The 144,179-nt window shown below is 42.7% G+C and overlaps 3 protein-coding genes across 5 annotated transcripts in view; 2 read left to right on the top strand and 1 right to left on the bottom strand.

Moving 5' to 3' along the window:
* Myzap (myocardial zonula adherens protein) overlaps window positions 1–2,651 on the top strand; it is a 725,358-nt gene extending 722,707 nt beyond the window's left edge. Inside the window, exon 14 of the mRNA XM_051156759.1 lies at window positions 2,640–2,651. The gene's annotated coding sequence lies outside the window, so the exon portion shown is untranslated. The remainder of the gene's footprint in view (window positions 1–2,639) is intronic.
* Window positions 1–9,423, top strand: part of Lipc (lipase C, hepatic type) — a 128,891-nt gene extending 119,468 nt beyond the window's left edge. For both annotated transcript variants that reach the window (XM_051156756.1, XM_051156757.1), the window contains 3 exons: window positions 2,837–2,954; window positions 4,389–4,607; window positions 9,187–9,423. In XM_051156756.1, the coding sequence (XP_051012713.1) occupies window positions 2,837–2,954; window positions 4,389–4,607; window positions 9,187–9,298 (449 nt within the window). In that variant the 3' untranslated portion in view covers window positions 9,299–9,423. The remainder of the gene's footprint in view (window positions 1–2,836; window positions 2,955–4,388; window positions 4,608–9,186) is intronic.
* Window positions 9,424–31,056: 21,633 nt separating this feature from the next.
* On the bottom strand, window positions 31,057–133,660 carry Adam10 (ADAM metallopeptidase domain 10). 2 transcript variants are annotated; one of them, XM_051156753.1, is made up of 16 exons: window positions 133,421–133,660; window positions 107,877–108,027; window positions 96,638–96,756; window positions 92,621–92,779; window positions 76,705–76,805; window positions 73,370–73,522; window positions 71,408–71,500; window positions 68,232–68,415; window positions 58,481–58,644; window positions 50,882–51,065; window positions 45,890–46,040; window positions 44,959–45,142; window positions 44,169–44,277; window positions 43,244–43,464; window positions 33,127–33,253; window positions 31,057–31,586 (listed from the first exon to the last, which is right to left on the bottom strand). In XM_051156753.1, the coding sequence occupies exons 1-16, from the start codon at window positions 133,473–133,475 to the stop codon at window positions 31,492–31,494; spliced, it is 2,250 nt and encodes a 749-aa protein (XP_051012710.1). In that variant the 5' UTR covers window positions 133,476–133,660; the 3' UTR covers window positions 31,057–31,491. The 2 variants fall into 2 exon arrangements, with proteins under 2 accessions (XP_051012710.1, XP_051012711.1); XM_051156754.1 differs by lacking the exon at window positions 133,421–133,660 and adding an exon at window positions 100,283–100,406 and having other exon boundaries at window positions 107,877–108,021.
* Between the last annotated feature and the right edge of the window lie 10,519 nt (window positions 133,661–144,179).

The raw sequence follows: 144,179 nt of genomic DNA, 5'->3' as shown, positions 1-144,179 counted from the left end.
CTCAGAGCCAAGTGTGCAATTTTGGTCATTGGTCACTAGAAGGTGAGAAATGCACTTACTTCTTAGAAGCCTGTCTCTTTCTTCAGAAGATAACATCGCAAGGAAGGTAAAGCCAGCTCTGTAGAAACCATGTGAAGGGAATTAAGGCCATTGCATAAGCAGCTCGGCCTCTGTGACTCAGCAAAGCATGGCACGGCAGTTACCAAGACTGTAGTTAATGGCACAGCAACCCGCACCTGCCTCCCCAGCTACTCAGGATGCTGAGGCAGGAGGATCGCCTCAGCTCGGGGGTCCAAGACTAGTGTGGCTGATATAACAAAGTCCCATCTCAGAAACAAGTCATCATTTTACTGGAATTGACTGCTTAAGGTGTTCCTAGTTTCTTTTTATTTTATTTAATTAATTTATTTATGTACTGGATTTTTGAGAAAAGGTCCCTCCGTGTGGCCCTGGCTGTCCTGGAGCTTGCTATGTAGACCAGGCCAGCCTCACGCTCATAGAGATCCTCCTGCCTCTGCCTCCATAGTGCTGGAATGAAAGGAATACACCACTACACCCAACCCTGGTTTATTATTAGTTAAATAATTATTTTGACTTTTTAAAATTGTCAGCCCCCGGGATATACGGGAGCTATTGGGTGGACTGCTGGTCCTGGGGTCAGCCCTCGGGATATACGGGAGCTATTGGGGGGGCTGCTGGTCCTGGGGTCAGCCCTCGGGATATACGGGAGCTATTGGGGGGGCTGCTGGTCCTGGGGTCAGCCCCCGGGATATACGGGAGCTATTGGTGGGGGGCTGCTGGTCCTGGGGTCAGCCCCTGGGATATACGGGAGCTATTGGGAGGGCTGCTGGTCCTGGGGTCAGCCCCTGGGATATACGGGAGCTACTGGGGGGCTGCTGGTCCTGGGGTCAGTTGTTGCAGCTAGGCTAGCTGGGCTTATATCTCTGTGCTGCTGGCCCCTCGCTGTGTGATTCTCGGAAAGTTGCCGAACGAACCTGTGCAGCACACATTCGTCTGTAAAATGAAATGACAAGAGACTCAATTGTTGTGAGGACTAAATGAGATGATATCTGCATGGCACCTGGAGAAACATCCACAGTTCTATTCACTCATCGCCAATACCATGGGGCTGAACTTGCAGCCAACCCCAAGCACCCCCTATAACGGAAGGCTGAATTGAAAACCCATAGTTCTAGGGATTCTGTGAGCAATTAAGAGTACACCCACCTTCTGCTTGGAGCAGCACAAGGGGCCTGCCCCTGTCCCCACCACACGCCACCCCACCCTCTCCTACCCCAGTGCCTGCAGCCTGTGTCCTAGGTAGATCTTTCCTTTCTGCCTTGGTTCAATTTATAGCACCGCCCACCCATTACAGGGTTTCCGTGGCAACCACAAAATAGTGTAAGACCTCCCCAGAAGCTTCTAGGATGAGAAGCCAGGGTCCTTCCTCCCATGGCTGTCACCCAGGCGGTTAGGAATCGGTCTTGGGCCAGTAGCCCTTGTCTTATTTTTCACCCATAGCCTTTTGTGATGTTGTCAGGATACCCAGCCCAAGGATCTGAGCACTGGTAGGTACAGGGTCTGACTATGTTGAGGTAGACAAGAGAAAAGGCTTCCTTCCAGAACCCTGCAAACGAGCACACCGAATGGCTGGGAAGACAAACAGCCTGAAGCGCCAGAGATCTGGAGCCAGAGTCTCCCTGTTCCCATGGGAAAGTGGGCCTGCAGATGCTAGAACTGCCTAGAGGATGGGCATGCGGAGACCACGAGCCCTTTCTAGAGTTTGTCCCGTCCCTAAAATGTTCATCTCCTTTGATTTGCTAAAGGGGACCATGGTCCAGTGTATGGAAGACTCCAACAGATGCACAACCTAGAAGCCAGTCAGAATGACAGCCCAGTTCTGTACCCCAATGTACCACTGTTTGTGTGTGTGTGTACGTGTGTACATGCTGTGAGATCAGAGGACTAGGATGTTGGCCCTCATGGGGCCTTCCACCTTTTTGGGACACGGTCTCTCATTGTCCTGGACCGGCTGGCTAGTGAGCTCCTCGGATCCTTGTGTATCTGCCTCCAATCTCACAGCAGCTGGGAATGTAAGCAGCTCCCACACCTGGCTTCTCCTGAGGAGACTGAACTCGGGTGCTAACACCTGTGAGGCAAGAGCTATACTGACTGGGCCATCTCCCTAGTCCCCAGATAGACAATGCATATTTCTTTTGGTTTTGTGGGGCTATGGATAAAACCCAAGCCCTCTCATGTGTTAAGCCTCTCACAGAGATATGTCCCCAGCTGCTGTCATTACTATTGTAAATACAGTATGAGCCCTGTGTCACATTCAGGGTATACAGAGGAGAAAGAAGAAAACCAGTAGCATCCACAGTCCCACTGCTCAGAGCAAGAAAAAAATTAACATTTTGTTACCTAACCAGCTAAATTTTTCCTCTGCACTTTTAAATAATAATTAAAAAAAAAAGTATAAGAGTTTAAATTTGTAATTCCTATATAAATAGTTGGGCAAGGAAGTATACTATGGAGAGTGAGGCAGGAAGATCATGAGTCTGGTCCTGCCTCGGTTACAGAACAAGATCCTGCTTCATTTAAAACTTGTGCGTGGTTGGTGGAGAGCTGGCCTGGCATGCGGAAAGCCCTGGCTTCAATCCCCAGCACCAAATAAGGCAGGTGTGGTGGAGCACGCCTTTGATCCTAGCACTCTGGGAGGCGAAGCCGAAGGGTCACAGGTTCAAGGTCATTCTCAGCTACACAGCCAAAAATAGTCCTAATTCAATTTTTTTTCTCCTCCGCATCTTTGCCCCCGGCTTCCCTCCTCCACTGCTAGTTTATCATTACCAGTTCAAGATCCAGCTCATCAATCAAATCGAGAAGCCGGTGGAGCCCACGTTTACCATGTCTCTGCTGGGAACAAAAGGAGAAATGAAGAGGATTCCCATCACAGTGTATGTACCAGTGCGGCCCATCTGTGGCGAGGGCATGTCAGCTCCTCTCACAGGCTCCAGGCAGACTCCACTTTTCTCTTTTTTTAAAAAATGTATTTATTTTTATTGTATGTGCATTGGTGTTTTGCCTGCATGTACGTCTGTGTGACGGTGTCAGATCCTGGAGTTACAGAGAGCTGTGAGCTGCCATGTGGGTGCTGAGAATTGAACACCGGTCCTTTGGAAGAGCAGCCGGTGCTCTTAACCGCTGAGCCATCTCTCCAGCCCCAGACTCCACTTTTCAAAGGGCACTTCCCACTGTGGTTGCTCCAAACACGCCAGTCAATGGTACACTTAACACAATCCTGCCTTTCACATCGCATCTCAGGCTTACCCAGCTCAGGGAGAGAACCACGAACACCGTTTGTGAACGGGGCTATTACTCTGTGAGCAGAGAAAAGCCAGAACTGGCTCCACTCAGGTGTGCAATGCAGACAAGACCTGGGTGGGGAGGAGGTGTGAGGGTGGGGAAGAGTATGCTCACAGAGACTCCTGAATACCTTTCCACTGAGTTCAGGAAAACACACCCAGGAACAAAATTGAAACGATTCCCCTCTGACCCAGGTGTGCAAGCTCAGTCAGCCAGGAGTGCCATCCCAATCCCACCTTGCCCCCATGATACACCTGCACACACCAGCAGCAGCCCCACAGTGCCTCACTCAGAGACTGCCTAGCTTTCCCAGTCAGAGAAAGACCACAACGTTTTCTGGCATCTCAGCCCTCCCCGCAGCCTTGCTCAGGAAGTGATGGGTGAGCCTTCCTTTCAGGGACAGCTCTTGGCTTCCTAAAGATTGCTCCCAGCTTGATACTTACCCTCCAAGTGCTCTGCTGCGGGTTGGAGTGGGGGCTGCCGAACTTACCCTTAGGGTGGACACTCGTAGATACCCACGCCTCTTTACCCCCTTTGGCAGAAGCATCTCAGGTGAGCTGCACCAGGGGATACCCCATCCAGTTTGCCTTACTTACACGTAGTGTTACTGCTGTTTTGTCAACAACTTCTCCCAAGAGATTGTTCTGGATCATAGGAAGGGCACGGAGCTGGTTTTCCTGAGGGGGGAAAAAAGTGTGGTATGGGGTGTCTGTGTGAATAACCCACAGAGACTGTCCAGACCCGTCGCCCAAACCTCACCAAGTTAGAAGGTATTAACTCTATTTGTGATAGCAAAATATCTCAGCTCCTTTTGGCTGTGATAATGCAGAAAGTAGTATGGCTTCCTGATGTTATTATTGGGAAAGCCCTTTTCAATCCTGTCACACCTATTGCCAATATTGTCTATTGAATTTAATTTTGGAAATGCAACAAAAATACTTCAAAGTCACTTAGGTATCCTGAGTGTGCCTCAGTGTCACGTGGGTGCTCAACTCAGCTAACTGGCCTCCTTTGTTATTTTCAAGGGGTGAAGGAATTACCAGCAATAAAACCTATTCCTTCCTTATCACGCTGGACAAGGACATTGGCGAGTTGGTAGTGATCAAGTTCAAGTGGGAAAATAGTGCGGTGTGGGCCAACGTGTGGAACACAGTCCAGACCATCATGTCATGGGGCACGGAACCTCACCACGCAGGCCTCGTTCTGAAGACCATCTGGGTCAAGGCTGGAGAGACGCAGCAAAGGTGACAGTAACATCTCCTCACTCTGTGCCTACAGGTTCCAAGTGCCTTCCCAACTCAGCCTCCCTCCAGTCAAGAAAGTGGGTACCATGGTGCTCTAGTGATGGGGCACAGGGAAGACACGGGGCCTTCCCTGGTTCACCTGGCCCAAGGTAGAAGACAGGATGGACACTAAAGTCTTCTGATGGTGTGGCCAGCTTCTTCCCACCCGTGCCTGTCACCAGCTACTTCCTCTGGAGCCTGAGGTTTCACAAAGCCCAGGGTGCAGACAGGACACTGGGGGAAGGACCGTTAAGAGCTGTACATTCTGCTTTGTTGAGCCAGAGAAAGGCCTGAGAGACTGCAACCCCCAAAATCTCTTTCCCCCCTCTCTGCTTCCCTCTCTCTCTCTCTTTCTCTCTGTCTTCTTCTCTGTGTGTATTTATCTGTTTCTCTGTTTCCCCTTTTCTCTTTGTCTCTGCCACTCTGAGTCTCCCAGTCTATCTGTGTGTGTGTCTGCTTCTGTGTGTAATTGTGTCTGCTTCTCTTTTTCTGTTTCTATCTGTTTCATTGTTTCCCTGTCTCTGTCATTCTGTGTGTGTCCCTCCCTCCCTCCCTCCCTCCCTCCTTCCCCCCTCTGTCTTAGGTGCCAAAGAGTCACTGGAAACTCATTCAATATGCAGAGTTCTTGGATTCACATGCAGAGTTTCTGACCCAGTGTCTTGGAAGAGACCTAGGAGAACCCCTAGATGAAACATGATAAGAACAATGTGACCCCCTAAGAAGTGACACATTTTGTGTCATCTCTCCTGGCCTCAAAGTTCCCAGGGACAGGAAAGGGTTGGGACAGGAGTAGGAAAAGAAGAAAAGGAAATACGATCCATTGGTGCTTACAGATTTAGAGCAGAGGGATGCTCAACACACTTTGCCATGGCAACCAGGGTTTCCTATAGCATTGTATTCTCTAGGGAAGGAAACTCCTGTTGTGTCTAAAGGCCCTTTCTTAGCTCTGCATTCAAGAAATTCATCTCTTGTCTCCCTCATCCTTACGGGAAAGCCAGCTCTTTTTTTGGCTTAGCAGAGATGGCAAACACCTCTGGAGCCCATGCCTCCCTCAGCCTCAGTTTTGACTGCCTGGAGCTGGCCCATGGCAGACTTATGCCTCAGTCACTTATGCAACTGCACTCTGAGATTTTTATCTCCCCCCCCCCCCCCCCGCCACCCCACCCCTGCCCCGGAATGCAAGATGGTGGCAGTTGTTGAAAGGATCCTCCACAGCTGTCAAATGACCTCCACATGATCACTCTGAGGAAATCAAACTGCTTCTCCTCCTCACATCCTTAGCTATTCTTGTAAGGCGGCTTCGAGGGCCCTTTAGGTCCACAGCCCTTCTGAGCACTGCCGCTCTCAACATTCTCTTGCTAAAAACAACTGCTCAAAGCGGTTCACTGCGGCAGGCTGTGTGCCCTGCCCTCTGCAAGGGGGCATAAAACACCTCGCTGCTGTCCACATGGATGCACATCTCATAATGAAGAAGGAAAGAGAAAAAAGAAAAGGTTTGGTGAGCTCCTAAACTACAGAAAGCATGGGACAGAGTGATCGTAATGTTACTCTCACATGACCTGATGCGTAGCCCAGATGTGTGAATCAGGAGCCTGGGGCTCACAGGAGCTCCATAGCTAGTGAGTGTCTAAAGCCTGGATCTGCCTTGCTTGGGCCAGAATCGTTGTCCCTTCCTTGTTGGTATGCTATTTTAAGTGGTGCTTTCCTCTACTAGTCTTGGCTCCATTAATCTGACTTCTTTTTCTAGCCCAATTTAGCAGAATTGCAATGCTGAGTATTAATATACGGTTCCATCAGCTCCTTCCTCTGAGTTGTAGGATGCCCATGCTTAAAAGGGTGGTGGGAGCTTGTGAGATAACTTGTCAATGGTGTGCTTGTCTTACAAGCACAAGGACCCACATAAGAAAAGTTGGGCGTAGTGGCATGAACTTGTAATTGAGAGTACAGTGCCATAGCGGTGGAAACAGGCTGCCTGGGGCTCCCTGGTCAGTCAGCCTGGCCTACTTGGCTAAGTTCAAGACCAATGAGAGACTCTTCCTGAAGAGAACAAGGTAGACAAAGCCTGAAGAACAACGCCGAGGTTATGCTCTGACCTCCACATGTGCGCACACATGAACTAACCGCACACACATGAACAAACTGCACACACATGAAGGAACAAAAGGAGGGTAGGAACCAGGAGCTACAGTCTCTGCAGTTTTCTAGGTTGTAAATACTCCTATATGTCTACACAGTACCACATGCCACTGGGGGGGAGGGGCACCTGGGGGAGGGGCACCAGGGGGAGGGGCACCAAGGGGAGGGGGCACTGGGAGGAGGGGGTGCCAGGGGGCAGGGGGCACCAGGGGGCGGGGAGCACCAGGGGGTGGGGAGCACTGGGGGGTGGGGGCACCGGGGGAAGGGAGGCACTAGGGGGAGGGGGCACCACGGGAAAGGGGGCACCGGGGGAAAGGGGGCACCGGGGGGAGGGGGCACCAGGGGGAGGAGGGCACCAGGGGGAGGGGGGCACCACCAAACTCCTGAGCTTGTGGCTTTCAGCATAGACTCTAGGACATCATCATTAGGAAAGCAAGATAAACTAATTTTGCTAACTGCATGCTCCACCCAAAGGTTTCTCCAACTTTAATGAACCTACAGATTTGTCACAAGGCAAGTCCTGCCTCAGCAGGCCTGGGTGGGATGTCAGAGTCCTCACTTATAACAGGATCCCAGGTGCTACTGCCGCGGTCTGTGGACTTTGAATACCACGATCCCAGAGTTCCATAGTCCAGGACAACTACAGACAGGGGGCTCAGGTCATAGGTACCTGGACTGGCCTGCAGCAGGCTTTGAGGGGACCATAGGCATTCCCAGGAGACAGGCAATGAGCTAAACATCATGGCTCACAGAGGTGCTCAGAAATCTGTGTTGGTCAGTCCTATGTCATAGGTCACCAGCTGTAGCCTCAGATAATAAATAACTCTACCATTTAAAGACTGGGGTCTGTAGTAACAAATAGAGACCATATAGCCTGTCTCATAGGACCAATGTTTACTACCTTTGGCAAACCAAAGTCCAGAGCCAAGATACAAACACAAAAACCCTACACTCTCAACCACTCCACTAAATGTAAGGGATAGAAGAAAAAAGGTTAAGTGGCTCCTCACCCTGTGCCTGCAGAGGAAGGGGTCTCAGTTAGGGCTCTACTACTGTGACAAAGACCATAACCAGAAACTTCCGGTGGAGGACAGGGTGTGTTGCATCTTACACTTCCAGGTAACAGACAGTTCATCACTTAGGGAAGTCAGGGCAGGAACTCAAGGCAGAAACCCGGAGACAGGAACTGAGGCGGAAGCCACAACAGAGTGCCGCTTACTGGCTTCCTCCCCATGGCTTGCTCACCCTGCTCCCTGTGCCACCCAGTCAACGGCCCAAGGGTGCTTCTATCCCAAGGGAGTGGTGCCCTCGCATGTCAGCCATCAGTACAGAAAATCCACCCCACAGGCTTGCCTATACACCAAGCTCACAGAGTCATTTCTCTATTAAGAATCCCTCATTCTCAGGCAGGTCTAGGTTTGTGTCAAGTAAAAAACCAACCAGCACAGCAAGGTTTGTAGTGAGGCGAAGATAAAGAACAGGAAAATACGAGTAAGCAGAGTTGGTTGGCAGAACTATAGAGAGATGGCATCCTCACAAACAACAAAAACAAAAACAAACAAAACAAGCCAAGCGGAACTGGGGATGTGGCTCAGTGGGCAAAGTGCTTGCCTTGCATGCATGAAGCACTAAGTTCCATCCCCAGCACAAAGGCAACTGGCATGACGGCCCATGCCTGCGATCCCCGGAATTGGGAGGAGGCCACAGGAGAATCAGCAGTTCACGGTCATCCTTGGCACATAGTAGGTGTGCGGGCAGCCTGAGCTGAATGATATCCTGGTCTAGGAAAAAAAAATCTTAAATTACACCATTTTCTTGACTTAAAAAGTCTTGACTGATTGAGTAAAGGTTCTACCTTAGGTACAATAAAAAAAAAAAAAAACATTTAAAAAACTGGGAGTCTCTGAAACAATAGATTAGCTAGATAGATAAGTGGATGGATAGATCGATAAGATTAGATCGATTTGGAGTTAGCATAAAACAGCACTCAGGCCAAAATAATGATCAAAGCAATCAGATGCTTGGTTTCCTAAAGAAGCACCTTATGGGGTCAGTGCCAGCATCAGTAGGTAGCAAGGCGGGGCTGCAGTGCTGAATTAGCAGGGCTGTACCCCAGGAACTGATCCTGGCAGGAAGTTGAGGAGCTGTGGATGTCTGTCCTGGAGGAGAGGCACTGCCACGGGGAGCCAGGCCCGCGGGGCTTCAGTGCAGCCCTCTGCTGCTTCCACTGACTTGAGCTTCATTTTTCTGTGAAGTTATAAAAATATATTCAAACTTAAGAATCCAACGTAAAAAAAAATATCATTTCATATGCATTGCACAACTGGACTAGTATTTGATAAAAGATGAAACACTTGAATAAGCCCCATCAACACACGGTGCTTGCTTGTTTGTTTCTATTCAGAATGACATTTTGCCCTGAAAACGAGGATGACCTACTACTTCACCCCACCCAGGAGAAAGTCTTTGTGAAATGTGAAGTGAACTCTCAAAGACTGAGGCGGAAGAGCAAATGAGTCAAAGAGGCCCATGCAAAAAACCAAAGAAACCTATTTCTTTATCTGTAATGGTTGCCTTATTTGGAAGCCAAAATTACACAAATAACCAAGCATAAATTTAAATAAAGATTATATGTAAAGGAGGGTGTGTGTTTTGCTGTTATAAATTAAGCTGTCACACTCTATTGCATGAGATGGCTCAGCAGGTAAAGAAAGCTGTTTCCACCTCTTCTGTTCCTGGGACCCACACAGTAGAAAAAAGGAACCGACTCTAACAAGTTGTCCTCTGACCTCATGTGCTTGGACACACACACACACACACACACACACACACACGTGTGCACTCACAACACCAAATGTAAAAAAAACTGTCTTAAAACTGAGCTTAAACACTAGGTGATACATCTCCAAGTATCAGTACGATAAAATTTTTCCAATTCTATCTCTGATTAGATGTTAATCTATGCAAATAAGTTCAAATGTAAGAGCCATTTTAGACTTGTTATTGTAATTGACAATGTTGTTTACAGTTAAGTCAATTTCACCATATTTTCTTGCTATTTTTTTTCTGGCCAATTTTTGGACCATGCAGGGAAAAAAAAACTTTAGTACATTATAGACATTCGATAAAACCAAATCCTAATTAACCCCTACTGCTTACGTGTAGCCGTGAATTTGCCAAGACAGTGCAGCTCCCTTCAAAAAAGTACAAATCAAAGAACAGAGTCACATCACACATCTGTCTCACTGAGCCAAACAGAAGAATTCTGTTACCCTCCTAGCAACAACAGTGAAAGACGCACAGTGAGTATTTTAATTTTTAAATAACTAACTAATAAACACAATTCTCTTCTTCAGTGATACAGAGAAAGTGAATGGAAAACCTGAACTGCCTCAAAGAGTCTCCCGTAGAATGAAAAGTCTGCATCCCTGGAGCTCATGTTGAAACTACAGGCAGTTAATGTGGTGGTGGAGATGGAGCTCTGTTCTCAGGCACAAATCCTCGGTTACCTTTCTGTCTCTGTCTGTCTGTCTGTCTGTCTGTCTGTCTGTCTGTCTGTCTCTCTCTCTCTCTCTGTCTCCCTCTCTGTAGCAGGGACTTGTAAACAAAGGTTCTCACTCACCTCTGCCACATACACAGATGCAGACATATATACACATAAATTAAAAATAAATATATATTTACAATTTGAAATAAAAGGGATTTGGTACCCATCTCTTTTACTTTAAGCTATCTTTCCCGAGGCTCTTTCTCATAATGCCTAGAGTGCCCCCAAGCCCCTGCTCAAGGCACCCTCCCGCTGCCTCTGGTATGATGTACCATCCATTGCACCAAATGTTCCTCCCTCAGGGCCTGGTCATGGGCTCCATGGACATGAGACTCTTTACCCTAATAAGATCTATTCTAAGCAGGGCGTGGTGGCACACACCTGTGATCCTAGCACTCAGAGAGGCAGAGGCAGGTGGATCTCTGTTGTGAGTTCGAGGCCAGCCTGGTCTACAAGATAAGTCCAGGACAGCCAACGCTACACAAAGAGACCTTGTCTCGGAAAAACCAAAACCAAAACCAAAACCAAAACCAAAACCAAAGAAAGAAAGAAAGAAAGTTAACTGGTCTCAGTACCCTTTTCAACAAACCAACCAAACCTAACCTGCACTGTCTTTTTTTTTTTTTTTTTTTGCTATGATATTTGGAAAGCACTTAGTCATGAGAACTCAGCTCTCCTAGGTAGAGGTAGTGCCCTACAAAGGCATAAAGAGACCCGGATTCTCAGGTCTCCACCACTTGAGAGCATACAACTGTGCAGCCATCAGAGCACGGAGAAGAGGCAGCTCGGTTTCAGAGCTCCCTGGCTTCAAAACTTGGGAGATAAATTTTCAAGCTATGACCATTTGGCCCAGTAGCCGCAGCAGAGTGTGCCCGATGTCACACCTCAAGTTGTCTAGTCGTAAACTGTGTCTTACAGCAGCGCATTCTCTCACAAAGCCCATGGTGGAAGTGGGTGCTAGGTGTGCTTATTGGTTGAGTTAGTGTCAAAAATAATCCAGAGAAGAGAAGCGTGTTCTGCACGTTAGGCAGGGAGCCTGGGGCGCACCAGGGTTCTGCACGTTAGGCAGGGAGCCTGGGACGCACCAGGGTTCTGCACGTTAGGCAGGGAGCCTGGGGCGCACCAGGGTTCTGCACGTTAGGCAGGGAGCCTGGGGCGCACCGAGGTTCTGCACGTTAGGCAGGGAGCCTGGGACGCACCAGGGTTCTGCACGTTAGGCAGGGAGCCTGGGACGCACCAGGGTTCTGCACGTTAGGCAGGGAGCCTGGGACGCACCAGGGTTCTGCACGTTAGGCAGGGAGCCTGGGGCGCACCGGGGTTCTGCACGTTAGGCAGGGAGCCTGGGGCGCACCGAGGTTCTGCACGTTAGGCAGGGAGCCTGGGACGCACCAGGGTTCTGCACGTTAGGCAGGGAGCCTGGGGCGCACTGAGGTTCTGCACGTTAGGCAGGGAGCCTGGGGCGCACCAGGGTTCTGCACGTTAGGCAGGGAGCCTGGGGCGCACTGAGGTTCTGCACGTTAGGCAGGGAGCCTGGGGCGCACCAGGGTTCTGCACGTTAGGCAGGGAGCCTGGGGCGCACCGAGGTTCTGCACGTTAGGCAGGGAGCCTGGGACGCACCAGGGTTCTGCACGTTAGGCAGGGAGCCTGGGGCGCACCGAGGTTCTGCACGTTAGGCAGGGAGCCTGGGGCGCACTGAGGTTCTGCACGTTAGGCAGGGAGCCTGGGATGCACCGAGGTTCTGCACGTTAGGCAGGGAGCCTGGGATGCACCGAGGTTCTGCACGTTAGGCAGGGAGCCTGGGGCGCACCAGGGTTCTGCACGTTAGGCAGGGAGCCTGGGGCGCACCAGGGTTCTGCACGTTAGGCAGGGAGCCTGGGGCGCACCGAGGTTCTGCACGTTAGGCAGGGAGCCTGGGGCGCACCAGGGTTCTGCACGTTAGGCAGGGAGCCTGGGGCGCACCAGGGTTCTGCACGTTAGGCAGGGAGCCTGGGACGCACCAGGGTTCTGCACGTTAGGCAGGGAGCCTGGGGCGCACTGAGGTTCTGCACGTTAGGCAGGGAGCCTGGGATGCACCGAGGTTCAGCTCTGCACAGCTCACAGGTCCCTGCTTCTCCACCACAGCTCAAGGGGGGAAACAACAACAAAACAACAAACCAGTTTGGGCATCTTGGCCCACACCTTTAATCCCAGCACTTGAGAGGCAGAGACAGGTAGATCTCTGGGAGTTCAAGGCCAGCCTGATCTACAAAGCAAGTCCAGACAGCCAGGGCAACAGAGAATAACCTTGTCTCAAAAAGTCAAAAACAAACAAATAAACAAAAGAGAAAAAAAAAAGAAATGCCTGCCTGTGACTCATCAACTTTATCTTTTTTGTGGGGGTGGGGATTGGTTTTGTTTTTTTCTGAGACTGGTTGTCCTGGACTTGCCTTCTAGACCAGGCTGGCCTCAAACTCAAGAGATCAGCCTGCCTCTGCCTCCCAAGTGCTGGGATTACAAGCGTGCACCGCAGTGCACGGCCACCAACTTTATCTTAATGATTTACTTTTGTTTCCCTTTGAAAATCCTATAAAACTACAGGGAATAGGGCAGGGAGGGGAAGGGAGGAGCAAACAGTTCGGTACCCAGATGAAGCCATCCTAACTGAACAGGCAGACATGATGGTGAAAAGACAGTTTAGAGTTCAACACCTCCATAGGAAGAGAAAGAGACTGGGCCCGGCTTGCACACCTTAAAGCCTACCCACAGTGACACACTTTCTCCAAAAAGGCCACATATACTACCAGGGTGCCACACCTGCAGATGCCACACCCACGAATGCCATACCTGCCAATGCCACTCCCTAAGCTTTCAAATACGAGTCTATGGAGGCCATCCTTATCCAAACCATCACACTGTCAAGAACATAGCAGAACTCTGAGCAAAAGCCGCAAGCTGCTACAGTCACTCCAGGAAGGAGGAAGGACACCACAGTGTCCCAGGAGCCAGTGGGGTTCTGCCTCCTCTCTAGGTAGGTGGTGAAGCAAGTGCTCACAGTAAGAGCCCTTCTACAAACAGTGCATAGACACTTTGTGCACATTGTGTATAAATACCACATTTCACATGATGGGTTAAAAAAAATATATACATATATATAGGAATAAAGAGCAGAGTTAAACAAACACATGCCTACTACAGCTCCATGTCTGACATTTATGTAAATTTCAACGGGTGATATAATTAGCAATTATTTCATCTTTAGCAAGAAAAATCTGAAGTGACACATTCGTCGTAACATTTTGGGCCGAGAACGCCACAGGAATCCAGCACAGCAAGTGATTTACCTAAGCATTTGAAACGCCTTCTTGGGACGTCCAAATGTGGGTGCCAGCTCTGGTGGTGGGTGGGTTATAGTCCCTGGGTGAGGCGCGTTCATCAACATCGCACTTTTAAAAAGTACGTTCGAGCAGGCCAGTCAAAGAAGGAAAGTGAACAATGCAGCCACATCTGTTCATTCACTGCACATGCGACACACTGGCGTGAGCAGCCACTGCACTCTCCAGAGGCTACACTGGCTTACGAGCCCACACTCAGGAGACGACGCATTGGCATCTTGCCAATCTGGCAAAAGCTTGTCTGTGCTTCTCCTTGTGAGAAAAAGAGATGGAGAGCGCCCAGGGGCTACTGTAGCTGGGCCGGGGCCTGTGAGGAGAGGCAGGGCAATACTACATCCCACATGTGGTGAACACTCGAGGCAGGAAGATTGCACATAGCACAAAGCTTCGTTGGCCGCATGCATCTATGGGATAGCAAAGTAGGAGACATGGTGTCCAGCACCAGGCTCCAGGAGATCAATGACCTCCTTTGAGAGACACACACACACACACACACACACACACACACACACACACACACACACACACACACACACACGCTTGCTTCCATACCAGTTTTCCAAACACCTCAACACTGTTCTGCTTACCACCTCCTTCCAAGGCAAAAATAAACCTGTGGTTTATTTGAATTTTTGCAACCTAGTTAAGTATGAACAAGGACCTTGTTGGTGTATTTCCTCATCCCCTGCTGAGTTTGAGGGGCTTCCTGTGTTTATTGTATGAGCTACTTGTTTAATTCTATTCTTCCTAAAGAACCTGCCTTCCTGTTGGTTTGCAAGAACTACACATTTATAAAATGCATTATTAGTTCCTCACACTTTGGCTTCCTTGTAAAAATGTCCCAAATCTACTCCCATTTTACTTTATGTCTCTCTCTCTCCTTTCTCTATTTTTGTCTTTGTCTCCCCTGCCCTGCACGGTGCGCGCGCGCGCGTGTGTGTGTGCCCTAGAGTCACTGGCAGTTGTGAGCTGTACCAATGTGGGAACCTAACTCCAGTCCTCTGCACACGTGCAAGCACTCTTTAACAGCTGAGCCATCTCTGCAGCCCCTCCACTGCTGGTGTTAATTGTATTATTTGCTAAGCAATAGTTGACATTTTTCTGAACTCCAGAAAATCTGTATTACATAAGTTACTGGCTTGATTAACACTTCTATTTCTACTGAATTACAAATTATAACAAATAAAGATTTTTCTTCTGAGATTCTTTTTATTTCGCCCCTTACAGGCATTAAAATCCATCTGAAATGTATTTTTGTATTTGGTGTGAGGATAGAATGCCAAATTTTATTTTCTTCTATCTGGATAAAAAAAAAAAAAATGAAGTCAACATGTGCCAAAGTGAATTCACTTTTCAATGTAGAGTTACAATCTTACTTTTATCACAAGCCAAAAATATATTTATTTTTCAGTGTTGCTGTTGCTGCTCTAGTCCCACACAGTGATTTCTGAATCTTTTTGTTTTGGTTGGTTTTGCTTTTTTGTCACAGAGTCTTACACTGTAGCCCAGGCTGATCTGGAGCTCACTGTGTAGCTCAGGTTGGCCTTCAAATTCATGGCATGCCCCCGCCTCGGTGCTGGGATTTCAAGCATGAGCCACTCTACCTAGCTGGATTTGAAACCCTGACTTGCATACAGACACTGTAGTGTATTTCACAGCCTTTCGTGTGGAGTGTTAGGTAACTATCCAATTTATCTGTGATCCATGTTATTTTTCTAGGTATAGAGATAAACACAGAAGAACTAACCTTTTCTCACATGGGTTCTTGCTCAGGAACACATACATGTATGTTTTGCATCTGTTCAGACATTGCTTCATGTTCAACAACATATTATATTTTTTTCTAAAACTTTCATTAAAAAAAAGTATTTGGTCATTATTGTGAGTGAAGTCACTCTATTTCTGTTTCATGAGACATGGTGTTCACATATGGGATGCCTTTTGAGTTTTTGATTGTTTCTGTCTCATCAAATCATGTGACACATGTGTTGATTCCATTTGCTTTTTTAAAAACTAGGATCTCATGGTGGATAACCATCTCCTCACCCAAACTGCGTATTCTGCTGATTCTATTTTCTCACGTTCTGGGCTCTATCAGAGCCTCCCAGATGGCACTCACTAGTAACGCCCACGCTGGGCACAACCGGCTCAGTCTTGGTTCACTACAATTTGAATGATATATCTCTTCATATATTTTGTGGTTAGAGCTTTGTTGTTGTTGTTTGCAAATAAACCTTATTGGATTTAAGGGTTTTTCTATTTTTCTTAGTTGCTGCTGCTAAAATTTAGAAAATGCCTTGATGGTATATGTTTTCCTCCTTCATTAATTGTATTAAGAGCTAGAAACGTGGCTGAGGGGCGAAGAGTACACACTGCTCTGCAGAGGATCTGCTTTCAGTTCCCAGCACTCCCGTCTCACGGCTCACACCACCTGAAACTTCAGCTTCAGAGGGCACTACACCCTCTTCTGGACTCCATGGGCACTGCACTCACATTACACACATGCGTGCGTGTACACACACACACACACACACACACACACACACACACACACACACACACACACACACACACACACACACACACACACACACACAGAGTTTAAAGTGGTTTTTTTAAACAGAGCTAAAGAGAGAGGGCCCAGTGGTTAAGAGCAGTGGCTGCCCTTCCAGAGGACCCTGTTTGCTTCCCAGTATCCACGTGGTGGTTTCACAATCCTCTGTGACTCCAGTCCCAGGGAATATCACGCCTTCCTCTGGCTTCTGTGGACACAGGGCATGCATATGGTACACAGACATACATGCAGGCAAAACACCCATAGAAATAATAATAAAAACAAATATTATTTTTAAAAATAATATAAATTAAATTCATGTATTTCCTTTAAAAAAAAAAAGATTTATTTATTATTCATACAGTGTTCTGCCTGCATGTGAGCCAGCAGGTCAGAAGAAGGCACCAGATCTCAACCTAGATGGTTATGAGCCACCATGTGGTTGCTGGGAATTGAACTCAGGACCTTTGGAAGAGCAGGCGGTGCTCTTAACCTCTGAGCCATCTCTCCAGCCCCGTTCATGTATTTCCTAATGCTGGCCCTTACTTGCATTCCTGGAATAAAGACTCTCTACATCAAGCCCGCTGTGGTGGTGTACACCTTTAATCTAAGCACTTGGGAGGCAGAGGCAGGCAGATTGTTGTGAGTTCAAGGCCAGCCTGGCCTACAGAGCTAGTTCCAGGACAGCCAGGGCTACACAGAGAAACCCTGTCTAAGGGGGAAAAAAAGATTCCTAAAGCTTCAATTGCATTGTCTACTACACTACTGGGCATCATTTGCTAAGATCTTGCTTTAAATTTTGTACTTATTTCCTTTTGTATGGATTATTTATATTGTATACATAGCAATGTGTGTGTCCATACTACTAGCTAATGTGTCAGGACAGAGGACAACTTTCAGGAATGGCTTCTTTCCTCCCCTTTATGGTTTCCAGGGATGGGACTCAGGTTATCAGGCTTGGTGGCAGGTACCTTTGCTGTTGTGGAAGTTTTGGTTTCTTTAAAAACTCAAGTTATGTTATGTAAACATTATTTGTTTTAATCCCAGGTGTGGGATATAGGGGCTGCTCCAGTTTGTTCACAGCTGATAATAGCCTCATGAGAGGGCACATGATCTTTGTCAGAAGAGAGGGAGAGGGAGAGGGGGAGGGGGAGGGGGACCAGGGAGGGAGGAGAGGGAGAGAGAAGGGGACAGGGGAGGGGGAAGGGGATGGTGGGAAAGAGAGGGGAAGGGGGAGGAGAAGAAGAAGAAGAAAGCTGCCTGTAGAACACTTGGAGGAGACAGTTGGGGGAGGGAGAGAAGGCTGCTGCTGTGTTTGTTGTTGCTGGCTGAATATCCTCATGACAGAGACAGAACCTGATGACTCTAAAGAGCAGGATGTAGCCAGAGAGACCTATGCCCCTTCTCCCCATGATCCTTTCTATCCTTCCTGGTGTTGGAAAGGACTGGGGTGGAGGAAAAAGAGATATAAGAAACCAAAATGAAGTAGGTTTAAAAAAAAATCAAAAAGCCTACACTTTGCTTACTGAGCCATCTTGCCAACCACCTTACTTTCATAAATAATATTGGCTCATATTATTTTATTATTTTTCATTTTAGTTTTTTGAGACAGGGCTTCTCTGTGTAGCCTTGGCTGTCCTGGACTCGCTTTGTAGATCAGGCTGGCCTCAAACTCACAGAGATCCACCTGCCTCTGCCTCCCGCATGCTGGGATTAAAGGCGTGCGCCACCACCATCCGGCTGGGGTGTCATTTAAAGGGGGTATCATTTTTATATTTTGATTCTACAGCAATGAGCTGAGGCTTTGTTCTAGGTAATATGCTGATATTTATGTTTTGATTAGCATATGTTAACTGTACCAAGGGGTTTCATTATGGCATTTCATACTTGCATCTACTGCATTCTCATCCTCCGTCACCTATCCCTCTTCCTCTTTCCCTTCCTCCTTTTCTGGCCCTATCATTTCCACTTTTAGTTTCATGCCCTTCTTTTATAATGGTTTTGTTTTGTTTCTGATATAGGCTCTCGCTGGGCAGCCCCAGCCTTAAATTCAAGGTAATTGTTTTGCCTTGGCCTCTTGAGTGTTGGGATTTCAGTCATGAGCCACCAAACAATCTTTAAAATAATACTTGTTTATTTACAGGGGCACATGTAGAAGTCAGAGGATTTCAAGAATTGGTTCTCTTGTCCACCAAGTGAGTTCTGAGGACCATCAGGCTTGGCGGTGCCTTTAACCACTGAGAAGTCTTGCTGGCCCTTAATAATTTTCAATTAAAGAAAAAGTTAGCTTTAAGCCATGTTTTGTGCTTTTGCATGTAGCATTCTTAGAACCTCAACTTTGATAGTACACATCACGTTTCATTTTAGAACGTTATGAAGCACCTTCAGGCAAGAGAGATACAGAGAGATCTATGACCATAAAATAATGACTAAGCACAGACACAGTGCTCTGTTCAACATTAAACAGAGTCAACCCGCAAATTGTGTGGAATTTAGAGTTAAATAGCTCAGTCAGTGGTGAGGAAAAGAACTAAGGTGGGTGGTAGCATTCCTCTGAATTCCTAGAGATATCCATAAAAATATATGCAAACACAGACTGGAAGGCTAAAGGCGCACGCCTTGCATGAGCAGAGGCAGCTCTACCCCAGCACAGGAGTATGTGGCAGTGTGTGGATGCATGATGTCAGAACAAGAGGACATGAGTGTATGCACCAGTGTGTGCGCGTGCCAGAGCAAGCTGGCCAGTGTCTTTCTGTATCACTCCCTGCCTTACTGCCTTGAAACAGGGTCTGTCATTGGACCTGAAACTCTTCTCTGCTAGGCTGGCTCACCAGTGAGATTCTGGGCTCCACCTCTGTCTGTTCTGTAACACTGGGGTTACAGGTACACAAGACCATGCCTGGATTTTTACATGTGTGCTGGGGATTTGAACTCAGATCTTTATAACTGCTGAAGCCAGTGCTCTGACAGCCATCTCCTCAGCCCGATCATTCTACTTTAATGACAGTCGTTTCTAAGCTTCTCATTTTCTTCTGCATCAATTTTTAATGAAAACTGTTTTCTAGATAATCTATAGGGTCTGTCTTCCTTTCTTTACATTAAAGGTTATCTGAGATGTATTTCTTAGTTTACAATTAAGCTACTTTGGTCACTGTAGAATCATATCCAGGTTTATTGAATGTTGCTAGAAAGACGCCATTTCTAAACTTAAGATTTTATTTGTAGCTGGGCGTGGTGGCGCATGCCTTTAATCCCAGCACTCAGAGGCAGAGGCAGGTGGATCACTGTGAGTTTGAGGCCAGCCTGGTCTACAAAGTGAGTCCAGGACAGCCAGGACTGTTACACATAGAAACCCTGTCTTGAAAAACAAAAATGAATTTGATTGTATATTAGAACCAACCCTGAAAAGGTTTTAAAATCTCAGTTTTTATTAAATTGTATATGCAATTACATTGATTCTCATAAGCTTATTAATGTTGGTTCTAATTCATTAAATGTTCCCTGTAACTCATTTAATAGTGTTTTTAATCCCAAACTCCTAAGGCCCTTACACTTCCTAGACAAACACTACCCCTGCACTATCCCCACTTTCATTATGCCTTACTGTCTTTCTCGTCACTGTCATTTTTTTGTCCCCTCCCCCCTCAGTTTTTGTTTGTTTGTTTGGTGATGGTGGTGGGGTTTTTTGTTTGTTTGTTTTTGGAGACAGAGTTTCTCCACGTAGCCTTGGCTGTCCTGGATTCACCTTGTAGACCAGGCTGGCCTCTAACTCACAGAGATCCATCTGCCTCTGCCTCCCCAAATGCTGGGATTACAGGCATGTGCCACCACACCTGGCTGTCAACTTTTCTTTAAAGCTTCTTTACAACTTTGTTTTAGGATGGGAAGATGGCTTATTAGGTAAGGGTACTTGCTGCCAAGCTGCTGATCTGAGTTTGAGCGCTGGGATTCACAAGGTGGAAAAGAGAAGAATGACTTCAGCAAGTTGCCACCTGACCTCAGTTTTACCATGACATGTACGTACACATACATGTACACACACACACACACACACACACAAATAAACCAATTAAAAAATTTTAACTTTAAAAAATTATTCTAGATATATTATAGCCAACTTAAATTTTTAACTCAACTAATTGCCTCTGACTTTAAGTGGGGGAATCTAGCCCACTCATACTTAGTGTAATAGTGAAAACTCATGATCTTATTTGTTGGCTTCCTTTTCTAATTACTTCTTCCTTTCACATACCTTAATTTTACACAAATTTTCCTTCCCATCTCAAATTTTCTCTTACAGATTCTTGGCTACTTTCCCCCTTCTGTTGCTCCCACCCAAATATTTCTTTACCAAGTTATGAAAACTACACACATATTTCCTCCCACTCAAATATTTTTCCCTCCCCTGCTTCATTCCCCACATCAGATCTCAAGGCTGCTTTCACTTCCCTCCAGCTGCGCAGCCTTTCTCCACGGGAGAACACTGCAGTGTTTTTTCTTCCCACCCACCCCCATGCCCAGATCTGCTGAGATTTGCTTACTATTTTCAGTACCAGACTGTGGAAGAGCTGTCAAGGCAGATGGTGATGTGATCCACCCAAGAAGGGAAGAGACTTTTGCAGAGTGGCAGGCCAAAGCCTTTCACAAACAGAAGAACAAGTTTCTCTTGCCTTTGAAGAGCAATCTTCTTTCTGTTTTTGCTTTACTGTTCCTTTGAGGCCTTAGATTCTCTTGGACCTTCCCAGCTCTCTCTGTACACATGGAATTTAATCACCACTAAGTAAACAGAAATGAGAAGACATTCTCAGATGCTTCTGTAAAATTTAAGTGAGGCAGGCTAGGGGACTGGTTGGCTGACAGAGAGCTTGCCTACCAAGCACAAAGCCCTGGTCCATGCCAGTACCACACAAACCTAGTGTGGTGGTGCACACTTGTAATCCCAGCACTTGAGAGGTAAAGGCATGATGACGGCTGGAAGTTCAAAGACACTGTCAACTCCATAGTAAGTCTGAGGTCAGCACTGTGCTCAGAAAACAAGTAACAGCAAGGCGTGGTGGTGCATGCATTTAATCCCAGCACTTGGGGAGCAGAGGCAGGCAGATCCCTATGAGTGCAAGGCCAGCCTGGCCTATACAGTAGGTTCCAGGCAAGCCAAGGTTACATAGTGAGACCTGTCTAAACAAACAAAATGTCCCAGTAAGTGGAAGGCAAAGGAAGGCCAAGCTGCAGGTCTGCTCAGATCCGTGTCCACGCGGTCCTCTTTTCTCCATTTGGCAGTTTTCTATATTGTGGTTCTGGTGTGATTGGCGAGAAGGCCAGTGCCAAGACAGTTCTTTCTCCACGAAGACCCTGCTCCTCTCTGAAGAAACTTGTATACTTTGACTTGTTCTTGTAGCTCAGAAATGCACCACACCTAGGAGTCATTGTCATTGATGCTTCCCAGGACTTGGGATTCACGTCCCTTCCATCTCAGAAACTCCTGACTCTGCTGTCTCTTCTCTTACACACACCCTTTTGGATTTCTGCCATCTCTTCCTTTCTATATTTTGCTCAAAAACTTACTGAGATTATCAACAGTGACTGCTTTCTCCAATTCATCTCTTGAAAAGTTAAGAGCTCAAAACTATGCTTTTGGTCCAGTAAAGCAAACAAGCAAACAAAAAAGAACCCTATAAGTTAAAATAAATCTTTCCTCTTTATAAGTAATTATCTCAGGTATTTCGGCCTGTCAACTTGACAAGTTCTAGAATCAGTTCTGGGAGATGAACACCCGGGCATTGCCTGGGGTTGGGGGCGGGGAATAGTTCTTACATTAATTGACCCGTCTTGCCTGTGGACTTATATAAAATGGAGAAAGAGGGTTGAGCAGCTGTTTCCGGGCTGTGAGTGCAGTGTGCTCCTGCCGCTTGGGCTTCCACTCATTATGTGCTAGACACTTGGTGGTAAACCTGCGCAGACATTTTCTCTCTGAAGTTGCTTTGGTTAGGCCATTTCACTACAGCAACAGAAAAGGAAATTAAGACACTCACCGGACACATATTCCTGGACTAACCAGATTCTCCATCCTTTAAGCATACGGCTATTTAAGAAGAATCTTAAAAACAGGAATCTCAATGTTCTTAGTTCAATAAGCAGCTTTTCACACAAACACACATTGGCATTTGATCATCCCCACCCATGTGAGGTGCCTTCTCTTTCTCCATCCCACTTCGAGGTGATTAATATTATTGTACTTATTTCACAGATGAGAGACCAAGAGCTTTACTTGCCTTTACAAGGTCACACGGGTAATGAACCATCAGCTCCTTCCTTACAGATTCTGTCATCTACAAATGTAGCTACTTCTGCAATTAGCAACCAAAACCATCCTTCACACTTTAGCCCCCTGGACCCCATGTTGGGAGCATCCTTCATACCTGATTCACTGTCTTTCACATGAGGAAGCCACTGTGCCCCACCCCCAGACTCCTCAGCTGTGTCTTGATGTTTTCATCTTAACTATGTAAGTGCTTGATTAACATCTGTTTAGCCTATTGGACCACAGGCTCCACCAGGACAAAGTCATGGTTAAACTCAATACAGTATTCTGAGGTAGCAGTGGCCTTCACAACCAGGCCTTTAAGACATACCTGTCCAGGGCCAGGAGAGCTGGCTCAGCAGATGAAAGGGATTACCACAAAAACTGGACATCTTTGATTCCTGAGGTCCATATAAAAAGCCACATGTGGGGCCATGTGTAAACCCAGTACTATGGCAAGGTGGGAGGCAAAGGCAGAATCAACAAGATGCTCAAGACCAGCCTGGAAAGCTCAGCACAGCTACAGAAAAAACAAACACCCCCACCTCAACAAGGTGGAAGGTGAGATGACTCCCTTAAGTTGTCCTCTGAGTTACAAGCATGCCATAATGTACGTGTATACACATACACCAACCAAAATAAGAAGAAATTTGTGAATTTGTGCCTGATACTGGACAAAAGCCCACAGGGAGGAAGAACACAGGCCCAATGGGGGAGTCTACTACTGCTGTTTTGATAAATGGACATGGTATTGACCTGCCATCTAAATATTTATGCTCAGATCCCTAGCATAGTGGCACTTCTTTCTGCAATGGGCAGCAGTCAGTGCAAAGACCCATAACCGGTCAAAACACGCAGAGTGAGTGGCTTGAGTGCTCAGCCTCTGAAAGTCCCGGAGACCGTCACAGAAGATGAGGAGTGCTGTGAAACGATGTGCTCTGGACATGACACAGCCATTGCAATCATAAAGGCACGGCAGTTGTGGTTACCTGTACAAGACCAAGGCAGTGAGTGACTCCACCCTGGATATGGAAGGCACTCAGGAGCCTCTAGCTGAGGAGCAACTGACAGCTGGTGGGTGACACGGAAGGGGCTCACTGTACTTTCTGAGCCCTGACAGGTTACTCACAATCATGTAGGCAGCACTAAGCGGACACAGTGTGTTATTTCAACAGAAAATAAACATGAAGCCGAATGGGGCAGTAGGGGTGGGGCCTGCCAGGAGCAAGTTGGAGGTGAACATATATACAAACTGTCAAAGAATAAATACAAAACCAAATGTTTAAGTATTTTTTTTAAATGTCTGGTTTTAAAAGAACTTACTTTTTCTATTTTATGTATATGAGTGTTTTGCTTGGATGTATGTCTGTATGCCTTGTGCTAGCAGAGGCAGAAGAGGGCATCTGATCCCCTGGGACTGGAGTTAAGAGTTGTGTATGAGGCACAATGTGGGTGCTGCGAATCAAAACACGGTCCTTTGACAGAGCAGCCTGTGCTCTTAACTGCTGACCCATCTCTCACTAAAGTAAATAACTTTTCAAACAATCTGTCCAATGAATGACTGAGGTGAATAACCAATCCACGTATTTTAGCATGTATGCATAGTATAGGGCACAGAATTCCAACCCTACTCTGATGAAGAGGTGGAGGTGGGGGAGGTTTAACAAAAATGCTAATATAGCTACCTATCGAAAATGAAAACTAAGGATCACCACCAAATTAAGGGGAAAATGAATAACATAAGACACTTAATTTATTTTTTTTTAAAAAGAAAAGTATGTGTTCAGAAACACAAAGGTTAACTCCCATGCCCAAGTGAGTGGAAAGAACAGTAAAATACTATGACAACTATAGTAACGGAATCCATCAGCATTACCAAAACTTTCACTCCTGAAACTTTCACTCTTCATATCACACAACCCACATTAGGCCAAATTATTCCAATCCCCTTACGGTGCAAACAAGACAATTCCAGGATACCTTTTAAGATAACAGTCCCTGTTATCACTTAAACAAGAAATGTGAGGCTCCAGTTTCCTGTGCTGAGTTCCTTAACGTGTACCCCAAAGTGGGATTTGTGTGCTGCTGTGGTAGCCTGACCATCACTCCGAATTCTTTTCCTTAAGTGGTCAGCGAACCGCGCAGAAATCAGCAAGTGAGCAGGGAACACACAGCTGCTTACTACGCCTCCCGAATGACTGATAGTTTCACATTTTACCCTCATTCTCAAAATCAATTAATCATTCATTGGAACTGGAGCGGAATATAATTAATCACGTTAGGTTGATTGGTTCAAGCTTAATTCCACAAAGTCATCATGAATATAGGTTATAAATCCAGTCTTGAATAAACCTCTATATGAACTCAATCCATATTTAAAAGATTTTTAAAGGAAACATTTAAATGCAGGAAGAGAAAATAGTATAAGTTGCTAAGTTCCTCATCACCTAGGCTCAACAATTACCAACTCATGGCCAATCAATCTATTTTCAACTTGTCTTCTACACACTGGCCAATTCTCATTCCTTAGTTATTTTTAAAGAAACCTGAAGACACTAAACATCACTTTAATAATATTTCAGTCTGCATCTCTAAGTAATATGGGCTTATTTTAAGAATGCAACCACATAGCACTCTCACATAAGAATAAAATGTCGGTGGATTGGGAACGCAGCTTAGGTATCGGGATGCTTACCCAGCACACATGAAACCCTGGGTTTGACCTCTGGCTCCTAACAAAAAATTAAAACAAAACGTAAACACTAAAAATAACTGTAATTTCTTACCATCACCAACTACCAAATCAGTTTTCTCATATCCCTCATGATCTTTAGGTTTGCCCATTGTGGAATCCAAGTATGTTCATCAGCTGTCTTGGCAAGCTAAGTCCCTCTTAACTAATCCTTTTCTTTCTTTGAATTTTTGGTGGTCAAAAAAAAAAAAAAAAGGGGGGGGGTCACTGGCTCTGCAGACTTCCCAAGTCTGGGTTGTGTGGACTTCCCCTGGATTGTGTGTGTTTTCATTTGTTCTTTTATTTCCTTCTATTTCTAGAAAGTGGTGTCAGGTCTGGAAGGTTGATCAGGATGTGGTGGGACTTGGTGAGCCTGTTCCTGAGGAGATGAACTTCCTTTGAGAGGTGCACAGCTCTTCCTGAGGCGTCAGACTGGGCGGCCATGGGGGTGGGAGGAAACATGTCCACTCCCTCATCGCCAGAGGGTAAAGTGGCAACATTGTAATTCTATATTTTTCTTCAGTTTATTGGCTGGGATGTCTTCAAATTTTGCATATTCCAAAGGTAACTATAAAATTGTAAAACCGAAATTTCAATCTCTTTAAGGCATTATTTTCGCTGTTGCTAAAATTATCTTCCAAGTGCTTCCTGAATCATTATCTAGACCTCTGGTGTGACAGAATTTTCTATAGGTTTCTTTCTTTCTCTTTTTGTACATATCTTTCCCTACAACCAGAATTAACCATTTATCCAACGAAGTTTGACTCCTTTGAAGAAAACAGTACTTGAAGACCACAGCTGGGGCACTGAATTTTGACCTTCATGAAATCAATTAAAAAGAAGCTTTCTGCTGTTGTTTCCAATAAATTTATGTGGCTGTGTACGTACAGATTTTTAAAAGCATGAACCCCTCATATTTCTTTAAAAAAAAATTAAATTTTAACAGTGAAAGACACTATTACTTTTTTTTAAATCAATGACCTTTCAAACACCTTTAACCCAAAACTCCAGTTTTAAGAATGTATTACAAGCTTAGCAATTCCACAAACGATTGTTTAAAACAATGAACAATCTGGAACTTAAATATCCAAATTATGGGGAAGTAATTAATGTAAAAATGCATATAATAGCCAGGCGGTTGTGGCACATACCTTTAATCCCAGCACTCAGGAGGCAGAGGCAGGTGGATCTCTGTGAGTTGGAGGCCAGCCTGGTCTACAAAGCGAGTCCAGGACAGCCAAGGCTACACAGAGAAACCCTGTCTCAAAAAACCCAAAAAAAAAAAAAACAAAAAAAAAAAAACAAAAAACAAAAAAAAAAAAAAAAGAAGAAAAGAAAGAAAGAAAGAAAAAGAGAGGCATATAATATCTCCACAGGTGAGCTCACTACAGCCATCAGGACGGTTAATACAGCATTGTTATTTTGCTAAATAAGAAAGGTAGACCACAAATTATGCTTTTAGTCACATGCATTTACTCACATACTGTGGCCTCAGATCTTGAGTGTAAACCGTGTCCCCTGCTATCGCGCTCCCAGGCACCCATTTCACTCCAAGTGTAAAATCTGGTACCCTGGATCTGTCCAAGCAGTCAAGGCACCTCCACCTGCTTCTCAGCTGCCAGAAGGGCCATTTTGCTCTCTGTGTCACGTGCTCTCTGTTGGCTAGCCCTGCCGTTTTCATGGGGATTTACGACAAGAGGAGGTAATAAACACTGTATTCACCCCTCTCATATTTTATCTACACGTCCAGCTGCTTTTTAATAGAATACACATTCTGAAAAGTTCATCAATTATAAAATATACAAATTTCTAATGAAAACAGCACATATGCACGTATCTTAAAATACAAAGCATAGGGAAATGTAGAGTACAGAGGTTTAACCCGTGTCTTAAAGGATTGGCTCCAGAAACAATACTGCAAATGTTAAACTGGTAATAAATAGGGAGAGGAAATCAAGTGGAAATCTTTGTACTTTTGTTGTTGCTGTTCTGAGTTTCCTGTTTTGAAGCTAGCCTGCTTCGTTGCCCAGCTTCTGTCTCCAGGAAACAAGCAATCCTGCCTCAGCCTCCTAAGTAATTGGGACTATATCTGGCTCTAAAGTCAAAGCTAACCCAGGCAAAGAGATGATGATCGTTTGTTTCTGAAATTTTATATATATATATATATATATATATAACTTTATATATATATATATAAAGTTTCCCCTTTAATTTCTTACAGCATTACTGACTTCTCTAAAGATGAGCTATCTACCCTTGCCAGCTGCTTTAAACTGAAATCCTCCTTGCTCCCTGGCTGTGGAAGACCCTGACCCTTCAAGTATGGATAATGACAATCTCCCTTGTACCCAGGTTGTTCACAATACAGTTGCTGCATTGGTGCTCTGAGAGGCCCTGAGGTCTCTGACCAGAAATACCACAGGAGAACTTACAGGGTTTTCAGGTATGAATCGCATGCCTCACAGCCACCAAAGGCACCACCAGGCTGAGAGCAGCAATTAGGTCTTAAAATCCAACAGTGGCCCAAGACAGGACTTAGGAGACTAAAAAGTCCCAGGACAGGAACTTTGCTCAGTTTTGGTAAATCTTCAGTTTAACATTCAACTGTGAATGCAACAAACTTGAAGTACCCAGGCAACAAAGTTTTGAGGATGTTGAAAAGCCAAGACTAATCTTATAAAGCAATCTTTTCCTTAGATAAATCCTTCCCCAACCTGCATATTGCCTGGTGCTACAGAAATCACTAAATCCTAAAACTGTAATGCTTTGTTTGTCAACTGCCATTAAAATTTAGAAAACTACACCAAAATAAATTCTAAACAAAACTGAAGCAGCAATAAATGAAACAACAAATTTATAATTATCTGAGGGGGGGGGGGAGGAACGGGAGGATACAAGGGATGAGATAAACATTGAGATGTAACAAGAATAAATTAATAAAAAATATATATATATAATTATCTGAGTTGGTAAAAATTATCAGTTTCAAGGGGGTGGGGAAACCAAAAAAACCTTCCTTTTCTCTGCAATTAAATAACTCTACTGTAAAAGTATCACAAGGTAAGCACAGACGTAAGTGCCCAGATTTCAGCACTTACAAAGGCAGAGCAGGGGGATAGTAAGTTCAAGACCAGCCACAGAGGAAGACCTCCACTTCAAAAAACAAAGTATTGTATATTTACTCATTTAATAGATGCCAATATTACAGCCAGTCTTAATTTTAAAAGAGGAATTTGGAGCATATTATTCCATAAAGGGCACTATTCTGTGCACAAAATAAGTTCTTTTGCAGGTAATACTATAATGTCAACTCTCTGTTTGCAATAAATCTGGCAAGAAAAGAAACTGTTAGTCCAAATTTTCAAATATATCTTCATTAGATCAGGTCTTCTTCTGTGTGGGCGGTGGCGGAGGGGAGGGGCGGTGTTATGAATCGAAGACAAGGTCCATGTGCATGCAAGGAAGTTACTTTACCAGGACTGTTTAGGGATGTAGCCCAGGTTGGCCTTTAACTCTCCCAAACCTCTGCAGTACTGAGATTATGGATAGGTACTACCACACCCACATAAATTAGACGTTAATAAGGCACTTAGCACCCAGAACTCTGACAACATAGAAAGAAGCCTGCAAGTTTCCCATTAGGCTCAGCTCTTCACTAAGGCGAGTCCTGGACACTGACTAGAAACGGTGAAAAGCAGCTGCACTGAGGAACTCTCACTGTTCATTGTGCGTATGAGAACTGTGGCTGCAGACTCAAGCAGGGATGCTGCACCTACAAGGGGCGCGAGCTTTCTGCTGAGCTGTCCTTCCGTCAGTGCAGCAGCTGCTCCTGACAGTTCTCAGAGTCCAAAAGCATACACCCACCAAGCTGATTTCATCAAGTCTATTTATTAATGCATTTCAAGTTTCAAAAAACCTTACATCTTTGCACAATACTTTATTTTTTTTTGCAGGTTTTAGTAAAAATTTCCAAAGTGAACAAAAAAAAAAAAAAAAAAAAAAAAAAAAAAGATACTGTATAAAACACAGTGGACATTAAACTGACAGTAGTATTAATCTCACTGGTCCTGGTCCTTTTTTTTTTTTTAACCACATGTCGATTTGTAGTGGAAACAGTTCAGTGCATGTATCTCTTCAGAAAACATTTAACTTAGACTCAAATAAAATAGAGCAGCGTGTAACTGCCCAAACCCTACCACAGGATAACATACAAGCAAAAAATGTACATGTTCCAAAGTCTACCACACTCAAGAAGTTACTAAGAACTCTCGCAGAATAAAAGTCACCATTTTAGAAATGCAAACCCACTTCCAACCTTTGCACAGTCCAAGAACAAAGGCATCTGAATGACTTAAAGCAGTGTCGCACACAGCTACCTACATGTGGGGTTAGAATTATTTATAGTCTATCTGGGGTTTCATGTACAAAATTTGTCTCTAAATCATGTACAAAAAGCTGTTTTGAAAAAAGTCACCATGTACTGTACAAGTTTACAAGGAGAGATCCCATTGTTTCTCTAGCGTTTTTGGCCTTGCTGGCTCGCGTCACATTATGAGTGATTGTGTAAACCTTAGACTCTTAAGAAAAAAGGAAAAAAGGAAGGAAAAAAAAAAAGTCAAACACAGTAATCTTGTCAACCTTCCCTAGATTTACCTCCTATAAAGCCAGGAAAATCACTGCTGTTGACTTCTACTTTAAGTGATGCAGCTGGAAAACAGAAGCAATGAATATGTCACAAGCTTACATTTTTAATGCCCCCTCCATTTTCTGCATAGCGATAAGCCTGTTAATACATTAAATGCTTTTGCTTTCTCTTTCTTTAAAAAAATGTCAATATTTATATCTGCTTAAAAAAGAACTTTGTAATGGGACACTGTGCTGTCTACCTTCATTATTGTTAAAATGTCTTGGGGGAAAAAAAGAACATCAAAAAGCCTATCTACAGTTTCAACTACCTGCTGAGCAATTACTCATCTCCCGCGGTTACCAACAATCAGGGATGGTGTGCTAAAGAACTGTCCAAATATTTCAATGAAGACACTGATTTCCTTTTCAATATCAAATAAAAACAGAATTAGCAGACTTTAAGTATATGAATATACAAAGTAACAAACAGGCTACAAATGAAAATAATCATCTCAAACATAATTCCTGCCAAGGCATGAAAGACTTTAAAAAATGGAATTGATTTAGGAAATGTAAAATACTGAGCAGACATCAGACTTCTACATAAAAAACTGACCCTGGCCGGGCGTGGTGGCGCACGCCTTTAATCCCAGCACTCGGGAAGCAGAGGCAGGTGGATCGCTGTGAGTTCGAGGCCAGCCTGGTCTACAAAGCGGGTCCAGGACAGCCAAGGCTACACAGAGAAACCCTGTCTCAAAAAACCAAAAAAAAAAAAACTGACCCTGAAGCCACAAGCTGCTGCTGTCCAGTTTGTGCCCTACCAGCTGCATTCTTCGGCACAGGCTCTCCTGCTCACAGCAGCCATGGAACAGGGAAAAAGATGCAGGTAAGAACCAACTCCATCATAGGAAAAGGAAAACTATCCTCAATTCTGAACTGCCTGTGTGAAGCGTTACAGAACCCTGGACCACCGGGCACCACCATTCTCTGTTATCCTGAGTATGTCAATTAAACAGTAATTTTTCATTAAGAGCAGAAAAAATTTATAATACAAAGAAACATCCATATTGCAATTTCTGTTTACAATTGCACAGAGAAGTACAGTGTACGTAAGAAATACATGTCTGCATATAAGAAGGTATGTACATTGGCAAGTGATGTACCCAATGTTGAGGTGGTCGAGCCTCCCCGCCTTGATTGGCAGTTGAAAAAAATATATTTCAATTTGTGATAAAAGTTTATCGAGAGCCAAGTCCGTCTGCAAGTGAAGAAAATGCAGCAACGAAGAACAGGGAACACGGGGCACATAATAACATTCTAAGACTTTGTGCCATTAGGTTAAAAATATCTGTCCATAAGAAAATTGGGTTCCTTTTCCATCCCCCCCCCCCCCCCCAATTGGAATTCTCAGGCTTTAAATTTTAAGTAATTCCACCTGGTCTGAGGACATGATCTCTTGCTATTTTTTTCTTCAACTATTAACTGTGAGGGTTTCATTTGGAGATGATGACTTAACAGGTTTCTCTTTGGAGTGAAGTTTTCCCACTGTAGGCACTAGGAAGAACCAAGGCAAAAGCTGCAGTTAGCGTCGCATGTGTCCCATTTGATAACTCTCCCGGGGCCTCTGACGCGGGGGCTGCTGAATGGGCTGCGGCGGCCTCCTCCTCTTTAAAGTGCCTGCAAAGAAAGCAAAACAGTTCACCATGCCAATCTTCAAAAGCCAAGTGTTCTTTCACCAGGAGGAGCTATACTTTAGCACTGGCCAGTAGAAATATGTGCCCTGTATCACAGTTTTCAAGTTTCAGATGGCCATAATAAATAAATATAGTAAAACTTAATTTTAATACTTATTTCACTTAGGCCAATTCAAGTTAAAAATAACAACTTTAACATGTACCCAATATAAAAATTACTAAAATGTTTCACCATTTTATGTTGTCTTTAAGTCTGATTCATATTTAATATATAACAGCACATCTCAGTGGACACAAGCCACAATCCAAGTACTTGACAGCCCTAAGAATTAGACTGATTAGTCTAAATTAATATAGGTTTGAGGGTAGAATCTATGGCTTGAGCCCTGACAGGCAGCTGAGGCCTGTCTGCATAGCAGGATGGCAACTAACACACCCAGTCTGTCATGAAGACTTTGGTTGTCCTGTAAGCAAGTGCTCAGCACTTTTATGAAGGTTGAACAAATGACAAGCAGTTTTCAGATGCCAATACCCAAGTCAAATATTTGCTCCACTAAAGGAGAGTGCCATGGCAACTGTGCCGAAAATGGGCCCTACAGCTCAAGACACATGACACCAGAGCGGTTCTGACTCAGGAAACTTAAGAAAGCAAGAATATCAATCAAATACCCTCTCATCCCCACCATGATTCCTGGGCTCTCTTGTCCCAACACAGGAAAATGCAAGGAGACAGCTGAGGGAAAATACAAAGCAGAAGAAACCACTTTGTGTACAGTATTATAGGTGGCCTGAGACAGTGCTCTCCTCAGGCGGAGGGGGACATGCTAGCACCCAACCCTGACTTCCCTGCTTGACTGTCTTAGGCAGTGTCTTCCCACAGCTGTAAAGACACCTTGGAGAAGGGAGGGGAGGAGCGGTAAGACTGACTATGTGCTAACACAGAGCAGCTGCTTCCTCTCTCGTCTTCTTCAGATGCCCAGATTGGATTTATCTGAGTGGTGGTAGCCTCCCGAGGGGAAGGGTGGAGACTCCAGATCAGTTCTTAACATCTGAAGCCGCTACACTGTAACCCCCTCATGCAGACCATACTTCTCGGTAAGCCTCCTCTAGAGGAAATGTGCCTCCACACCAAAACTATTCCAAGAACACAAACATTACAAATAGTATCAGAGCCATTAACTATTTAGATAGAAAGATCAATAACTTAAAAGCACCTTAACTAATGTAACAAAAAACAAGGTATGGTAACACACTGAGACAAAAACAAGGATAGAGAATCCGCCCCAAAATAAAAATGTTAGTTTAAATGTTCCTTGACATTCAGGATAAATCAGCATTACAATGGCAGTCAATAACTAGACGGGACTGGTGACCGAGCACACAGCCAGTGAATCGTTTTATCAGGTAATTTGTCAAAAACAAAGCCTCAAAAATTCAGTTACTAAAGCCTTGTGAGTGCTGTATCCTTCCTGCTGAGCAGTTCTGACTCTACTCACAGCAGCACCCACTGCTCAGCACCTTACCTGGAAGTGGTTTAGGAGGAGGCAACTTTGGATTACTACTTGGAGTGTGAACACTGCAAATCTTGATAAATCCAGCCATTAACATGATCAGGGCAATTCCCATAAGCAGTACTGCCCACCAATGAGCCTAGATAGGAACAGATTGGAACTATTTTAAGACAGCAGACACTAACATGCTTTGTATGCAATATTTACAGCTTTCAAATTCTGAATATACACATTGGCTTTAACAGATTATTGTAACATTTATGCAATTACTATTAATTATTTCTAGCAAAACATTCAAAATGCTTCTACCATCTGAGGCTTTATACAAACATTCAATCTGTACGGTTTACTTAGATTCTAAAACAAAAATACATGCTAAGCCAAACATCCAGCCACCTTTTTAAATACATGAGCTCTCTCATATTAAAACTTTTGTTTCACCTTAAAAGAATTTCTAACTTGTGTAAGCTCCGTGCAAGGAACTTTGAAAACTCTGACCCAGAGTCAGCGTTATGCACCACAGTTCTCCCCACGGAAGTCCCCTAACATGGGGCTCAATTGGTAAAGGGCTTGTCACCAAGTTCAGATTCCCAGAACTCACGTAAAAAAGTCATGTGTAAAAGCATATACCTATAATCTCAGCACTGGGAACCAGAGACAAGTGGGTCTCTTAGGCTTGCTGGCTAGCCAGTTTAGCCAATCAGAAATCTACAAGTTCAGTGAGAGATCCTGTCTCAACAACAACAAAAAAAGGCAGAAAGCAACATCCAACATCAAGTTCTAGCCTCACATATACACATGCACTCACCCATGCAAACCACAGAGAGATGGATGAGAACCAGACAGACAGACAGACACACACACAGACATACACACACACACACACCCCTACCATATAAGAGTATTTTCCTAGATAGTCAGGCCATGGTCATCACAGGCCCATGGAAGCTTTGCTGTCTGTCTCATCACACCTTCAGTACCATGTGCTGCTGTGCCTCACTGCTGTCCTTCAACATCCCCTCACCGCTGTCCTTCAGTCTAGAAGGGTCCCACAGATCCCCTCTCATCTGTCCCACAGATCCCCTCTGACCTTAAGAGACTTGACACTTTCAGGGTGGTTGTTGAGTACAAGACTGTAAGAACTAATTTTGAATTCCCTAGTGTTTCTTATGATCAGATTCTGGTCATGCATGTGTTAAAAGTATCACAAAGGGGATCTTGTACTCTTCCCCCGTCCTGACAGGCAGGACATGACTGACTGCGTTACTATGATGGTAACCTTGATTGCTTGATAGAGATGTTAGACACAAGACTTAATCAACAAGATTTTTTCCTTTGTGGAATCAATGGAGATGTAATTTGTAACTATGTAAACGTTCCATTCTCCACAAATTATCATTCATTTACTTACTTGTTCTGTTAGGGCTTCCTGTTCTATACAATGGACGACAGCCCAATACTGTCATTATCATGGGCTGCTGACACTTTCCCCCACAGAAAGGTCCAGGCTCATATTGTTCTTTCAATACCCGAGTCCTGGACCACCCATGTCTGTTGAACTCTGGTTCCTTTTAGTCTTTCTCATCCTACAAAGACCCCTCCTCACCCTACTTGCACACTGACATGGTCCATGCCTTCTCCATGGGACAGAAGCCTCTTGCTGTATTTTCAGTCTTTCTCCTACTCTGTAGACCCTCCTCACTCCACTTGCACACTGACACAGCACTCACCTTCCATTACGTAGGCTACAGCATCCCGCATCACACTCGTCCGCACACCCTCCTAGCCAGCAAGGCTCTATTAGCCAGCCTTCTCTGAGGCACTGCAGCCATCCACACCTGGCCTGCATTCCTACCTTGCTTAGAGTTATCCAATGCCTTGGGAACAAACTGCTCAAAAAAAGAGCCTACGTGATGGAAGAAGGGAATTTACGCTGGAAGGTCGTCCTCTTACTTCCACCTACACTCACACTCACAGACAGAGAGATACGCCCTCTGACTTCCACTTACACACACACACACGGGGGGGGGGGGGGGGGGGGGGGGGGGAGGGAACAGACTTACATACACGCGCACACACGCACGTGCACACACGTTTGTTTTATGTAAAGGTGATGGAGAGACAGCTCAGTGGTTAAGAGCACTAACTGCTCTTCTAAGATCCAGGTTCAATTACTAGTATCAACATAGCAGTTTACAACCATCTGTAGCTGTAGTGCCAGGGAATCTGACACTGTCTTCTAGCCCCTGCAAATACCAGGCACACACACGGCACACAGAACATTCAAACATATAAGTTATGAAAATTAAAAGTAATGAAAGGAGAGGGAGGCCAGATGTGGTGGTACATATCCGTGATTCCAGCAACTGGGAAAGGGAGGCAGAAGGATCAGGAGTTAGCCTTAGCTAACACTCACTTTGAGGCTAGCCTGGGCCAAATGAGATTCTGTTTCAATCCTTTTCCTACCTCCACCCCAAAATTACAAAAGAAAAGAGAAGAAACAGAAAATAGAAAAGAGGAAAGATTTGTTTTTAATTAAAAATGAACTGAGAATGATTTATACTGTGCATGTGGCTTCTCATCAGTCTCACACCATCCTCAGGTGTGCACAAGAGTCCCACAGCCACCTTCCTTCTGTTTCACTTTTATTCTGCAGTCTGTGACAATAGTTTCCAGAGCGTCAGTCTTATGCTCACTATGGCAGAGGCTGCAAACTCAAGTGCCCACACAGCATGAAGGTACAATGCAATTCAGTCTCCCTGATCAAAGATCTGTTTTTCAGGAGAAGTAACAAATCTGAATTTTCATAAGACGTCTATTTATAAATGCTGGCAAACTTGTTCCGAGTTTCTAAAACAATGGGTAGACCACACATAACACGTTGATGGGGCTGAATCTGGCTTAGAAACCATGAGTTTATAATGTACCCTTTTTGTTTCATTACAAAACAATAATTGTGTTGGTTTATGATCTATGGGTAAAGTAAAAATCTAGAAAGACAAAACACCAGTTATTGATATGTTGTGCAACTGTTCCAGGTGTGCTCAGGTGTGCTTTTGTGTACTACTGAACACTCTTCTAGAGACCTGGAGCCTACAATCTACTTTTTAGTCTATTTCTTGTACCCTACCTTAGACTGTTCATTTTCTCAAATGTTCTTTTGTTTGCTATAGAAAATATTTTCAGAGCTCCTTTCTCCTTTGTCCTCAGGATGATATCATCCTTGTTATAGATGTTTTCTATGGATTCCTATTATTTTTCTGTTTTTATTTACACTTGAGTAACAGACTTGATATTTATCAAGAGGCAGGGGAGAGAGAGAGGAGTGCTGTCGGTCTGTCCAAACAGTCCAGAGCTAATCCTGAGCAATGATAGTAAACACCAGTGGAACCCTTAGATACTCTGACAGTGCTGTGCATTTCTGAGTTCCTTCAGGGATCATCTTCTGTTGTGCGGTGCAGTTCTTAAGCTCAATGTGCAGTGGTAGAGTCCACCTCACTCAGGCTGAGGCCTAGCGCTGTCAGAGTCCACCTCACTCAGGCTGAGGCCTAACGCTGTCAGAGTCCACCCCACTCAGGCTGAGGCCTAGCGTTGTCAGAGTCCACCTCACTCAGGCTGAGGCCTAGCACTGTCAGAGTCCACCTCACTCAGGCTGAGGCCTAGCGTTGTCAGGAGTCCACCTCACTCAGGCTGAGGCCTAGCGCTGTCAGAGTCCACCTCACTCAGGCTGAGGCCTAGCGCTGTCAGAGTCCACCTCACTCAGGCTGAGGCCCAGCGCTGTCAGAGTCCACCTCACTCAGGCTGAGGCCTAGCGCTGTCAGAGTCCACCTCACTCAGGCTGAGGCCCAGCGTTGTCAGAGTCCACCTCACTCAGGCTGAGGCCTAGCGTTGTCAGAGTCCACCTCACTCAGGCTGAGGCCTAGCGCTGTCAGAGTCCACCTCACTCAGGCTGGGGCCTAGCGCTGTCAGAGTCCACCTCACTTTAGCTGGGGCCTAGCACTGTCAGAGTCCATCTCACTCAGGCTGGGGCCTAGCACTGTAGAGTCTACCTCACTTAAGCTGGGGCCTAGCACTGTCAGAGTCCACCTCACTCAGGCTGAGGCCTAGCGCTGTCAGAGTCCACCTCACTTAAGCTGGGGCCTAGCACTGTCAGAGTCCACCTCACTCAGGCTGAGGCCTAGCGCTGTCAGAGTCCACCTCACTTAAGCTGGGGCCTAGCACTGTCAGAGTCCATCTCACTCAGGCTGGGGCCTAGCACTGTCAGTGTCCATCTCACTCAGGCTGAGGCCTAGCACTGTCAGAGTCCACCTCACTTAAGCTGGGGCCTAGCACTGTCAGAGTCCATCTCACTCAGGCTGAGGCCTAGCACTGTCAGAGTCCACCTCACTCAGGCTGGGGCCTAGCACTGCAGAGTCCACCTCACTCAGGCTGGGGCCTAGCACTGTCAGAGTCCACGTCACTCAGGCTGGGGCCTAGCGCTGTCAGAGTCCACTTCACTCAGGCTGGGGCCTAGCACTGCAGAGTCCACCTCACTGAAGCTGGGGCCTAGCAGTGCAGAGTTCACCTCACTCAGGCTGAGGCCTAGCAGTGCAGAGTTCACCTCACTCAGGCTAGGGCCTAGCACTGCAGAGTCCACCTCACTCAAGCTGGGGCCTAGCAGTGCAGAGTTCACCTCACTCAGGCTGGGGCCTAGCACTGTCAGAGTCCACCTCACTCAAGCTGGGGCCTAGCGCTGCAGAGTCCACCTCACTTAAGCTGGGGCCTAGCACTGTCAGAGTCCACCTCACTCAGGCTGGGGCCTAGCACTGCAGAGTCCACCTCACTTAAGCTGGGGCCTAGCGCTGTCAGAGTCCACTTCACTCAGGCTGGGGCCTAGCACTGCAGAGTCCACCTCACTCAAGCTGGGCCCTAGCAGTGCAGAGTTCACCTCACTCAGGCTGGGGCCTAGCAGTGCAGAGTTCACCTCACTCAGGCTGGGGCCTAGCACTGTAGAGTCCACCTCACTCAAGCTGGGGCCTAGCAGTGCAGAGTTCACCTCACTCAGACTCGGGCCTAGCACTGTCAGAGTCCACCTCACTCAAGCTGGGGCCTAGCACTGCAGAATCCACCTCACTCAAGCTGGGGCCTAGCACTGCAGAGTCCACCTCACTCAAGCTGGGGCCTAGCACTGTCAGAGTCCACCTCACTCAAGCTGGGGCCTAGCATTGTCAGAGTCCACCTCACTCAGGCTGAGGCCTAGTGCTGTCAGAGTCCACCTCACTCAGGCTGGGGCCTAGCGCTGTCAGAGTCCACCTCACTCAGGCTGGGGCCTAGCGCTGTCAGAGTCCACTTCACTCAGGCTGGGGCCTAGCACTGCAGAGTCCACCTCACTCAAGCTGGGCCCTAGCAGTGCAGAGTTCACCTCACTCAGGCTGGGGCCTAGCAGTGCAGAGTTCACCTCACTCAGGCTGGGGCCTAGCACTGTAGAGTCCACCTCACTCAAGCTGGGGCCTAGCAGTGCAGAGTTCACCTCACTCAGACTCGGGCCTAGCACTGTCAGAGTCCACCTCACTCAAGCTGGGGCCTAGCACTGCAGAATCCACCTCACTCAAGCTGGGGCCTAGCACTGCAGAGTCCACCTCACTCAAGCTGGGGCCTAGCACTGTCAGAGTCCACCTCACTCAAGCTGGGGCCTAGCATTGTCAGAGTCCACCTCACTCAGGCTGAGGCCTAGTGCTGTCAGAGTCCACCTCACTCAGGCTGGGGCCTAGCGCTGTCAGAGTCCACCTCACTCAGGCTGGGGCCTAGCGCTGTCAGAGTCCACTTCACTCAGGCTGGGGCCTAGCACTGCAGAGTCCACCTCACTCAAGCTGGGGCCTAGCAGTGCAGAGTTCACCTCACTCAGGCTGGGGCCTAGCAGTGCAGAGTTCACCTCACTCAGGCTGGGGCCTAGCACTGTAGAGTCCACCTCACTCAAGCTGGGGCCTAGCGCTGTCAGAGTCCACCTCACTCAGGCTGGGGCCTAGCGCTGTCAGAGTCCACCTCACTCAGGCTGGGGCCTAGCGCTGTCAGAGTCCACTTCACTCAGGCTGGGGCCTAGCACTGCAGAGTCCACCTCACTCAAGCTGGGGCCTAGCAGTGCAGAGTCCACCTTACTCAGGCTGGGGCCTAGCGCTGTCAGAGTCCACTTCACTCAGGCTGGGGCCTATCACTGCGGAATCCACCTCACTCAGGCTGGGGCCTAGTGCTGTCAGAGTCCACCTCACTCAGGCTGGGGCCTAGCACTGCAGAGTCCACCTCACTCAGGCTGAGGCCTAGTGCTGTCAGAGTCCACCTCACTCAGGCTGGGGCCTAGCACTGCACAGTCCACCTCACTCAAGCTGGGGCCTAGCAGTGCAGAGTCCACCTTACTCAGGCTGAGGCCTAGTACTGCAGAGGCAGCTTCCATCTTCTTAACACCTTCCTCTCTAGGCTCCATATAGCACACCTTCCATATAACTATTAGTGCTACAACTACTCAAGCAAGAGGTTTGGTTATGCCCTCTCTTCCTGTAACTCTTCTTCTAAAGCCATGAAGCTGCAGTGTGCAAAGCAGCGTGGCTCTACTAGCTCTCTCACAGGGGCACAGGAAGTTTCTGAACACAGGAAAGTTATCCTCGGCAGACAGGATGATCAAGAAGCAGGCCTGCTTTTAAATAGAGTATTCTGTCAATCACAAAAATTCATTAAGCTTTCCAAAATACTTTTCAAATTGTTTTGGTGTCAAAGGTTCATGTACTTGTGGCTTTTTCACGTACTTCCTTCACCATGAAACATTCCTGGACATCTGCTACTGCCAGCTCTTAGGAATGTACTTCTAGCATTGTCTTTTCAAAGAGGACTTCCAACAGGTAGGACAGGGAGGGATGCTAGACAATGTGTGCAAAATGGGCAAGACCCTGAGGTCAGTTACCAGCGTGCGTGCACACACACACACACACACACACACACACACACACACACACACCAAAAACAAAAAATTAAGATTTCTCCAATACAGTCTGCTTTTTTCCTATGAAAACAACACGCAGAACTGAAACGCCCTTCTGCGTGCCTGTGTTCCATATCCTAACTGGTCTATGGGCTCTGCGCTTCCTTCCTTCTAGCTCAATGCCGTAAGAAACCACTTGCTGGGCTAGTGACTCACCATTCTGCCCCGTTATGGCACCTGTTCTGGTTTGCCTAACACTGACAATGTAGACAAGGATCCTCACAGAGACACAATATGGAGGTGCCTTGGTGCTACTGACACCCCTCTTCAGACTTGCACACCCTACAGAGGAGCAACACAAACAGCTACAACACTGGGGTAAGAAAAGCTTGGATAACTGTGGTTAAAAGTTGGATTAAGGGCTAGAGAGAGGACTCGGTGGTTAACAGTGCTTGCTGGCCGTTCCTCCAGAAGACCCACCTGCTCCAATTCTCAGCATTCTCTGTGCATCTTGTAGGCAGGACAAATTTTGGGTTCAAAGTTTTGTGGAATGGTTGATGTCCCCCTCCCTCCACCAGATGTCCCGCCGGGCTACAGGAGACGGCCACTTCACATCCCCCACTGCTCGGAGTCTCAGCGACCGTCACCCCCACAGACCCTAGGAGCCTCCCCATTCCCATGTCTCCAGCTTGTCCCAGAGATATCCTCCCCACGGATTTATTCTCTCTCCCAGCCCTGTCCCCACCCCCCGCTCTCCCTATACCTATACTGAATTTAAATTTTAAACTTATTATTTCTCTAAATTGTAAAAACTATTGAATTAGGGGCTGAGGAATGCAAGTTAGTAGAGTACTTGCCTGCTATGCATGAGCCTCTGAGTTGTTGGAACCAGTACCTCATAAAATAGGATGTAGCGACAAATATGGCTGTCCCTAGAACTTGGGAGGTAAAGGCTAAAGGCAGTGAGATCAGAAGTTTATGGTCGTCTTCAGCTATGCAGTAAGTTTGAGGCCAGTCTGGATTATGTAAGACCCTGTCTTAAACAGACAAACCAGTCTGAGGCCAGCAGTGCTACTTGAGACCCTGTCTCAAAACAAAGCGAAGCAAACCTTAGAACACTGTATTGCTTGACGTTTTCTTAAAGGATTGCTGAGAGTGACCTCACCGTTCACCTGTCCACGCCATCTGTGAGACTTGCTTGCAAGTGGCATGGTTAAGAATGTAAAACTGAATAGTTTACTTTGTAAACTGCCTTACAACTCAGACTTTCCCCTTTCCTAGATATAGACTACTGTTTTTAAAAGAAAAAAGTAGATTTAATGAAAAATTCCTTTCTGTGAATTAGCAATGAGAATGCTTATCCTGTGCTCTGGAACGGTTTGATCACACTTCTGCACCTGTACAGATGTGCTGTGTGCCTTTGGTTTTATAATGTCAGCGTGGGTGTAGCATCCTCAGCTAGCACCGCCACAACGCTGGCGAGCAGGCTGTAAATGCTTTAGTGACCACTGGCCAGGTCAAATGCTGAGTTTGTTTTACATTATTTGTCTGATCTGATCTTGTGCAAAGTTTCCTTGTATAACAAGGTTTGTTTTATAATAATGATAGTTTGTGTCTTGGCGTCTTGGCGTCAGGGCAGTATTTCTGTGTGGTAGCGCATGGTGTTAGGATGCTCTGCTGCAAGAGGCTGCGCAAGAAGCGAAGGGCTCCCTTCACTGTCATTTCCAGAGCCGCCTGTGTCCTCTTGTTTCCTCTGACAGTGAGCTAGGACCCCTTTTCTTCTCATGCAGTTCTGTAGACTTTGAAGAACCTTACACTTCAGTATTTTATGCCTACTGTTGTCGTGGAGACGATCCAGTGCCCCTTTTGGGAGAGTTGTTTTGACAGCCATGTTTAGGTTTGTCCAGAATATCTTTGCTGAGTTTGCTAGCTAGGAGGCACTGATAAACACTCCATAGCTTTAGCAGGCATCAGGCAGTTCTTGATAGGATTGACCACACTCACCATTAACTATGTTGAGATCCTGGGCCGTTATCACTTGTTCTTTAAGTAGGAGTTGAAGACAGTAGTGATTCTTTTCTAGTTTCTGCTGGAATTAGTTGATGTGGTCTTGCTTCTCTTTAATCTTTTATGCTGGGTTTGACACTGTAGAGAACTTTTTTTTTTTTTTTCTCAAACTTATCTTTATGTGCCTTCCATTCTCTGCTATGGTGTGACTTTTTATTTAAGTTTGCCAAAAGCTTGTGTTATTATTATTAAGAATTAACATTTCCTACACCCCTTCTCACTATGGTGTCAGGTCTCTAATCCCTGGGCTCAAGGGGTCCCTCCACCCTCAGCCTCTCAGTAGCGGGCCCCAAGTACACACTCCTCTATTTTTGTAGGCAAGTCTTATGCCACAGTCCTAAACCTGCTGTGTAACCCAAGCTGAGCTCCAACTAATGGCAGTCCTACCTCAACCTCCAAAATGAATCTTCTCCCCCCGCCCCCCACCAAGAAAGGGTTTCTCTGTGTAGCCCTGGCTATCCTGGAACTTGCTCTGTAGACCAGACTGGCTTCAAATTTAAAAGATCCACTTGCCTCTGCTTCTTGCTGAGTAAGCATCATAGTCATTAAGAGATCTGCAACCGGCTATGCATCTGACCTTACATTATTCAATATTTCCTATCACAGACAAGATTAAGACCCAGAAATTACACTGAAAGATCAGAAGAAAACAAAATAAAACCACCAACAACAAAACCACAAAAAGCCTTCAGAAAATCATCTATATCTTTCTCATCTTTACTGCTGACCAAGGCAGGACCCATAGCTGGCTACCTGTTGTACTGAAATGAGAGAAATACAAAAACCAAGTAGTAGAACTTTCCCCAAAACCCAGTAGAAACACTAATGTATGTACCACCAGAAGTCACCTGCAAGAGGCAATGTAAACAAAGGAGCAGAGGGGAGCAGAGTGGCTCCTAACACCTACAGAACTTTGAATGTATTCAGATGGAAATCCAGATCACTTCAGAAGGAAATAAGAGCCAGAGATATTTAAACATTAAAATCCACACATACAGTAATTCTAGTATAAACAGGCCAGTGTTTGTCCTCCAATATTAATGACCTCTGCCCAAGTGAAACTAAGATCAAACATTTTAAGTTAAAGATTTTATGAATGAAGACTATACTTACCACAATCCACTCAGCAATGTTTTCGTAAAGTTGTGGACTAAAAATTGCTTTTTTCAGCCTAGCTAGAGGGCCATCAGCATCTACTAATCTGCACCGCATGAAAACGTCACAGTAGCCTCTGAAGTCATTGCAAGGAGAGCCCGGCTGCAGAGTGATAGTCCGACCACTGAACTGCTTATTCCACTGCAAAGAGCCTGTACTGGCACAAGTTGACGGAGCCGCTGGAAAAAGAGGGGTCAAGGACAAACAGAAGTCAGAATACCTGCTAAGATGGTCTTGGAAAGAAAAAAGAAAGCACTACCTAAACTCACTGCCACGTTACACAGACCTAACTAGTTTGTCAGCGTAGCATCACTAATCATTATCTCAAATAATCAAATATCAAATGTTGACTGCTTTAGAGCCTGCAATGGCTTTAAAACTATTGAGCTATATTTACATAAATTATTGCCTAAAGTGGACAAGATTTTATTTAATGTATCACTTAAGAATACCGTGAGAACCATAATGCAATGTCATATTTAAATTTTTCTCAAGAGAACTGATTTAGCTGAAAAATATCTGTCCACGCTGTGTATCTCTCTCCCATACCACCCCACATCACTCTCATGGCAGCACCTCCTCCTCCTCCTTTCTGTCTCTTGAGTCTCTTTCTGTCTCTATGTCTCTCTCTGTCTCCGTTCCTCTCCCCCCTTACTCTAAGTGACAAAAGGCTCCTCTCCAGGTCTTAAAGGGGCGCCTCTTTCCCTTTAAGGCTCTGTGAAGCTATTCCTGTTGCTCTTGTTCCTTTCTCATGCTGTCCCACTTCAAGGCTGAATCATGGTCAAGGTCCTTTCTCCTAATAAACCTCATTCCCAAAGAATGAAACAAACAAACAAACCATAATTGGCAAGTAATAGACTTTGGAAGCATGGGAAAGCCTTACTTTTCTTCATGCAGCAAACGTGGCACAACTCCTTGTCATCTTTGCCGTCAGAGCTGGCGCAGGTGCACTCCTCCAAGTCATACTTCTCACAGATGGAACCGGCGCATTGCTGCAGAAAGGCACATTCATGGTAATAGGCAGGATAAGTTTTTGATGTCAAAAAATAAAGTGGAACTAGGAGTTCCAAACAACAGGGCTGGACATGTGTACTTGCAAGGCCCTGGGTCTGATCCCTGGCAGCGCAAAACAAAATCACAGGTAAATATCAGCACCAATAATACCACATAAATAGATCTAAGACTAAATGAAAGTAAGTTGTACAACTTTTAAAGCAACGAAAGGAAAAACAACAACAACAACAACAACAACAAAAAAAACACTAAACAAAAGCAGAGGAAAAGGCAGTCCCATTTGTATGTTGGTTATTGTAGCTCCTCTATAAGCAGAGAAAAATTTAAGTTTTAGCCATGGACGTTCAGAACATTTCACACTCCTGAAATATTAATTTATGCAACTTAAAAGCAGTGCAGATAAGACCACACGCCCAGCTGTACTCTCCTGAATACCAAAGACACATGACTGCAAGCATGAAAGGTGAGTCAGGAGCTAACGGCATGCTACCAGGCAGCTGTGTCACAATACACACTCGTGGCTCTGTGGGGAACGAACAGGGACATTACTGAGCAGGAGCCCCAGAGCAGTTAGTTACCTTACGGAGCTGTCAGTGTCAACCACTATTCTGAAAAAGCATGCTCTATAAAATTTAAAACATCTTACATCAAATGCTTACCCCGTTGATGCACACTTGTGTATGCCTGTTACAGTCTGTAAAGTTAGGCTTGGGATCAGATGCTGGGCAGAGTGCAGTAAAGCCATTGCATATCCCTTCCTTTGCACAGTCAGAATCATCCCGACACTTCTCAGACTTCGACTTGAATGTGCACTGTGCTGTACAGCAAGGTCCTTGACTCGGACTAGGAGAAGCATTAAATGATCAGATAAAGTAAATCACTAGCTATTTATTATAGACTTAGATATGAGCCTGGTTTTCACACCGCAAACTTAAATACATTACTGAAATACAACTTCAACTATTACTAGTAACCAGCTGCTCTATTTGAACATTCTACCAAGCCTCAGATGAAGATGAGTGTCTTGTTTCCACAGTTAAAAATACTGCAAATCAGCATTCTTACTCTGCCATTTGTGAAAAGAATTCAGGATTAGGAAACTTTTTGATGTTTTCCCTCCCATGGCTACATAATACATTAATCAATTTGTACATTTCTTTACTAAAATCAAACTTGGATACACAGACTAATCATTTAAAAGTGTGTGTAACTACATAGTCTATTAGTTGTAATCATGACTGCATTTGACAAGTGAAATAATGACACTAAGTTACAGAATCCTACATACCCCACTTTACCTAAATATCTTGAAGTTAATAGTCTTTTTGGACAGAAAATAGTTACATTTTCAAAGTTAGGAACTAAAATAACACATATTTTATGAATCAGCATTTCCACAATATATTTTCAATACCCAAATCACTAAATTATTAATTGTTCCAATCGTCAAAACAGGACACTGTCATTCCAGAACGATAAATGGCAATACAACAAAGCAAGGCAAACTTCCATAGCCATAAGGCTCTCTTGATATCAGCACTAAATCTGTCCTAAGCAGGGTATGCTGGCATCCCTGGGGTTGGCACGTACCTGCACTGCTTCCCAGGCCTCAGCTTGCATTTCTTCCCCTCTGGCTGGTTTGCATCGAAGCAACACTCGTCTTTACACTGGTCACTGTAGCCACAGTCGCATTCTTCACCTTGTTCCACCATCCCATTCCCACATATAGGCTGGCCAGATTCTGAAGAAGTGAGAGCCATATGCACACATTAATTTTTTTCTTTTTTTTTTTATTATAGTTTTTTTTTATTAATTTATTCTTGTTACATCTCAATGGTTATCCCATCCCTTGCATCCTCCCGTTCCTCCCCCACCCCCCCCCCCCATTTTCCCATTATTCCCCTCCCCTATGACTGTTCCCGAGGGGGATTACCTCCCCCTGTATATTCTCATAGGGTATCAAGTTTCTTCTTGGCTACCAGCTGTCCTTCCTCTGAGTGCCACCAGGTCTCCCCCTCCAGGGGACATGGTCAAATGTGAGGCACCAGGGTACATGAGAAAGTCATATCACACTCTCCACTCAACTGTGGAGAATATTCTGACCATTGGCTAGATCTGGGAAGGGGTTTAAAGTTTACCTCCTGTATTGTCCTTGGCTGGTGCCTTAGTTTGAGCGGGACCTGACAGTTTACTGAAGAGCACTAGCTGCTCTTCCTGAGAAGCTGATTTCAGTTCCCAGCACCTCCATGGCAGCTCACAACTGTCTGTAACTCAAGATCCAGGCACTCTGATACCATCTTTCAGCTTCTGTGGGAATCAGGCTTACACATGATGATGATGATGATGATGATGATAATGTGTGTGTGTGTGTGTGTGTGTGTGTGTGTGTGTGTGTGTGTGTGTGCAAAACACCATACACAGAAACATAAAATAAAATAAAATTCAAATTCCTTAAGAGGTTTACCAAAAAGGAAAAGGAAAATTTAATGAGTAAATAACATTAAAAACAGAATCTGAAAATCAGAAGGCCTGTTTTTTAGTAAGAATAGTGCTACTACCCACAAGTGCTACCTCAAAATGCCACTCCCTTTGGGGGGGCTGGCCTCTGTGTCTGCAGAGTGGGAGGACTGACCTCATGGGTCCCTCTTGGTTCTTTAGAGAACTAGCAACATCACAGCTGAGCTTGCTGACTACACACGCAAATGAAGTTAGCGTTTCCCAGCCAGGAGAAACACTGAGGTTTCAAACACACATAGAAGTAGTAAGTAAATAAGCACACTGACCTGCCACGTACACTTTTCTTCTTGTACTTACTCCAAACCACTTTTTAATCTGTAGCATTTTGAAATCACACCTAATATGTTCGTAAAAACTTCAGGTTCCTTGTCTAAATGATAAACCTTTTATAAACCTAACTGTATATCACAGCTAATAAAATCACCAAGATGTTTATCAAGCATCTCATAGCGAACCCATGCTCAAATTTCCTGAACTGTCTCTCCACAATTGGTTACTGACTCTAGTTCCGAACAAGACTCTCCTAACCCCACCCGTCCCACCGCAGTTGCTTTAGCTGATATATCGCTCAACTTATTTTACTATAAAATAGGTTCACTGTCTTTTTATTTTTACATCATTTATTTGTTAAGAAAGTTGGATATTTTATCCTATAAAATAACTCATTTTTAAAAAGTGGTCGTAATAGTGTCAATAAGAACTTTCAATGTACATTATTCTATCTCTTGCTAGATAAAGCTCCTTAAGAAAATAAATACGTATGAGTTATTAGTATATTCCCTATAGTCCCAGGCAGCCTAACAATAAGGACAGATCTAAGATAATTTGTTAGAAAGTCTAACCTAAACATTGGTGAATAATTTCAATTGATTTCTTCAACTTTCTAACGTTCTCAATGAAGCTTAAAATTAGAATGGTGGGTTAGTTCAAACACAACCCCACTAAAATAAATGATATGAGGATGGGGGGTGGGGATCAGACTAGGAACGCTACTCTTTGTAAGATCACAAAATCACCTGAGGGCATTATCATTTAATGGGAAACTCAAGAAGCAAATGCCTTCATTTTCTACCAAGCAAAACTAACTTACAAGGAGTCTGTAACTTGCTAAAGGCCATATACAACAAATGGATGGAAGTCCATTATCTGAGTCCAGCATAATGGTGCACACCTATAATCCAGCACCCAGGACACAAAGGTAGGAAGACTGTGTGCTATACCAAGAACAAGCAAAAAAAAATCCCAAGCCATCTGACAAATCACCAGTGATTACGTGAAGAAATCTCAAAACTCAATGGACAAAACAAACAAAAACATTAATAACAGCTGAAAAACATGAGTAAACATGTTTCATCAGAGAAGACAGACAGCAATTAAGCTGTGAAAGGGGTCACCATTGTCACCAGAGGAGTGCAACACAAAACAAGGAACTATAGCTCGTTCCTGCCAGAACTAATGAACACACTAGATCCTGCCTTTGATGATGATGAAGAGACTGAGACAGGTCATAACCAGACCGTAAGGGTGTAAAGCAGCTTGGGCATGTTTTGTAGAAAACAAAGCAAGTGACCACTATGTGGTCTGTTAACTAGATTTGGGGTGTTTATCCAAGAAATCTCAATACCTATCTCTCCCTCTCTCTTTCTCTCTCTCTCTCTCTCTCTCTCTCTCTCTCTCTCTCTCTCTCTCTCTCTCACACACCCCTCTACACATGAATTTTATAGATATTTAATTGATAAAAGCCAAAACCTACAAATAGTCACCGCAGCTGTTTTTAGCAAGTGAATGCCTAAACAACCCTTATTTAGCAGGGAGAATCTCTTAGCAACAGGATGAACAAGCTACTGATGTAATTTGGATGAGTCCTGCTAAGTGAACAAGGGCACTCCCTAAAGGGTGTACGCTGTGCAGTTCCACCTGTACACTTTCAAAAGGACAGTATTTTTAAAAAGGAAAAGAGATTATTAGTGGAGTGGACGGGGAAGCAAGAGACAGCCAGGCATGGTTATGAGCAGAGAACAGCGAGGACCGTGGTCCTGACGGGCTGCTCTAGCTCTTGTCTGTGGTGAGATACAAACTACACATGTAATCAAATTATATAAAAGAGGAAACAGGAGCCAGGACTGTGGAGTGTGCTGATGATGATATCAGCCTTCACGGCACTGCCAACAGAAGCACTAGGTGAAGGGACTGAGCACCTGCCACTTGCTGTAACTGAATGGGAATCTACAATTGACCCAATAAAACTGTACTTAAAACAAAAGGATAAGCTTATCTGGACGTCTTCCTCAGTTCTCAGCCTTTCTTTGAATGTTCTTTACATACAAAAGTGATTGTGACTCAGTATTTGCACTCAAGTATTTTCTAATCTTCTGGAAAAGGAAGGTACACAAAACAACCTTAAGACAAGGCAGAATACTTGGAATCTGATAAATATCATGAGATACATACAGCTGAACGTAAGACCAAGATCCAATATGCTCACACCGTGGGATACTGTTCACCCTTGAAAAGGAATGGAGTTGTGCTATTATACAAGCAAACCTTGAAAATCTTATGCTAAGTGAAACATGCCAGGCACAAAGGAACATATACTATATGAGTCCCCTGAGCCCACTGACAGAAGCAATGAGTAAGCTGTATTCAGTCCTGAAATACAACTGCTATTCAGCAACAGGAACAAAACACTGTAATTAACCCTAAAATACTATGTGGAGTTAAAAGTAAAATTTCATAAAGGTAAAAAGCTAATAATTCCATTTGTCTGAAATCTTAAAACAGGCCAACCAACCTCTTGGGGGTGGGGAACAGTTAGCAGTTGCTCCTGGGAAGCTAACCGTAAAGTAGAATAAAGAACTCTCTGAGCTGGCAGACATGTTCTGTATCTTCAGTTGCTTGGTTTACATAGGTAATTGCCATTTGCCAGGAGGTGCAATTAAGATTCCTGCACAGCACACACCCATGTTTACTACAGCACAATCCCAACAGCCAAGCTGTGGCACTAACCTGAGTGTCCAACATGAAAGTCAGCTGCTGAAGAAACGTCCCATATACGCACTCTGGGGTTTAGGACTTTTTGTTGTGCGTTGGCTGTTTGGAGACGGGTCTTGCTGTGCAGCCCTGGCTGGCCTGAAGCCTGACATGTACACCAGGCTGGCCTTGAGTTCACAACTTCCTACCTGCCTCTGCCTCCCAACTGCTGTGCTCCACCACACCCGTGCAGCACACACACATGAGTTGGTTTCACACATGAAGAGTGCAATTATTTGTTGTTTGGGAGGAAGAGAGATGCAACTGGAGGTAATCACTTACGTGAATTAAGCCAAAGTCACAAAGACAAGTATCATGCTGTCTTCTCATTTCTGGTTCCTAGATTTTATACAGAACCATAAAACCACGTACATATACACAACATGAAAGTGGAAGCCAAACTACCTAGGAGAGCACAGGTAGGGAACTAACAAGAAGGGGCAGGGTGAGAAAGGGAGGGTAGGAAGTGTGTGCAGAATACACTCATTGTACAGTAAATTGTCTGTCTGTCTGTCTGTCTCTCACACACACTCATATGAATATATATGTATGTATATATATATGTGTGTGTGTGTGTGTGTAAATGATTGATTATGCAGTCCACCTAGGAAGAAAGAAAGGGAGGGAGGGAAAAGAAAAGAACCTCAAGCAATACCGAACCCTAGCTAATGAGATATACGCTAAAGAGTTCAGAAGTAAAATAGTCTGCTATCTGTAACTTAGTTTCAAAGGGGCAAAAAAAGTCCTAAGTATTTTGAGAAAGCAAATACTGCAAAGCGTTAACTGGAAAATGTACTCAGAGTGCATTCTCTCAGGTTTCTCAGTGTTTAAATACTTTGGGCTGGGAAGCGGCCTCAGGCAGGGAAAGGTGCTCACCACCAAGCCTGACAAGTTGAGTTCAGCTCTCAGAGCCCACACAGCAATGAAAGGGAAGAACTGACCCCAGCAAGCTGTCTCCTGACCTCCATACATGCTGTGGCTTGTGTGTACGTGAAAGAAAAAGGTGCTCAATTAAAATTTAGGAAATATACATACCAACAAAACAGTTGTTTCTCTTCTTCTCAAGTACTTGGCTTATGTTTCTAATACTGCAGAGTGAAAACTTGTTGTTGTTAAGTTTGTCTCCAGACGTTGCCCTTGCATACATGATGTAATTGCCATTTTCTTTTTGTCCTAAGTTCTTAGATTCTCCTGGTGTGCACTCTGTTCCAGAATCATGCTGCCGAACAGAATATGGTGTAAAATTAATAGAAAGTAAAATAGGATTCCCAGTCATCTGCTCATGTGGAATTTTCTCATCAGAAGAAGAGGGGAAGTCGCATACTTTCCTTGAGGAAGGATTTACAACCTGCCTAGGATGGGGAGTTAAGACAACCAGCGGCTGTCAGGGGCCACTGTTGCAGCACAGAGGAAAACTGAAGGTCTAAACATAAGCTATCTTAGAGGTTTAATTAGGGACTAGAACTGAGCATACACTGTCATAAAGATTACTGAAAAGAAGCTTTTAAGGCCGGCAGTAATAATATGGATTACTTAGCATTCATTAAAATAGATGGTAAATTACATGCTAAAATTGGTTCAGGAGGGCAGAAGTAAAATGAAAATGAAACCCAAGAGCAGTGCTAGGGAAGGCAGAGAGTGAGTAACTCAAAGTAGTGGCAGCTTCCTGTGAGTCAACGCTAAAGACAGCTGAGTAAAATGCTGACCAGAGATAGAAACACAAGTTTTACTTTTAAATGAAATTAAGAAAACTCAAGGCACAAGATCAAAACATTGCTTTACAGAATAAATAGAAGACAGGATTCTGTATATGAGCACATGCTTATAAAGCTGGGATAAAACAGCAGCTGCTTTCCTAGCACAAATGCACTAAGATAATAAAGCCAAGGTTTGATAGACGACTTGATGGGAAAGAGAACTTTCCGTGCATGGGAGAGGACCTCTGTGCAAATCTCCAGGACCCACATAAAAACGCCAGGCACAGAACCAGGGAGTTAGCTCAGGGAGTAAAGATGCTTGTCACCAACCCTGACAACTTAAATTTGACACCCAGGACCCAAATGGAAGTACTTGTCCTCTGACGTCCACTCACATGCATACATATGACCATGAACACACACACAGACACAGACAGACACACACACACACACACCACTCTCACACATACAAATACATAAAATGTAATAATAATTTTAAGAAAAAGATTTTTTTTTCTGAGACAAGAGTTTCTCTGTTGGCTTTCCTGGACTCACTCTGTAGACCAGGCTGGCCTCACTCACAGCAATCCACCTGCCTCTGTCTCCGTGCCAACTCCCTCACTGGAATACAGAAACAGATACCAAGAGCTCTGCAGATGACCAGTCTAGCCCAGAAGGCCAGCCTCTAGTTTGGAGAGCCTGTCTCAAGGCACCAGAGCAAAGAGTGACTGACGAAGAGAATCCTGACTTCTGTGTGTACACACAAAGGTGCATACAAGGTGCCTGGACCACACGCACAACACACACCTGAAGGAAGCCTCACACACAATGTCGCCAAGTAATTAAGGTACTCATCACTGGAAGGGGCAAAAGCGTCCGGTACTAGAAATAGAGGCTGTGTTTAACCGAATCTTGGTTGGGATGCCCAACAACCTTACTCTCCACGAACAGACACCACTAGCCACTCTGGTTTACATCTCCTCACCAGAGTTTCTGCTCACTTCTTACTCTTCTTGACACTGGCCTGCTTTGGCCTCCAGCAGCTCCGCGCTATGCACACAGTATTGCCTTGACTTACGCTTTTGCTCCCTACAACCCAATTGGTTTCTGATTAAGTTCAGTACAAACAACAATCTCATCACTCAAATTTAGACACAGAAGGAAACAAGTTCCAGCCTGCACGGCTCCTGGGGTGATCAGAAACTCAGTTGCTATCTTTCAAGGCAGTAAATATTACAGCAGCCAGTTCCACATGCTAAAATACACAAACCTATGCAGATAAAATAAGCATTGTCTCCAACTTGGCAAGGGATGCACCTGCTTAGTCTTATTTATTCAGGAATGGTATAACAGAGCTCACCAATGGTTACACAAGGAGCCTTATAAACAAGGATGTTTACTATTTGCCACTTCAGATACAGGCACAAAACCAGCAAGCAAAGGAATTAAAAAACAAAAACAAAAACAAAAAACAAAAAACCACCACCACCTCTCCAACCAACACACATACACATAAAAAAACTATCTTGACTAGATGCCAAAAAGGACTCAAAGTTCAAATTAAGAGTAAAATTCCACAAATATACTACAGCTTAGATTAAAACAACAACTGCTTTCTAAGTTCATAATATACGATACATCTAATGGGATAAACCCCAGCATTAAAGAGACTGAAGCAGGGAGATTCCGAGTCTGAGGTTAATCTAGGTCACCCAGTGAGAACCTATCCAAGGAGAAAGAGGAAGAAACAGGAAGAGGAAGAGGGTGGCAACAAAGAAAGGATGGGGCAAATATTTAGAGAAAATTTAGAAAAATATTTAAAAACATATTTTTAAAAATCTATCATAATCTTCCAGGCATAATGGTGTACGTCTTTAATCCCAGCACTCAGGAGGCAGAGGCAGGCAGATCTCTGTGAGTTCAAGGCCAGCCTGGTCTACAAAGCAAGTTCAGGACAGCCAAGGCTACACAGAGAAACCCTGTCTTGAAAAACAAACAAAAATCTATCATAATCTACCACCCACAACTACTGACATTTTGGTCGTTTTCCTATGACTATAATTGGCTGTGTCATATCTTAATGTAAGCTTTAAAGTCTGGTATGTACATAATGATGTCCATGTCTTAGCGTACCTGTGCAAGATCAGCACTGAAGAGCTTAAGTTTTAAATGGCTAAAGAGCATTCCACGGTAGCAGTCAAATGCACTGCTGCTCTTGCAGAAGATCTAGGTTCAGTTACCAGTGCCCACATGATAGCTCACAACCATCTATCTGTAAATTCCAGTCCCAAGGACTCTGACACCCTTTGCTCTGTGGACTGAGGCATCCATGTAGTACACAGACAATTCACCTATACACATAAAAATAATATTTTAAAAAAGATTTCAAGGTAAGATAGGCTGAAGCCGGAGAGTCAATACATTTGAAAGGTAAGAGATGACACGGGACATATACTTTGAATTGAATTATGGCAAGGCCTAAGTACACAATGAGGAAGCCTGCGGCGGTCTGAAAGAAAGCAGCCCTCACAGACCTATAGGGAGGAGTGACATCATTAGGAGGTAGAGCCTTGTTGGAGTAGGGGTGGCTTTGGTTTAGTTTGTTTTTTGTTTTTCAAGACAGGGTCTCTCTGTGTAGCCTGGGATGTCCTGGACTCACTTTGTAGGCCAGGTTGGCCTCAAATTCACAGCAATCCACCTGCCTCTGCCTCCGGAGTGCTGGGATTAAAGGTGTGCACCATCATGCTTGGCCAGAGTGGCCTTTTTTTTTTTTTTTTTTTTTTGGTTTTTCGAAGGGTTTCTCTGTGTGGCCTTGGCCATCCTGGACTCACTTTGTAGACCAGGCTGGCCTCGAACTTACAGCGATCCGCCTGCCTCTGCCTCCCGAGCGCTGGGATTAAAGGTGTGCGCCACCACGCCCGGCCTTTTTTTTTTTTTTTTTTTTTTTTTTTTTAAGAGAAATTGCTCAATAAATATTTGGAATAAGAAAAGTGAATATATCCGGGCGTGGTGGTGCACGCCTGTAATCCCAGCACTCGGGCGGCAAAGGCAGGTGGATCGCTGTGAGTCTAAGGCCAGCCTGGTCTACAAAGTGACTCTAGGACAGCCAAAGGCTAACACAAAGAGAACTTGTCTCGAAAAAGAAAGAAAGAAAGAAAGAAGAAAGAAGAAGAAGAAAAGAAAGAAAGAAAGAAAGAAAGGTGAATATAAAGAATAATTTAAGCCATCTGGAGAAAGTAACACATGTGGCACAACGACATAGCAGGAGGGAAGCAGGGAGAAAGAGCTGAGAGAGACTTCAGGGTGGACAGATTTGTGAGTTTATGGTTCCAGCTCATCTTACTATAAATCACAAAGTACTTATTAAGAACCTACCATGGTGGGAATGCAAACTAGTACAGACACTTTGGAAATCTATCTGGTGCTATCTCAGAAAACTGGGAATAAGCTTTCCTCAAGACCCAGCTATTCTACTCCTTGGAATATACCCAGAAGATGCTCCAGCACACAACAAGAACATTTGCTCAACCATGTTCATAGCAGCCTTATTCATAATAGCCAGAACATGGAAACAGCCTAAGTGTCCCTCAGTAGAAGAATGGATAAAGAAACTGTGGTACATTTACACTATGGAATACTACTCAGCTATTAAAAACAAGGAATTCCCGAAATTTGTGGACAAATGGATTGAACTAGAAATGATCATAATGAGTGAGTTGAAACAGAAGCAGAAAGAGTCAAATGGTATATACTCACTTATATCTGGACACTAGCCCAAGGAGAATGTCCCATGAAAGTCTCCACTTACCAGGAAAGTGGGACAGAGGAGAGGATATCCTATTGGGACTCTAGGTGAGAAAAGCATGGGAGAATGGGGAAATAGAAGGATCCAGAGGGTCCAAGAAGAACATTATGATGGGCGGATCTGGGCCCAGGGGGTCCTGCTCAAACTATGGCACCAGCCAAGGACAATACATGCAGTAAACTTCGAACCCCTACCCAGATCTAGCCAATGGACAGGACATTCTTCACAGTTGAGTGGAGAGTGGGGACTGGCTTTCACACGAACTCTGGTGCCTCATATTTGACCACGTCCCCTGGATAGGGAGGCCTGGTGGCACTCAGAGGAAGGATAGCAGGCTACCAAGAAGAGACTTGATACCCTATGAGCATATACAGAGGGAGGAGGTCCCCCTCAGTCACAGTCATAGGGGAGGGGAGTAAGGGGAAAATGGGAGGGAGGGGGGAATGGGAGGATACAAGGGATGGGATAACAGTTGACATGTAATATGAATAAATTAATAAAATATATTTTAAAAAAAGAACATACCATGCATATGTATGACAGAATTAACAACACGCACAAAGGAAGGATATGGTTAGGTATGGCAAGGTCATTAAAAGTAATCTGGTAGGAGAGGAAAAGGTTTAAAAAGCTGACAAGGAGCAAGAACCAAATTATCTAAGCAATACATAAAATACACAATTATGTTAATTTACTAAATGCAATGCACTGGCAGTTAGATAAAGATTAAGATGAGATGTGAAGGGCCTGGGAAGATGTGGCTCAGAGGATAAGGTGCTTGCCACCCAAGTGCACAGATAGCAGTTTAGATCCCCAGAACCCACATCAAAGTTGAACCAGGCGATATGCTGGCAGCTGGACAAATTCCAGGGGTTTATAGGCCAACCAGTCAGACCAGTTTAAAAGGGAAGCTCCAGGTTCAGTGAGATATCCCACCTAAAAAAGGAAAGAAGAGGAGGGGGAAAAAAAAAGGGATGGAGTGCAATAGAGGATGAAACTTAACACTGGCTTCTGGTCTACACACACACACCAACTTGGACCCCACCAGGAATCTGTATTTTGAGTTCCTCAGATGTTTATAAGAACACAACAGACCAGCCAGGTGCTGTGGCACATTCCTTTAACCCCAAACTCTACTTCCTGAAGTAGAAACAGGTGGATCACCATGAGTAGACCAGCCTGGTCTACACAGAGAGTTCCAGAACAGCCAGGTCTACATAGTCTCCAAAAGTAAATTATAGAAAGATAGATAGATAGACAGACAGACAGACAGACAGACAGACAGAGGAGCCAGCCAGGCTCTAAGGCAGGGAAAGGGAATGGAAGGGCATGATGTGCCTCTGGCGAGGCCTGCAATGGAGGGGCTAGAAGCTGTGTTCCAGCACTTGAAATTACAACTTCACCATCAGCCTTCACCCCATGCTCATCTCTGATACTTCAAAAAAATCTTGAAAATAACCTCTTGTTTTCGTTTTCTTTCTTTTTTTTCTTTTGTTTGTTTTTTGAAACAGGGTTTCTCTGTATAGCCTTGGCTACCCTCGACTCACTTTGCAGACCAAGCTGACCTCAAATTCACAGAAACCCACCTGTCTCTGCTTCCCCAAGTGCTGGGATTTAAAGGCGTGCGCCACCATGCCTAGCTAACCTCTCAATTTCTGATGGAGACACAGACTTAGAAGTGCTTTTTAAGAGTTTAAACTACAAGCTCATGAATGTTTTTATTAGTTTATTTATTCTAGTGCTGGATATATGCCATACATGTAGTCTATACTGACCTACACACTCAACACCAACAAATTATTGTTGTTGTTGTTGTTAGTAGTAGTTGTTGTTGTTGTTGTTGTTTTGGAGGGGTTGCTTGCTTTGTTTTGTTGAGACATAGTTTTTTTTGTGTATCCTTGGCTGTCCTGCACTCGCTTTGTAGACCAGGCTGGCCTTGAACTCACAGTGATCCGCCTGCCTCTGCCTCCCTGAGTGCTGGGATTAAAGGTGTGCGCCCAGCTACAAATTATTCTTATAATAACACACATTTCCATGTTCACAAATGATAAGGTTCAAGTAAGATGAATCTAGACCATTTTCAAGTAGAATTTTCCCAGACACATGCTTGATATGCTCCATCAAAAGCAGACAGAATCTTTCACTACTTCCTATTTCTGGGTTGAATTTGTGTTTAGATCACTTTAAAATCATGAGACTGGACCAATTGTTGCAAGATACCGAAAGCAGCTGCTATCAGTATAATCATCACATTGTGATTATATATGAAACCTTTTTTCCTAAAGCATGTAAGGATATTTTAATTCAAACATCGTAACAAAGAAAAAGAAAGTAATACAAAAAGCAAACAAGGCAAAGCTTTGATAATTACTAACTCAGGAGTCAGCAAATGAGCCCATATTACATACAAGTTGCTATTACATAGCCTAAGCTACGAATGGCTCTCCATATTTGAAAAACTGAAAAACAAAGAAGATAGAACATGAAACAAATGTTACCTCCAAACCCTAACAAAAATGTTCAAGTGGGCCCTTCAGAGAAAGCTTGCCAGTTCCTGTTCTAGGGGATGGGAACATGGCCTGCATGCTTTTTTCTTCTGTGTCAGAAACTTACTATAAAAAACTGGAAAATACCAATCTATTTCTACAGTAGAGAAATATATTCAAGTAAATCACAATATTGCTTCAATAGAAACAAAGCCAAAAAGTCATTACACAATTTATGAGATTACTAAAAAGAGACTCATTCAAAATATATTTGAGTGTCTTATCTGATGGTGACTGTTTCAGCACCAGCAAAATAGACAACCTTCTGCATGAATAGGCAGACAAAGCAGACATGGTGCACGCAGATATTCACAGAGCCTGGGAAGCAGGACAGGGGGCCCAGAAACTCAAGACAGCCCAGGCTTTGTGGGACCCTACCTCAAAACTACCCTCCCACAAAGAAGCCAGATAAAATGTTGTGCTTTCCCAAATTTCTCCTTCCTTTCCGAGTACTCAACTGCATCGCTGTGCTTCGGCATATTAACACTAACGTTCATACGCACTTTTACTTGTACTGGAAAATCTCACTAGAAATAAAAGTCACGCTAATCACTTTTTAAATTTTTAATAATTAAGAAGTACTCACTGGAGATCCAAAGTTATGTCCAACTTCATGAGCAAAAGTAATATGAGAGACTTTGGGAGGCACATGAGAGCCATAGTTCTGAACGGTGATAATGCCAGTGTTCAGCGACTTCTTCTTGCCATCTGAATACAACTTGCTTTTCTCACATATTCCTCCAGAGCTTCCTAATTCAGATTTTTTAAAAAGTAAAAAGACTAAATTAGTTATCTATTCCCCTCCAAAAAACAGGTAAGCAGTATATGAAATAATTACACAAAGCTAAAACATTTATATTTTTCAATTTAAAATACAACTGGTACCTAAATGACTCAAATACTCCAAAATTCATTTAAAACAAAATGATAGTAGTCTCTGCAAAGAACCTATAGGACTGAGTACACAATCCTTACACAATCCTTTCATGTTTTTCAGCATCTAAAAGTCATTTTTTTTTTCAGCCATTAACATAGCAAAGCGGCCAGGCGTGGTGGCACACACCTTTAATCACAGTACTCGAGATCACAGTCCACGTTTACACTGAATCAAAGCGTATACCTCTTCATCTTTTAAAGGGAAAACTTGTAAGTTAAATAAAAGTTTAAATACCCTCAGCAGCTTACATTTTAGCATCAGCAATGAGCATTAGCACATGACTACAGTCCTGAGATGCATCATGCATTCTGTTGGTGAAACACCAACTAAGCAACACATGGATTTAAGGAATAGAGAGATGAAAAGCAGAGTGAAAGAGGGTGGGAAGAAAAAAAGGAGGAAAGCAGTATGAAGAATATGAGTATCTGGTTTGCCAGGAGCTCACTGACCTATTCACACAACTCTTCAGGAGCTGTGAAACCTTTAAAAAAACAAAACAAAACAACTAAATCATTATTTTAGAATGTGCCTCGAAATCATTTTCAATTTTTAAAAGGAATTACTTAAAGTAAGCTTAGCAACTTATTTTGTAATCTGTTGATTTAAAAAAAAAAAAAAAAAAGAACTGTGGAGTTAAAGAGAAAAATGACAAACACTTTCACAGCCCAAGGCAGCTACAAGACATTAATAAAAGACAAATAAGAAAATGAACTAGCTGGTCAAACCCTGTCTATCCCTGCACTGACCAGAGTGCACGCTTCTTATGTTTGTCTTACTTTAAGAGATCCCAGCACCTGCCATCCTCTTCATCTCAGGCTCCCAAATGCAGTTACAGGAGCATGTCACCATGCTTATTCTTTCTTTCAATTAATCTTATAAGAACTTTAAAGAAGAAATTCTTTGATTTATGCTCAGATTTTTAATAGAGCATAGCTCAGTGGAAGAGCACTTGCCTGAGATGCAAAAATTCTGGGTCTGGCCCTTAGCATCACAAAAACTAGCTATTAAATAAACAGCTTTTCCTATTTGGTATATATGTACACTGGTTTTTCAAGTCTGGTTTCTCTGTGTAGCCCTGGCTGTCCTGGAACTCACTCTGTTGACCAGGCTGGCCTCAAACTCAGAAATTCACCTGCTTCTGCCTCCTGAGTGCTGGGATTAAAGGTGTGCACCACCAACCACCCAGCTTTTGGTATATATTCTTAAAGATGTATGTGGGAGTGGGTATATGTACATGTATGAGTGCTCACAGAAGCCAAAAGAGGGTGGCAGATGCCCTAGCTCAAAGGTGGTTGTTAGATATCTGATGTGGCATCCTGAGAACCAAACTTGAGTCCTTGAAAGAGCAGTAGGTATTTTTAAACACTGAGCTATGTCTTCTCCTCTTTCTTCCTCCTCCCCGTACCGCCCCCCCCCAATTTGGTATTTTAAAAGACCAATTCAAATGGGTTAAAAAATCTAATTAATTTACTTTTGTTTTGAAAACATTTTAAAAGTCTAATGTTTGAAATTCCTGGTAAAACCTTTAACAGAAGGCAACTGAAAAACCAGAACTTCAAGAACAGCATGATTACAGCCAGGCACAGTAGAGCATGCCTGTAATCACATCACGCAGGAAACTGAAGCAAGAGAATCAAGTTCAAAACTAGTCTGGTTTATAGTAAGACCCGGTTTTGTCCCCATGCCCTCACTCCTCCCCCAGTTGCTTTATTCCTATTAAGTATATGGCAACAATCATAAACCTGAGAAACTGTTACGGTTTTTCAAGCTAAAACCACAATGCACCTCATGGGAAAGGGAAGACTAAGCCAAACGCAGACTGAGCCATAAGCCTTCGCGGTGGCCTCTAGGCACACCTTCTCCTGCACAGAAAACTATAACAGGAACTGATTATGAATATTTAGTGTTTCTGCTCTTTTTCTGAGGGTTAAATCATTCTAGGAACTAGAAATTTAAATCTATGAGTAAACACTCTGTAACAATTATACGCCACACATTAACTTTGAGCAAGTAGTAAATTAATATCCTGCCTCGGTGAAGACTTGTCGTGTGAAACTGGTCCAAAATAAGTCCTGTCAAACTTGAACCAGGCACAGAAGGCTCCACTCTGCACATCTTTAACAGTTAAAGAGAAAAAAGAGTAAATAGGCACATTTAAAAAAAAAAAATTCTGACATTTTCCAGGTGCAGCTAACTCAAGGCAAGATCATATATAAGTTTAAGAATGCTCTCCTTAAATATAGTCTCTGTGATTTATGTATTGCTTACCTTCCTAAATAACTGCTCTGAGTTTTAAGTTTAATGTAATTATAGAAAAATAGCATACACTGGAGCATCATCACATAGGAAAAAATAAGACACTAATTTTATTTCATAAATTATGGTTTTAAATACTGTAACTGGTTTTGATATACCAGAAAAATCAATTTCTGACAGAATGTCTGAGCTGATTCTAACCAAAGCTCAGTAACTACTTTACATGATGGAAGACGTTGCTGCAGTCATCACAGAGAGATAAAACTTGAAAATCAAATACGAGCGAAATGTTTTTTTATTCCAACCAAAAAGCAATTAAGTAACCTCAGCAAACTTCAGCTATGTTCACTTAACTGCTAACACTGAGACAGGCTAATTCAGGACAGAACATACCTGAACAAGCCAGAGAAATGTGTGTTAAAGAGGGTCAGCAAATGAAATGCAACAGGACAAAGGTGAAAGCTAGCCAACTCAGAGACTCTAGCTGTAACCCTGGCACTAATGCTTGGGAGCCATAACAAGGAAGCCCAGGATGAACACCAACTCACGCTCAGCCTGTATTTGCTGAACCCCCTCAAAATAATATTTACTTTGTTACCAAACCATTTCATCAAATGGTAACAGGTTATCTGTTTAACACTGAAGAAAAACTGTACAGTGATAATCTTTCCTGGGTTTTGTTCTTACTTTCTCCCAGATGCTGTCGATCAAACCCCAGGCCTTGTACATTCTAAGCTCTTTCCTGATGGCTCCACTACTGCAACAGCACAATTTTAAGAGAGAATCTCCAAGTCAACCCAGTTCACTGGGTAGATACTGTTTTCTAAAATAGCATTCAACTACAGAAACAGAGTACTTGGCTAGTACACATGATATCCTAATTTCAGCACAAAAGAAAAAGAGATTATTTGAAAAATAACAAAAGACATAAAGACAAGAACCTTACTATTAAGATATTTCAACCCTCACTGATTTTCCTGCATTGCCTGGGTCAGCAAAGAGGACTACAGTTCATAATCTATATACATATTCTGTGATAATTAACCATAACATAATAAAACCTTTTGTACTACCACATTTTTGAATAGTGAAATGACTTCAGAATTGAACCAATTAAATTTAGGGCAAATTATACAATAGGATAAGAATTAGCAAAGATTAATTAGACCAAATAAAAACGAAAGATTAAGAAATATTAACAGACCATAAAACTCAATAAATTGGCTATGAAGTGTTATCTAAAAAGAACAAGATAACAAAAAAACACAATTAAGACTTATAAGCAGGAACATGGAGTCTCAAAGGAAGGAAAGAAAAAAATTATAACATAAATTAATCTGATGTAAAGTAATTTACTAGAACATATTTAAAAAGCAGGTAAGAGCCCAGGGCTCTTAGTGCTACCACTATTCTCAAAGAGCCTCAACAATTACTCCACTGATAATGCTGAGGTATAGCAGAGTGTCTATCTTCTTCTTTTAAGAAAAAAGGACCTTTTCTGACCATGCCCCCTGGATGGGGAGGCCTGGCGGCACTCAGAGGAAGGATAGCAAGTTACCAAGAAGAGACTTGATATTCTAAGAGCATATACAGGGGGAGGAGGTCTCCCTCAATCACAGACATAGGGGAGGGGGAAGAAGGGGGGAAGTGGGAGAGAGGGAAGAATGGGAGGAAACAGGGGAAGGGCTAACAATTGAGATGTAATATGAATAAAATAATAAAATGGAAAAAAAAAAAAAGAAAAAAAAGAAAAAAGGAAATGCAGTCAATAAAATATGACCCTACTGGGAAGCAGGAGCCACTACTCTAGGATAATAAGCAGATTACATATGTAACATCCCTTAAAAAAATGTCTGTCAAACTCAAAATTACTTCAGTTACTGAAGACAAAGCTGCTGGTGTTATTGCAGGACCCTGCATGAAGGCAACCGAGAGAGAGAGAGAGAGAGAGAGAGAGAGACGAGAGAGAGAGAGAGAGAGAGAGAGGAGAGAGGAGAGAGAGAGGAGAGAGAGAGAGGAGAGGAGCGAGGAGAGAGCGAAGAGAGAGGAGAGGTGAGAGAGAGAGAGAGAGAGAAAACTCCTTTCTTTCCTCACTCTGGCCTCTACTCTCTCTGCCTATACTCTTTGTAACAGCTTTGGAAAAAGCCTCCTAAGACCCAGAGTTGGGGATTTAACAGTCAAGTTAAGAGTGCATTTCACCAGGCCTCCCCATCAAGGGGCCGTGGTCAAATATGGGGCTCCAGAGTTCATGTGAAAGTCAGACCCCACTCTCCACTCAACTGTGGAGAATGTCCTGTCCATTGGCAAGATCTGGGTAGGGGTTCGAAGTTTATTGCATGTATTGTCCTTGGCTGGTGCCATAGTTTGAGCAGGACCCCTGGGCCCAGATCCGCCCATCATAATGTTCTTCTTGTAGGCTTCTAGGACCCTCTGGATCCTTCTATTTCCCCATTCTCCCATGCTTCTCTCACCTAGAGTCCCAATAGGATGTCCTCTCCTCTGTCCCCCTTTCCTGATAAGTGAAGACTTTCATGGGACATGCCCCTGGACTAGTATGCAGATATAAGTGAGTATATAGCATTTGACTCTTTCTGCTTCTCAGTTAACTTACTCATTATGATCATTTCTAGTTCAATCCATTTGTCCACAAATTTTGTGAAATCCTTGTTTTTGATAGCTGAGTAGTATTCCATAGTGTAAATGTACCACAGTTTCTTTATCCATTCTTCTACTGAGGGACACTTAGGCTGTTTTCAGGTTCTGGCTATTATGAATAAGGCTGCTATGAGGAAGGATAGCAGGCTACCAAGAAGAGACTTGATACCCTATGAGCATATACAGGGGGAGGAGGTCCTCCTCAGTCACAGTCATAGGGGAGGGGAGTAAGGGGAAAATGGGAGGGAGGGAGGAATGGGAAGATACAACGGATGGGATAACAATTGAGGTGTAATATGAATAAATTAATAAAATATATTTTTAAAAAAGAGTGCCTTTCACCCCTGAAATGAGAGGGAAATGAAGAAAAGAGTTGGAAAAAAAAAAAGGTAGTATTTTCCATTCTGAGTGTTCAATCTTCTCTTTTTGATCATGATAAACGAAGGTAAAATCCTGCTTCACATATATTTTTTTTAATGTCTAACAATAAAAACACAAGGCAAAGGTCCCACTTTTTTACAACCTGAAACTCTACTCAGTGCCATGTTAGCAAAATGAGCAGCATCACCAAGTGATGATCCAGATATCCCGAAATCTAGACATAAAAACTAAGTGCCCCTAAGACCTCAGTTTCATCTAATCATAAAATCATCTGACTTCAGCACAAGACCTTCTAGAATCCAGCCAAGCAGCGCTCTTCAAAACCAGTGTGTGAGGTAGAGGTGGAGGGCTCTCTGTAGCGCCTGCTTCACTTTTCTGTAACTCTAAAATTGTTTTAAAGATTATCTTTTCTTGTTTCGTCCATTTGCCTGCAAAGTTCATGATTTTCTTGTTTTTAATAGCTGAGTAGTACTCCATTGTGTAAATGTACCACAGTTTCTTTGTCTATTCTTCGGTTGAGGGGCATCTAGGTTGTTTCCAGATTCTGGCTATTAGAAATAAAATTGCTATGATCATGGTTGAGCAAATGTCCTTCCTGTATGATGGAGCATCTTTTGGGTATATGCCCAAAAGCGGTATGTCTGGGTCTTCAGGTAGAACTATTCCCAACTTTCTAAGAAAGCGCCAGATTGATTTCCAAAGTGTTTGTACAAGTTTGCACTCCCACCAGCAATGGAGGAGTTTCCCCCTTCTCTCCACATCCTCGCCAGCATGTGCTGTCACTTGAGTTTTTTATCTTAGCCACTCTGGCAGGTCTAAGATGGAATCTCAGAGTCATTTTGATTTAGGAAGTTGTTTCATATGCCAATGAGTTTAAGGCTCTTCTCCATTTTCTCTTCTAAAAGATTTGGTGTACTTGGTATTATGTTGAAGTCTTTAGTCCATCTGGAATTAGGTTTTTGTGCAGGGTTTATATATATATATATATATATATATATATATATATTTGCATTCTGAATGAGGAAACCCAGACCCAGAAAGACCCAGAAAGACACACATGGTATGTACTCACTTATAAATAGATTTTAGCCATTTAGTACAGAATAAATATACTACAATGCATAGACCCAAAGAAGATAAGTAACAAGGAGGACCATGGGAGGATGCTTAAATCTCACTCAGAAGGGAAATAGAATAGACAGAGGTAGTGATTGAAGAGTGAGAACAAGGTAGGAGAAGGAGCACAGAGAGAAGTAAGGGTGGAGATCAGACCTGGGGAGAGCAGGGGCGGGAGCACAGAGGGCCTGCAGAGAAAATGAGGAACTGGGTGAGGGCATCTCTGTGACAAGCTGGAGACCTAAGTCAGAAGAGGCCTCTGGGAGAATATGAGGGGAACTCTAGCTGAGACGCCTAGTAGCAGGGGCCATGAAGACTGAAAAGGACAACCTCTAACCAGACAAGACTCTTAGTGGAGGGAGGGCAACACCAGCCTACCCACAAAAACTTCAGCCCAAAATTTACCCTACCTACAAGATGTGCAGGGATAAAGACAGAACAGATAGAGCAGAGATTAAGGGGCTATCTAACCAGTGCCTGGCCCAACCCAAGACCTATCCCATGGAAGAGCGCCAGCCCCTGACATTATTAACAATACTCTTCTGTGCTTGCAGAGAGGAGCCTAGCAGAGTTGTCCTCTGAGAGGCTCTACCCAGCAGCAGTTCAAAACAGATGCTGAGACACACAGCCTAACATTGGGTGAAGCATATGGCGTCCTGTGGAAAAGAGGGAGGAAGGATAAGAGGACTCAGAGGTGACAGGAGCTCCACAGGAAGACCAACAAAGCCAACAACCATGGCCTAGAGGGGCTTGTGGAGACTGAAGCACCAACCAAGGACAATGCACGGACTGGACACAGGCCCTCTACATAGATGCAACAGACAGGCAGCTCAGGCTTCATGTGGGTCCTCTAATAAAGGGGGTGGCTGTCTCTTACATGGATCTGTTGCCTGCTTTCTTTTTTTTTTTTTTTTTTAAATTACTTCCCCCTTGCCAGGCCACAGAACGAGCTCAGCCCTGATGTGATGATGATGTGATGAGCAAGGGTAGGAGGGGAGGGAGGGCTCCTCTTTTCTGAGGAATAGGGAAAGGGGGATAAGGGAAGATGGAGGGAGGGTAGGACCAGAAGGAGAGGAGGGTAAAGGCTATGATCAGGATGTAAAGTCAACAAGAAATTAAACAGCTATATATGTAAAAGACATGAAGGCATCTAACGACTATGACAGAGTTGGCCAAGCTGCTGTAGTACCCACCCACTCCTTCCTTTTGGAGACACGCTCTTACTGTGCAGTGAAGGCAGCCTTGAACTCACGGCTCTTCCAGGGTTACGGGCATTGTTTTATGAACAATAGTCTGTAAATAAAAGGGCAAACTAATAGCAGATTCCCAGTTTGAAATCATTATCCTGTTTGCTCTGGAGGTTTTTCATGAGCAAGCTTTAGAGACAAAAAATAGTTTCGTGGTTTTCAGTCTCACATGTTAGTGAACATGCAATGTCTTCTGGAAGGCTAAGTTCCTTCGACCATAGGTGGAGCCTATGAACCATAATATTTTTCGTAGGTCCCAGAGGATACAAGCACTGCTAGCTATGGTCCACAGGATGAGAACCATTTACTTACCTGAGACTATCTAGAAAATATGCAAAGAAAATCCAAAGAAATAGCCAAGTGTTTATAATACTCAATAACTAATAGGAAAAGGGAATCACTAATTTTGTGAGAAAAAAATTCTAGCTAATTGAGAGGAAAGGAAAATAAAACCTGAAACATCCTAGGAAGGAGAGAGCTGAACAACCTGTCACACTGCAAGAAGAGGATAACCAACGGACAACAACTAAACAACACCACAGTAGGATAAACAGTCCATGACATAAATTCATACCTTAGTGATACATGAATCAAGTAATTTTACAACATAAAAAAAATCATTAAAAATGGAAATAAGGGTATTTGCTGGTGGCTTCTTTTAAAAGGCAAGAAATATAAAATAAAATAAGACTATAAGAATTTTATATTTATAAGAATATAAAATATACATAATGAATCATAGAATAAACTAAAGAATGAGAAAAATGTGCTTTATACCAGGTAAAGAAAGGTTAATTTTAAAATAAAAATGAGGCATCAGAAGGAGAAATCACTGCTTATGGCTCCAAAGCTTATAGACAACTCACATTCCAAATAGCCATACTCATATCCAAAGAATCTGAGGTCCTTTCTACCCATTTTACAGTGAATAAATCTGTATTTGTCAACAGCTGCCTCAAACCTACTGTAAGGGGAAGGGGACTACCCCTCCCAGCCTTCTCAGTGTTGGACCCCATCGCCATAGGACCATGGACGGTGCCAACAGAGCTGTATGTGGGCCTTTGTTCTGATGCCTAGATGGCCTTTCAGGTAGCACATCTCTGCTGCTAGGTAAAGACCAGAGGAAAACAAATGAACCTATGTTTTCTGTCTTTTTGCCTGTTGCTCCTGTCCAGAGTTTCTTTCTCTCACAGAAAAACAGAAAAGAGGAGTATGTTTTTTGTGGTTTTGTTTTGGTTTTTTTTTTTTTTTCCTTTTGACAAAGCAAAAGCTAATTTCCCCCCTTTGACTTTTAGGCCCTGTTCCAAGGAGTCAGGGAATTTAGCAGCTTTTGCGGGAAAACGTAGGTTTCCCTTTTGTAGTGCCTCACGTACTACTTCTTCCCACAAAACTGTGTCAGCTTCGGGAAACCCCAAAATCAGGGTACTTCCTGTATTTCTTTTTAAATTTTTATTTATTTACCTATTTATTTACTTACTTACTTAGTTCTTTGAGACAGCCCAGGACGGCTTTGAACTTACTGAGATTACAGACGTGCGCACCACACAACCAACTCTTAGATTCGTTTCAAAATAAAAAGCTGGTTCACCGAGTCTGCCATTTGCATTATGCTGCCTCTGGACTTCCTGCAGGTTGCGTGAATTAAAGCCCTGCATAGGCACTGTTTTCTCCTGTACTTGGTAAAAACAATCTTCCCCCCAAACTTCTTTTTTCTTCCAATATTAAGACACTGTTACACCATCTACCTGAAGGGGCTCCGACCCACGCCAGACCGAGGACACCGTCATCAAAGTCGCGGTCCGTGAAGACGTAGGCCAAGCAGTAGTCATCGTGATTCTGCTCTGAGTTCAGCTCCAGGAACTTCTCCACACCAATATTTGGGAAGCGGAAAGGATTTGTAGGGTCCTTTTCATCAGAGGTTGTATTGATCTAAGATCCAAAACAAAATTTAAGTAAGAATCACGGCTAGCTGTTCTCTACCCACACAGACCTGGACGACATTCCCAGGTGGGCTCTAGAGATGCTCTCACTGCACACAGCCTGTACTGGTCACAGAAACCATAAACACACAAACAAAAAGAACAAAAGGAAAGCAGGGCAGAGAAAATGAAATTTATATTACATTTCTAAGCAAGGATCTGCCAGATCCCTGAGCAGAAGCCGTGGAGAGAAGACACAGCACCTCTACAAGTTCTAATAAGGGACGTGCGATTCTCAAACGCAGCGGCCTGAGCTCTATACATGCTGACAAGGATCAAGATGCAAAACCTAATCGCTAGCCAATGACTAGAACATAAAATAACCCGGAGTCTGCCAGATTTTCCTGGTTCTTCTTGCTTAGAAAACAGGTGAGTTAAACTCAGCTAACATCTTGATTGTTTTCTTGGATATACACAAGAATTTTGAATTCTACTTTCAACTCACTTCTCTTAGTGTTCTTTTGTTTTTGTTTTTGTTTTTCGAGTCAGGGTCTCTATGTAGCCTTGGCTGTCCTGGAACTCTCTCTGTAGACTGGACTCCAACTCAAGAAATCCATCTGCCTGCCTCTGCCCCCAAGTCCTGGGATTGTACTGCCCAGCTTCCCTTAGTGTTTTAGGCTGAGTTCCTGCAGACGTTTAACGGACACCTAGCTACTGCTCTCCCCCACAATCTGAGGAACAGTCAACAGCAGACCTTCCCTAAACAGCACTTTCAGTATCAACCCTGCTTCTTCCACAGGTGCCTCCTACCCTCCTAAGCCCCAGAGCCGTTCGCTTTCCCAGGAAATCATTCCACAAGCAGGGACACAGATCTTATGAATATAAAGTTTATATATATGAAAGTAAATATTTTTCTAAAAGGCAAATGTAGTCTATCTGAAAGACTAGCTATAACTGACACAGTGAGAATTACAGATTCCTAGAATCTACACCCTCCAGAAACCAAGAGGCTCAGAGGCAGGATTAAAAACCACTGAGCAATGATCTAGGGCCACACTTCAGAACTTCTGGTTTAAGCATCAATTAACTGTACACATTTGTTTATAATAATTTAATACAAAAATATTCAAAATCAGGCAAGCATGTATTGTAACAACCTATACATAAAGGCATAAAACAGCCTTTTTACCCACTTTATCTGGAAATAATTTCCTGACGTTGCTGTTGTACTAGCTATAACTAAAAACTCCATCTAAATTTTAGCCAGCTCTATTTTAAAAATGGTTAGTTAATATTTAAGTGTTACTGATTTAAACTAAAATTTTGATTTCAGTTATGATCTCCCAAACTGTCATATCCTTACTAATATACACATGTCTCCAGAGTACAATTATTTACTCAATCTACCTTTCACTCGAAGTTGATAGTCACTACTTCCATTATGTTACATTTTATTGCTTTGCCAGTAAATACAATACTTAGACTACTTTTCAAATTTCCTGCACATGTAATTAAGAGTTTCTATTTTGAGTGTCTCTTATGATGCAAGTCACATTGCACCTTGAGATAAACCAATGCAAGATCTAATTGTTCTACCTGTGAAAGGAACCCTTCAGCTGTATTTTTCAATATTTTATATATATATATATATATATATATATATATATATATATATATATATATGCTAAAACTGTCTAGTATATATAGTTCTCATCGACTCATTTGAAGAAAAATAGGAAAATATAAAGAAAACTTAAAGCAAATATTTTTATAAGAGGATAAATATTTTTAAAACTCAGGTAAAATTTTAGAATACTAAAAGATATGCACATATATTAAAATTTCACAATTCTTTACTTAGCATAATTTATCAGAGATTTCATATTTATTTGCATATAAATTACAACAGTAATTTTCCAAAGCAATAAAATGTAACAACAGAAAGTAGTGAATATCTAACAGCTTCCGGGGAGGCAGACTGAGTGGATGACCAGGACTTTGAAGACATGCATCAGTAAAATACATGCCCATTTTTAATATAGCTAAAATTTAAGTTCAGTTTTTAGTTACAGCCATTATAACAGAAATGTCAAGAAACTACAATCGTACTCTGTGGTTCTGTTCAACAGTTTTGAAATGTTACAAATAATGCTTCCACAGAAAAGAATTAGAAGCTTTCCTTCTTGTAGGGCTTCTCAAAACTGACATGTGACATTGTAAGCTGGGAATTTTCAAGATTACAACAATGTGCTTCTCTAAATTCTAATTTTACTTAAGCACTGTATCTATTTTCTCATCTGCCCTAGAATAACAAGTGGGGCACAACCAAAACAACATGCACAAACAAGCCTTAAGAAACTAATAATAAAAAGAGGGAAGTCAAGCCAAGTGCATCAGACAACCTCTACTGTAGTCTAAAGCCCTGTAGATTTGATTCTTGTAGTGGTATCTGTACACGTTCGTGTGGCACATGCATGTTGATGTGAGCATGTTCATGTGGAAGTCAAAGGCCGACACGGTGTCTTCCTCTAATCCTGTGCACTTCATGTTTGAGACATGGATGCTCTCTAGCCTGGGGCCCATTTAACTAGAGACATGGATGCTCTCTAACCTGGGGCTCATTTAACCAGCTGGCAAACCTAGCCAACAACCTTCAGGGATCAGTCTATTTCTGCTCTGAAGACGAAGTAAAAAGCAGGTGTTTTCTTTGTTTGTAAAGTTGGTCCTTACTAATTTTTTAATTTTAAGATATATTTATTTTTATTTTTATGTGTGTGTTGCCTTCGTGTATATAAATGTATCACATGCATGCAGATATCCATGGGGGCCAGAAAACGGAACTGGGTCCTCTGGAACAGGAGCTACAGACAGTTGTGAGCTGCCATGTGAGTGTTGGGAACCAAACCCAAGCCCTCTGGAAGAGTGTGCGTGCTTTTAGCTGTTGAGCCCATCTTCCCAGACCCCTTAATACTTTAAGAAATGTCTTTACTGGAGTTCCTTACTCTTATGCGTTTCACCATGAAGCTGATGTTACGGATTCCGGAGAAGTCTGTAGTCTGGTAAATTGTATCAATTGCCTTAACATGACTGGATATCTAGTGATTAAAAGGAAAAAAAAAGTTTTAGAAATAACATTGAAATATGAAAAAGATTATTAATTCTTCTCTGTAACATCAAGAATTATTTGGCCTAAACACTTAGATTTTAAAATGTATATGCCATATGTTGAACAGAACAGAAAAGATGAGTGAGCTACAGCAGAGAGTGGCTACTCCCCAGGCTCTACCTAATCAATCAACCAATGAATCAATCAGTAAGTGCACCCTTACTTCAGTCCTATTGAAGGCTGCAGCCTGCGGAGTCCCATGCCCCCTCCTTGTCACATGCCTTAATGCCTGGAATGTCTTTATTAGTCCTAAGACCCGCTCTCTACAGAACCCACAGTATGGGCATGCGCTGCCTCCTCAACAGTCCTGCAGCAGCGGCTGCTGCATTAACACAGACTCCAAAGGGTTTGATTACTGTCTACATCCAAGGCCCTGTTTCAGGGGCCAAGAGTGAACTGGTGAATGAAACAGAGAAGGTCCCTATAAGTTAAAAAGGTTTCTTTCTGTAGTGAGGTACACAAGAGGGAGATAATCTGAATATAAAAAGAATACGATTACATCTACTTAAATTCTAAAAGGAAATAAACTTAGTGAAAGAACACAAGAGGTATTTGTTTACTTAGCTGACTCCCAACTAAGCACTGGCTCTAACCCATCTGCACGCAGCCTTCCAACCACATCAACAAAAGAGCACCCTGGCTACCACCTAAGTGGAAACATGTACGTGTGCTTTCAAAACGTGCTGAGAAGGCACAGAAGATGGTCAAGAAGTAGCATTAATGAGAACATTTCAAAAGTAGTCTACACTGACAACTACTCCAAGGAACAGGACGGCAGTGCTGAAGGGTCCATCCTAAACTCACATGCCTGGGTGTGGCAGCTCCCAATGCCTACTCAGTTTTCTCACCGTTTCTGCTCCACTCTCATCCAGTCATTTCTCCAGGTCTGATGACATCGCCTGCTTTACTTTACCTTTAAGTTTCCTATCTCTATCCATCATTACCTTCCTCAAATTCTTCATGACCCCAATCTTTAGTGGCTGTTCCAAGCACTTTCTCTTCACATGCTACTGTGGATATTTAAGAATTCCCATGTGCCTCTCAGCTTACACTGTCTCTCTGCAAGCCTGTTCCCTGCCCTTTGACTATGTTCATTGTTCCCTATTATTCCATTATCCCCAAATCACAGCTTATTGTATTCTTTCTATTCAGTTTATTCCCACCACCAACATGCGACCTTCTCAGGTACAAATCTTTGCACCAAAAATAAATTTTACAAACTTTCTGTAGATGTCTTCAACATAAAAAGACATTTTAAAGAGTACCCTAAAAACATTTCTCCTTTCATAGAGAGCAACAGATACCACTGTACGTGTGGTACAGCAAACCTGCAACCCAGAACACTTAGGAGGCTGAAACACAAGGGTTACCATGGCTTCAAGGGCAGCCTCAGCACAAAGTGAGCTCAAGCCACTCTGTGTTCTCAGAGGGGAAGGCAGGGACAACCAGAAACAGTAAGCACAATAAGACACAAGACAGAAAACATTTGGCTAATTGAAAATGGAACCGTCTTCAAAAGCAAGTTTCATAGTTGTTTGCCATGCATGTCACCGGCCCCAAGTCCAAAATGCTTAACCGCACAAAAAACCAGTAACAAAAGCCTAAGTTTCAATATCACCAGCAACTTTAGGAAATTGTTTCCTTTATCTCTCTTCTGATGGGCAATCCAAAAATCTAAACTGGTCCTTCCATCCCCTCTGCATTTCGTTTACAGACTTCCCTACTGGCTCAACAGAAACAACAATACAATGTAACAAAACAATAGGAAGATTCACAACACGTGAGTAACTTTAAGTACCTGGGCAATCACGGCTTCTCGCGTTCCGTAGTATTTAAAGAACAAGTGATCTGTCTGGATATAGAGTTGGCAAGTATTTCTTTCAGCCAGAGTTGTGCGCTTTTTCCTTAGGAGCTCAGGACCAATACCAGCAGCATGCTCCTCTTGACGTGCCTGTATGTCAAAGGGTCATTTCTGATCATTAGTTTGTCTCACGATTATAGTTTTATAGTTAAGAATACATATATTAGACAATTTCACATCATGTGACTATGCAATACCACAAGAATTTCTAAAGTCAGTAGAAAATGCCTCATACTACAACAGGAGCCAGCGGAAGCTCAGGAGAGAGGAAGGGATGTGAGGGGGAGCTAGTGGCCACCAAAACCTGGAAGTAAAGGACTGCCATGCTCTGGTGTTGTATGGCTCAATAGGGCAACTATGCTCTACTATAGCTAATGACAAATTCCCAAACAAAAAGAGACTGAGAATTTGTAACACAGGGACAGAGAGACAGAGAGAGAGAGGAAGAGAGGGAGGGAGGCAGAGATAGAGAGGTGGAGAGAGAGGGAGAGAGAGAGAGTGCTGAGGACTCTGGTCATCATATACTGTCTGGGTGTGGGTGTGTTGTTACCCATAAATATGCACAAATATGATGTCACTCACATTTTGTAGTATTTAGAATTTACTCACAAATAACACCTTTTTTCCATATAATATTCTCCACATAGATAACTTACTGTTCAAGCAATTTCTTCATCTTTAAACATTTTCAAAGTGTATTTTAAGATATATTCATTTGATGTAAATCAAGTCTTAATAGCCATGCATAGTAATTTACCACATCCTACAGCGTCGTCCTATCAAACTCATCTCCTCTAAGCACTCTCTCTCTCTGGCTCTGCCACTCCAGCTAAAGCTACCATCTGTGCACTCTGAACTTGTTTTCATATTGTAATTTGTGCAAAAATGAAAATGTATTTATTCACCTACATAATTTTTAATGAGTTCCTATTATTCCAAGGATAAAGCTCTCAGTTCTTCATGTGCTCCATGAAATCAGTACTACTCAGCCTCTACTTGCCAACCAAACACCTTCTTTCCCATGCTGCTTCCAGAAAGACTGTAGGACGCAAGCCTCTCTCTAGGGTCTCACTACAGAAGCCTCCTGTGGTCCTCCAGCACACAGCCCACCCGTCTCCCGCCATCCTCTGGACATGGCTCAGTTGTCTCTCTCAATCCGGTTAGTGTCTTCCCTCAGATGCAGACACTGTCAGTTCACCCACGATGGCTCTTCACAGAAGCACACACCTACCTATCTTCCTTATACATGTAAAACTTTACATGTATTATTATTTTTTAAATTTCGGTCCCCAATTCATCACCACCACTCCAACCACTAGAATGTAAGTTTTTGAAAAGGAACCTCATTGTGTCTGCTCTTCACTATATTGTTAGCACTTGAGAGATTTAACAGGAAGTATTTCTTTAACAAATTACCACTACTATTGAATTCAAACACTCAATGGAACCTGATTTAAAATTTAATCCACAACTCCAAATTTACAATCACATTTTATATTTTCCTTCTCCCTTGACAATTCCCTGTCAATTTATACAAACTTTAAATGGTATATTACAGCCCACAAAATGAGGCATCTAACAGTATGACAATGAATATATTAATTTGCTTTACTATAAAAATCATTTTACTCTATTTATCTACATTATAGAGGCTATATCATAAAGATATACAATTTTTGAAAAGGATTTTCAAATGCTACTATAGGTAAAAACGAATTCTACTGGGTTAGTGATGGAGTGCTAGTCTAGCATGAATGAACCCTAAATTCAATCGCCTGTCATGGGGGAAGGGGGAATCAATACAGCCCTAAACAGTACACCAGAGGGAGCATGTCTTTAATACTATTTACCTCAAGATATTCATTTAGGTGGTTTCTGTCCAACTTCAAACTGACTGAAAAGTACTTCGTGTGCACAAATTTGTGTTACGTAGTTCATATTTATAATCATGTTACTTCATACATAGAGGATTTTTCTGCTAATATTAGCTACACTTAAAGCTGTACAAAAAGCTTTTTTTTTAACTTTGGGGGGAAAAGCCTGAAATGTCTCCAATATGAAAATATTTTTGAGTAAAAATTTTAAATTAAGTTATTCTTAAGGAGACTGCCAAGTAGAGGAGTTAACATTAATTGAGTGGTCAAGTTTATTAGTTAGATAATTCAGAATTTCCATATCTCAATTGTGCTTTATTCTTTGTCCAACTATTCTCCAAGACATGACTGAAACCTCTGCCATATGTCTTTCTATTGTTCCTTTTGGTTTAGTCAATGTCAAGTGTACTGTTCTGTGAGAGACAAGGTCTCAAGTAGCAAGGCTGGCCTTAAACTCAAAACGAAGCTGAGGATGACCTTCAAGTTCAGATCTCGCTTGTACTCCCAAGTGCTAGGAATATAGGTATCTGCCAAGTAAGCTACAGCCCAGGACCTGCTTTATATATTTTGAAGTTACAATATAATGCTACAACATGAGAGAACTAAACCTAAAAAATATTTATTTTACTAACGTTTTCTTGCCTAAAGTCAACTTGGTATTAACAAAGAGTGTGTGTGTGTGTGTGTGTGTGTGTGTGTGTGTGTGTATAAAATACTAGTTGGAGTTTGAAATGTTTGTATCTTTTATATTTTTCATTTTAGCCTTTCTAGATTCTTATATTTTAGAAGAAGTTAACTTAGAGATAACCATATGATCCTTAACGTAACAAAATCACATATATGTTTTAACTATTCAGAAAAAATTTAAGAACCTGAGAACACATTCATTAGACTTCAACCTGCCTCAGCCTCCCAATCCTGAGATTACAGCACGCTGCTCACTACCGTGGGCTGTTTCACGTGTACTTAAAATCTGTTATTCTCCTAGAGTGTTTATCTAGCACTGCTTAGAAACTCAAATGGTGTGAAGGTCTGGGGACGTGGTAATCTACCACAGACTGTTTGCCACCAAAATTCTTATAACTTTGGTTGTGAGCCTAGCCTTTAACAGCTGAGTCATCTCTCCAGCCCGTGACTAAAATTTTTTAAAAAATCAAATGGAAAAATACCAATGTATAATTAGAATGTCAAAAGCACTGAGCTTTTATTTTAGTGAATAATCATCTTGGTTTGTCTAAGATTTTCTTTTAAAATGGGTGATCACCATCACCTCTCTGCTACTGCATGGCCTCTTTAAGCATTAAACGAATATAAGTATTTCACAACTCCTAGAACATAAACATAAAGTGAAGAAACACCTGCCCAAGGTCATTCCACAGCAAACCCTGAAATGCTCACCTGCGCCCCTTCCTCTGTTCCGGTCATTTGGTATTTCCGCATCCTTTCAAAGACGGAGTGATCTGCACAGCCCCCCTGTGGGCCGTATTTATGAGGATAGTCTAAGCAGAAAGAAATATCATTGTTGTATGTTTAGATAGAGCCAGCATCTTATCAAGAAAAAAATTAACTATCCTAACTTGGGGCTGGAGAGACGGTGCAGCAGCTAAGAGCACTGGCCGCTCTTCCAGGGGACCCGTTTCCATTCCCAGCACCACAGCAGCTCACGCCTGTCTGCAATTCCAGTTCCAGGGGATCCAATGCCTGCTTCTGGCCTCTGTGGAGACCAGGTACAGATATGATGCATAGACACGCATGCAGGCAACACACACCAAATAGGAATATATTTTAAAAACTATCGTTATTACTGAAGGCTATAGATGTTCATTGAACATTAATGAGAAAGGCACTATGCCAGAAACCTGAATCCTGGCAGGTGTCTTCCTCAATAAAAATCCAGCTTTTTTCTGTGGACAAATGATAAATTAGAAAACAGAATAATTATCTTTTTTTTTTATTTAACTTTTCTACTTTATACAAAAATTTAAAACTGTAATTTACGTCATTTCGATATTCATAACTTTCCCTTTGGTACATTAAATTTCCTACACTGCAATACACAAACTCCATCAATTTGAACACAGTGAGGCCAATATAAGATTATCTTTGGCTCTAAGTCCTTCTATAAATACTAACTGGCCTCAGATAAGTGACCTCCAAAAACATTTCATGGGATTTAAAAAGTAGATTCATTTTAAATTAATCCTGTGTATAATTCAAATGAATGCAATACAAACTAGTAACTATTTTCTCATTTGTTTCCTCTTTATATATTAATTTATCCTTAGCTAAGCTGGTTTTGCTTTCCAATGAACTATTTAATCTAGGTAAGCCATTTAAATGCTTATTCTACTCTCTGAGCACCCTAAAGATGTCTCTTGTTAAGATTCTCCTTAGTTCATGAACAGATTCTTACAATCCAATCCAATAACCACAATTAAGAGAACTGACAAAATATAATGTCAGGACACAGGTTGGACAATATGCACTGAGAGGTGCCTAAGGAGAAATTGCAGAAACCAGGAAAGAAAAATGGACTGTTGCCAGGAGAGGGTTGGAGAAAAGCAGTGAGCTGATAAAAGGGGGACTCTTCAGGGAGGAGGAGAAGGTGGGAAAGAGTAAAGGGATGGGCAGGATATAGAAGATCTGATGGGGAAATGAGAAAAAAAATGGGCTCTTTGGGAAGTGGGGAGGAAGGTAAATACAGAAGGAAGAAGGAAGGTAAAATAGCAATAAGGATGTCTGGAAAATCCCATAAGGAATCATATTATTAACTAATAACCTTAACAAAAAACCTAATAGCCAGGTGCGGTGGCACATGCCTTTAATCCCAGCACTTGGGAGGCAAAGGCAGGCCGATCGCTGTGAGTTCAAGGCCAGCCTGGTCTACAAAGTGAGTCCAGGACAGCCAAGGCTACATACACAGAGAAGCCCTGTCTCAAAAGAGAACCCATAAAACAAAACGAAAGAAAAGAAAGAAATCTATAATACATGTAATTCTGTGTATAAGTATACTGAAATAGTTTTAGTAAACTTTTTTCAACTGGGCTGGTTTTAAGAGCCAAAGATCACCTAACAAAAGCCCTAATATCTAACGTAAGAAGCTCTCTTTTGAGTTGTTGGACGGGGTTGTACAAAAGACTGCCAAAACATACAGTCTATTGCTATTGCCTTGGTTGCTCCTAGAAGTGAAAACAAAGTCCCTAATGCTGAAGATGCAATGCACTCTAGAGAGCCCTGAACTCGAGCCGACCTGAATGCCTCTTCCCCAAGGACTAGCTTTCATGATACAAGAAGATACCATGCAGCTTCCAAACGAGGAAGGCAAGGAGCTAAGGGTGCAGTAGGGAGCACACAGACCTTGGAGGTAGCTAACAACTCTAACTGGATTTAAGACCTGCTCAACAAGAAGGAATCATGCCTACTGCTGGAAACCTAGCTAACCACTCAGTGCTAGTGAATGCACGGCAAGCAGAGGGGACTCTTCAACTACTACTTTAATAAACCAGCATAATTCCTAACAACCTAATCATCCGTCCTTAAATCCTTAAGTGTAGTCTTCACCCTACATCAAGGAAATCTCTTTTTGCAACAGAGACCATTACAGAAAACCACAACCAACCAAACTGTAGAGTTGAAGCCCAATCCCAGTGAATAAATCTACAAAACATTGCCACACCTAAAGCTCACAGAACACAGTGGAAGAGGGGGCAGAAAGGTTGTATGAGTCAGAAGATCAGGGAGTTTGCTGTGAGGGTGTGTCTCCTAGTAATGTCAGAAGCTACACCCATAGCCTTACCAACATAACTGCTCAAATATGAACTGAGCACAGATGATGCCAACACATATGGCAAAGCTGACAGGAAAAAGCCCACAAGGCCCCAACCCTATGCAAAGAACTATAGGCAATTAAGGAATGCTGAGAATAGGAGACACAGTCTTCCCCAAGGAATACAACACCAATTGGTTGGCCAATACCAAATGGTCAGTCCTGAAAACATACCTAAATACAACATTATATAGACTGAGCAGGTTAAATTTAGAAATGTATATTTATATGCATGTATATATGCACAAAATAACAATAAAAGAGAGGCCATGAATTTGAAAGAGCAAGGAGGGGTATACAGGAAAATTTGGACGGAGGAAAGAAAGAGAGAAGTTAAAAAAAAAAAAAAAGATTAATTGGGGGATGGAAGGACCCAGAGGGGTCAGGAGCCCACAGGGAGACCATTAAGGCCAGTGGATGTGGACACAGGGTAGCTGCACAAGCTGATGCACCAACCAAGGACAACGCAAGCAGAGAACTTAGACCCCTGTTCAGATATAGATGACGGACAGCTCATTCTCCAAGGCTGGGGGTGGGGGAGTGGGGACTGCTTCTGACATGAATTCTGGTGCCCATAATTTGATCACTTCCCCTTGGTGGGGAGGCCATGCAGGCACACAGAGGAAGAGGATGCAGGCTATCCAGATGAGACCTGATAGACTGTGGGGGTCAGGCCAGATGGTAGGGGAGGAAGACGCCCCTGTCAGAGGTCCAGGGGAGGGGAATAGGGCAGAAGAGGGAGGGAGGGAGGAAGTGGGAAGATAGGAGCAAGGGGATAACAATCGGGATGTAATGTGAATAAATTATAATACATTTTTAAATGATTAATCTATTTCTCAGAAGACAACATTATTGTCTGGGCATTGTGGGGCACACCTGTAATCGTAGCACTTGGGGAGGCAGAGGCAGGTGGATCTCTGTGAGTGTGAGGCCAGCCTGGTCTACAAAGCGAGTCCAGGACAGCTAAGGCTACCCAAAGAAACCCTGTCTCAAAACCAAAAAAGACAACAAGGTAGATGATGATAAATTCTGCTGCTGACTTAGTTGGTGGGGTTGTTTGAATAAAATGGCCCACATAAGCTTCTATGTTTGAATGCTTGGTCCCCAGTCAGCAGAACTGTGAGGAAGGATTAGGAGGTGTGGCCTTTTTGGAGGAGGTGTGTCACTAGGGGGCGGGCTCTGAGGCTGTACCGTGCACTGTCTGGTGGCTGTTGTCTCAACATGCAAGCACTCAACTACTGCTCCAGACGTGCCTGCCTGTCCGCTGCCATGCTCCCTGCCACCATGGTCATGGACTCCTCGCCCTCAAACTGTAAGCCAGCCCCAATAACCTTCTTCTATAAGTTACCTTGGTCATGGCGTCTTCACAGCAATAGAAAAGTAGCTATGACAGCCAGTGACCACAGAAGAAACTGAAAAAGGAAAAGTTCTAAGAGTACTGATATACTATAAATGGTTCACCACATAAACTGTGGTACTTAAGTCTTTAAATTCCTGTTCTAGTATGAGAAGAAAACAAATTATTATTCAATTAGTATACCGTGCTCTTATTTTCCCTTTGTGAGTCAATGCATGGTGCCTCTATCTATAAGAATAGTGTCAATACTTCAGTTAATAAGATTCCATTTTAACATTTACCTTAAGCTAATGTAAGTTTAATAAAGAAAAATATTCAACATTTGATATAGTTCTTACTGAAATAAATTAGATATTCTCCTCCAAAAAGCTATGCTTACAGTTTTAATTAGTATGAAGTTTTTAAAACTGTTACATCCCCACCTCCCAGGCCCCACCCTCAGCTGCATTCAAAACTGTTCTTTCTCATACTCGACAGATGGGAGTACAGACAAAGGGCACAGAGATAACATTACTCCCAAATAAATAGCTACTGAAGTTAAGTTTCAAAAGATAACCTCTGTGATTAAATCACTTGCAGCAAGTTTCACAATAACATTCCCCAAGTGTCTCCCATACTTAGTTCCTTTCTTTATACCTCAATACCTCCTACCATTAAAAATATATATGTATACTAGACTTGGGTAGGAATAACCTGTTCAACAAAAGAGACATTTCTCAAAGACCCTTATAACATTAGCATACAAACCACTTATTCAGACTTTTAAAAATATTATTAAACTTTCAAAATTTATTTTTGGACAAAAGTAACTTGAAAGTCATTGACCAAACTACTGCTTATTATCCTAGGCAAATGTCTGTAGACTTAACTCTACGGCTTCCCTTTAGGGACGGCACCACACATAACCAAGCTCTAGCTGAAGAAACTAGCCACGCTCCTCCACGATCCTGTTTCCTGAACCAAGAGATTCCAGCCTGATAGCAGCAGAGTGATGCTACCATTTGAATAAAAGACGTTCCCCAGCTATGAAACGTGATGGCCCAATTAATTTTGAATGGAAATTTTTCTAGCTGTTTCTGTGCTTCAGAAGCCTAAGACTTCAACTTTTCTTATCAACAGTCATTGACTTTACTGCCAAGTATAAAGACATAGACATAAATATTTTATGTGTTTTCAAAAAGATAGATAATGGATGACAGGCAGCGCTTGAGGTCATCCTTGAGGCTCTACATGCATGTATACACATGTAAACTGCATGTATACACACATACAACTAAAAAAACTTTTAAAATTCCTTAAGTCATTTATTTACACTTTTAAAAGAGAACTTTTTAAGGAAAGATATAAAAACATGAAGGAGTATTAAATAGGCCACTTTGTCCACAAAAGGCAATAAAATACATACCTCTACAAGTACTGATTGCATTCTGGCTTACTGACGACAACCACTGGGTCCACGAACGGTAAGCAAATGAATTATATTGGTTGAGAAGTATGTCAGAAGGCAGAGCATACAGAAACTCATACCTGTGCTTGGCAACTGTCTGCATACAGCTTCAGAAGCCAAAGCATCCAACATAATGACAAACAGCCTGAGTCTTTTGATTACATCAATTAAAAATCATACTAGGACGACATTATGTATGCAGTTACTCAAATAGCCAAGTTCTCAAGAGAAGTTTATCACTCACAAATGCAGAAATTCTTCACTAAATGATAGTTCAACGATGTGGACATGTATACACACACACACACACAACGCACGCACATACGCACACACACTTTACACATAAGTTAATGCTAAAGGATCTTGTTAGTTTTGAGACAAGGTCTTTGTTATAATAAATAAAAATGGCTAATAAAATTTATTATTAAAAGCCTACAATTACTATGGCAGTTTTATCATTCATACATCATATATAATCATACATAATCAAACAATAAAAGATACAGTCTTATTTCACAAGGGGCTGGGCAGATATAAACCCCCTAAGCTACCTTGTCACCTCCCAGGCCCACATCACATGCTGTCTACCTTACTCATTCCTAGCTGGGCTATTTCCCACCCATAACTCCATAAACACTTGCTTACGTTTCTTATCTGAGCTGCTTCTCTCCCTCACAGCCTCAGAGTAAATTGCTCTCAGTCACATGGTTCTCTGCACACTAACCTATGGCGGTTCCACTTCCTTCTCCTCTCGTACCTGTCCCTCTCCTTCCCATGATCCTTCTGTCCTCCAAGCCCACGATTCTGAGCTCCGCCTCCCACTTCTGCCCTGCCCAGGTGTACAGGCCTTTTATTTAGCCAATCAGGGATAATTTTGGAGGCAAAATTACACAGCAACATTTGGGGTACATGATAGTCTGCTTATAGGAATCTTGGGGGCAGGGTGAACAATGAGCATCTGAACACATGGTGGCTCTAGATCAACCCCCACTGATCTTAACATGTAACGCCGGCTAGCCTATAGCTTGCCACATAGAGAAGGCTGGTCTAGAACTCACAGACCTGTCTGCCTCTGCCTCCCAATCACTGATCACCATGCCCAGCTTATACTGTATTTTCTATGGAATCAAACTTGCAAAACTCCATAAAACAAAACTGAACCTAATCTAAAACTCTTTTTACTTTCAATATTATACGTAATACAAGGATAAAATAAATAGCATAGCAAATTATAGAAAACCTAAATTTTAAACAGTGGGGAAAAAATGAAAAATACTCAAAGCTCAACATATGAAAAAGTACACTCCAGAGAAAGACTAGCAACTATACAGAGGAAGCATTTGAGAGCTGGCTGATTTTCACAGCATTAGCTCTATGTTGGAGGATGACATGGGGATGACTAACTGCTGGTTTGTCTGTTAGGTGATGTGATGCAGCTCCTTTTGAAATCCCTCTATTGTCTACATATGCAGACACGAGCATTCACTACTAGGTTTCTGTTATCATCATTCTGCGTTGTTTCAGCATAGCGGTGATGGGGTGTGTGTGTGTGTGTGTGTGTGTGTGTGCTTGCATGTGGAGAAAAAGGTCAACACTGAGGGTCTTCTTCAATCACTCTCCGCCCTTCCTTTCTTTTTTAATGTGTGTAGGTGTTTTGACTGAAGATACGTCTGTGCACCACTTTGTATGCCTGGTATCAGCTGAGGCCAGAAGAAAATACTGGCTCTCCTGGAACTGAAGCTACAGGCAGTTGTGAGCTGTTGTGTCCGTACTAGAATAAAGCCTAGGTCCTCTGAAAAAGCAGCCAGTGTTCTTAACCACTGAGCCATCTCTCTCTTTGTGATGACAGCACCACCACCACCACCACCACCACCACCCCCTAACCGCACACTATACCTTAGTTTTTTGGAGACGGTCTCTCACTGAACCTGGAACTCACTGATTCACTTAGACTACCTATCCAACAACCTCCAAAGAGCCTCCTGTCTCACCTCCCTAGTGCTGGGCATATAAGTCAAAGTTGTCTGTTCTGGCTTATTACATGCATGCTGGGGATCCACTCAAAGGTCATCGTAGTTGCATAGCAAGCACTTTAGTGACTGAACCACCTCCCCAGCACTCTGTTGGAATAACCCTGCTGTTTGAGGTTGCAGTCCTTTGAGCTATAGGTGCAGGACTCCCTCTCCTCAGCAGGCCTCCGGCTCTCTGCCTGACTCCATCTGGAGAGTGTCTTTAGACATAGATGCCCCTCACCACATCTGATATATGGTCCTTGACACAGCTCCCTGCTAGCTCTCCCCTCCCTACGCCTATAGGGTAATTGGGTACTGTGTTCCCGTTCATATGATAGGAATGTGCTGCCAAACGCAAAATAAGCATTCTAAAAGTGTCTGGTTCCAACCAATTACGAGTGCCTGTCCTGGGAGGCCCCACCCACTCCCCAAGGGGTACACAGCCTTTGTTCTCCCTGAGTAAAGCTGAACTATCTCCTGAAGTGGTTCACAGAGCGCTCCATCTCCACCGTGTTCACGGCCTGTCAGGCCCTGTGTGTCATCTTCTGTGCCTCTGCCTCAGTGGCCTGGTGGCCAACAGGCCTCAGGGAAGAGGAGAACCACACTCTTTTTTTTTTTTTTTTTTTTTTGTACTGGGAAATTCATATGAAACTCACTCATGCACAGTTACATATGCAGTTACATACACTTGATATTAGAGTGGACTTCTAGTCTTCATAAAGTAGTCAGGTGTGTGCCAGTGTCCAGAGTGTACCATACTGCCTGTATGATATGCCATCAGCAGGAGAGAAGTCAGTAGGAACTTACCAGAACCAATGCCCAGCAGGCTGTCACTTCTCAGAGTGAAAGGCAGCCTAGACTTAGTACTAACTGGCCCACTCTTTACTTCACTGTGAAAACATTACAACTATATATAATCAAAAGAGTATGCTTTTTAAAAATCAGCTCCTCTAAAGTCCACCATCTGAGAAAGGTCAAAGGAATCTTCACCTTCATCATGAAGTTAAGGGCAGCCTATTGTTAGAAAGATAGCATCTGCCCCTCACTTCAATAAGCACGCAGGGCTAGCTACCACTTTCTGCCTTGGGTTATTAAAACAATAGATCCCCCGGCTACCACAGGAATTTGAAGCCCCTCAAAGTCACTTCCCTTTATTTCTTATTTTTAGATCTTGATTCACTCACTCTCACATCACCCACCATAATTTGTAGTGACAATTTTGGAACTTTGGTTTCTTTAAAAAACACAGAAATACTCTAAGAATATGCTTTTGTTTTAATTCCAGCTGTGGGACTTGGGGCTGCTTCTCAGCAGCTGACTATGATTTGCCCCATGCTCTAGCAGAGGCGTGATTTTGCCAGGTGCAGATAGTTTCAGTGATAGTGTGATATTTGGAATTCTGGGGACTTTTCAGAGAGTATTTAAATGCTAGGGCCCCAAGAGGTGTTGGGAAGGTTATTGGTTAGTGATTGATTATTGTTGTTTGTTTGTTAAGTAGTCCCACCCATAGAAGAGACAACAAGAAGAGGAAATTAGATATCCTGATGGCAAAGATCAAACTTGCCCCAAGGAACTCGATGCCCCTGATCAGCAGGACGCAGTCCAATGATAGGCACGGCCCCTTCCCAGCCCCTGACTGTATTCAGGGATCCCTTTCCTTTCCTCTCTATCCTTTCTTCTCGCTTATCAAGTATTAGGGGTTTTAAAGGGTGAAAAAAAGAACTCATAGAGTAGCAAAGGCTGGTTACAATAACTCTTTGAAACCACAATACTCATGTTGATGATCCCTGTAGAATATTTAGATCTTTTCTCTAGTCTGCAGTTCTACTTTTGAACTTCTCATTACTGAAAACCCCTTAACCCCAACTTTCAGCCTCCTGTCTTCTGTCTACCATTACCCATCTACACAATCCCCATGGACCCAACAGCCATTCCCCAATGCCTACCACCCTGTGCACTGTCACAGGGCAGCTCCTCCTACCTCATCACTTTACATGCCACCAAGGATCATAGCTGCACTCACCGTTAACACCCTTGTCCCCTGTCCTACTCCCTTGACCCCCAACCAAATCCCTTTTAAATGCAACTCTTTACCTACAGCCCTGCTAACCAGGACTGTTCTGATTCAAAAGTCACAGCCTGGAACCTCCATCCATTTTCAGTTTCACTCACATATATTCAGCAACAGGAAGTCCTCGGTTTGTACAGTAGCACATAAAACTGATGCTGCAAACTTCTCCAACTCAGTAAAGTGGCCTCAATAATCAATGGAGAAACTTGCAATTGTTCTAATGCTTAAAGACTTTTGTCAAAAGACTAAAACTTTCTAATGTTATCAACGCATATGGGACTGAAAAACAGTAGAAGTATTATTTATTTAAAATACTGTAACTTTAAAATAAACAAAGATTAATGTTTAAACAAGTGGTGTTTTGTCTCTTTGTAAATTATATTTTACATAAGTTAAAGATGGAGATTATTTTGAAAGCTTGCTAGGGTAAGAGAAAAATTCCAAGGCAACAAATCACTATTCTATGCTTCAAATCCCGTCAGCACAAAACCCTCATGACAGAAAAAGGAGAGAGGCCAAATATAAATTTTTTTTTCTTATACTTCCAAAAGAGACTATTTTCCCTGACCACCACATTAACGACAAAAAAAGAACAATGACATTTTCTCTCTAAAATTACTGACAATATAATTCCCATTTCTAGAAAAAGCCTTTGTTCAACTAATGAATAAACCCTCATTGAGATGCAAAATCATAGGATGCACTGCAGTTCCCTGAAAAGGCCAAACAGTGACTCTTTCAAAAGAATGAGCAATGAGTAGAGAACATTAGCCAGTTTAAAACAAAGGTCTGCTTTAGAGCTCCTGCCTTTCCTCCAGTTCCTCTGCATACAAACCTCGTGCTTTTGTTTCGCTGTAGGAAACACAAATATAAATAACATATACACACACACATTATGGCACCACCTCAGATAGGAAGTAAGTAGTTGGCTCTCAATTATCCACTCCAGTAAAGCAGGATATTTATAGTTTGAGTTATCCGCCCAGCACCACTGGCCACAAAACACTCACTTCTGGCAACTTCACCACCCTGAGGGCAGGGCCTCCATGCAGTTAAGGTCTAGGGTCTTCACCACAGCTCTCTAACAGACAAAAGCAGTTCTAAAATATGTGCTGCTGATCAACAAATTCAATCAAACAATCCAATCCTTAAATTAACTGAATTTAAAATAGAATAACTCCACAGACAGATAATATATGAAAAACTGTTGTCATGTCATGAGACGTGTTCCTTAACTAAGAAAATTTCCATTTATCCCAAAGTTGCCGAAATAACAAAAAGAACCAGGAGGAGAAAGGATGAAAAACATAAAGGTAGAAAGGACTCCAAACGACTCTCTGCGATTCCAGTGGAGAGGCCCTTCCCCCATCATCTACTCCCCAAGCCCAGGCCTGGTTTTGGAAGGATGGGAAAGGGGCAAGAGCAGCAGATACAGCATTCACCTTCCAGGAAACAGGTGGCTGTTAGGAACAAAGGATTAGTGCTGCCAGGTAAGGGGTCCTGGGAGTCAGAGCAACAGGGGTAACTTTGCTGTATTGTGACCAACTATAAACAGAATCACTAGACTCTGAAGACCAAAAAGATGGAACTTTTGCAGTATTCATCACTGTATACCAGGACCTGAAGAAAGGATCAGCCATTCAAATAATGTCAATTAAGAAGTACTCATTAGGGCTGGAGAGATGGCTCAGAGGTTAAGAGCACTGACTGCTCTTCCCAAGGTCCTGAGTTCAATTCCCATAACGAAATGGTGGCTCACAACCATCTGTAATGAGATCTGGTGCCTTCTTCTGGTGTGCAGATGTACATCCAAGCAGAGCATTGTATACATAAAAATAAATAAATAAATAAATAAATAAATAAATAAATAATATGGGTGCCACCATGCCTGGCCTTAAAGTTTCTTTAAAAAAAAAAAAAAGGTACTCATTAAACCTGTTAATGGAGTAGTTGCTGAAGGCCTAGCCACCCACTGTGCTCAAAAGCAGTGGAACAAGCCTAGCAACAATCAGGTCACTAGAAGCAAGCACTGAAGAAGATAGCAGATTCAGGACCTTTCCCACCACTTTCTTTGGGTTCTCTGAGGACAGAATGTGACAGTATTCACCAGACTCTCCACCATGACACACACACTGTTGCCCCCAGAGGCCCAAAGCAACAGGGCAAACAAACCACCAACTGAAACCCCACGATATAAGACAAACTAAATTCTTCCTCTAAAAGCGTTTTTTTAAATAGCAAGTAGCAGCGAAAAACTAACATAGAACCTTTGAATTGTAAAACTTACAATTGAAGTGCATAAAAATACTTTAACGTAGATTATGTCCATCTGTACTACCTGGGATGGCACGTCTGGAAGTGTGTGGACGCCTCCAAGACAAAGCCGATGTTTGTCCATCTGTACTCCTTGGGATGGCACATCTGTCCACAGAAGTGTGTGGACGCCTCCAAGACAAAGCCGATGCTTGGTTCTTGGGGTTTTCATTCCTTTCCCAAGTTCCAAAGCTATGACAGGTAAAGGTGCGTGTGTGTGTGTGTGTGTGTGTGTGTGTGTGTGTGTGTGTGTGTGTGTGTGTGTGTGTGTGTGTGTGTGTGTGTACAGACACATATACATCATATGTATATATTGTTGCAGGCAGGCAGCAGCGTCTGTAATCACAGATTCTTTTCTCTGGCTGTCTAGAGAAGACCTCTGGTCTTAAGGCTCAAATGCAATGTCACAATCCCCAGGCGGCCTTTCTGAGGAACCCTGGGTTTGTTCCACCTTCCTTGTTTAAGTTACAGCATTTAGCACATTCTTTTATCAAGTGAGAATTTGCCTTCAAGGTGTTTTTTTTTTTTTTTTAAAGACGTACTGTTTCCTGTACATTCATAAGCCAATATGATTGACTTTAATTTTCAGCCAGAAGCTGGTTTCTATGGCTCTTTCTCAAAGGCATCTATCATGCAGAGACATATATTTTTAGAAAATGAACCAGCGCCACAACAGAAACACTCCTGCAACAGCCTCCTGCTGGCCTTCATTCCAGCAGGCCTGAAAATCAAGGCCTGGGCTGGAAATGTGGTCCTGCCTAGAATACATATACCACCTACTCTTAAAAAATAGTAATAAGATAAAATAACGAAAAGGAGGCCAGAATGCTTTAACTACTGTGTATTACTATTATGGGCTGCACTAATTTGTGTGCCAAAGAAAAAACAGAACAAAACAAAACAGTTTTTTTAAAATGAACACAATTGTAAAACTTTAAGAGCTTTTAAATTCAGTCTTCTTACTAACAAATCAAATGTTCACCAATATTTCACCACACTGTACTGGAAACTATATTTGAAATTACACCCAACTAGATTGTACAATAAATTAATCTCTGCTCTTTTTGTTGATACTGTTTGTTTATTTAAGACAGGGTCTCATTATATAGCCTAGACTGTCCTGGACTCACCACGCAGTCCAGTCTACCCTGCCACTCACAACCTTCCTGCCCTGCGTGCTACACTAAACACATGAGCCACCATGCCCTGCTAAACTATCAGAATCTTTATGTAAGTTCATGTGTACATACCCACAGTACACAAACAATCATATAACACATGAGTTGTAAAAATTAATTACTGGCACTAAGCTAGTTAGGTTAAAAATAATAACATGCATTAAAGTGCATACCCTTTCCTTTCATTAGTTGAAAAAAATCCATGGATAGAACTTGGTCTAACAAAGCAATAGATGCAAATGTGCAATTTTGGGAAGGCATACAAATTTCAGGGAAAAAAAAAAAAAAAACAGATATCTTAACAGAAGAGGATAATAAGGACTGACAGTTTCCTCCCGTGGGCACGTGGAAGACAGCGTCCAAAAGTCACATTAGATTCTAAGTCTTACTTCCCTTCCCTATAAAGTAGGAGCAATATGTTTGCCTAAAGCTCACAGAGCCACTGAGGATGAAGTGATTAGCATAAAGAATTTTACCTAGTGCCAGGCAACATTAAACACCTACCCTTCTTACTAATGCTGTTTCTTTTAGGGCCGCCAACGCCCAAACAGAATTTAAATGGTCAATTAAAAGTAAATTTACTTGTCAATCCCCTAGAATTGGAGTAGGTAAACTACAGTTTGCAAGACAAGTCCACCTCCTTGTTTTTGTTTGCTTGTACGGCACAGTTTTCATACTACATGTGGTGGGCAGTGCATATGTGCAGGTGCTCGCCAAAGCCAAAACCGGATCCTGGCATCTTCTTGATCACGCTCCACTTTACCTCTACAGCAAAATCTCTTGGTAAACTTGGGCTCAATAGTTCTGGATAGTCTTGTTAGCTAGCTTGCTCTGGGGGTTCCATCTCTTCCCCCCAATGCTGCTATTTGGGGCTGGAGAGATGCCTCAGAGGTTAAGAGCACTGGCTGCTCTTCCAAATGTCCTGAGTTCAATTTCCAGCAACCATATGGTGGCTCACAACCATCTATAATGAGATCTGGTGGCCTCTTCTGGTGTGCAGGTGTACCTGCAGGCCAAACACTGTGTATGTGATTAATAAATAAATCTTTAAAAAGACAATGCCGTGGTGGCACATGCCTTTAATCCCAGCACTCAGGAGGCAGAGACAGGTGGACCACTGTGAGTTCGAGGCCAGCCTGGTCTACAAAGTGAGTCCAGGACAGTCAAGGCTACACAGAGAAACCCTGTCTGGAAAACCAAAAACACAAAAACAAAAACAAAAAAACCAAATGCTGCTATTTTATGTGGGTAATGGGATAGCCTTCAGACTTGTGCTACAATCACTTTTATGAACTGAACCATCTCTTACGGCCCGTCAACTTTGTTTTTCATATGAACAAAGTTTAAGATACATTGTATGAAAATGTTAAAACAAACCTATTCATTTTAGGCTAACAAAAAGTGATGAAAAATTTTTATAAGCTGTTGCTTAGTATATGCCCATCTTGACACCACTACATTTCCACTTAACAGAGAAACTATATGCAAAATCACCTTAAGCATAACTACCTTTTGGGTTTTAATACTGATTAAATTAATACTTCTGATGTCTAATATGAAATGTTGACATAAACAAAGAATTTGGAAGTCATGATGAGATGTATGTAGCAAGGGGGAAATGTAAATGCAAAAACAAAGGAAATATATGTACACCGCAGAGATCCACAGAAGAAGAAGACAGAAGAGAGATGTTTGGATGCTTATACGCAGCACAAACCGCCGGGAGCTGACAGCAAGAGCACAGCTCACGCCACCGCAGTCGGTGTCAGGGGAAAGTAGCCTGTCCACCACTCTGCTCAACGTCCTTGTCCAGGAAGGCCTAGTCTGAGCCGAAGACACATGCTAGGAAATATATTTCAACACTTTATTAGAAATTTATTAAGATCTACTTCACAAATAGGTATTACTTGAATATCAAGCAAAAACCACAGAACCTGTATTTGTAGAGAAGCACATTTTGACAGTAGAAATAAAAACTGCAAGAAATAACTAAACTAATATGAAATGTCCAAGGAAAAATACAAACCCAATGAAGAAAAATTCTGTCAGTAGAAAGGAAAGCAAAGGAATCTACATTCCTACTTATGGAGGATGACTATAGCTTAAAAGCCAAAAGAAAAATAATAAAGCCTTGAAATGTCAGGAGGTGACATGGGAAAGGTATCAAGCAACACTAGTAAAACCCAGGAGACAGCAGCCAACACAGTCGTACGTCCTCCCACAGAGGTTCACCATCAGAACCAACAAGTAGTTGGGCCACTGGAAGTACAGAAACAGTCAGAGCTAATGGAGCAAAAAAGGAAAATAGTTCACGTTTGCCAGTATATTACTAAGCATAAGAATGGAATATGGATAATAAATTCCTATCTGCAGAAAAGAAAATGAAACCAGGAGGAAGCTGCCAAGTCAGGAAAACAGACAAAACTAGACAAACTAGCTTAGCTACATTAAAAAATAAAAAGTATTCAAGATGCATAGAAATTACAAGAATGTGTTTCTATGTTATTTTAATGGCATATTCTCACGACTGAATAACCACAGAAACATAGACAATGACAGGATTAGAATGTAAAGTCTAAATGAATTTCCTGTCCTTAAACACAGAAAGAAAATTATCCTAACAAATCCATGGTAAGCCTAGAGTCTTACCAAGCTACTGTCAAGCCATTATTTCAAGATTCTAAAAAAGAAGCACTCAGTGGATTTAGACATTAGAAAAATCCTGTAATATTTCTCAAATATTCATTCAGAAATGGGTATAAAAAAATAGAACACTGTTGTGCCTTCAACAAGGCACAGACATAAGCTGTTGTAATTAAGCAGACTGGCTAAAACCAGAACGTAGATTTCCAGTTCAAGTGGATTTGGCTGACTCACAATTCAAACAGAATCAGTTATTTTATACCAACAGAGAATGATTGGCCTGTGTTGACAACTGTCATACCATACAGACCCATTATTTACTAAATGGAGACTTTGCTTATCACACTCTGGCTGATTAGCCTGAATAAGCTTAGGAAAGCACACAGCCCAGGCAACGTTTGTCTCCACCGTCAGGAGGATTCCGAAGCCTTGGCAAAGACGGCCCGATACAAAGCCCGAGTACTTACTAATGTCATCTTCATGATAAATGACAGAGTGAAACGGCAGGATCCGGTCTTTAATATATCTCTCCGCTGGCTCAACATAGAATGTGCCACCACGAGTCTGGATGAAACCTTCAAACCGTCCATCAATGACAGACCCATGACTAAAGCTTCCTTCTTCACCTATTAATAAAAGCAACAAATTCTTGAAATTTTAATTTGCACGTTTTCTCTTTTTTTTTTTTTAAACCATTCTTACATTTTTTTTACAAATATCCTGAGTACAAATGTAGTAGGAAATTAATTTTCACATAAAAATATATCAAGTTAATTTGAGATATAAGTAGCAATCAGTATTTAGTTCAGTCAGATGTACAATTACTTATACAACAATAAAAATGGAACGTGTGCAATACTGACAATCATATGCACAATGCCTGACATGTAGACAGCAGTCATTTAATAATTATTACATCAACTTAAACTTTTAAAAAGCAAACAGATCCTCTAATAAACTATGTATGTCCAGAATAAAGATACTCAAAGTACGTCTTGAAACTTTTCCTAATTTACCGTAAGTTAAAAGCTTCTTTCTAACTTGATACTCTACAGGGCTTTTTGGTTGGTTGTTTGTTTGGTTGGTTGGTTAGTTGGTTGGTTGGTTGGTTTTTGGTTTTGTTTTGTTTTGCTTCCTTGCAACCTATAGATCTTATAAATGCATTTTTAAATAGAAAAGGGCCAAACAATTCAGTTATTTTAAAAAGCATTTCTACAATCTTGCTTAAAATGCTAGACAAAGCAGCTAAATGTAGTATCTCAAGCGTGTGGTCCCAGTGCTCAGGAACCTGAGGGAGACGCACCTGCAAACTCGCGATGAAAATTAACTGCATACTGAGAACTAAGCCAATCTGAAAACGTCATTTTTTTTTAATTAATTTTTTTTAAAAAGATACTGGACAGAGTTGTAATACTATCTCACTATTCTCTAAATGAGAGAAACAACAGGTGAGCAGGGCAAAGTGGCCTGTAATCCCAGCACTTGGGGAGGCAGTGGCAGGCCAGCCTGGTCTACAAAGTGAGTCCAGGACAGCCAAGGCTACACAGAGAAACCCTGTCCCAAATCAAACAAACAACAACAAAATCCAAACAAAAGAGAGAAATAACAACAAAAAAAAGGAGTGTTTTTAGCTCTATTTAAATATAGTCTCAAAAATCTAAGCACCAAAATTAAATGACATAGAGGCACAGAGTTTTGCTTTGCTTCGCTCTGTTTGCTCTGGCGGTCTTGAACTCATGATCTCCCACGTGCCAGGCGAGAATGCTACCCCTGAGCCATGTCCACAGTCCTACCAGCCATTTTGGTTTTGTTCAGCGATACCATCTTAGCTTTGTTGCTCAGGCTAGCCTCAAACCCACTTCAACCTCCCAAGTAGCAGAGACTAAAGGTACATGTCTTTAAGAGGAGTGGAGGGTATTTAAAGTTAAATTTATCAAAGCTGGGGATGAGACTGGGATTAGAGGACTTGACATCAACCTGAACACTATTAACAAGGCTTTTGTCTTCAACAACAAAACCCAACATTTTACTTTTTAAAAAGTCACCTCTCACTGAAACAAATTTTCGTGGGCTCAATCACAAGCATTACAAGGAGGGGCATGGAGAGAAAAGGAAAGAAGGGGAAAGGGAAGAGAAAAGGAAGGAAGGGAAAGGGAAGAGAGGAGAAAGGAAGGAAGGGAAAGGCGGTGGAGAATGGAGAAAATGGAAGGAAAGAAGAAAAAAGGAAGGAAGGAGAGGACAGGGGAAGCCAAGGTTGGACGCAACTCTGAATATTCTGTAATTCTGTGGGGAGGAAGGGGTCCAGCCATTGGTCCTGGTGCGTGCTGTGTGAAACACCCTCATACCCAGTCTCTCACAATTTCTAAGTTATAGATTACCATTAGGTGATTTTCAATAAATCACGAAATGAAAATAAGATTTGCTCTTTTTCCTGTCTTACTAAGTAGACCTAGCTGGCCTTGAACTCATGCTGCTCCTGCCTATGCCTCCTGAATACCAGAATTACAGGTTCTGTGCCAACAAATCTATGACATACTTTAAATAACATAAACTTTATTTACAAACTCATTTACACTTTTACTTTTTATGACCATCACCTACCAAAAAGGGAATAATTTACCCAGCAATATAAGTGATGAAGAAAGAGAACACTATATATTGCCAGAAAAATACTATCCTTTGATTACAATTAGAAGACTGAAAAAAAGAAAGAAAAAAAAAAAATCCTAAAATTTAGTAACTTGGGTTAGTTTACAGGTAAGTACAGATAAGTTCAGTATAAAATTGCCTCATTTATCTAGTTAATTTTAAAAACTAAAAGCTTTTCTTTAAGCATTTAATTTTTCAAAATGTTATAACTTTGAACGAAAAAAAGCTCATTTATGAAGGAAAATGTTGACCACTTTGATTTAATAATTGAGGACTGTCTTTAGTAACTATTAACAAAGTTATAACAGTGTAGAAGACTGAATTACTTTAGCTTCTTTATGACTTCCCTGTCTGTTTGTCCCACTTTCCTGTCAGATGAACTTCTTGTTGGGTTAATTATGTGCCTGTGCCTCTCAGCAACTTTTTACCAGTGTCAAGAAAAACACATAAATTTTAGGAAGACAGGGCCTGGGACATTTTTCTTAGGTGACTTTGTTGTATTTTTCTGGGCTAAGATGACCTATTCTGTCAGTTTCCTTTTAGGTCTATTTTATATGCATACGCATACATATCTTGTGTGTATCTTATACACATATACTCAGAAATTACCACAATTTCTTCCTTTGAAAATCAGAAAGTTATAAAAAATCATCTGAAATTTTTTGAAAACGGTGAATGTAGTGGCACATGCATCACAAGGACTGCTGGTTTCAGGCCAGCCTAGACTGCATAGCAAGATATCGTCTCAAAAACAAGAGACTAAAACAACAGGTAACTCTTAACACTTGGAAGCACAGAGAGTCAGCATGTTATAGATTTCACAAGTATCAGAATGTATAATTCACTATTAGAGATCACGTAAAGCGGGTCCACAGAGGACTTCATTTTCAAAGACTACTTCCTTACATGACTTGCTCTCTCTCCTGAAGGTTTTGTTTTGAAAACAGAAAAAAAAAAATTAAGTTAATGAATTAAATTCTTAAAGAAAAAAAAACCCCACAAAATCCCCTACATGCCTTGGGCGTAGGAATATCAGACACAGAGAAGAGCGAGACAGGTGAGTCTAAGTAGAGCTCTCAACTCTTCCGAGGCAGGAAGAATGCACCTCAACAGCTAGGGCCATCTTGGGTTTTGTTTGGTTTTGTTTTAACCAAGCTGGAAACTCATCAAGAGAAGTTTTAAGCCGGGCATGATGGCGCACGCCTTTAATCCCAGCACTCAGGAGGCAGAAGCAGGTGGATCGCTGTGAGTTTGAGGCCAGCCTGGTCTACAAAAGCCAGTCCAGGACAGCCAGGACCGTTACACAGAGAAACCCCGTCTTTAAAAAAAAAAAAAAAAAGTTTTAATAGGGTTTTATTTGAGCAGTGAGCACTAGGGATAGAAGTACTTAGTAGAAACCCAAGTATGGACGTGGGCATCTCAAGAGACAGAATCCCCTAAACTGCCTTGTGATGAAGCACTGCAGTGACACCCACCTGCGATCAGGTGCCGATCTCTTCTCCCCTTTCCATAGGCGTATGACTTCTGTCCAGAATTCATCGCTGGGGACAAACCCAAGTAGAACCAGGGACCAGAAAGCAAATAGAATGCTTTCTGCAGCCTTTATGGAGGGGAAAGGCCCCTGGCCAAGCCTGGCAGGCTTCTGACAGATCTGAGGGTCTTTTAGAATCCTTGACACTCTGGACGCTCAAATGACAAGACATTCTTTCTCTGCCACTTTCTTCCCTCTCAAGAGTTACACAACCTTTTCTGAAATATCTGCCTATATTTAAAATATATACTCCCTTGTGTAGAAAAAAAAATCAAAGAAAATGTCAAATAAAAGTCCAACTTACCATAAATATGTCCAGTGTAAATATGAGAGGTATCATAATCAAGTACTTTATTTGATGTTTCTACTTTAAATTCATCACTAAAAAGGGAAGTGTCCCTCTTCATTCGTAGGTTGAATTGTCTGCAAAATGGGATGGGAAAAGAAATTAAAAGGATCCAAATCTTAAATAGTTTCTTTTACTATGAAAAAAAAAAAAGTATAAAACAAAGTATTGTGTCACACAATTTGTTTATTTGGGGAATATAGTGAGCTCCAAGCCAGGTGGGATTATAAAAAAAAAAAGACCATGTCTCAAAACAAAACTAAATTAAATTATAAATTCTGCCCATCTTGTGGAATTGTTTTAAGAATTAGAGATTATAATGTAAAGCCTGCGTCATGCTTGGCCTGCAGGAATGTGGATCCGTGGCGACAACTGAACTATCATTACTAAACTCTTAACAAGCATATCATCTTTCCACAATGCTACAGAAGTCTACACACAATAGATGCCCTACTCCACGTTCTTTACGACAAATATAACAAAGATGTGCTGTTACAGTTTATCCTCTCAAGCATGTTTTGAATAGTAGAACAGAAAAGAACCTTCTTTAAACACATTACAAATTTGCACCAAAGCCACTATACTCATCTGTGACATGAGTAATCGTAACAGTATCAGCTTAGGAAAACTGATCAAAGAATCAGTGGCAGTGGTTTCTAGTACAATTCCTCTAGAATCCTTATGCATGCTTGTATGTAATGAAGTGACCTCCACTACAACAGACTACAACACTCTGGCCTATGTCTCCATTTCCTGTGACAAAGCCCTTAAAACTCTAGGATCTCCTGGATGACAGGAGTGTCCCCATGCCTATCCAATGGTGCATTTCCAAGCACAGAAAAATCTATAAAGAGGTGACTGAACAAGCGACCCCCACACAGCTTCAGGATGGGTTGAACAGGGGCTGTTGAACATTTTTATAGAGTTTAATATCCACTCTGCAACCCCTGATCTCTGGGCTAGAATGCCATCCCTCAGTCACCTGGGGCCCCACGTGGGGCCCCACGTTTCATTATCATAGACAGTGAAATTGGTGAGTGTTCACCGGTGGTTAGCACATCAAGAAAGGGTATGGAAGGGTAGTGCTCCTATCTGTCCTGTGCTGTCTGACTGTTCCCAAGTCATATCCTTTATAATAAAGGAGACAATGCCCCAACTAGACATCTTATGCCACTAGTAAAACCTCCAAGTACCAGGAATAGGTTGCATCTTGTTGAGTCATTGGCCAAAGAGGCCCCACAAGGCCTTACATTTTATCCTCAGTGCTACAAAAAGGTAAAAAACAAACAACAACAAAAAGAAACAAACAAACAATTTAAATAACACAATGGGGCTGCAGTAATGGCTTAATGGTTAAGAGCACTGATTGTTCTTCCAGGTGATCTAGGTTCAATCCCCAGCACCCACAGAGCAGCTCACCATCATCTGTAACTCCAGTCCCAAGGGATCCTCCTTTTCTGGCTTCTGAAGGCACTGCATGAACATGGTATGCAGACAAAACACCCATAAACACAAAATAAGATAAGAAGAATAGGGATAAAAAGAGGAGGAGGAAGAGGAAGTAGAGGTGGGGGTAGGTGTGGTGAAAAGAGAAGAAATAATAACACAAGGCACCTGACTTGGTGGCTATATCACAAGATCCAGGCTTGAGCTATATAGAGAAATGCCATCACACCTGTGTCCCTGCCCCTACACGTAAATAAGAAGACAAGTGCAGTCAAGGCCCAGTACCTCAACAGTGGCAGAGCACTACTGTCCAGCATGTCTAAAGCCTTTGGTCCGATCCCAAGCAGCAAAGCAGACTGGGAGGGCAGACCAGACTACAAGTGATGATAGCTGGGTGTGGTGGCACACATCTTTAATCGCAGCACGGAAGGCAAATCAGGAGGATCACTGTGATATCAAGGCTAGCCTGGTCTACACATAAAGTTCCTAGCCAGCCCGTGCTACACAATGAGACCATATCAGAAAAAGAGAAAGAGTGGTAGTGGGGAGAACAAATGAAAAAAGAAAAAAGAAAAAAGAAAAAGGGAAGGAGAAGGAGAAGGGAAGAAAGAGAAACAAAGAGCAAAACAAACAAAGAAGGAAATAAGAAAGGGAGGGAGAAAGAGATGCTGGAACTAGAAGACCCACAGGTTGAGAACCACTGAATTGGGGCGAGAACATTATCATAACTAGGAGAAAACATGCTGCAAGAGAAAGGACAAGAAAGAAATGGCGATATAAAATATGTTCACGTGATCTGACTGAGAAGTGTGCCTCCCCGCACCCCCAGCTTCTCTGGTGCGCTACTGTTCTGGGAGGTCATTAAGGGGCAGGCCTTAAGGTTTGTAATCCAGCCCTGGTTCTGGCCAGCTCTCAGCTTCCTGGTCGGTAGGGGCATGAGCCTGGCCTGCCTGGTCAGGAGCTGCTCCTGCTGCTGTGTCTTCCCTGTATGATGGAGTGTACCCTCAAACCACGGGCCCGGGGATGCCTTCCTCCCTTAAGCTGTTTCTGAGCAGATTTGGCCATAGCAACCAGAAACACACCTAAATAAAACTAATATTTCACGACCAATTTAGTTTATTCAGGAATAAGGTAGGTAGGTTTACATTTTTAAACTGATGTAACTCACTGTATTTAAAGGGGATAAAAACCACACAATCATATGACTTGGGGAAAAAAAGCAACTTGAAAATTTCAGCACCCACTGGAAAAAAATTTTAGCAAACAAGAGTCAGAACTTCCTTAACCTAACAAAATATCTCTGAACATATTTTAGTATTAAAGCCCAATCATTTCTTTCCTAACGTATATTTGCACTTGCCAGTTCTTTCAACACTGAATGAAAGTCCCAGTTAGCACAGTAACTCTTTAAAACAAAGAAATAAGCGTGCCTTTATTTGTACATGACATAAAATCATCTATATAGAAAAACCCTAAAAAACCTACTGGACACTAATAGAAGTAGTGAATTTAACACAGGACTAGCATACAAAGACCAAAGCAAACCTCACCCGCCTGTTATATATCTAGCAGCAAAACATGAAATATAAAATTTAAGAAACAATCCTTCTGTGTGTGAGAGAGAGCAGGAGATCTTTTTTAAATGGGGGTTTTGTTTTATTAGACAGGGTCTCACTAGATAACCGTGGCTGGCCTTGAAAGCAAGCGATCCACCTGTCTCTGCCTCCCAAATGCTGGGGAAGTCAAGACGTGTGTCACCGTTCTCAACTACAATAGTATTTCTAAAGTGTTAAGTACTCTTTATTTGATATAACACATAAACCACCACAGTAAGTAAAGGGCAACATCCCTGACATACGGAATTCTAATTGAATCAGTGTTGTCAAGAACAGACAGCTGCTTCCTGTAGCAGGCCAGTGAGCAGAAGCTGAAACACAGGTGAGTCTAATTGTTTCTGAGACAGTGATAGAATTTTGCCAGTTTTAAACATACTCATGTGCCCAGTTATAAATCTAAGTATAAAAACAGTGATCTGAATTTTGGTGCACGCATTAAATTATGGTACACATTAAAAGCCATGAGACATTTGCTTTGTAATAAATAAGGCAGTGAAATTACTCGTTAACAGCCTTTTAAAGATAAGCTATTAGTTCTAACCTTTCTCCCTTCTTCTTAATCCTGGTGGAGATCTTTTTTGTTCCAGGGATATAGTTTTTAGGATCCTCCAAATCCTCCCTCAGAGTGTCCTCTCCCCAGGTGATGCCTCTGTTCTCGTTGGCATCTGTGTAAGAGAATCCGGCAGCATGACCTGTCTTCTGCCCAAACAGACTATTGAGCTATGGTCCAATGTTAAGCCTGCCTTTTCCGCAGTGTGGCACTGGGCACTTCTGAACAGAAATCTTGCCTTTCTCAACATCACATATTTTTGCTGCACTCCCAGATCAACACCACAAATGCTATGACCCGGATGGACATTACACTCTCTGTACAATGGCACTTTTAAAAGGACTTAGGAGTAAATTCAACGAAAGATGGACCATGTCGTCTCTACAGTGAGAGCTACTTAGGAGGGGGAAATGTTCTAAGAAACCAAAGAAAACTTAAATAAATGGAGGAATCAGGTTCGGAATTTGAAGACTAAATAGTGTTTGTTGTTGAGCTGGGTGTTCAGTGTGGTAGAACGTGTGCTTAGCACTCAGTGTGCTCAGAACATGAGGCTTGGCACTTCTTCCACAACGCCATCAACTTCCCAAATCATCTGCAGAGAGCGGTCTCCATCAAAACAGCAAGTTTTGCTGTAGACACTGACAAGGCAGCTCTAACACTGATGGGAATGCAAATGACCTAGACCAGCAAAGCTCTTCTAAAGAAAGCAGAAGGCCACAACCACCCCACGCAGAACCGCCAACCGGGACCAGGCATTCACATGCATAAAGCTACGGATGCCATTTCTCACTAAAACCACAACGTCCTCAAGAGACACGCCTGGTCTCTCAGACGTTCATTTCCTCTTTCTTCTTACACAGATGTGCGAGGTAGTCGCTCCACCTATCATTATCTTTCCATTACTATTGTGGGAGTGACATGTGATGCGTATATGTAAAAATTTAGCAAAACACTGTTTTACATGCTAATTTAAAAAAATAAAAAGGTGAGCTGCCAGTGTGAACATCAAGCATTATGAGCTGATTATGAAGTTTGCTCTCACTGGTATGCTCTGTAGTGTGTGTGTGTGTGTGTGTGTGTGCGCGCGCGCACGCGCATAGGTATGCCACACCACATGCTGGGGGGAGGTCAGAAGACACTTTTGAGAGTCTGTTTTCTCCTTGCACCATGTGGGTTCCAGAGAGTGAGCTCAGGCCACCAGGCTTGACAGCAAATGTCTTCCCTGAGCCATCTCACTAGTGAGCTATCTTAGTTTTTAACAACACCTTTCAAATCACCTTTTCAAAGTTCAATATGCATCACACACACACAAATAATAATCAGAAGAGTTTTGAAGAAGTAGAAGATAGAATGAGCTTTGTGCGCCCTGGGAATCATCCACAACAATTCTAGGGTTTTACACACTAAAAAACGAAGACAAAAGCTAACACAAATTAAGCTACCACAAGTCAGTCAAGTGGTGCACACCTGTAATCGCAGCACTCTGGGAGGCAGAGGCAGGCAGATCGTTGTGAGTTCGAAGCCAGCCTGCTACCCAACTCGAGGTGTGACAGAAACAAAGCCCAAGACATATCCAAAGTAACCATAGAGACATTACATCACAGAATGCGAAACTGCACAACCAAGACTTAAACAGGATTAAACTTGCATTTTACAAACCACTTCAACTAAATTCCTCAGGAGATTACAGCCTAAAATGCACGGTAGTCAAGCCACAGATACACGCTAGCTACGGCAGGACTGCATGATAGTTATCACAGGGTGCAACATGTCCCTGGCTAGTATTTAAAGGGACACAGGAAAAAGTCCCTGGTACATAATACACTATTACATAAAGACAAGGACTGAGAAACACAAGTTACCTGAAATTATTACAAGAACCCTGGGTCTTATAATATGGTACATCTCCCCTTTCTGTATATTCTGAATACTTCTGTATTTCTTCCTTCCTTCTTCCCTCTCCTTTCTTTCCCTCAGTATGACCACTATCCATATAAAAACCTAAGTCAGACGCAGGCTCTGCACCTGAAGTTGGCAAGGGAAGACATACAGATGTGGACACTATAAAACAAAGTAATCAAATAAGGGAAAAACCATAACTGATATAAATAAAGAAATCCAGAAAATGTGCTATTCTAAACAAACTATCTCTGGTATATTTTACCTTAGTACCTATTTGATATATTCTTTTAAAATACCTGTTCAACAACTGTAGTACTGGCTCAACACTTTCCACAAAATTTGAACTCTATTTCAAGAGCAATACTTTTTTATAGAAGTCTTAAATTTGTGCTTGGAAACCAGACAGAGTAGCTCATGCCTGTAATTCCTGCACTCTGGAGGCTAAGGGAAAAGAACTGTCACAAGCTCAAGGCCAGCATGGGCTATAAACATCAGTTCTAGGCCACCCTAAGATGCAGACTAAGACCCTGTCCCAAAAAAAACACCAATATGTGGGCTGGGTATATAACTCAATTGGCAGAGTGTTTGCTTACCATAGCCCTGGGTTGAAGACCCAACACTGCATAAACCAGGTATGGTGGTGTACTCCTGTAATCCCAACAATGGGGAGATGGAGGAAGCCGGAGCAGAAGTTGGAGGTCATCTTTGGCTACATAGCAAGTTCAACCAAGACTAGCCTAACATGTAAGAACCTGCCTCAAAGAAGAAAGGAAAAAACCCTTTATCTTGGAGAGAGAAAAAAAAAAAAAAAAAAAAAAAAAAAAAAAAAAAAAACCACACTCAGCCAGATGTGGTGGCACATGCCTTTAATACCAGCATTCGGGAGGCAAAGGCAGGTGGATTGCTGTGAGTTTGAAGACAGCATGGTCTACAGAGTGACTCCAGGACAGCCAGGGTAACACAGAGAACCCTGTCTCGAAAAACCAGAGGTGCATGGGGCGGGGACGGGGACGGGGACACGGACACGGACACGGACACGGACACACACACACACAGAGTTTTATTTTGTTTTGTTGGGGGAGCAGGGTCTCTCTAAAGAGCTTGGTTGTCCTAGAACTCACTATGTAGACCAGGCTGGCCTCAAACTCACGGAAACCCACCTACCTCTGCCTCCTGAGCTCTGAACTTTAAAGGAGTGCGTCACCTGGCCTGGCCTGGAAAAAAAACCTTAATATTAAGCAAAGTTGAAAGTTTATTCACATGCTTAGTTGTAAAGGAAATACAAAAAGGAATTTAATATTTGAACACAAAGACGCTGGGACACTTCTCAAAAGTCATAACTGCCTAATCATAATGCTGTGCAAGCACATTCTTATTTGTCTGAGCTAATTAACTCTGCTGTATTCAGCATGTTCCATAATTGACTTAAGTAGACTTCCTTAGTTCTGAGGGAGTGGGCCCTGCTTTGTGAATAAGATAAACCAACTCTTCTTGGTATTTTTAAAAGATTGAAAAAACAGTTAAGGAGCCACAATGTATATGACAGTCAAATTTTATAGACGTGACTGCAGTTAAGGGCAACCCAAGGTTTTCATTATAGTGTACTCACTCACAAATGCAAATATACAAGACATCAATTTTAAAATCAAATGCAAGTTACTTTTTAATCACACATTAAAAATCTGCATAGAGATATATATCCTACTGGAGGTGTTCCGGCACACGTAACTGTATCTCAGCTTGCTTCTGGAGGCAGGGCCTTGTTGTGTAGATGCCATTGTTCTCGACACGAGACCCTCTTGCCTGAGCCTCTCAAGTACTAGGGGTGGACTACAGTCACCATCACACCTGCTGTCACTATTTCTCACAACACAGAGGAAACATATCTAGTAAGAACTCTATAATTTCTTACACAACTTCACCACTTTGTATTTCCTACCTCAAAGTAAGGGAGAGGTGACATCATCAAAGCATCACCTCAACAGGAAACCTGTCCACGGTCAGTTTCCACAGTGTCACATCTCTTAAATACCATAGCGAGTTCTCCTTCTGCACACGTTACTGTTCCTATTAGCTCTACAGGTTTATGTTTATATCATCCTTGGCTTAAATGAGGTCACTTTTAACCAACAATCAAATTGTTTTGTGGATGGCTGCACATCTGCATCATTTCTCATGCAATGCCTCTCTCTCATTCACATACACATAAAAGAACTAGGTTTGTCAAGTATAAAATACGTAACTTACCTAATAAAAATCTACCTATACAACAATGGGGCATCCAAACCAAACACAGCTAACTAAAATCTCATCTTCTGCTAGTGGGGAATGCAATAGTAAGTATCTTTGGGAACACAGCAGTAGTTTATTCTGAGAGGTTACTAAAGTTAGAAAGAATAATGACATTAATATTTTATGGTGCTAATAAAGAATGGGTAATTTTAATAATTCCTAAACTAAGAGTCATAAAAATTTATTTAATGTGGTAAGCTGCTAGCCCTAGTTTTTTTTTTTTTTTCTTTTTTTTTTTTTTTTCCTTTTTTTAGTTTTTCCAAGACAGGGTTTCTCTGTGTAGCCTTGGCTGTCCTGGACTCACTTTGTAGACCAGGCAGGCTGGCGTCAAACTCACAGCGACCCACCTGCCTCTGCCTCCCGAGTGCTGGGATTAAAGGCGTGCACCATTGCACTCGGCTGACTTAAATTTTTTAATGTAAAGAAAGATGTTCAAATTAATCTTTTGATTAGTCTATTAGCATCTTTCCACATCATCTAGATCACATATGTAATATACTGAGCAATACTAAATAACAAAGTGCTTGCCTATGAAGAAAAACATACACACACACACACACACACACACACGTGTGTGTGTGTGTATAGCTAAAGAGATAGCTAAAGAGATAGCTCAGTCATTAAGAACAACGGCTACTCTTGAAGAGAGCCCAGATCAATTCCCAGCACCCACACAGTGGTTCACAAACACCTGTAAGCCCTGTCCCAGGGGATCTGATGCCCAGCTCTGGCCTCCTTTAGTACCAGGCACAAACATACAAACAGGCCAAACACCCATATACATAAAATATTTTTTAAAAAGAAAAGAAAAATAGGCAAGAAATACATAAAAAGGAAGAGAGCACAAATCAATTGTCAATGAACCAGTGAGGAATTTAAAAGTTCAAAAGAATGAAGAAGGGGGTCTAAGGCAGAAATTGAACTGCACATTAAAAGATGATCAGAATGAAAGATAAATGTCACAAAGAACAAACTGTACACGAACCTCAGATACTCGGAAGACCATTCTGGCTCAAAAGACACTTGATGCTAGATCAGCCTAACAGGCTGTGACTACTTTACAAAAAAATGTCAAAGGCAACTTTACAAATCTGGCTATAACTTGTGAATGGAAGGTTTCAAAGCACATAAGCTATAAACTGGCAGGAAAATGGAAACATTTAGGGGCTCAGTAGAGTGTTTGTCAGCAGGTGCGAGGCTCTGGGTGCTATACCCTGCACCGCAAAAGAGGGTACAATGGCGTTTCAAGAAGAGCCACATTGTAGCCATATACATGTTAATGGTATATTAATATTATATCATTATATAGTATTGACAGGCACTATATAGTGTACACCAGGACACTAAGTTCAAAATGTAGTTACAGCAAGCAATAAAGAGAGGCTCACTTTCACACAAACTCTGGTGTCCCATATTTGACCATGCCCCCTGGATGGGGAGGCCTGGCGGCACTCAGAGGAAGGACAGCAGGCTACCAAGAAGAGACTTGATACCCTATGAGCATATACAGGGGGAGGAGGTCCCCCTCAGTCACAGTCACAGTCACAGGGGAGGGGAGTAAGGGGAAAATGGGAGGGAGGAAGGAATGGGAAGATACAAGGGATGGGCTAACAATTTAGATGTAATATGAATAAATTAATAAAATATATTTTTTTAAAAAAGAGGGGCTGACCAAGGGCACAAAAGAAAAAAAAATGCAGGTTTTAGTCATCCAAGTCTGGTTAAAATCTGTGTAGTTATTTAACTTTCCAGAGCCTATGTTTCCTCGGCTTATAGACATAGTTACCTTTGTCTAAGTGTGTGTTGGTTATTTTTATCTGTCAGCTTGCCACAACTGAGAGCAACACCTCAGAGGAGAGCCTCAATTAAGGAAATGGCTAAATGACACTGGCTGTGGGTATGTTTGTGGGGAACTGTCTGGATTACTAATGACATAAGAGGACCCATCCCACTGTGGGTGGTGGCAGCCCTAGGCAGGTGTTCCTGAACTGTCTAAGAAAGGTAGCTGCGAGTAAGCCAGCCTACAAGCCACCTGGCAAAGCAGCAGCCTCCACGGTTCCAGCTGTACTTCTTTGCTATGAAGTGAGTTCCTTGGCTGGAGGTAAGGATGATGGGCTGTGGCCTGGGGCTGTAAGCTAAAATAAACCTTTCCTCCCTTCCGTCACTTTTAGTCAGGGTTTTTTTACTCACCCCTGAGGGGTGGGAGGAGATCAAACTAAATAGTGCTAAGAAGACTAATAATAAAATGCACATAAAGGGCCTTTGACTGACTTAGCAGATAAAGGCCATTTCTGTGGAATCCTGCCTGGACCCCCCCAAAGGTAGAAGGAGAAAAATGGTGCCACAAAGCGGTGTCCTGACCACTGCACGTGTATCATGTCATGCACATGCCCACATACACACAACAATAACAACACTTTTAAGGTAACGCAAGTAAAATACTGAAAACAGAACAGTTATTTAATAATTAACTCATTTTTCTCTTTCTCTCTTAGCTCTCCTTCTGTGCCCTTCACACAGTACGGCAGGTAATCCATCTGTCTACTGGTTGTTATTACAGAACTAATAAAATTGAGTTAATAACAGATTAAGTGACTTTTTCAATAGAAAACAACTGCTACTTTGTCTGTTGGTACCAGAAAAAATACGTTAAACACAAAACATACAAAAATTGGAAAGACAAGCACAAGATCATCTTAAAAAGACATTATCATCCTAGCATCAAACCTGACTCGCTGAGGGGAACAGGGCTGGCTTATATTTAGAGGACGTTGCTGATACGGATACCGGGTATGAGTTAGCTGAAGCATAGCTGGCACCCAGCATCCGAGGGGCTATGAGTTGGCACAAAATGGTAATATAGATGTCCAGGAACCCCAAAAGTAAACAGTGACGTCATCTGTTATATAACTATTCCTGGCAGAGTGCCACTTCTGTGTGATATAAAAGGCAAATGCCTTCTCTTTTACCAGCCTGTGTGTGTCTGCCACTGTCCCTACCTCTGTGTGGCTTATATGCCAGGTCAGAGTGTGTGCGTGCATGTGTGTGTGCCATGTGTCAATTTGAGCCTGGGTACTTGCCAGCATCTCCCTGCTTAGCCACTTGTATGACAGTAACTAAAGTATGTACTCTCTGTCTCTGAATCCTCTCACTTTCTGCAACCTCCTAGCCTCCTATGGAGGCATCCAAGCATATACCTCACATTTACACTTCAGAAACAATTACATGTGACTTAAATATATGAAAAAACAATCCATTTTTTGTAATGTATATGCTAAATCCCAGTGGAGGACGGATTTTCAAATGGGAAGCTTTCCATTAGGGAAAATGTCCCTTCCTTTAACAGACTGAACAAAAGACTTCAGACTCTGTCCGCGATGAATTTACTCACCTTCCATGGGCATGAAAATCTAGACGTAAAAACTGGTCTTCGTGTGAGACTGCTCGTTTGGCACGCTGGTGTTTTTGGTGTAATGAATCCACATTGTAAGATAATCCTTCATAATGTCTAATGTATTTATTTAGAGGATTTCCATACTGACCTATAAAAACAAGCAAACAGGTTACAGTCTGAATTAGTATCAGCTTGAAGGCCCTTTCTAGTTCTAACTAATTAATCCTAACTCATCCATTATTTTCAACTGTCTATGAATAAGTATATAGCAACTGTCTCATTAATCCTGACTACTGTGATGAATCTCCCTCTGACATTATTTTCATACACTTGTAAAGTTATTATAAGAGTAACATTAGCTGAATGTGATGGCATGCTTAGGACATGAGAACCTGCCGGGCTGGTTGGAGAGTCTCTCTCTGTCCAGTGCCCTTGAAACCCACAGGAACAACCAGCCTGAGACCACACCGTCACGCTTTGGCAAAATATGCCCTTGACACTACAAGATCGTTAACAGTTGGGTTACGGGGTTGATGACAGAAAATGATCGTAAATGATAACTCTGTTCTGTCGTTGTTCATCCACGATGACTAAACTTATGACCAAAGCAGAAGTTAAGGCGCGTACCAGGGACAAAAATGATCTATGTTTTGGAGCACCATGCATCTATCTGTGCCTACTGAGTTGTGTGTGAAGAAGCACTCTGACTGCCTGTCGGTCAGGCTGTAGAACTCCTCCTGACACCAGCGCCTGGCTCACTGCTCCCTCATGTCTCTTTCATCCACTGTTCTTCAGGCCCTGACCTCACTCGGGGCTGGACCCTGTGGCACACACCTTCAGTCTCATCACTTGGGGGACAGAGGAAGGAAGATCTCTGTGAGTTCTAGGCTAGCCTGGTCTACAGAGTGAGTTCCAGGATAGCCAAGGCTACACAGAGAAACCCTGTCTCAAAATAACAAAAGCAAACAAACAAAAAATTATTATAAGGATGACATTAACCACACACAAAAGTTTTCACATGTCAGTAGGCTTGTCTTAAATAACACTTTATCAGGCTGAACAAATTCATATCAATCACACTTTTTGCTGATAAAAATTATCAACATAGAAGCCAATTTTGTCACCCATTCCACTCAGTATCTATTAAGATTGTGAGAGTAAAACAGCCAAGGTAACACAGAGAGACCCTGTCTCGAAAAACAAAACAAAAAAAGATGAATGGAAAAGTAATTATGTCTTCAATTTTCTAGATAAATCAAAATAAAATAAGTTTCATTTCCCCTTCAAGTTTGGTCAAAATTAGGCAATGAAATCATCTTGGCCTAAAACTGTTTTGTAGGAACATCTTAACTAAATTTCACTGTTAGATGCCAAGCTGGTCTACAAAACAAGATTCAGGAGAGCCAGAGCTACATGCTGAGACCCTGTCTCAAACAATAATAACAACAACAAGTAGAATAAAAAACAAACAACAACAACAAAAAACAAACAAACAAACAAACAAAACAGCCGAGTGACTACTAGTCCTGGGTGAACTTTCTAGGCATTCAGTACATACAAATGTTCTCTCAGTACTACCTCTGAGGTAACTCACAAATTCTGTTATATTCCATTTCTATTTTCACTCTTTCTTGCTCGATTTATTTTTTTGATCCATATGCTATTTTAAATATTGATACTAGTAATATTTAGTGTCTAAATATCTAAGATTTTTCAACTCTATTTTGATTGTTTAATGTTTTGCCTTTATGGTGCTTGGGTCGAGTCCAGAGCCTCACGCACGCTAGGCCAGCACTCCTCACTGAGCACATCCCAGGACCTACTCCTGTTACTGACTTTGACCTTAATTCTCATATAGCCAAAGAATACAGGTTGTATGATATCCTTTCAAATAAGTTGAAATTTCTTTTATAACCCAGAATAAAATCTCTCCTGAGAAATGCTACATGTGCACCTAAATAAAACTACAAATCTCAAAAGAAAGAAAAGCTCAAAGGGGGGGGGGGGGGGCGGGGGGGGGGGGGGGGGGGGAATCAACCTAAGATGGAAACAAATGTATGAAAATGATTTGGAACAAACCAGAATCAGTCTTTGATGACATGAAGGGATTCTTGTTACTTTTCTTTAGTACAACACCATGGTCACACAGCAGAGGGTCTTCAACTTTCGAAGACAGCTTTTGAAGTGTTTTGAGGGTTAAAGGACATGATACCCATAATTTACACTGGAGTGACTCCAGAGCAGAGGAAAAGATGCAGATTGTTAAGTCACTATCCAGTTCTGACTAGGATGAAATAAAGGCAAACTGAATTTAACGAGCCACCCTACCAATGAGAAAACTGACAAAGCAACAAATGAGGTGAGCTCTATTCCAAACGCCCACAGCTTCCAAGAAGCAGCCTAGACAGCTGAGCTCAGTGAAGCCAAATACGTAGGATCTGTGGGACAGAGTTACTGGGAGGAAGAGAGCCCTGATACCGAAAGAGGGTTTGATGAGTAGTGATTTGAATGTAAAAGAATAAATTATCCCACCACAGACCAGAAGAACCACAGAAAGGAGAACGTATGTGTGTTTGCTTGTTTGTGTTTGTTTGAGACAAGGTCTCTTTTTGCAGCCTTGGCCGTCCTGAAACTCACTGTGTAGGCTGGGTTAGCCCTGAACTCACAGACATGTGCTGGGGTCAAAGGTGTGTACTGCCACAGCCAACCAGAGCTCATCTAACACATAATATTCATATCACCAAGAAAAGAAGGTCCTAGACATATGTAAAACACTGGGTATAGCCCTCCACTATGTAGCTCCTTAGTAATGGGGTACAAGTAGCCATAGACAAACAGCTGTTCTAGATCTATCTTAACTAAGCTTAAATAAACACTCCTCCAAATTTAAATAACAAATTGGATTTAACTGATTCCAAGTAGTTTAACTGCCAGAACCGTCTGAATGTAGTTAGAAGATACAAACACCTCCCAATATAAAAACAGAATGTTCTTTATCCAACAATTACCATGCATATAATATGTATATTGTATACATATGTATGCAATATATATGTGTATATACATATGTGTAGATATGTTCCCAGTACCCACATGGCAGCTAAGTCTATAACCCCAGCTCCAGTGGATCTGAGACATTCTTTTGGCCTCCAAGGGCACCAGACATACACATGGTACATGAACATACACGCAGGCAAAACACCCATACACAGAAAAATAAACAAAATTTAAATTTGTTTTTAATTATTCATAATTCTTTTAAAGTACAAGATAAAGGCTAGGCATGTGGCACACACCTTTAATCCCAGCACTCCGGAGGCAGAGGCAGATGGATCGACCTAAGTTCAAGGCCAGCCTGGTCTACAAAGGGAGTCCAGGACAGCCAAGGCTACACAGAGAAACTCTGTCTCAAAAAACCAAAAAGAAAAGAAAAGAAAGTACAAGATAAAAACACAAATTAGAGACAACTCAAAAACCAAATATTCCAATTTGTTCTCTCAGAAATTTAACTATCATCATTGTAATCACTTCTAATAAACTGTTACCCCATTTTTTAACAATCTGTCATTCCTAAATACCTCCATTTTTAACAAGACAAAGCAACAAACAGACAAAAATAAAAAACCAAATAACAATCAATTCTAGGTGTGCTGAGAACATTTGTAACAAAACAACTTCAAGAAAAAGCATCAGTTCAGAACATAACAACTAGGTTATTTTCAACAAAGAACTCACAACCAAGAACTTCTTAGAACACTGAAGGCCTGACTCTGCATTTAAAATAAACAGCTAATGAAAACCTGGAAAATCTACTATTTACCATTGATCAAATAAATTCACTTTTTTTTGTTGTTGATGATATTTAATTTTTCTTTTTTTAAAGACATGGTCTCACTGGCTGGCCTCGAACTCAGGAAAGGTGTGCACCTCTAGCACCATAAACTTATTAACACCAAGACTAGAAATATGCTTCTGTGGATGTTTTAATCCTAAACAAATACTTTTCCATGAGCAGATTTTGCGATTTCCTATCTCAAGAAACTCACTGTCTAAATTGTTTCAAGGATTAGAGCATGGTGCACCCTGAGTTAAGAGGGTAGATCCTGACACACCCCAGAACATCTACTGGCACCTCAAGTAACCTAGTGTGGTAAGTCGTCTTGAATGCTGCCTGGACTGAACTGGGAGACAGAAGGTTAGTGCAAAAAGCTGTATGATGTCTATGGGCATCTGCAGATCCTCCTGTTAGATCATCAGGGCTCTGACCTTATCAATGCCCTCAGCCACCGACAGACTTAAAATACTGAGGAAAGAGGGAGCTATGGAAGTACAAGAAGGAGACGGAACTATGGACAGTGGGCCCTATTTTAAGGAAGTTGGTCACTGGGGTCACGCACGTCTTTGAAAAGTATATTCCCCTTACTCCTGCTACCCGTCCTTGGTTCCTGGCCACTAGGAAGTGAGGAGCTCTGTCCCACCAGAATGTTCTGTCTGTCTCACCACAGGTCCAGAAACAAGGACAGCATAGACTAGAACCTCTGAAACCAGGGGCCAAAAGAAACCATTCCTTCCTTAAGCTGATTTTCTCAGGGATTGTCACAGCAACAAGAAGACACACAGTCTAAGCCCAGACTGGATTTCCAGAACACATCCAAGCTTACAAGCACTGCAATTTTTCCTCATGAAGAAATTCCAGCCCAGTCATCAGCTATTTCCCCTTTTTTCTACAGGATTGCTTTAAGAGTCAACAGAGTATTAACAGGGCTAGGGACTACCCAATGCTTCTAGGTAAAAGAACTGCTTTTAAAAAAAAAAATTTTTTTTTTACTAAACAATGCAGGAGTTCACAACCTATAACCCAAAAGCCAATTTTCAGAGTACCTGCTTTTAACACAGATAAGCTCATTAATTTACTTGGTTTTTAATCTCTGTTTTTATGCAACAGAGTTGAATGAACTTGTAATCCTAGCACTCAGGAGGCTGAGGCAGGTGGAGCATTACAGAATGTTACAGAAGTCACTAAAGACACTGAGCTTCTTTGGTATTGACTTAACTACAGTGCATCCTTCTTTGTGCAGCAATAAGCACACTAGCCTGAGATCAACAGACCTCCTGTGATGGTTAATCTTACTGTCTTCCTGACTAGACTAACAAATACCTAGAGAAAGGGCAGGAAAGATGGCTCAGCAGTTGAGAGCACTGTCTCTGTCTTGCAGAGGACTAGAGTGTGGCCCCCAACACCCACATGGCAGCTAACAACTGTCTGTGACCTCAGACCCAGGGGATCCAAAGCCTTCTTCTGACCTCCAGCAGTACTAGGCACCCATGTGATACACAGACATACATGCAAGCAGAACACTTGTACACATAAAATAAATGATTTTGTTTGTCTTGTTTTTGTATTTAACTTAGGAATGTGCATAGGGAAGATAAAACATACTGATCCAATCAACATGGGTGAACATCACCAAATCACCAATCGTGCATACTGATTTGTCTTTCTCTCTCTCTCTCTGATGGGCTCCCATGAGACCTCTCATCCTCCATAACCAGAAGTCAATCCCTCTAATAAACTCCCCATCGTACATCCAGACCATCCAGATCCATTTCCCTGAGTCTTGCTGGTTTTCTCTCTCTCTCTTGAAACCCTCTGGAGAACCTGTAAACTCCATGATTATGCACAAAAACTTCTGAAAACACTTTTTATTTTCTTTCTTGGCTTTGTTTCTATTTAACACACACACTCTGTCTCTGTCTCTCTCTGTCTCTGTCTCTCTCTGTCTCTCTCTGTCTCTCTCTCTCTCTCTCACACACACACACAATCTCCTTATAACCTGATCTGTTTAACTTACTGCACTTACTAGGATTACCCCAAGCCATTCAACACATAAGAAATGAAGGCATTTTTACTTTTCCCTCAACCTTAGTAAGAATACCTTTTAGTTCATTGCATATTCATAAAATCATGCTAATGCTTTCTTCCCATTTCTATTTTAGAAATCTAGTATTTTAAAATTCACATGAAAATCTGGCAGAAGACACAAAAAAATTGTACATTTTACATGTACAAATGTGAACATTTTATATCTTAAGAAGGAAAATTAAAATCCCAAAACTACAGGAGCTATTTTGTTTTTTGTTTGTTTTGTTTTGTTTTTAAGTTCTTTGGTTGTAAGGCTTTTGTTTTGTTTGCTTTTCATCTAACAGGTGGGGAGACTATCCTGATAAGGTAAAACTTTTGTTTAATTAAACACTGAATTGTAGCTGGGCGTGGTGGTGCACGCCTGTAATCCCAGCACTCAGAAGGCAGAGGCAGGTGAATTTCTGTGAGTTTGAGGTCAGCCTGGTCTACAAACAGACCTACACAGAAAAACATTGAAAAATAAAAATAAATGCTGAATTGTGACAGCAAAGATGGCTTAGTATATAAAACTGCCTGCTACCAAATCTGGTGACCTTAGTTCAATCCCTAGAACTCAAGAGGTAGAAAAAGAGAACCAACTCTCACATGTTGTCCTCTGACCTACACACACACTATGGCAGGTTCACAGTCCCATCTGACGCCCACCAAAAAATTACATGTCATTTTTAAATAAATGTATAAATTAGCACTTGACTTAAAAATAGGTTAAGTAAAATAAATACTTATGCAAGCTTGTTAACTTTACATGGCAGCTACAAAAAAAAATTTGATTTGAAGACAATATCTTAAAAGAGGAAACACTTATTTTGACTCTGACTTTCAGAGGTTTTGGTCTACCATCGCAGAGACGGATAGCAGAACAAAGTGGCTCACATCAGTGGCCAGGAAGCAGAGAATGTCTCCTTCTTATTTTCCTTTTGTTCCACCTCAACCTGTTGGATGGTAGGGGCTGCCTGTATTCAAAACAGGGCTACCAACCCCTCACACCCAGTTAATGACCTCTTCAGGCATCAAGATGATAACAAGGATGGCACTTATAAGTTGAGTGTGATGATAATTAAAATTTGCCGAGCACTTGTTATTTTCCAGGCCATGCACTGCTCTGACCTTTTCTGTTTGACCCAACAAATAGATCTATTAATTTGAAACTACTAGGCAGTGTTAGCCAGGAGTGGTGGCGCACACCTGTAATCCCAGCGCTTAGGGAGGCAGAGGCACGTCGATCTTTTGAGTTTGAGGCCAGCCTGGTCTACAAAGGGAGGCCAGGACAGCCAAGGCTACACAGAGAAACTCTGTCTCAGACAAAAAAAATAGCAAGAACTATTAGGCAACGTGACAGAAACTGGTGGTTTAGGAGCTACGTAACAAGCTAAGGGCATGGAGCCAATCAGAGCAATACGAAGGAGTAAGTGAGGTATCAGTGAGCTCATCATAAATGTAACAGGTCTATTCATAAAATCAGGCACAATTCGTGATGCTGATGTAACTACAAACTGAAATGAAAAAAAAATATCAGATGGCAGCACATGGCCTTCAAAACTAACATCTACCTTTAAGATATGTTTTTTAAATCCACATATAATGAAATACTAAAGAAAAATGCAATGTACTTTTTATAGATCAAAAATATAAGTGTATACTCTTGACTTCCACAGCCAGTAATTGAAATTGGCATGGTTTACTCCACAGGAACCCAGGCCAATCTCCAACCCTTGCACCACTTACCTCAGTCAGACACCACAGAATTGCCAGCTTCACATGCAGAGTCTGAACTGACTCAGCTGAGCTTTGTTCTTATACTGTAGCAACTGGTCAGGAACTCAAAGGGTAGATGCAGAACAGACTGCCGTCGGGTCTCAGGGACACACGTTAAGTACTCGCCCGTCTCTACCTACACAAAGCACAGTCTCTCCCTCTTACTTGCATCCAGCCCTCCTTGGCGTAGCTCTCTCCATGTCCTCAATGCCAATGTGCCAACTGTCCACTCCAGTTCCTTACCGTCAACTCTAGTCCTAACCTTGTCACCGGCTACTGTTCCAGGCCAGATCCTATCAGTCTATGGATGCCTTGGGACTAACAATATTATCCTTCCTATAATATCCACCTAATCAAAGAGAAATCATGAATCAGGCAAATCAGTACCACACTCAAATAGAAATCCAAGGTTTTGTGTTTCTTGCAAATCATCTTGTAGGGCTGGGCGTGGTGGCGCACACCTTTGATCCCAGCACTTGAGGAGGCAGAGGCAGGCGGATCGATGTGAGTTCCAGGACAGCCAAGGCTACACAGAGAAACCCTGTCTCAAAAAAAACAAAAAACAAACAAACAAAAAACCAACAACAAAAACAAAAAAATCATCTTGTAAATCCTCCCCAGGCAAACTGTTTCCATAAATACTGAAGTATTTTCCACTGTGATTTTATTCAATCTCTAAAACTCTCACAAAATACTATCTACTTAGAGTAAAATTCCACACTGTAAAACAGTTACCAAACATCCTCACTATCATCCTCAACACTACCCAGGGAACTCCGAGAAGTAAGCAGCATGCACCATATCACCCCAAAATAAGTTAAAGTATTAAAAGTGCTGCCTTTCTAACGTCATCTTTGTTTGTGATGCTGGGGACTTAACACAGGGACCTCATGTGTGCTGGGACAAACAAGCACATTACCACTGAGCTGCACCCTCAGGTTTCTAGTGCCAGAAACTCAACCCAAAAGCAACTGGGGAAAAACTTTACAAAAGTACCAAAAGATGCACACTAATGCCCAAGCTTCATCAAGAAGACATCTCTGCTCATTTCAGAACCTAAGGCTCCAGGGATAGTTCTAATTGCAGGTGGCTGCACCTGCCATAACAGTAGCTCTCTTTACATACCTAGAAAGAAAAGAGATTTAGAACTCCAAAAGGTGAAAAATGTGACAAATATAGCTAGATTCAAAAGCGTCTTGACAGTCAGCTGGGAGGCAGAGGCAGGGGGATCTCTCTGAGTTTGAGGCCAGCCTGGTCTGCAGAGCTAGTTCCAAGACAGCCAGGGCTACACAGAAAAATCCTGTCTCAAAAAAAAAAAAAAAAAAAAAAATCTTGGCAGTCAAGACCATGGCAAGTAAGACCTTTTTGGTTCTATTCCTGCCCTCCTAGCCTCAGGGAAACGCTATTCAAGAGCAGTGCACGCACATCAGCCTTCCACATTCAAAGTCTGAACTACAGTTTATAAAGCTGAGTATAATCCTTGTAAGAGACTGCATTCCCCACACCCAACTCCTACCTATTCCCATCTTATCCTCCCCACTTTTCATTCCAAGTGCAATATTTCCTTCCATTCACCACATCTTTGTCACCCTGAGTTCCCTGAGCACCTCCTCTAGTGCACATGCCCATCCCTCACACTCTGATGTCCTGCTCTGGTGCTCTGTGAGCTCTAACCACCATGTACACCCACCACTACCACTAGAACATAGAGTCACGAGTTAAGTGAGCGCTTTGCTCACTCCTGGATCCTCAGCAGCATCTGGACAACATCAGGCACAGGCATGGTGGCACAAACCTTTAATCTCAGCACTTGGGAGGCAGAGACTTAAGGACCTTTGTGAGTTTGAAGTCACCCTGGTTTACATAGTGAGTGCTGGCCAGTCAGAGATATGTAAGCAGAAGGAAGGAAGGAAGGAAGGAAGGAAGGAAGGAAGGAAGGAAGAAAGAAAGAAAGAAAGAAAGGGAGGGAGAATAAAGAAAGAAAAAAAGAAAAGGGTGGGCAATCAATAAACAATATAATTAATGATAATTAATAATAATAGATAATTATATCTATTCAAAATGTTCCATGTAAAGGAAAGGTGTATTTAGAGATTAAGAGCCATAAACATGTGATCCTATGGAACTAAGTAACAGAATTTCAAGAACCCTGGCCCTGGCCTTGGAATACAATTTACTCTAAGAACTTCTATGTCTATATGCAAGATAAAAGAGGGATTATGTTACTGCTGTCATGGATGCATTTCAGAAAACTTCCATATAAAATAACCATGCAGCTTTCACAACTGTCTGAACTACCTATTTCACTATGCCTCAGTTTTCCCATTTGAAAAAGGTGTAACATACCAGTACATATACCTAAAAATGACATTATATGGACTAAATCTATGTGTGTATAAAGTGTTTAGGATGGTAGACAGCACACACCGCTGCTGGACATGGTGAGAGATGCCCACAATCCCAGTGTGAAGAAGGCTGAGGGAGGAAAGTGGTTTGAGACAATCTTTGGTTATAATTCTTTCTCAAAACAACAAAACATGTGTCCACTTAGTGTACTCTTGAAGTGAACTAATACATGCTCTAAAATGCTTTCAGGGACTGGGGATGGCTCAGCAGTTAGAGCAGTGGTGCTCTGTCAGAGGACCCAAGTTAGATTCCAAGCACCTACATGGCAGGCAGTTTATATGTACCTGTAACTCCCGATCCAAGGAACCTAACACCTTCTAGCTTCCATGGACATCAGACTCATGAGTGTGCAGACATACATTCCAGTGTAAACACCCATACACACAAAATAAAATATACTTTCAGGTGGGAAGCCACAGATATTTTTAAAAGCAACTTAGTTCTTATAGAAAAAAATTCTCACTCATTTTACCTCTTTAAATAAAAGGCCATGTAAAAGTATTTAATGATCAAATTGAATACACTAGCAAAACAGTGACCCTGTTCCATTTTAAAGCTGACTGCAGTGCGGCCGAGGCACAGCTCTACGGTAACATGCTTAGCTAGCACACTGAAGTCTTAGGTCTGACCCTGAGCACCACTTAAAACAGTTAAGATGAACTAAAGAAAAAGGGCAGATGAGCATCTCCAGAGGCTCTTTTGCCCCCATACACACTCTCAGAAATGTGAGTACACTTAATAGGCTTTGCTTTAGGTGCTGAGAATACAAACATTAAAAAGTGACAACAAGCCAGGCGTGGTGGCACACATCTGTAATCCCAGCACTTGGGAGGCAGAGGCAGGAGGACCTCTGTGAGTTCGAGGCCAGCCTGGTCTACAAAGAGAGTCCCAGTATAGCCAGACTCAATAGTGAACAAACCACAACTGAACTTTTAACTACATACTTTGAAATCATTAAGTTTTTTTCCCCAAAATTAAAAAAAAAAAAAAAAACCTGCTAATACAACCATATACAGAAAAACGTACTGCACGAAAAGGACCAGCAAGTATAAAACCCCTGATACAGGAGCAAAGCTGGCTGGAACAGAAAAGAACAAGAGACACAAAGGCATTCATGCAGGTCTGTACAAACCTGACTTTTACTTACAGTGGTGAAATGGCAGGTGTGCTATTGTTTGTTCAACTGAGGTGGTTTTATTTGAGATAAAATTCACACAATAGCCACTATAAAGTATACAATCTGTTACTGGCTGGTTTTGACCATACTTTGGATGATGGCTGACTGCTAGGCTGAAGAGAGACTGCGTGGGACAGATGCAGGGAAAAGGTTGGCAACATATGACAGGAACTGAAGAAAATGACTTTAACTTGAATCAGTAGGGCAGTAGCAATGACCTGGTGACTGAAATCAACTACTCAGGAGAACAAGTTCAAACCTTGCCTGGGCTACAGAGAAAGTTACTACTAAGATCCAGCAAAAAAATATGTCTTTCAAAAGCTATTTTAACATGAGAGTTATAGCCCACAATGAAAATCTTCCCCTGCCTTAAGCCCTTTAAATACATCAAGTATGTCTGTACAAAAGAAACAATCTTCTAAGGACTAGAAGGAAAACTAAAACCGAAACAGCCCAGAGCTAGAGCATCTCTTTTCATTACTGCTGCATCACCATGCAGGGCCCAACGACCAAGAAGGAAGCTCAGAAAGGGCTCGGAAGACACCAACCAGAGCCCAGGGGTGCAGCTCAATGGCAGGAACTTGCCTAGCATCCACAGAGTCTGAAGTTTGATACCCAACACTGAAAAACAAATAAAAAGAAGAAGTTGCCAACCCAAACTCCTTTTATCTCCAAACACAGACACTACTACTAACAGTGCTCACATGTAATGGCATTTCCTGGCAGTGGCAAAAACATCAGACATTTAACCTGGAATGCAGAGCGAAATGCTCCTTATCAGGGTCAGTGGAAAATGACAGCGTCTGGTGAAGCAAAGTTTCTAGACAACCCAAGTTCTTCCATGGGACACATGTCTTCCCCCTTGAACTAGTGCTAATTTCCCTCCATGGTTTAACATCTTGATCAGGCTTTACTTTTCTCAACATCCTCATCAGGGAGGCCACAAGGAAGCAATAATCTCAGGCCTATTTTACTGCAGCACTGTCTGTATTACATCACGCCAAGCTGCATTTAGTTGTCAAAGAAGCTATCTTTCTCTTCTGCTACTTTATTTAACTACCCAAAAAAGCCTATCAGCAGCTGGTTGCCTTCTTGTCCGTTGTTGTATACCTCAGAAATCTGAACTTCTATAAAGTACAACACAATAAATGCACACAGTACCTAACACTCTAAAGGCCCAGTGGAAATTTTGAACATTCCCACACTACACACACACACACACACACACACACACACACACACACACACACCCCTTAGGAACTGAGTTCAACCACTGAGTCCCACAGTATGGAAGAAGAGAACATCTAGCACATGTGAGGAGGCCCTGGGTTCAAACAAAATACTGGAAAACATGATGAAAATAATTAAGTAAACTAAGTGTGACTGTGAGTACCTGTAATCCTAGCTACTAGCTTAGCATGGAGAAGAGCATGTGGTGCAGGAAGGTCAGGCAGCTGGTCACAATACATCCACAGTCTGGAAGCAGAGAGGGAGTTCTGGTCCAGTCTCCTTTCTGGTTTTGTTTTCAGTTTGGTTTTTCCAGACAGGGTTTCTCTGTGTAGCCTCGGCTGTCCTGGACTCACTTTGTAGACCAGGTTGGCCTCCAACTCAGAGATCCGCCTGCCTCTGCCTCCTGAGTGCCAGTATTACAGATGTGCACCACTGCGCCCAGCTTTATTTTTCCTTTTCAATTAGGCCAGGACCCCAGTCCATAGGATGGTAGTAGGTCTTCCCCTGTCAGCTAAACCTGTCTGGAAACACCCTCAGACACCCCAGGGTTGTGTCTTCCAGATAATTCCAAATTCAGTCAAGTTGACAACTAAGGTCAACAATGTAATTTCAAGAACATTTTCCAACATAAAAGCAGATTTTTCTTTCTTTTCAAGCCATCAACTCTACCTCAAGAAATATCCACGGTCAATGTTCTCTATGCTCATATATATACTTGCTCTGATCCTGAATACTACACAGCACTTAGAAACCACTCTCTTGTCTAACAAAAGCAGCCTTCTAGGAACTATGTCCTATACTTCAGCAGTACAGCAAAGTATTTTAATGCACTTAAACAGACCCAGTATCCATTTCTTCACTAAAAACCAGTCAAGGCTGGGCGGTGGTGGCGGACACCTTTAATCCCAGCACTCGGGAGGCAGAGGCAGGCGGATCCCTGTGAGTTCAAGTCCAGCCTGGTCTACAAAGCAAGTCCAGGACAGCCAAGGCTACACAGAGAAAACTCTGTCTCCAAAAACCAAAGATAGAAAGAAAGAGAAAGAAACCACTCAAATCACCTAGAATCTACATCTCACAGTTACAAGTGAAACTTCAGAATAACAGGGTATATCTATAATTGAAAGGGTTTTTTTGTTGGTGGTGGTGGTTTTTGTTTCATTTTGGCTTTTTGAGACAGGGTTTCTCTTTCCTGGACTCACTTTGTAGACCAGGCTGACCTCAAACTCAGAGATCTGCCTGCCTCTGCCTCCCGGAGTGCTGGAATTATGGGTGTGTACCACCATGCCCAGCTAAAAGCGTATTTCAACACATCCATTTTTAAAAATAAGCTAGACTCTTATAAAAAAAAAAAAAAAAAAAAAAAAAAAAAAAAAGATAGCTGGAACTAAGTAACCCTCAGTAATCTGTAATTTGTAAATTTGTGATATGTGAAACTAAGTAACCCTTTCACAACTTACAAACTAAAATCACACAGGGCACAGAATATGAGTGATGAAAATCCACTGACTGTTCTATTTCTACCATTCATTTAAAATAGAAAGTTTAAAATTCCAAAATGGAACTATGTATATATCATTCAGATTTTTATGTAGATATCTGAAATTTTTCATATACTTTCAAATAAATACCACCGGTACAGATGGTAATCTACATAAAAGACTGTAGCTTTCAGCCTACCTACATTATTCTCCCACACAGATACAAGAAGTTCCAGCTTTGATCTCCACTGCTGCTGTGCCCTTACCTATACCCTTCTACTTGTGCCACACTTGGCTGGGAATCACTATCCTATAGCTTACTCTACACTGAAGGAAAAGACTCTTGGATTACTAAGAGATTTGTAATACGACATGGACAAAATCAGATTTTATAGGTCACCTGGGAAATTAACTATCTTAACCAGAATAAAGTTAAAATTTGTTAAATACAAATAACTAACTTCCAAATCAATTTGTAAGTACAGATGACTACCTATCTCTAAGGTTAGCAGCCAACTGTTTCTGGATTAAAATACCTAATCTTTATTATTGTCCACTTGGAATTCTGATAATATATTAATTGAAGTGTGCTAATGTATTACAAGACTATTCCATTTTAACAGACATCATCGTGACATTTAGCTTCATTTCCATAACACTGCGGACAGACAGCAATGCAAAAGCTGTTTCACTAGATGACAACCTTGCTTAGTGAAAATGGCTATGTAACATGGCAAGCAGTGTTGTTAACAGCACTGGTTTGTTTTTTTTTTTTAACTTTATGTAAGGGTATGTGTATGTACGTAGGATGTGTGTGAATGCAGATACACAATAATGGCCATGGTGGTTATCAGAAGGCAACTTTAGGAAGTTGGTAACCTCCTTTCACTGTGGATTCCAAAACACAACATATCAGGCTTTTTTTTTTTTTTTTTTAAACCTGCTGAGCCATTTCCCCAGCCCCAATTCTGCAGTTTTAATAAAACATTTATTATGAATCTTGAAGTGAGCTAGACTTTATGCTAGGTTCTAAAACACATAAACTAAGGTAAATGAAGAATAAAGTCACAGGGATGGGTAGATAGCTCAGCCACACTAACATGAGACTCTCAGACCATATGCTTGTAAACTTAGTGCTAAGGAGATGGAGACAAGAAATCCCTGAGACTCAGTGGCTGGACAGCCAGCATAGCCTACTCAGTAAATCCCAAGTCCCAGTGAGCTTTCAACCATACATGCACATACGCGCATGCGTGTTTGTACGTACACACACACACACACACAAAACAAGCACACATACCAACAAACTTAGATTTTACATATGACAGAAAACACTCAGTATGTATCTGAGTCTGACTTATTTGCTTACCATGACAATGTCTATCCATTTCCTGCAAATTTGGTTATTCTTTACAGCTGAATTAAACTCCACTGTGTATAAATATAAATGTCATCCATTCATCTACTTGGGGTCTTTTAGGTTGATATGTGCTATTATTCCAAGAGTATTCAAAAGTTCTAGTGTTTGTGTGACTATGTCTCTTATCCTCACCAACGTACGAAGACATGGAAAGATCCTTGTTCTACAAACTGTATACAGCCATTTGCCTAAAATTTAAAGATAACCTTGTTTCTAAAGTAGAAGTTTCACAATCTGCATTTAATCAAGAATACCAGACATAGTATAAAATTCTATAGGCTAATTCCAACAAAATAAACCAATAACAAAAACGGAAGCTAGAGAGATAGTTCAGAGATGGATTAGCAGTTAAAAGTACTAGTTGCTATATCAGAGGACTTGGGGTCAGTTCCCAGCACCCAACAGGTGGCTCACAAGCATCTCTAACTCCAGTCCCGGGGGATCTCATACCTTCTCTGGCCTCACAAGCAATAGACATACACATGGTGTTGGAAAGACCCTGCTGTTTGAGGCTGCAGTCCTCCCGGTGTGGATAGCCACTCTGAGGAGGGCCTCCGGCTCTCTGCCTGACTCCATCTGGAGAGTGTCTTTAGACATAGATGCCCCTCACAACACTTGCTTATGGCCCTTGACACAGCTCCCTGCTAGCTCTCCCCTCTCTGCGCCTGTAGGATAATTAGCTACTGTGCTCCTGTTCATGATAGCAGTGTGCTGCCAAATGCAAAATAAGCATCCTTAAAGTACCTGTCCTGGAAGGTCCCACCCACTCCCCAAGGGGTACACAGCCTTTGTTCTACCTGAGTAAAGTTGAACTATCTCCTGAAGTGGTTCCCAGAGCGGTCAATCTCCACCGTGTTCACGGCCTGTCAGGCCCTGCGTCTGCTCCTCCTGCCTCGGTGGCCTGGTGGTCACCAGCCCCCAGGGAAGAGGAGAACCACAACATGGTGTATATATACATATATGCAGGCAAAACACGCATGCATATCAAATAAAAATAAATCACCTTTAAAAAGTATGTTAGGGGGCTAGAGATATGGCTCAGTGGTTAAGAGCACTGTCTACTCTTCTGAAGGACCCAGGTTCAATGCCCAGCACCCACATGACAGCTCACAACTGTCTGTAATTCCAGTTCCAAGGGATCTGACACCCCCACACCAATGCTCATGAAATAAAACTAAATAAAAATCTTTTTTAAAGTTAGTGTATCTTCAAAGCTCATCTCTCCCTTCTGTTTCGGACTCATTAGACTCCTACTGTCCAACTCTCTAAAGCATTACTTCCCAAACCACAGCCACAGAAAACTGCAGAGCAGTGCAAACTTAAGCAGTCCCCAGCAAGAAGCATGGTAGCATCAAGTCCCAGACTGTGAAACTCAGCCCCACCTTCTATCTAGAATCAAAATCTCACAGCAATTTCAACTTCAAAGACTAAGATCCTCAAAGGTTTACAAAGCCACATCCAATGTAAAAGCTTCTAAGATCATAATTCAAGAGTAAGCCCTCAGTATATTCTGTTAGCTTAACATTAAACGTTTGCCAAGTTTTACCAGTGTTATTTCCTGTGTGTGTGTGTGTGTGTGTGTGTGTGTGTGTGTGTGTGTGTGTGTGTGTAGAGATGTGAAGCAATATATGTGAACATCAGAGGATAACTTATGGGAGTTGGCTCATCCCTTCTACCACGTAAGTCCCATGGATCAAACTCACATTGTCAGGGTTAGTGACAAGTGCTTTTACCTGCTGAGCCACCTTGCCAGCCGCACTACTTTTTAAATCTTTATTTCTACAAAGACTGCTCTCACCTAAGACTAGGCCACATGATTCCTCAAGGAACTAACTTACTCCTCACTGTATCACATTCCAATCACTCAACATGGATACCATCTTCAACCCATAATGTCACACCTCCTAGCAATGGCCCAGAGGGTGAATGATGCACGCCCAGGTCACTGTGGCCCAGTTAGCATCTCTCCTTACTGTCATTTGAAACTCAAAGATCAGACTGTTCTTCCCAACTAGTGTTTGAAACCGTAAGTTCACAATCTCCACACAACCAGGTGTAGTACCAGGCAATCTGGAACCAAAGAGATTAATTTCAACATGTTAAACTAAAATCAAAAACAACTGTTTGTGTCCCCCCAAACTTAATTTCTAAATCCACACGCATCATCATTGCTTGGCCTCACCAACTGCCCCAGCGCGCGAGGTGACATCTCTACAGCCTCATCCATCTTCACTTCACTTGCAACTACAAGACATAATTGGAGCTGTGTATTTACATCCTAGCATCTCATCCACTCTGATAAATTTAGTGTTTTTTTACTTTCCTTCTCGCTCAAACTGTGGCTTCAGAAGTCCTACCAATTACAGATAGCCAACAATCCCTGGGCCTCACTGGGCAGCTTGCTCGTGATTTAGCTAGTGCTGTGGTAGGTTCAGGGTGAATAATTTTGGTAGCAAAGGAAGAGTACATTATCTGACACTGTCCTCATGTGTCTTTTGGAAACCTACCTGGATCAAAACAACGCCCAACAAGTACTGCCTTAAGGCAGTCTCGGTGTTGGAGAATAACATTTCTGACCACGTGGGGCTCCAACTGGTAAGAATTATTTCCACTTTTCTACTTCTCATCGGCATTGCTTCATTGTCCCAAGTACAAAAATTGACCATGGGGGATGGAGGATGGGAAATGGCTCTGTGGGTAAGAGCTCCAGTCAATACAGAAGGACGTGAGCACAAATCCCCAGCAGACAGATGCAAACCTGGGGATGGATGCGCGTATCTGTAACTCCTGTATTAGTGGGTACAGACTCCAGGAGCTCTCTGCCAGCCACTCCAGCTGAAAGGGCAAACTTCCACTTCAGTGAGAAACCCTGTTCCAGGGAATAAGGTGGAACACAATACAGGATGGCCCCTGAGGTCCTTCTCTGGCCTCACAATGGGCTTACACCAACATAATCACATGCATACACCACACAGAGTAAGTAAATGAAAAAATAAAATAACCTTTTTAAAAACACTGACATCTGGGTTAGTTAAAACTACCGCTGCTAGGTTGCTTTTCAGAACAAGCCAACCTCTGTACATGTACAGTCTGCATACGACTTTAGGAGTCGGTTCTTTCCTCCTACTGTGTGTTCTGCACAACTGACTCCAGTTCTCAGACTTGATGGCACTTTTATCAATCCACACCACCTTGCCGGCCCCAAACCAACTTTTTAGAATTTCGTGGAAGAAGTATTAGCAAGTATTAAACAGATTAGCTCTTCTTTAAACAGTAACATTTTTTTTTAAATTTTTCTGTGAAGGGGTTTTTCTGTGTTGCCTTGGCTGTCCTGGACTCACTCTGTAGACCAGGCTGGCTTTGAACCCACAGAGATCCACCTGCCGCTGCCTCCCAAGTGCTAGGAATAAAGGCGTGTGCCACCACCACACCCAACTAACAAAATTTTAAAGAACCTTGAGGCGCTACCCATCTTTGTAACATGGAGCTGCCTACATGAAAAACAGACTAATTACAAATCAGTTCCTACAATTTAAAGCATCTGCCTCCATGATTCTGAGCTCGAGGCTCCAACTTGAAACCTCATGTATGTCTCTGTTTACAGGCTTTCCTATTTTATAATTTATCTCCCTAATTAGCAATCACATGACCTCTGATTGAAAGGCATCTGTCAAGATGGCTATTAAGTACTTTCGTCCTGCTCTCCAACAGTCTCCATGCATGCAAACTATATTGCTGGGACTCACACAGATTTGTTTTAATCTAGACCATTGTAAAATATACGCCCACACGGCCTGGCACAGTGAGTCTATATATATATAGGCATATACCTGTAAGTCCCACTGCTATAGTCCCAAGAGATTACTTGAGTCCAAAAGCTTTAAGCTAGCTTGGGCAACACAATCCGTATCTACAAAAAAGAAAAAGAAAAACAAACAAAACACCCCACCAACTTCAGCAAATTTTTTCTAAACATTATCATTAAAACACAGGGCTGTGGATGCAGCTCAGTGATAGAAAATTAATAATGACCTGACTTCAGTCTCCAACACCAAAGAAAGAAAAAAAAGTGGGGGTGGAGAGCTAACCTTACCTGGGTCTCGTATCATCTTACCTACTCAAACTATTGAGAGAAAGATGACCAGTTCACAGGTCTTCTAGTCTACAGAAAGAGTTCAAGGCCAGCCTGATCAGCTTAATGAGACCTTGTCTCAAAATTATTCATCAAGAAAGGCCAGTGGAATGAACGACTCAGAAGCAAAAGGCTGACGATCTGAGCCCAGTTCCCAGAATCCACAACGCAGGAGAGAACATCCAAAGGTCCCCTGACCTGCATAAGTGTGCTGTAACATGTGCATGCAAACAAGTACGTGCACATGTGACACTGTGACACACACACACACACACACACACACACACACAGAAAAGAGGTAAATCACTTTTTAAAGTCCAAATATTAAAAAGGTATTGGGTTATAACTCTCAGTAGTAGGGTGCTTTCCTCACAGGGATAAAGCTGTTCAATCCTCAATACTGAGGGGGAAAAAAGGGTAAAAAGGGAAACAGAAATTCAACTTTAACACAAATTTTAAAAATCAAGACTAGAGTAACAGTGTTACTACAGCACAGCTCTTTTTTTGTTGTTGTTTTGGTTTGGGTTTTTTTTTTTTTTTTTTCTTTGCAAATGTTTTATTTTCTTGAGTTAGCAGGCCTTTTAGGCCATACAGCACAGCTCTTAACAATAAATAAATAAAACAAATGTGGGAGCTTCTACCACCTAGCTTTACTGCATTTCCTTTTAAGTAGAGAAAACAGTTTTTCAATTTACAGTTTATATTACTACAGGGAATATTATAGTAAACATTTTAAAGTCTGTATTTCTATCAGTAATCTACAAAATTAGCTTAAAGCTACAGTATTCACCAGTCTGACCCAGGACACCACCTATCTGTAACTAAATTAAAGAGCACAGTGTTTGCTAAGCCTTCCAGGTCATTCAAGGTTTCTCTTTCCATTCTACCCTCCTCACTTTAATTAGCATATTTAGCACCATATCTCAGTTGTTCAGAAACTAAACAAAGAACCTCAGGATTAAACTCTACAAACCCAAACTTACATTAGGAAAAAAAAAAAATTAAAAAGAAAAAAGGTCATCTACTTTATCCCACAGAAGAGTCAGGGTTCCCACTTCACATGCAAGTGTTGAGTATGTTTTTAGTTTTTTCCTGGGAGGTTATTAGAAACTACCTTAAGATGACAGCCTGGCTGGGTATACACACTTGTAATGCCAACATTCCAGAACCAAAGGCAGGCGGGTTAAGAGCTTCCGAGCAGCCTGGACTATGTGGTGACTCAAGGCCAGCAAAGGCTTCAACGGTCAGATCCCCCATCCCCTAAAAATAACATCCTCAAGTTTCACAAGAAACTTAAAAGTTACATGGCTAAAACTAAATGTAATACTAAAAAGCATAAGCAATTACCATAAATTTAAAAGAATAGTAAACATGCCATTTCAGCACTTCCTAGAAAAACAATACACAGAAACTACAAGAAAGGCCCCCACCTCAAAACATTTTTTTATCATTTAAAAAACAAAACAAAACAAGACTGAATTAAGTCTGTTTTAGACAATAAACATGCTATTGTTTAGGGGCTGAGATGGCTTAGTGATTCAGAGCACTGGCTGCTTGCTCTTCCATAGGACTCAGATTTGATTCCCAGCACCAACATGATGGTTCATGACTGTCTGTAATTTCAAGTCTAACAGAATCTAACACCAATGTCTGGCAGCAAGCACACATGTGGTCTATTAACATACATGCAGGCAAAATATTCATACACATAACATAAATCTTTTTTTAAAAGATTGTTTCAATTTAAAACAAAACAAAACAAAAAATTGTGGGAGTTTTTCTTTGTTTTCTTTTGGGTTTTTTGTTTGTTTGTTTTTGGTTTTTTGAGTCAGGGTCTCATTATGTCGCTCTGGCTATACTGGAACTTACTATATAGACCAGGCTGGCCTCAAACTCACAGATAATCCACTTGCCTCTCTGACTCCTGAGTGCTGGGACTGGAGACATGTACCACCACACTCAAAAGAAATAAAGTTGTTATATAGTCTGGCATGGTGGAGTGCATTTGTAATCCCAACACTGGGTAAACTGAAGCAGACTATAAATCTGACAACACTGCGGGCCACCCAGTGAGAGCCAGTTTCAAGAAGGAAAAGAAAAACAAAACGAAAGGCAGGTTTGGAGGTACAGAGAGTAGGCGGTTAAATTCTAACCTTTGAGGGCTCTCTTGTTTGAGGTAAGTCAGCCCTATTGGCACAGACCTGTAATCCCAACTACTCAGAAGGATTCCAAACTCAAGGCCGGCCTGGGAGCTTAGTGAGGCCTTGTGTAAAACAGAAAAGTGTGCTTCGGCCAAGGGAGGCTGGGAACGCGGTTCAGGAGCAGAGAACTTGCCCAGCGTTTGTGAGACCCAGCATCCAACCCCGGGACCCAAAACAAAACAAAAACAAACAAAACCCACTGGCTTGTGTTTGAATATTATCTGCTAATTAGCAGATACTAGAAAAATCATCCCTCTAAGCCTAAATTTGTTTAATTTTCATAAATGTTTAAAGGAGAAACTCCTAAACGGTATTCAATGAATGATGAACTCAGAGGAATGTTCTCTGAACTCCCCCATCCAACACTTTGTGTTAAAGAGATACAATAATATACACTTATTTGGAGCAAGTTATCCAAAGTACATCAGAGACTAGGGAGTGCCTGCCATGGCCATGCCTCCCCCCCGCCTCCACCTGCCAACACAGGTCCTGTACACAGATGCAAGAGATACCACCAACGCTGGGGAGGACTTGAAATTGGTCTTGTTTAGATGTCAGAGTGTACTGGGCTCTCAAAGTCTAGTTAAAAAAACAAAAAGTCCTCTGAGTCAAAGACAAAAAGACTGTATCTTCCCATACTCCTACTTGCTGGCAGAAGCTGGAAAAAAAGTTAGTTTAAAAAGTGCTTTGGGCTAAGTGCCCAGAAAGTTTGTTTCTGTAGAATGTATATCAAAGCATTTACACCAGATTTTTTAAATTTAAACACACACACCACATACATGATGACTTCATCAAGCCAAACACAAGATTAATTTGTTGCTATAACTAATACTTTCTGAGTTCTCAAGCAAACAAAATAATCTTTCTTTCTTTCTTTCTTTTTTTTTTTTTCCTTTCCTGGTTTTTTGAAACAGGGTTTCTGGAACTCTGTAGACCAGGCTGACCTTGAACTCCATGATCCATCTGCCTCTGCCTCCTTGGTGCTCTGATCAAAGGTGTGCCCCACCTTTTCAAAAGAGAGACCTTCCCTTTCACACTTTCTGTGCTTAAAGTAACAGTCAGGCTTGCATGAAGGTCTGCACCTGTAGTCCCAGCTACTAGGAAGGCAGGTAGAGTGCTTGAGCCTTGGAGTTAGGGCCTAGCAACATAGCATCTCAATATAAGCAAATAATTTTTAAAAATCATGTTCATAAAATCCTTTGGCTAGTCAGGATAGCGCCAATGAGTTCCTAACATGTCTCCAAATAACTTTATTTTATTTAATAATAATAATAATAATAATAATAATAATAATAATAATAATAATAGTAGTTGTTGTTGTTGTTGTTGTTGTGATGATGATGATGGTGATGATGATGAGATGTACATGTGTGAGTAAGGGCATGAGAAACCAGGGCATGTGTGTGAAGGTCGAAGGACAATTTCTGGGAATTGGTTCTCTCTTTCAACCAAGGGATAGGGGCTAGAAACCAGGTAGGCCAGGTTTTCAAGGCAAGTGCTCCCACCCACTGAGCCATTTACTAGGCCACAAATAACCTTTAGAAGCATTTTGTATGTCAGTCTGAGTACCTCTACAAAACATTTCATAAATTCTAAAACTGCCATGGTATATTTTCACAAATACAACATAGGGCGGGGCAAACGCTAAGGTAGATGGGAAACTAGGAAAGCTTGTTTTGTGTGCTTAAGTATTTTACTGCCTCCTTCTAGCTTCCCACCCCTCACATATGTGGAGTTAAGAAAAAATTCACGGCAATTAACAAACAGGCAAGATGAAAGCAGCCAACAGTGTTCAGTTACACCTGAACATCATTTCCAGCTTAAAGTTCTCTGAACTTCCACAACCTACCCTAACCTAACAGTCAACTTCCCCATGCACTAAAGCCAACATCTGCTGAGCCTAAGTGCACACCAGCCTACAAAGCATCACAGAAACATACAGACTTAGCTCTACTTGGTTCAGATTAGATTAAAAAAACAACATATAGTACAATAAATTACAAATAAATGCAGGAGAGGTGTTTTGTTGTTGTTGGGTTTTTTGTTTGTTTGTTTGTTGCCTTAAACTAGGGGTGCTGAGTCCAAACTCTTACATGGCCTTGCTATGAACCTGCCACTGGGCACATTCCACATCCCAAAAGTATAAATATACCCGTACACCCAAGTATTACAGTCTTGGTATTAATGCTCAGGGGAAGAAAACTTTGGTGGTTCGGGGTTTTTTTTGAAGTTTTTAACAGATGCACATTGAAAACTGACCTTTAAACCACTACTTAGTGCAGTAAGAAACTCCAGAGACCTGAATAAATCTCCACCCACGATGATTTTTCTGTTAATATACTTTTTCCCCAAAACATCAGGCTAAGTTGCTTTTAGTTTTCCTTAATAGAAAGCAGTCTATATCAGCACGTATCAATCAAAGTGTCCTGTGTTTGTCTTACTTTTTATTAGCGCATAGAAAAGTGTCTAATTCCTGCCCATAATCAGGAACTGAAAACAGCCAAGGTTATAAGCCGTGTTTTGGCAAGAAATACAAATGTTAAATAAAGAGGCTCTTTAATAAAAAAAAAAAAAAAACAAAACTAAGCATCTATTAGTGGCTGTCATCTAAAATGTGTACCTAATAAATGAATACTAAAAATGACAACAGAAGTCTGAGTGCAAAACCAACTTCAGAGTAAGCAGAAAGCAGGACAAAAATAGGCTGGGCCCTGCAGTTGTAAGTCAATGAGACAAAGGGATGAACCGAACAATACACTACAGAAAACACTGGGATATTTTCTAAATTACCAAATTAGGCTGCTGACAACCACCCTAAGCACCCCTGGCTGTTTCAGGTTTTTTGGTTTTGTTTTGTTTTGTTTTTGTTTTGTTCAACTCAATGTTTTCAAGCTAAGTTCGATCAGGATTAGTTGGGCGGCAAGTCAGCTTGCAACCTGTTCTAGGAAACACTGGGAAATGAAAAAGTCACTGTCTCTCAGACCCGAGGCATGGGGAAAAACTTTAAGCAACTGTGAACTCCAATTTGCTGGGGGAGGGAGCACCGTTTTGACAACCCTCTGACTACGCGGGGTACGCCTGCCCCACCTGAGAGTTTTAAGAAAACTGCTCGGGAAGAGTCGGTCTGCCTTGCTTAAGGGGCTCAAATCAAGCAAACTGATGGATCGAAGAACACTCTAAAACGGCTTGCCCTTCCCCTAAAACTAGCCAAAGCCTTGGCTGGGGCGACAGAAGACAAGACACGCACACACAACCTCCGGCGCGCTGGCCGCAAACACTCCTACCCGAGCGCCACCGGGAGGGGAGAGAAGGGCGCTCGGGTGGGACCGGGCCCGGATCCGCTCCGGATCGCCGCGCTCGCCCGCCCGCTTCCAGAACAATGCTCGCGCCGCGCTGCCAACCTCGCTCAACTTGCTGCGAGTCTGCGCGGTCCCGGGGCTCGGGCCCCGCGGGTACGGCAGAGGTGGCCGCCGAGTGCGGGAGGGCGGCCCGGCCGGGCTGGGCTCCTCGGCTCCCGGGAGAAGCGGCGCGGGGAGCCGGGCAAGGCAGGGCCGCCGGGGCCGGGGGGGGCGGCGGGGAAGGCCTGGCCCCGGGGTAGGGGGGGGGGGGAGAGGTTTGCGCCGCAGCCAGCTCGGGCCGCCGGCGGCAGGAGCGCGGTCGGTCGGGGCTCGCGGGGGACAATAGCGCGCGGGGGAGCGCGGCTCCGGGGTCGGCTGAGGCGAGCCGGGGGAGCCCTGGCACGCGCGGGCCCCGGATCCGCTCGGCGCGGCGCTGCCGCTCGCGGCCCCCCGGGAGCGCCGCCCCGGGGTCGTGTCTCACCTCCCAGCCCCGCAGCCCAGGAGAGGAGCAGAATTAACACTGTCGGCGACACCATCTTCCGCGGCCGCCGCCTCCTCACGGGTTAACCGCGGTGCATCGATCCTGAGGGAAGCCCGGCGAGCCGACGCTGGGTCCCGACGACGAGCCTCTCCGGCGGCGGCGGCGGAACCGGCGAAGCGCCTCCCCTCTCGCCCCACTTCAGGGGCCCAGCCGCGCACCCCGCTCCGCCAAAACAGGGCCCTCCCTCTCCCCCCCTCGGCCTCTTCCTTCCTCCCTTCCCCGCTTCCCTGCCCTCGCTCTTCGCCTGGTCTCGGCCCCTTCCCTGAGCCTCGGGCCCTCCGCCTCCTTCCTCGCCACGTGACGCGCCCGCACCCAATGCACTCGCGAGGCCGCGCCCCTGCCTCCCGTCCCGCCCTGCTCCCCCCCCTCCCCTCCAGGCGCCCTGGGATGACGCGCATGCGCGCCGAGGCGGGCGTCCCCGGCCGCTGCTTCCTGTCCGCTGGCGGAGAGCTGGGATTGGCCTTGGGGGGCGGGGCCGTGCGAGGCCCCGCCTACTGCCCCGGGTAGGCGTGCCCTTTTCCTTGTGAAAGTGCTGCCTGGTTCTCCCAGCTGTTAAGGGCTGTCCGTGGGGCTCTCGAGGCTTTGGGCTTCTCAGCCACCAGAAAACGACAGGTTTGAGGTTCTCGTTGCTTCTTTTTCTGCCTCTCTTGAAGCTCCGCAGCTGCCAAGTAAACAAAAGCAGTCCCCGTAAGCGCTGATTCTTGGCCGGAATAGACAGCTGTGATGGGAACGCATAAGGAAAGATCCGACAGGAAGAAGAAATGCCCTAAAGCGGTAGTTTCCCGAAAACCACTAACAAATTTATGTCACACACTAGGCCTTAGCCATGGTAAAAATAAAAATAAAATGACGGTGGTCCTTAATCTCCAGCTCAGAAAATGTCCCTTTGTTGGTCTGCCCGTCTCATGCCTTCTACAAAGCTGGCATTTGGTTTCCCAGTAACTCATTTTCATTATTCACACTCGAATTCAAGAACTACAACTTCTTGATGACAGATAATTATTCTGCTCAGGTTGACTCTAAGAACATGATAATAAGGATAAATTGTGATTCTTTTCCTTCTGCCCTATATATTTTCTGTCAACCTACATTGTTAAGTCAAATGTGGTCCTTTAGATAAAACAAAAATGAAAAACGAATATACTTTTTCCCTTCCTCTTCTCCCAACCCTCAACTAATGGATCCCAGGCTATTCCTTAACTTGTCGTGTGGCCAGTGATGAGTTTCGGATCCTCCTGCCTCCCATCTTCCCTCGCGGGATTGTAGACATGCACACCTTGTTTAAGGAGTACGCTTGCTCTCTTGATTGTTTGGAGAAATGTATTCCTATTTCACTTCACGTTACCAAGCGCAAGACCACAGCCAGAAGCTCCCGTTAGCATCACAGTTACCCGGCCCGCTCATTCCTACAGAAGTATCTGAAATCAACACAGGATGGCTGAACGGCGCTGCTTCTTTTTCTTTCTTAAAGTATCTGCTCTTCAGGAAGGTACCCGCAGCCGTGTTGCTCATCACATGTGCTTTCTACTTCTCCCTAGCATGCTTGCTGTCATTAGAAGTTTTGAGTTTTTGAGTTATTAATCCATCTTGGTAACATGTTTGGTGTTAGGCAGTATTATGTATAAGCAATTCCAATGGTCATAGGCAAAGAGCCCTTTATTTGTAAATTCAAAGTAGTCGCTGAACTTTACAGCTAAGGTGCTGTTTCTTTTCCTCGCGAAGCCTGATAGCACTCCACTCCCACATCATAATGAATGACACTTTCATGTTCCAAGTTTGGGCCGTGACTTTGCTTGAAGTCTTATTTCCATCGCTGGCATTTTGCAAGTGAAAAGGACAGTGAAACAATGTAATGAGATACGGTCTGCATCTATGCCATCCATCACAAACCTGCCTGAGTTTGACTCGCAACCCCGCCAGTTACAAGCTGATTTACTTTGGCCAGGTTTCTTCAAAAATCTTTGTAACCTTAACATTTCCCTTGTAAAAATTAAAATTGCCTTTTGGAACTATTTTTGATGGGTTAAATTCAGATTAGCTAACAGTGTAAAGCAATTACAAGTACCTAGCAGATAATAATTGTTATATGTTAAATAAAATACGTAAATACCATTTCCTTCCTCAAGCAAATATCTAGTGGAAAGAAGTGATTCCTTTATTTTAGCTCTGTGTGTGTGTGTGTGTGTGTGTGTGTGTGTGTGTGTGTGTGTGTCTGTGTGTGTATTAACCCAGGGACTTCCACATCTAGTCAAGCATTTGTAATGCTGAGTTATAATCACACTTTCCCTGATCCTCAAAGACAAGTCTGATTCACACAGGAGTTTTGGAAAGAGCCACACAGTGTAGTATATAATGTCCCAACACATACTTATTAAATGTCAATACTTGTGCAGGCTAACTTTGAGTACTTTATTCAAGAAATTGGAAACGACATCTTCCTGCCTAAGATCCTAGTTCCTTACTCAAAACTTCAACTCCTCCACAGACGTTCCTCATCTGTGTGTGGACCCATCTCTCTTCCCGTGTTCCCCTCCATTCAGCTAAACTGGTCAAGTCTCAGTAACTAAAAACATCTCCAGCTTTCCCACCAACACGCTCTCTGTCCCCATTTCCTTTTCACAGCGTCCACCTAGCCTCCCCAGCTGTGAGCACAGCCTGGCGGCTCGGGAAGCACGTTAGGCACAGAAACATCTTAGTTAGCTTTGAAGTGGTTTAAAAAAAAAAAAAAACAGAAACAAAAGTCTGTTATTCATTCTCATCCAACAAGTAGGAGCTCTGGAGGCACAAGGCATCGTTCTAAGCAGACCTAGCCCTGCGTTCCTTGTAGGAACTGAGGAGATACTGCCCTCTTTGGACTGGGCTTGACTTGTGTCACTCTGGTACTCACTGTTCCCATCAGTAAACTGCCTGTGTGACCCTTTGTTTTCAGAAACTAGATCAATCTCCAAACAGGCCTTGAAGATTTTGCTTACATTTCTCTGGCTCCAGTAATCGCGATCACATTCTAGTCCAAAACGCCTTTTACTTTAAACCCTTCTTCTGCAGCTAAGCATGTGTCACGTCCTGGAAACTCTATTATTACCGTGACATCAACAGGGAGCAAGGCGCTGAGGCGAAGGCAGAGGACCGCAAAGCCTTACGGAACGGGAGACCGTTGTTCCGGAATGCAGCAAACTTTCCTTCTGTTCCTACTATGAATAGCTCAGGTCACAGCCCTGGTGTGTTAACAGACACTTAGGTGCCCACAGTCTTGTTTATTCTTTGCTATGATGATGTGAGACAGATAAGCTATCGTCCATTCCACAGACAGGGAGGCGTAGCAGGTGGGACAGCTAATTGTCATGGCTCACTTAACTTGGTTTGGAACATGCCTTGGGGTTTCTGTGATGATGTTCCCGGGGAGGTTTAACTGAGGGAGGGAAATCTACTCCAATTGCAGGCAGCACTTGAATAAAAATGGGCAAGGAGGAAGGCACGCGAGCATCAGTGTTTATCTCTCTTGGCTTCGTGACTGAGGACACAATGTGACCAGTCACCTGCCCCTGCTACCATGCCTTCCTTACCTTGACAGACTGCACCTCTCAAACCACAAACCAAAATAAATCTTTCTTTCCACAAGTTGCTTCTTGTCAGGTATTCGTTACAGCAACAAGAAAAAAGAGTGACTAAAACACTAGGCTTCTAACCTAAGTGTGTGTGTGTGTGTGTGTGTGTGTGTGTGTGTGTGTAGAACTTGCAAACAAAAAAATGATACAACCAGATTAATGTAGCCGAACAAGTGCTTGCCCAAAAGCACACACCTCAATGAACTTCTATGCGATCCGAGTGGCCACTCTGAAGCTGTTAAGCTTTGCTTTGGCTTTTCCACTTTTACCATCAACTACACTGTATGTGCTCATCCACAAAAAAAAAAAAAAAAAAAAAAAAAAAAAAAAAAGAAAGAAAGAAAGAAAAGAACCTATGACACAGTTAAAGCTAGAAAAACAGCTGTAAATCCTTCTTTGTAACTCTTTCGTCCTTCACCTGTTCTCTGTCCTTCACCATCACGCAGTATCACCCTTTCCAACACAACCTTAACCCTAAGTCTTGCAGTCTAGACTCTGGCATTACTTGGTAAACGAAGATGTGTTGCTATGGTCCAAAACCTACTTCTTCACTTTTGTTGGCCTGTTGCTTTAGAGGGCCTCACACATGATAAGCACATGTTGTGTGCCACCACTGAGCCACACCCTCACCCCCCGCCTCTTAGCTTTGAAGGTCCACAGACTTGACTTTAAACAGAATTTTTATTTGTTTGTTTTACATGTATGTGCGTGAGTGCTGATATGCCACAGCAATGAGTGGAGAGCAGGGGACAACTCCTAAGTTCTTTCTTTCCACTGGGTGGCTCTGGGGCTTGAATTCAGAGCATCAGGCTTGCTGGCAAGTGTCTTTTCACTAATCCATCTTACCAGCCCCGTTTCTCAGTACTATCTGAATTTGCCAACTAACCAGGACTAAGGAACGAGAGTAAACTCTTAGGAAATGTGTCTTTAAATATTACAGGCACAGTCATGTTGTACACCTGTAAATCCCAGCCAAGTCAGTAGGATCAGCCCCAGGTCTGGGTCAGCCAGAGCTATATATTGAGAATTTGCCTCAGAAACAAACAAACAAACAAACCAAAACTATTTAAAGCATCTTTACATAGACTTTCATATTATCAAGCCAATGACCTCATCTTTGGTTATCAATACTTGAGAAGCTGGGAAGCTGAATCATACTTGAGAGTGGCTTAGTGAATAAGTCACTGGTGCCAAAAAAAAAAAAAAAAGAAAAGAAAAGAAAAGAAAGAAAGAAAGAAAAAGAGAAAAAAAAATGCACTAAGTGATTTTACTATCCAGCTACCCAGGTGGCCACCTTCCCATGGCACAGTAGAAGTTATCTAAGGCTCAGGCAGGTAGATATCAGGGCACACACCTGTTCAGGAGCTCTATGGTGACTAAAAGCGCATGGTGACAGACCCACGTGCACTGGGACAATCTCCAGAATTACATTCATCACCCTTTCCCTTTCTGTAATTCCCAAAAAGGCTTTGGTTTCATTTCTAGGCTTTACTTTATTTCTTTTGCTTATTTACATGTATGCAAATGTCCTACCACAGCTCAACATCAAGTGTCTTCCTCAAGCACTTGACACATTTTGTTTGTTTGTATTTTTTCTTTTTTTTTTTTTTCTGAGACAGGGTCTCTCTGTGTTAGCCTTGGCTGTCCTGGGATCGCTTTGTAGACCAGGCTGGCCTCGAACTCACAGCGATCCACCTGCCTCTGCCTCCCGAGTGCTGGGATTACAGGTGTGCGCCACCACCGCCTGGCTTCTAGTTATTTTTTATTGGGTATTTATTCTGTGTTGAGATTCACCCTCAGGACCTCACACACCCTTGGCAAGCATTCTACCCCTGACCTTCACTCCTAACCTTTATTTTTAAACATTTAAATAAATTTTAAAAATATAAATAATCCAATCTCCTGAGGCACATTACAAATAGGTATGTTGGTTCTTTGAGCTAGGGCCTCACATATCCTAGGCCTACAACTTGTTACGTAGCTAAGGATGACCTTGAACTCCTGACTCTCAGACCTGCATCTCCCAAGTACTGGGATTACAGGCATTTTCTGCCGTGCCTAGCTTTACTTGAGATGTTTGATTATTATTGATGATTTAATGCCTATCACTTCACAGTTTTTTTTACGTTGCCTACAAGTGTCATGTTTTCATTTTGTTTTATATATGTGTTTGTGCTGTGTCTTTCCAACTAGATTGCTACTAGTTTGACAGCCATAATAACAATAATGATGATGATGATGATGATGTGTTTAAGCCAGAGGTATAGCTCAGGAGGAAAGCGCCTGCTTAGCATGTGCAACGTCCTGGGTTTTATTCTGGTTACCACAACAGTCACAATTAAACAGCTGTTCATAATTTATAAATTTTTTGCCTTGGGTTCCCATTTAATTTATAAAACAATTTAACATGGGCTGGGGAGATAGCTCAGTGCTTTAGCACTTCCTGCTCTTCCAGAGTACCTAAATTTGACTCCCAGGACCTTTGTCCTGTACCTCACAACCACTGCTAACTCCAGGTCCAGGGACTCTGACGCCCTCTGCTGGCCTCAGCACGCATACACACATGTGAAACCCCGCCAGAAACACAGATAAATAAAAATAAATCTAAGAAGAAAAATACAATAAAATCATTTAAGCTAATGTTATCTCTTGTTCTGTTGTTGTTGTTTTTGTTTTTTTACTAGACTTACATCTAGCTGAGACTAGCCTCAAACTTTCTATGTTGCTGTGTATGGCCTTAAATATCTAATTCTGTGGCCTCTACTTTCCAAGTACTGGGATTATGGGATTGTGGACATGCATTTGAACTCCTGGGTTCAAATCCAAGGGCTTCGCCGGGCGTGGTGGCACACGCCTTTAATCCCAGCACTCGGAGGCAGAGGCAGGCGGCTCGCTGTGAGTTCAAGGCCAGCCTGGTCTACAAAGTGAGTCCAGGACAGCCAAAGATAGCACAGAGAGACCCTGTCTCAATTAAAAAAAAGAAAGAAAACAAACAAACAAAAATCAAATCCCAGGGCTTCCTGCATGCTCGGCAGACACTCTGCCAACTGAATTGTAGCCTCAGTGCCTGCCCATTCTTTTCTTTCTTCCTCATTTCTTTTTTCTTTCTATTTGGGGGGGGGGGGGTGTTTGTTTGTTTCCTTTTACAAAGAGTAACAACTGAAGTTAAGTAAATTGGCCTTCCCAAACTTAGAAAGTTAGTGAACAGGTGGAGCAGGTTCTAATCCCAGCCCAGCGGGCTCCATTCCTCATTCTATGTGTCCCCAAACAACTATGTTTTAAATAAACAATTAATTATGGAGATGTGTCTCATTGTAATTATGAACCAAATGCATCATAATTGTTACTATATGCATCCTTTTTTTTAATCTGATTTTTTTTTTCTTTTTCTTTTCCAATTGTATGTGTATGAGTGTTTTGCTTCCTATCTGACACTGCTGCAGATCAATGCTTCTCTGTGCACAGACCAGGGCACTTCCTGCAGAAAATCACTCTGCATGCTTGTCAGAGCCGCAAGTCCCTGGGCTTTTCTCCAATTCCGCTAGGTCGCAGTTCCAGGGGTGGAGTCCCAAAGCACATCTGAATGGGATTTGACTCTCTTGATTCTTGAGAAGGGCTAACATGGAAGTCTGACAACGCCTCCTCTAAGCACACATGAGAGGCATTGCTAAAAACTAGAAAACCAAGCCAGTTCATATCTGGTTTTTGGTTTTTCTTATTTTTTGGTTTGGTTTGGTTTGGTTTGGTTTTGGCCTACTTGTTTTGTTTTTGAGATAGAGACAGAATCGCAAAACTACTTCCCAAGTGCTAGGATTACACAGATACATTACCATGTCCAATTTTTTTGTTTTGTTTTTCAAGACAGGGTTTCTCTATGCAGCCTTGGCTGTCCTGGACTCACTTTGTAGACCAGGCTGGCCTCGAACTCACAGCTATCTGCCTGCCTCCCAAGAGCTGGGATTAAAGGCGTGCGCCACTACCCCCAGCTTATTTTTTTTTTTTTAAGATTTATTTATTTATTATGTATAGAGTGCTCTGCCTGCTTGTACATCTGCAGGGCAGAAGAGAGCATCAGATGGTTGTGAGCCACCATGTGGCTGCTGGGAATTGGACTCAGGACCTCTGGAAGAGCAGTCAGTGCTCTTAACCCCTGAGCCATCTCTCCAGCCTTGTTTTTTAGCTGGCCTTATTCCTAGGGTAGTGGTGATCACCAGTGTTAGTTATTTTGTTTTAAGACAGGATCTCACATAACCTAAGCAAACCGACAACTTACTATTAAACTAACCTTCAACTCCCAATCCTGCTTCCACCCAAGTACTGAGACTACAACCCAGTTCTATACGTTGCTGAGGATGCTGCTCAGGCCCTCATGTGTGCTAGGAACGCACTCTATCGACTGAACCGCACCCTCAGGCCCAATGGCTACTCAGGGCAAGCACTCTACCACTCATCAGCACTTTCACTCTCATCCCTAAGATCATCCTAAGGTGACGTTGGCTCTGCGAATCCCAAAACCCATACTTTGGGGATCACTGCACCAGAGCTGACAGTAACCTGGTAAAACAGGAAGTTAGCAAGACAGGCTCTTGTTTATTTGTTTCCATCCTGGAATCGAACCCTGAGCCTCATGCATGCTAAGTACACACTTTACCAATGGGCTACACACTTCTGATGCTTAGCAGGACTTCCCACCCCTACCCTCCCCCCATTGAGAGAGAAGGTCTGTGAAAAGAAGGAAGCAGGCACAATTAAACTGGATCTAATAATGAACTGGCCTAAGACTAGGGTAGTAAGTTTTTAAAGTGATGGAATATACTCCTTGGATTCATTCCTGATACAATCTGTAATAGCCAGGTTCACATCTAGGTCCCATTTTTTTAAAAATTATATGAGTGTAATTGAGAGAACCAACTCACTAATACTATAGCATATGAGGGCTACACTAAAAGGAAAAAGAAGGTCGTTTCTCTGCCTCCTCTCCCGTCACCAGGACAGAGGAGCATCTGCTGAAGCAGCGTGGAGCAGAGGCAGCACCTGGTCCATTACCACAGCCTTGGATTTGTTTCTGAACAGGTGCAGGGCTCCTCATGGGGGCCGCAAGTAAATAATGGAGCTGGGGATGTGCTTTGCAGGAAGCTGGGGTGTCTGCAAGCAGCCGAGGGCCAAAGCCAGGGCCGCTGAGTTCCAGGAAAAGCCTGAGTTTTAACTCACATATGTTGCACTGAAAACTAAATAAGGTAGAGCTAAGGTACATACGCCCCGAGCACGGCCCGTGCCCTGTTCAGGGCTCCTTTTGATGCGGCCAACTGTGGTTTGTGCGATGGTTACGCTCGGCTGTTGGCTCGATCGGGTCTGGAATACACTGAACAGCATGGAAGTGTGTGAAACCATTTCCTGAAAGGGCTAACTGCGAGGACCCGCCTCCACAGAGTGGGCAGCACCTATCCGGTGGGTGACCTAGATATGAGGAGGTCTAAGGAAGAGGCTGCGCTGCCTGCCTGCACTTCTCGCAGAAGATTCTGGCTTTCTCTGTTGCTCATGCCTTGCTGTCACCAGGTTCCTCAGGCTCCAGTGTGGACTGCAGACCCGGGTCTCTGCAGGAGGCCCTCATTGGCAGACTGACTGAACACCTGCCACGTTCTCTGTCTCTCTGGCCTGCAGACATGTTGGACCACCTCAGCCCTCTCGGTCACGTGCTATTCTAGTTAATCCCTTTTAAAATATCCCCACATTCTATTAGTTCTGTTCCCCTAGAGAACCCCAAATAATACACGAACCACCAACTTATTTATTAATAGACCATCAACCTCATAAGAGCAAAACTTTCGAATTACAGTTTTTGTTCAGGCGTGTGTGGAGGAAAGGCCATAGGCTGAAGATACACTACTTGTTTGTGGCTTTGTTTGTTTTTTAGTTTTTTGGTTTTTTGAGACAGGGTTTCTCTGTGAGGCAGCCCTGGCTGTCCTGAACTCACTTTGTAGACCAGGCTGGCCTCGAACTCACAGAGATCCGCCTGCCTCTGCCTCCCAAGCGCTGGGATTACAGGCGTGCGCCACCACGCCTGGCTATTACACTACTTGTAAAGGGATAAGGACCAGAGATGGGCACAGGGAGAAGGGACAAAATAAAGGGTACAGAGACGATGCTGAGTTTTCTGATATCTAGAAAATCTGTGGTGTAGCTAAACCAAACAAACAAACAAAACATAACAACAACAAAAAAAACCAAAACATGGTTCGACTAGACTAGAGCCAAGAGTGATGGCCCATGGCTGTAATCACAGTACCTGGGTGGGAGACTGAGATTAGAAGGCCAAGAGTATGAGGCTAGCCTAGGCTACCCTAAAACAAAACAGAACAAAATAATCAAAGGCCAAGATATAGCTTAGTTGTATAGTCCATGCTTAGTAAGCAGGAGGCCCCAGGTTCAATTCCTGGCAACACAAAATAAATAAAATTATAATTTTAGCCAGATATGGTGGTTCACACCTGTTATTGCAACACTTGCAAGGTAGGGACAGGAGGGCGGTAGCAAGCTTGAGGCTAGCCTGAGCTACAGGCTAGCCTGAACTACAGGCTAGTTAGGGCTAAACAGAAAGACAGCCCCAAACACTAGCAGAATAACAATATTAATTATTATTAAATTTATTGTTAGATTATTGATAGTCAAGAGATATAGATTTTGTATTTCTTCAGTCTAAGGCAATACTTAACCTATAGTTTTAATTATTACCTCACACAGGTTTCTTTCTTTCCTCTGAATTTTTATAATTTTTATTGTTTATTACTAGTTATCTAAAATTGTGACATAATCTCAACCATAATTTCATGTGAATATATTTTGGCATGTAGGTATAATACATGTTTATGCATGTGTGTCCTGGTGTTCTCACCTGTGAAGGTTGTGTAGAGGCCAGAGGTCAATCATTCCTTCTTCGATCACTTCCCAACTTATTTGGTTTTTGTTGTTGTTGCTGTTGTTTTCTTTTGTTTGTGGGATTTGCTTGTTTGTTTGAGACAGGGTCTCAGTGTGTAGTCTTGGCTGACCTAGAACTCACTATGTAGGCCAGGCTGGATTCGAACTCACAGAGATCT

This window comes from Acomys russatus, chromosome 14 (assembly GCF_903995435.1).
Source record: "Acomys russatus chromosome 14, mAcoRus1.1, whole genome shotgun sequence".
NCBI lineage: Eukaryota > Metazoa > Chordata > Mammalia > Rodentia > Muridae > Acomys > Acomys russatus.
Note: the sequence above shows the minus strand (reverse complement) of the source record. Positions and strands in the feature narration are given on the sequence as shown.

What these genes read in the sequence shown, in the direction of transcription:
- Adam10 (XM_051156753.1), bottom strand. Translation starts at nt 133,475, where the DNA reads ATGGTGTCGCCGACAGTGTTAATTCTGCTCCTCTCCTGGGCTGCGGGG. An exon ending in TTACACTGGACATATTTATG is followed by an intron (nt 92,780 to 96,637) that starts GTAAGTTGGACT and finishes TTTTATTAATAG; the next exon opens with GTGAAGAAGGAAGCTTTAGT. An exon ending in AGGCCTGGGAAGCAGTGCAG is followed by an intron (nt 45,143 to 45,889) that starts GTACGTGCCAAC and finishes TGCTTCTCCTAG; the next exon opens with TCCGAGTCAAGGACCTTGCT.